Here is a 144,179-nt window from a genome sequence, read left to right on the forward strand (position 1 = left end):
CTATTTTAAGCATAGCAGCTCATGACCCGATAGATTGGCCGAATATAATCAGCATATGGAAAGGTTTAATGGTTCAAAAATATATACAAAACCAGTATAATATAGAAACTAAGGTAGAAGATATGTTAACATATCTTGAAACATTTTTAGGAGAATCTGTAGAAGTTCTATGGGAACAATGGGTAGAGACATATCCTAATCAGTATGAAGAATTAAAAAGGGCCGGAAGTAACCCTAATAACTTTGCAAATGTTATTTCAAATATGATCATCGCTGAAGACCCGGAATTAGGATATACCTCACTACAAAACGAAAGGTTGAGAGAAATAGAAAAACTAACATTAACTACCCGGAAAGGAATAAAAGAATTCTCTCAACATTATTTATCTACCCGGAAAGGAATAAAAGAATTCTCTCAACATTATTTATATAATGCTACCACTACGAAGCAAGGGTTTAATGTAGGTGTAGTAGAAAGATATTTTAATAAGTTGTCGGACCCTCTAGGATCCATAAAATTTGAAGAATATAAAAAAGAAACAGGCAGAAATGTGGTAAATATATCTCGAGCCATAAAATTTGTTTTTAAACAATTAAGAAAGGTATATACAGGCATACAAGTCCAAAGGTCTATGAAGAAGTCAGATTACAATTTCTGCAATAACATTGTCCAAATACCACTTACGTATGGAGAAGAAAGGCATCGGAAAAACAAACATTATAAACCACAAAGGAGGGATAATGGAAATTTTAGAACAAAGAAAAGATATTTCTTAAGAAGGTCCGATAATAGATCCCCATTCTTACATAAAATAAATGTAAGAAGATATAATCCTAAGAAATCATATGATAAAACATGCAGGTGTTTCATATGTAGCTCTCCCGATCACTTAAGTAGAACTTGCCCTAATAAACACCAGAAAAGGTACTCTAGCAAATATGAGGAACAAGAGAGAGTATTAATTATAGATAGTGTTAATGAGAATATATTGGTATGTGATGATGAAATAAAAGGCGACGAGTCAATATATTCAATCATAGAGACAGATGAAGTAGAAAATGAGACTCCATAATATGAATCAAGCGATGATGAAATAGACCTAATTGATGAATTAGCCGGTTTAAAGATCGAAATGATGAATCAAGTAGATTGGGAACATGAGTGGATTAATGGAAAAGGGGATTATAACATAAAATGTGCTTTCTATATATATTATCCTAGCCAAGATAATAGATTCACATGTAGTTTATGCTTAAAGCAAGCATGTACCTCCTGTCTAGAAGTCAATAATAAAAAATGGAGATAGGAAATAGAATGGGAACGAGAAGAAAGAATATTATCCAGTAGGGTTAGAAACTTTTGAAAATAGAATAAATAAGCTAGAAGCACAATTAGAAAACCTAAAGGATGAATTAGAAACTAGTAAAGAGCAAGATAATAAGGTTGCAAAAATCACAGAGATGAAAGAACAAATGATACCGATAAGGGATAAAAAAGGAGATAAATTAATACAATTAAAAGATGCAATAACTAGTTTTGGAAACAAATATATTGTTCGATTACCATTCAAGAAGTGCTAGGGATAAGGATCCCAGATAGAATAGTTCTAAATCCAAACATTTCTTATAAAGTGTTAGCGCTATTATATACGGGTTGCACGAAGAACATCATACATGATAAATATTTCATGAGATGCCCAGAAATAGTTGAAACTATAGATAATAATAAAGCTGAAGTATCTACTGATATGTCAGGAATAAAGAAAATCCACAACCAGTTAGCATATAATATTGAAGCATACATAAATGGAAGAAATATATAATAGATGAAATTACAATAAGAGGTTTATCAGTAATAAACGATGACATGATAATAGGGTTAAGGTTTTTACAACAGTCTTTACAAACTACAATTATACATGAAGAAGGGGTTACATTTATTCCTTATCAAGATAATCTCCCATACATATCTGAATTTAGAAAGCAAAGAAAAGCTTTGGAAAATGTAGAGATATCTAATTTCGATGGCGAATATAGTACAAGTTCCGAGGCAGCCCTTGAATTCTGTAAAAATGAAGAACTTAGTGAGACCATAGAAGAATATCATATAGAAAATACAAGTACAGAATGCATAGCATTACAATCATTTTCACCAAATTGGTATAGAGATATAAAATCCAAAAAGATATAGATAAGATAGTGCAAGGATTAGAAAACATACAAATTATAGGGGAAATACCGATGAAACATTGGTAAATGAACTCTATAGTTTGCAAAATAAGTATTGTAAATCCAGACTATATCATTAAGTCAGGGCCAATAGAAGCTACTCCTAAAGATATTGAAGAGTTCAAAATGCATATTGAGGAATTATTAAAATTAAAAGCAATTAGAGAAAGTAGAAGTCCTCATAGGTCTGCTGCTTTTATAGTGAGAAATCATGCTGAAGAGGTGAGAGGTAAATCCAGAATGGTAATTAACTTTAAAAGGCTTAATGATAATACGATAGATGATGCATACAACATACCTAATAAACACGAATGGATCAATAGAATACAAGGAAGCAATTTTTTCTCTAAATTTGACTTAAAAGCAGGGTTTTGGCAAGTGAAAATGGCCGAAGAATCCATTCCATGGACTGCCTTTACTTGTCCACAAGGCCATTATGAATGGCTAGTAATGCCATTGGGTCTAAAGAATGCACCTGCACTATTTCAAACGAAAATGCAAAATATATTTAATGAGAACTAGGCGTTTATATTACTATATGTATATGATTTCTTAGTATTCTCAAAATCATATAAAGAGCATATAGCCCATCTCGAAGTGTTCTTTCGTAAGGTAGAACAAAATGGGCTCATATTATCAAAAAAGAAGATGGAAATTTGTAAAGAAAGAATAAATTTCCTTGGCCATGAAATAGGAGAAGGAAAAATATATTTTCAAGAACACATTGCAAGGAAAATATTAGAGTTTCCTGAAAATATGAGTGATAAAAAAGTTCTACAACAATTCTTAGGAATTGTAAATTATGCAAGAAATTACATAGATAACCTAGCAAAGCTAGCCGGACCTTTATATGCTAAATTAAGAAAGAATGGCAAGATATATTTTAATTCTGAAGATATAAAATTAGTAAAGGCTATCAAAGAAAAAGTCAAGAATTTAAAGCCCCTAGAATTACCTCTAGAAGATAATTATTTTATTACTGAAACAGATGCATCTAAAGTAGGATGGGGTTCTATATTAAAACAAAAACCTAATAAATATTCCCCAAAAGCAGATGAAAAAAAATGTAGATATGCTTCAGGAAGTTACAAGTTAAAAATGGTAAATAATATTGATAGAGAAATCCTCGCAGTTGTAAATGCAATAAATGTTTTTAGGTTATATCTAGGATTCAAAGAATTTACAGTGTGAACTGATTGTGAAGCCATATGTCGATATTATAATAAAATTAATAGTAAGAAAAGTTCAACCAGAAGATGGGTCTTATTTGAAGACACCATAGCTGGGAATGGTTATAAAGTTATTTTTGAGCATATTAAGGGAAAAGATAATACCTTACGTGATATATTTTCTCGTGCATCAAATTTGCAGAAATGAAGAAAGGATTATTCCCCACCAGGGACGAATGCTTCTTCTTTGGAGAGGAGAACATGTTGAAGATATTTCAGCCAAATACCTTCAATTTCAAGCCAAAGGCCCATATCAAGCTAGATGAAATTCAGAGGTGCATATTGGACAATTTCTGGTTCCAATATACCAATAAGAGAGATGAGAAAGGATATATGCTATTAATTCTAAATAGCTTGGCAGAATATTTTAACGAAATGAATCTGAAGTCGGCAAAACCAGAAAGGGTTGAAATACAAAAAGGAGAAATATTATATGTTTTGTTTGACGGAAATAAACCTGGAATATATTTGACATGGGAAGACATCATGATAGAGAAACTAGATGCAAAATGAATGGGACAAGACTTAACATTCAAAAAATATGAAAATATTGATGATGCCTTGTTTTGGGCAAGAAAAATGATAGGGGATAACTATTATATTGACCCCAAGCCTAAAGATTATATCCAGAAGAGAAAGAATGCAGATAACAATGCATCTAATATGCCAATATTTAAAACTACAAAGGGAGAATCATTGATACGTCTCCGTCGTATCTACTTTTCCGAACTCTTTTGCCCTTGTTTTGGACTCTAATTTGCATGATTTGAATGGAACTAACCGGACTAACGCTGTTTTCAGCAGAATTGCCATGGTGTTGTTTTTGTGCAGAAATAAAAGTTCTCGGAATGACCTGAAAATTTACGGAGAATTTTTCTGGAATTAATGAAAAATACCTGCGCAAAGATCCACCAGAGGAGGTGAGCCAGTGGGCCACAAGCCCAGGGGGCGCGGCCACCCCCCCTGGCCGCGCCGGGTAGGCTTGTGGGGCCCACGAGGCTCCACCGCCTCCAATCTCAGCTCTATATATTCTGTTTCGCCCGGAAAAAACAAGGAGAAGGATTCATTGCGTTTTACGATACGGAGGCGCCGCCACCTCCTGTTCTTCATCTGGAGGCAGATCTGGAGTCCGTTCTGGGCTCCGGAGAGGGGAAATCGTCGTCGTCATCATCAACGTTCCTCCATCGCCGATTCCATGATGCTCTTCACTGTTCGTGAGTAATCTCATCGTAGGCTTGCTGGACGGTGATGAGTTGGATGAGATCTATCATGTAATCAAGTTAGTTTTGACAGGGATTGATCCCTAGTATCCACTATGTTATGAGATTGATGTTGCTACTACTTTGCCATGCTTAATGCTTGTCACTAGGGCCCGAGTGCCATGATTTCAGATCTGAACCTATTATGTTGTCGCCAATATATGTGTGTTTAGATCCTATCTTGCAAGTTGTAGTCACCTACTATGTGTTATGACCCGGCAACCCCGGAGTGGCAATAGCCGGAACCACTCTCGGAGATGACCATAGTATGAGGAGTTCATGTATTCACCAACTGTTAATGTGTTGGTCCGGTTCTTTATTAAAAGGAGAACCTTAATATCCCGTAGTTTCCATTAGGACCCCACTGCCACGGGTGGGATGGACAATAGATGTCATGCAAGTTCTTTTCCCTAAGCACGTATGACTACATACGGAATACATGCCTACAATAGATTGACGAACGGGAGCTAGTTACTTATCTCTCTGTGTTATAGCTGTTACATGATGAATCACATCTGGCATAATCATCCATCACCGATCCAAAGCCTACGAGTCTTTTACTACTGGTCCTTGCTACGTTACTTTGTCGCTACTATTGTCACTTGTTGCTGATGTCACTACTGTTGTTACTTGCTACTGTTGTCACTACTGTTGTTACTTGCTGCTTTGCTGTTACCTGATGCAAGACTTTTCTCGCGCCATTGATACAACAAGTCAGGAATAGTCTGCCGTCAACAGACCCTTTTCTGGAGCCGTTGCTATCATACCACTTTGCTACTGATACTTTGCTTGCAGATAGTAATCTTTCAGGTGTGGTTGAATTGACAACTCAGCCGCTAATACTTGAGAATATTCTTTCGCTTCCCCTTGAGTCGAATCAATAAATTTGGGTTGAATACTCTACCCTCGAAAACTGTTGCGATCACCTACACTTGAGGGTTATCAAGACTATTTTCTGGCGCCGTTGTCGGGGAGGCACAACTATATTCTCTGGGTCACTTGGGATTTACGTTTGCTGGTCACTATGAGGAAGCCGATAGATCCAAGAACTAAAGTCTTGCCTTCCACTACGAGGACAGGTAAGGAACTGCCATCTAGCTCTGCACTTGATTCACCTTCAGTTATGAGTAAGTTTGCGACATCACCTCCTGCTAGAAATCTTGATATGTCGCTTGTGCTTGATGATGCTACTTCTGCTACCCATGATGCTTATGATGATGCTATGCTTGATACTATGCCTGATGATGCTATGCTTGATACTATCCCTGATGATGCTATGCTTGATACTGTGCCTGATGATGCTATGCTTGATACTGCTTTGCCACTAGGTGCATACCTTGATGCACAAATTGCTAGAGTTACTGCTAGATGTGACGATACTTCTGAAACTGCTGATACTATTGAAGTAGAACCTTCTATTTTGCCTGCTAGAACTAGGTCTCATGATATGCCTGAATTGCCTGATATGCGTTAGCGTTATGTTATGGAGGGAGAGATAGCTGAGGATTTTCTTGCGTGTAAGGATGATACGTCTCCAACGTATCTATAATTTTTGATGGTTCCATGCTATTATCTTGTCAAATTTTATATGCATGAATATGCTATTTTATATCTTTTTTGGGACTAACCTATTAACTCAGTGCCAAGTGCTAGTTTCTATTTTTTCCGTGTTTTTGACCCTTTTTCAGACGGAGTCCAAATGGAATGAAATTTACGATGATTTTTTTGGACCAAAAGAGACCCCCGAAGCTTTGGAAGAAGGCCAGAAGAGCCACGAGGGAGTCACAAGCCCATGGGGTGCGACCTACCTTCCTGGTCGCACCGTGCAGGCTTGTGACCCCCTCGTGGGCCCAACTGACGCAATTCCACCGCCATAAATTCCTATAAATTTAGAAACCCCCAGAAATAAATCTAGATCGGGTGTTCCACCGCCGCGAGCCTCTGTAGTCACCAAAAACCAATCTGGAGCCCGTTCCGGCACCCTGCTGGAGGGGGAATCCATCTCCGATGGCCATCTTCATCATCCCGGCGATCTCCATGACGAGGAGGGAGTAGTTATCGCTCGAGGCTGAGGGTATGTACCAGTAGATATGTGTTTGATCTCTGATACGTCTCAAACGTATCTATAATTTTTGATGGTTTCATGCAGTTATCTTGTCTTCTTTGGATGTTTTATGTACCTTTTATATCTTTTTTGGGACTAACTTATTAATTTAGTGCCAAGTGCCAGTTCCTGTTTTTTCTGTGTTTTTGACTCTTTTCACGTCTGATTTTGGAACAGAGTCCAAACGGAATAAAACCCCGAAATGATTTTTTCCCGAACGGAAGAAGATGAGGGGGGCCTCTGGGCCAAGCCAGGTGGGCTCCAGGGAGCCCACAAGCTCCCACTCCGCCACAAGGGGGTGAGGCGGCGGTGTCAGGGCTTGTGGCCTCCCTGGCCGCCCCCTCACCTAGATCCTTGGCCTATATATTTCCAAATATTCAGCAAAAAATCCGGGGAGCCTCGAAAATACTTTTCTGCCGCCACAAGCTTCCGTTTCCGCGAGATCTCATCTGGAGACCCTTCCCGGCGCCGTGCCGGAGGGGCTTTGGAGTTGGAGGGCTTCTTAATCATCATCATCGCCCCTCCAATGACTCGTGAGTAGTTCACTTCAGACCTACGGGTCCGTAGTTAGTAGCTAGATGGCTTCTTCTCTCTCTTGGATCTTCAATACAAAGTTCTCCATGATCTTCATGGAGATCTATCCGATGTAATCTTCTTTGGCGGTGTGTTTGTCAAGATCCGATGAATTGTGGATTTCTGATCAGATTATCTATGATATATATTTGAGTCTTTGCTGATTTCTTATATGCATGATTTGATATCCTTGTAAGTCTCTCCGAGTCTTGGGTTTTGTTTGGCTAACTAGATCTACGATTCTTGCAATGGGAGAAGTGCTTGGTTTTGGGTTCTACCATGTGGTGACCTTTCCTAGTGACAGTAGGGGCAGCAAGGCACACATCAAGTAGTTGCCATCAAGGGTAAAAAGATGGGGTTTTTATCATTGGTTTGAGATTATCCCTCTACATCATGTCATCTTGCTTAAGGCGTTACTCTGTTCTTATGGACTTAATACACTAGATGCATGCTGGATAGCGGTCGACGTGTGGAGTAATAGTAGTAGATGCAGAAAGTATCGGTCTACTTGTTTTGGACGTGATGCCTACAGAAATAATCATTGCATAGATATCGTCAAGACTTTGCGCGGTTCTATCAATTGCTCGACAGTAATTTGTTCACCCACCGTCTACTTTCTTTCATGAGAGAAGCCACTAGTAAACACTACGTCCCCCGGGTCTATTCACATCCATCGTTTACACCTCCGCTTTTACTTTGCTTTGTTACTTTGTTGCTTTCAGTTCTCACTTGGCAAACAGTCTATAAGGGATTGACAACCCCTTAATAGCGTTGGGAGCAAGCTTTTGTGTTTGTGCAGGATCTTGTGATACTCCTCCACTGGATTGATACCTTGGTTCTCAAACTGAGGGAAATACTTATCACCGCTGTGCTATATCACCCTTTCCGCTTCGAGGGAACACCAACGCAAGGCTCCATAGCCGTAGCAGAAGGATTCCTCGTGCCGTCGACACGACTATTCCTGTCACTGTTGCCGGGGAAGCACAGCTGACATCAGAAGTATTTCTGGCACCGTTGCCGGGGAGGAGAAATCAAGATCTATCCAAGTAGGTCCCCACTTCACATTTGCCGTTTTCATTTGCCTTTCGGCTTCGCCGTTTTCTTTTGCCTTGCTATTTCCCTTTGCTAGTTTTCTCGCTTGCTTGTGCGCTTGTTTGTTTGTTGAAGTCAACATGGCTGAAAACACCAAACTTTGCGACTTCTCGAGCACTAATAATAATGATTTTATTAGTACTCTGATTGCTCCCGCCACTAGCGCGGAATCGTATGAAATCAACGCAGCTTTGCTGAATCTTGTTATGAAAGAGAAATTCTCTGGCCTTCCTAGTGAAGATGCCGCATCCCATGTCAATACCTTCATTGAGCTTTGTGATATGCAAAAGAAAAGAGATGTGGATAATGACGTGATTAAGTTGAAACTTTTTCCTTTCTCATTGCGAGATCGCGCAAAAACTTGGTTTTCTTCTTTGCCTAAAAATAGTATCAATTCTTGGGATAAGTGCAAAGATGCTTACATATCCAAGTATTTTCCGCCGGCTAAGATCATCTCCTTACTAACGATATCATGAATTTCAAGCAACTTGATCATGAACACGTTGCACAATCTTGGGAGAGGATGAAGCTTATGATTAGAAATTGTCCCGCTCATGGCTTGAGTTTGTGGATGATTATACAAATCTTTTACGCTGGCTTGAATTTCGCTTCTCGTAATATCTTGGACTACCCCTCAGGTGGAACATTCATGGAAATAACGTTAGGAGATGCTACAAAACTCCTAGACAATATCATGACCAACTACTCTCAGTGGCACACTAAAAGGTCGCCTGCTAGCAAAAAGGTGCACGCTATAGAAGAGATTAACTCGCTTAGTGCTAAGATGGACGAGTTGATGAATTTGGTTGCTAGTAGAAACGCTACCATAGATCCTAATGACATGCCACTATCTTCTTTGATTGAGAGTAGCAACGCTAGTTTTGACGTGAATTTTGTTGGTAGGAACAATTTTGGCAACAACAATGTTTTTAGAGGAAACTATGTTCCTCGGCCTTTTCCTAGTAACTCCTCTAACAATTATGGCAATTCCTACGGCAACACTTATGGAAATCACAGCAAATTACCCTCTGATCTAGAGAGTAATATCAAAGAGTTCATCAACTGTCAAAAGATTTTCAATGCGTCCATAGAGGAAAAACTACTCAAAATAGACGATTTGGCTAAGAGCGTTGATAGGATGTCTTGTGATATTGATGCTTTGAAAGTTAGATGCGCTCCTCCCAAGGTCAACTTGGATGAAACTTTGAAAGCTATGCGTATCTCCATGAATGAGAGCAAAGAAAGAACCGCCCAAATTCGCGCTAGACATGAATGGTTTAAAAGGGTGCGTTCTAGTGATGCAAATCACGAAGATCTTAAAGTGCTTGGTTTGTCTCCTCTTGAATCTTTGTTTTCGCGTGTCAAACCTACTTATGGAGGGGCTGGATATGAATCCACTTTGGTTGAAAAACGCCCCAATGATCCGGAGACCACTTATCTTGATGATAAAGGTGTGGAGAGTGGAGTAGAAGAACTCAAAAATTTGGATAGTAATGAAACTACCACTTTGGATTTCAAGGAATTCAATTATGATAATTGCTCCTTGTTTGGATGCATTTCTTTGATGCAATCCATTGCAAACTCTCCACATGCTTATAGCCAAAGCAAAGCCTTTACCGCGCATATCGTAGATGCTATGATGAAATCTCTTGAAGAGAAGCTCGAACTAGAAGTCTCTATACCTAGAAAACTTCATGATGAGTGGGAACCTGCTATCAAAATCAAGATCAAAAACTATGAGTGCAATGCTTTTTGTGATTTGGGTGCTAGTGTTTCCGATATTCCAAAGTCTTTATGTGATATTCTTGGTTTTCATGAGATTGAAGAGTGTTCTCTTAATTTGCATCTTGCGGATTCTACTGTCAAGAAACCCATGGGAAGGATCGATGATGTTCTTATTGTTGCAAATAAGAACTATGTACCCGTGGATTTCATTGTACTTGACATAGATTGCAATCCTTCATGTCCCATTATTCTTGGTAGACCTTTCCTAAGGACTATTAGTGCTATCATCGATATGAAGGAAGGGAATATTAGATTTCAATTTCCTTTAAAGAAGGGCATGGAGCACTTTCCTAGAAAGAAAATAAGATTGCCTTATGAATCTATGATGGGGGCTACTTATGGTTTGAGCACCAAAGATGACTATACGTGATTCCATCACTTTTTGCCTAGCTAAGGGCGTTAAACAAAAGCGCTTGTTGGGAGGCAACCCAACGAATCTATCCTTTTTCTTTCTGTTTTGTGTTTTCCACACTTTCATAATTCTGTTATGATTGTGTTTTTTGTGTTTCTTTTTGCGTTTGTGCCAAGCAAAACCGTTATGATTAGTCTTGGGGATGATCGTTTGGTCATGCTGGAAAAGACAGAAACTTTCTGCTCACGAAAATAATTTTCATTTTATTCTATGTAAGAGCTTTTGAGTTGATTCTTTTTGCTGATGATTGCTACGCAAATTCTTCAGACTGTCATAATTTTTCAGAATTTTTGGAGTACCAGAGGTATATGAAATATACAGATTGCTACAGACTGGTCTGCTGTTAACAGATTCTGTTTTTGTTGTGTTGGTTGCTTATTTTGATGAAACTATGGATAGTATTGGGGGGTATTAGCCATGGAAGATTGAAAATACAGTAACCCAACATCAGCACAAGTAGAATTTAAGTTTGATACAGTACCTAAGGAAGTGGTGGTTTGCTTTCTCATACTAATGTTATCACGAGTTTCTGTTTAAGTTTCGTGTTGTGAAGTTTTCAAGTTTTGGGTGAAGTTCTTATGGACAAAGAGATAAAGAGTGGCAAGAGCTCAAGCTTGGGGATGACCAAGGCACCCCAAGAGATTCAAGGATGCCGTAAAATCCTAAGCTTGGGGATGCCCCGGGAAGGCATCCCCTCTCTCGTCTTCAATCCATCGGTAACTTTACTTGGGGCTATATTTTTATTCACCACATGTTATGTGTTTTTGCTTGGAGCATCTTGTATCGTAGGAGTATTTTATTTTTGTTGTGTCATAGTCATCCTTGATGCACACCTAGAGAGAGAGACATGCACACACCGTGATTTTGTCGAGATTCACTTACATCTTTTGGTAGACAATTCAGCTCACATGTGCTTCACTTATATATTTTGAGCTAGATACTTTTTCTCTATGTGCTTCACTTATATCTTTTAAAGCACAGCGGTGCATGGCTTGGTAGTTGATCTATGCTTTGAAAGTAGTCTCAAAAGGGGTTGTTATCCAAAGCGATACGAAAACTTCCACCTTCATGTGCATTGAATAGTTAGAGAATTTTGATTCATCTCAATTAGTTTTGAGTTGTGGTTATGGTAATATTGAAGTCATGCTAGTAAGGTGTTGTGGATCTAGAAATACTTGTGTTGAAGTTAGTGATTCCCGTAGCATGCACATATGGTGAACCGCTATGTGATGAAATCTGAGCATGATTAGTATATTGATTGTCATCCTTTGCGTGGCGGTCGGGATCGCGCGATGGTTTATACCTACCAACCCTTACCCTAGGAGTATGCGTTGAATGCTTTGTTTCGATTACTAATAGAACTTTTGCAACAAGTATATGAGTTCTTCATGACTAATGTTGAGTCCATGGTTTAGATGCACTTTCACCTGCCACCATCACTATCTTCTTAGTGCCGTGCAACTTTCGCCGGTGCACAAAACCCACCATTAGCCTCCCTCAAAACAACCACCATACCTACCTACTATGGCTTTTTCAAAGTCATTCCGAGATATATTGCCACGAAACTACCACCATGACATGTTCCACCACGTCTACATTGCCATTGCATGATCGTAAGATAGCTAGCATGATGTTTCCATTGATGTCTATGCCATGCTAGATCATTGCCACGGTACACTACCGAAGGCATTCCATATAGAGTCATAGTTGCTCTAAGTTTTGAGTTGAAAGTGTGATGATCATCATTAATGGAGCATTGTCCCATGTTAGGAAATAAAAGAGGACAAAGAAGCCCACCAAAAAAAAGAGAGGCCAAAGAGCCCACCAAATTTTTTTTGAGAGAAAAAGAGAGAAGGGACAATGCTACCACTTTTTCCACACTTGTGCATATTAAGCACCATGATCTTCACGATTGTGAGTTTCTCGTTTTGTCACCACCATATAGCTAGTGGGAAATTTTCATTATATAACTTGGCTTGTATATTCCAATGATAGGCTTCCTCAAAATTGCCTTAGGTCTTCGTGAGCAAGCAAGTTAGATGCACACCCACTAGTTTTCTTTAAGAGCTTTCACATACTCGTAGCTCTAGTGCATCATTTGTATGGCAATCCCTACTCATTCACATTGATATCTATTTATGAGCATCTCCACAACTCATTGATATGCCTAGTTAATGTGACTATCTTCTCCTTTTTTGTCTTGCAACCTCCACCACATTCCACACCATTTATAGTGTTATAACCATGGCTCACGCTCATGTATTGCGTGAGAGTTGAAAAGGTTTAAGAAACTAAAGGTGTGAAACAATTACTTGGCCAATACCGGGGTTGTGCATGATTTAAATTCGTTGTGCAATGATGATAGAGCATAGCCATACTATATGCTTTTCTAGGGATAACTTTCTCTTGGCCTTGTTATTTTGAAAGTTCATGATTACCTTGCTAGTTTGCTTGAATTATTATTGTTTCCACGTCAATAGCAAACTATTGTTTTGAATCTAATGGATCTGAACATTCACGTCACATAAGAGGAATTACAAAGGACATCTATGCTAGGTAGCATGAAAGCATCAAAAATTCATTCTTTATCACTTCCCTACTCGAGGACGAGTAGGAGTTAAGCTTGGGGATGCTTGATACGTCGCAAACGTATTTATAATTTTGATGGTTTCATGCTGTTATCTTGTCTTCTTTGGATGTTGTATGTACCTTTTATATCTTTTTTGGGACTAACTTATTAATTCAGTGCCAAGTGCCAGTTCCTGTTTTTTCTGTATTTTTGACTCTTTTCGGATCTGATTTTGGAACAGAGTCCAAACGGAATAAAAACCCCGAAATGATTTTTTTCCCGAACAGAAGAAGATCCGGGGGCCTCTGGGCCAAGCCAAGTGGGCTCCAGGGAGCCCACAAGCTCCCACTCCGCCACCAGGGGAGGCGGCGGTGTCAGGGCTTGTGGCCTCCCTGGTCGCCCCTTGACCTAGATCCTTGGCCTATATATTCTCAAATATTCAGCAAAAAATCAGGGGAGCCTCGAAAATACTTTTTCGCCGCCGCAAACTTCCGTTTCCGCGAGATCTCATCTGGAGACCCTTCCCGGCGCCCTGCCGGAGGGGACTTTGGAGTTGGAGGGCTTCATCATCATCATCATCGCCCCTCCAATGACTCGTGAGTAGTTCACTTCAGACCTACGGGTCCGTAGTTAGTAGCTAGATGGCTTCTTATCTCTCTTGGATCTTCAATACAAAGTTCTCCATGATCTTCATGGAGATCTATCGGATGTAATCTTCTTTGGCGCTGTGTTTGTCGAGATCCGATGAATTGTGGATTTGTGATCAGATTATCTATGATATATATTTGAGTCTTTGCTGATTTCTTATATGCATGATTTGATATGCTTGTAAGTCTCTCCGACTCTTGGGTTTTGTTTCGCCAACTAGATCTATGTTTCTTGCAATGGGAGAAGTGCTTGGTTTTGGGTTCTACCATGTGGTGACCTTTCCTAGTGACAGTAGGGGCAGCAAGGCACACATCAAGTAGTTGCCATCAAGGGTAAAAAGATGGGGTTTTATCATTGGTTTGAGATTATCCCTCTACATCATGTCATCTTGCTTAAGGCGTTACTCTGTTCTTATGGACTTAATACACTAGATGCATGCTGGATAGCGGTCGACGTGTGGAGTAATAGTAGTAGATGCAGAAAGTATCGGTCTACTTGTTTTGGACATGATGCCTATAGAAATAATAATTGCATAGATATCGTCATGACTTTGCGCGGTTCTATCAATTGCTCGACAGTAATTTGTTCACCCACCGTCTACTGGCTTTCATGAGAGAAGCCACAAGTAAACACTATGGCCCCCGAGTCTATTCACATCCATCGTTTACACCTCCGCTTTTACTTTGCTTTGTTACTTTGTTGCTTTCAGTTGTCACTTGGCAAACAATCTATAAGGGCGAACCGTCCCACGAACCGTCCCGCGAACCGTCCCACGATTTAGTGCCGAACAGACGGCACCTCCGCGTTCAGCACACGTACAACCCGACGATGATCTCGGCCTTCTTGATCCAGCAAGAGAGACGGAGAGGTAGATGAGTTCTCCGGCAGCATGACGGCGCTCCGGAGGTTGGTGGTGATCAAATCTCAGCAGGGCTCCGCCCGAGCTCCGCAGAAACGCGATCTAGAGGTAAAACCGTGGAGGTATATGGTCGGGCTGCCGTGGCAAAAGTTGTCTCAAATCAGCCCTAATACCTCAGTATATATAGGAGGGAGGGGGAGGGAAGAGGCAGCCTCAAACCCTCAAGGTTTGGCCGAAATTGGAGGTGGAGGAGTCCTACTTCAATCCTACTTGGAGTAGGATTCCACCTTCCCACTTGGAAACTCTTTCCACCTTGTGTTTTTTCCTTCTCAAACCTTATGGGCCTTAGTGGGAACTTATTCCAGCCCACTAGGGGCTGGTTTATATCTTCCCATAGCCCATGCGACCTCTTGGGGCGTGACACCCCTCCCGATGGTCCCCGGCACCCCTCCCGGCACTCCCGGTACACTACCGATGAGCCCGAAACTTTTCCGGTGACCAAAACAGGACTTCCTATATATATCAATCTTTACCTCCGGACCATTCCGGAGCTCCTCGTGGCATCCTGGATCTCATCCGGGACTCTGAACAACATTCGGTAACCAACCATATAACTCAAATACGCATAAAACAACGTCGAACCTTAAGTGTGCAGACCCTGCGGGTTCGAGAACTAGTGACTCCTCGGTCAATATCCAATAGCGGGACCTGGATGCCCATATTGGATCCTACATATTCTACGAAGATCTTATCGTTTGAACCTCAGTGCCAAGGATTCATATAATCCCGTATGTCAATCCCTTTGTCCTTCGGTATGTTACTTGCCCGAGATTCGATCGTCGGTATCCGCATACCTATTTCAATCTCGTTTACCGGCAAGTCTCTTTACTCGTTCCGTAATACAAGATCCCGCAACTTACACTAAGTCACATTGCTTGCAAGGCTTGTGTGTGATGTTGTATTACCGAGTGGGCCCCGAGATACCTCTCCGTCATACGGAGTGACAAATCCCAGTCTTGATCCATACTAACTCAACGAACACCTTCGGAGATACCTGTAGAGCATCTTTATAGTCACCCAGTTACGTTGCGACGTTTTATACACAAAAAGCATTCCTCCGGTGTCAGTGAGTTATATGATCTCATGGTCATAGGAACAAATACTTGACACGCAGAAAACAGTAGCAACAAAATGACACGATCAACATGCTACGTCTATTAGTTTGGGTCTAGTCCATCACATGATTCTCCTAATGATGTGATCCCGTTTATCAAGTGACAACACTTGCCTATGGTCAGGAAATCTTGACCATCTTTGATCAACGAGCTAGTCAACTAGAGGCTTACTAGGGACAGTGTTTTGTCTATGTATCCACACATGCACTGTGTTTCCCATCAATACAATTATAGCATGGATAATAAATGATTATCATGAACTAAGAAATATAATAATAACTAATTTATTATTGCCTCTAGGGCATATTTCCAACAGTCTCCCACTTGCACTAGAGTCAATAATCTAGTTCACATCACCATGTGATTTCAACGAATCCAACACCCATATTGTTGTGGGGTCTGATCACGTCTTGCTCGTGAGAGAGGTTTTAGTCAACGGTTCTGAAACTTTCAGATCCGTGTGTTCTTTACAAATCTTTATGTCATCTTATAGATGCTGCTACTATGTGCTATTCGGAAATGCTCCAAATATCTACTCTACTATACGAATCCGTTTCACTACTCATAGTTATTCGGATTAGTGTCAAAGCTTGCATCGACATAACCCTTTACGACGAACTCTTTAAGCACCTCCATAATCGAGAAAAATTCCTTAGTCTATTTAGTTACCTCTGCTGATTAGTGATTCAATCCTGGATCACTCTGTGTACCTCTTAACAGACTTGCTGCAAGGCACACATCAGGTGCGGTACTCAGCATGGCATACTTTAGAGTCTACGGCTAAGGCATAGAAGACGACCTTCGTCTATTCTCTTTATTCTGCCGTGGTCGGGTTTTGAGTTTTACTCGAATTCACACCTTACAACGCAACTAAGAACTCCGTCTTTGCTGATCTATTTTGAACTCCTTCAAAAACTTGTCAAGGCATGCATCTTGTTGAAACTTCCATTAAGCGCATTCGATCTATCTCCATAAATCTTTTGATGCTCAACGTTCAAGTAGCTCAATCCAGGTATTCCTTTGAAAACTCCTTTGAAACAACCTTGTATGCTTTACAGAAATTCTACATTACTTCTGATCCACAATATGTCAACCACATATACTTATCAGAAATTCTATAGTGCTCCCACTCACTTCTTTGGAAATACAAGTTTCTCATAAACCTTGTACAAACCCAAAATCTTTGATCATCTCATCAAAGTGTATATTCCAACTCCGAGATGCTTGCACCAGTCCATTGAAGGATCACTGGAGCTTGCATACTTGCTACTATCTCTAGGATCGACAAAACCTCCTGGTTGTATCACATACAATGTTTGCTCAAGGAAACCGTCGAGGAAACAATGTTTTGACATACTACGTGCAATATTTCATAAATAATGCAGCAACTACTAACATAATTCTAACAGACTTTTAGCATCGCTACGAGTGAGAAAGTCTCATCATAGTCAACTATTTGATCTTGTCGGAAACATCTTTGCGACAAGTCGAGCTTTTCTTAATAGTGACTTATCACCATCATCGTCTGTCTTCCTTTTAAAGATCCATCTTTACTCAATAGTCCTATGACCATCAAGTAGTTCTTCCAAAGTCTACACTTTGTAATCATACATGGATCCTCTCTCGGATTTCATGGCTTCCAGCCATTTGTCGGAATCCGGGCCCACCATTGCTTTCTCCATAACTCGTAGGTTCACTTTTCCTTAACAACATGACCTCCAAGACAGGGTTACCGTACCACTCTGCAGTAGTACGCGGCCTTGTCAACCTACGAGGCTTGTAGTGACTTGATCCGATGCTCAATGATGACCATCATCAGCTTTCACTTCAATTGGTGTAGGCGCCACAGGAACAACTTCATGTGCCCTGTTACACACTGGTCGAAGTGATGGTTCAATAACCTCATCCAGTTCTACCACCCTCCCACTCATTTCTTTCGAGAGAAACCTTTCCTCGAGAAAGGATCCGTTTCTAGAAACAAACACTTTGCTTTCGGATCTGAGATAGGAGATGTACCCAACTGTTTTGGATATCCTATGAAGATGCATTTATCCGCTTTGGGTTCGAGTTTATCAGACTGAAACTTTTTCACATAAGTGTCAAAGCCCCAAACTTTCAAGAAATGACAGTTTAGATTTCTCTAAACCTCAGTCTATATTGTGTCATCTCAACGGAAATACGCGATGCCCTATTTAAAGTGAATGCGGTTGTCTCTAATGCATAACCCATAAACGATAGTGGTAATTCGATAAGAGACATCACAACATGCACCATACCAAATAGTGTGTGGCTATGACGCTCAGACACATCATCACACTATGATGTTCCAGGTGGCATGAACTGCGAAACAATTTCCACATTGTCTTAACTACGTACCAAAACTCGTAACTCAGATATTCATTTCTATGATCATATCGTAGACAGTTTATCCTCTTGTTACGACGAACTTCACTCTGAAACAGAATTGAACTTTTCAATATTTCAGACTTGTGATTCATTAAATAAATACTCTTGTATCTACTTAAATCGTCATTGAAGTAAGAACATAATGATATCCACCGCGTGCCTCAGCACCCATTGGACAGCATACATCAAAATGTATCACTTCCAACAAGTTACTATCTTGTTTCATCTTAATGAAAACAAGGCCTCGCTCATGTGGTATGATTAGCATGTCACTAGTGATTCAAAATCAAGTGAATATAAAGATCCATCAGCATGGAGCCTCTTCATGCAATTCATACTAACATGACTCAAGCGGCAGTGCCACAAGCAAGTGGTACTATCATCATTACCTCGTATCTTTTGGCACCAATATCATGAACATGTGTAACACTACGATCGAGATTTAATAAACCATTGAAGGTGATTATTCAAGCAAATAGAGTAACCATTATTCTCTTTAAATGAATAATCGTATTGTAATAAACACGATCCAATCATGTTCATGCTTAACGCAAGCACCAAATAACAATTATTTAGGTTTAACACCAATCCCGATGGTAGAGGGAGTGTGCGTCGTTTGATCATATCAACCTTGGAAACACTTCCAACACGTATCGTCACCTCACCTTTAGCTAGTCTCCGTTTATGCCGTAGCTTTCATTTCATGTTACTAATCACTTAGCAACCGAACCGGTATCCAATACCCTCGTGCTACTAGGAGTACTAGTAAAGTACACATCAACATCATGTATATCAAATATACTTCTTTCGACTTTTTCCAGCCTTCTTATCTACCAAGTATCTAGAGTTGCTCCGCCTCAGTGACCGTTCCCCTCATAACAGAAGCACTTAGTCCCGGGCTTTGGGTTTAATCTAGGGTCTCTTCATTAGTGCAGCAACTGTTTTGCCGTTTCACGAAGTATCCCTTCTAGCCCTTGCCTTTCTTGAAACTTAGTGGTTTTACTAACCATCAACTATTGATGCTCCTTCTTGATTTCTACTTTTGCAGTGTCAAACATCGCGAATCGCTCAAGGATCATTGTATCTATCCTTGATATGTTATAGTTCATCACGAATCTCTCACAGCTTGGTCGGAGTGACTTTGGAGGACCATCACTATCTCATCTCGAAGATTAACTCCCACTTGATTCAAGAGATTGTCGTACTCAGACAATCTGAGCACATGCTCAACGATTGAGCTTTTCTCCTTTACTTTGTGGATAAAGAATCTTGTCGGAGGTCTCATACCTCTTAACAAGGGCACAAGCATGAAATCACAATTTCATCTCTTTAGAACATCACTTATGTTCCGTGACGTTTCAAAATGTCTTCGGCGCCTTGCTTCTAAGCCATTAAGTATTTTGCACTGAACTATCGTGTAGTCATCAGAAACGTGTATGTCGGATGTTCACAGCATCCACAGACGACGCTCGAGGTGCAGCACACCGAGTGGTGCATTAAGGACATAAGCCTTCTGCGCAGCAACGAGGACAATCCTCGGCTTTACAGACTCAGTCTGCAAAGTTTGCTACCATCAACTTTCAACTAAATTTTCTCTAGGAACATATAAAAATAGTAGAGCTATAGCGCAAGCTACATCATAATTTGCAAAGACCATTAGACTATGTTCATGACAATTAGTTCAAGTAATCATATTACTTAAGAACTCCCACTCAAAAAGTACACTTCTCTAGTCATTTGAGTGGTACATGATCCAAATCCACTATCTCAAGTCCGATCATCACGTGAGTCGAGAATAGTTTCAGTGGTAAGCATCTCTATGCTAATCATATCAACTATACGATTCATGCTCGACCTTTCGGTCTCATGTGTTCCGAGGCCATGTCTACACATGCTAGGCTCGTCAAGCTTAACCCGAGTGTTCCGCGTGTGCAACTGTTTTGCACCCGTTGTATGTGAACGTTGAGTCTATCACACCCGATCATCACGTGGTGTCTCGAAACGAAGAACTGTCGCAACGGTGCACAATCGGGGAGAACACAATTTCGTCTTGAAATTTTAGTGAGAGATCACCTCATAATGCTACCGTGGTTCTAAGCAAGATAAGGTGCATAAAGGATTAACATCACATGCAATTCATAAGTGACATGATATGGCCATCATCATGTGCTTCTTGATCTCCATCACCAAAGCACCGGCACGATCTTCTTGTCACCGGCGTCACACCATGATCTCCATCATCATGATCTCCATCAACGTGTCGCCATCGGGGTTGTCGTGCTACTCATGCTATTACTACTAAAGCTACGTCCTAGCAATAAGTAAACGCATCTGCAAGCACAAACGTTAGTTTAAAGACAACCCTATGGCTCCTGCCGGTTGCCGTACCATCGACGTGCAAGTCGATATTAACTATTACAACATGATCATCTCATACATCCAATATATCACATCACATCATTGGCCATATCACATCACAAGCATACCCTGCAAAAACAAGTTAGACGTCCTCTAATTGTTGTTGCATGTTTTACATGGTGACCATGGGTATCTAGTAGGATCACATCTTACTTACGCAAACACCACAACGGAGATATATGAATTGCTATTTAACCTCATCCAAGGACCTCCTCGGTCAAATCCAATTCAACTAAAGTTGGAGAAACCGACACTCGCCGGTCATCTTTGAGCAACGGAGTTACTCGTAGCGATGAAACCAGTCTCTCGTAAGCGTACGAGTAATGTCGGTCCGAGCCGCTTCGATCCAACAATACCACGGAATCAAGAAAAGAATAAGGAGGGCAGAAAAACGCACATCACCGCCCACAAAAACTTTTGTGTTCTACTCAAGAAGACATCTACGCATGAACCTAGCTCTGATACCACTGTTGGGGAACGTCGCATGGGAAACAAAAATTTACCTACGCGCACGAAGACCTATCATGGTGATGTCCATCTACGAGAGGGGATATTCGATCTACGTACCCTTGTAGATCGCATAGCAGAAGCGTTAGTGAACGCGATTGATGTAGTGGAATGTCCTCACGTCCCTCGATCCGCCCCGCGAACCGTCCCACGAACCGTCCCGCGATCCGTCCCACGATCTAGTGCCGAACGGACGGCACCTCCGTGTTCAGCACACGTACAGCCCGACGATGATCTCGGCCTTCTTGATCCAGCAAGAGAGACGGAGAAGTAGATGAGTTCTCCGGCAGCGTGACGACGCTCCGGAGGTTGGTGGTGATCAAATCTCAGCAGGGCTCCGCCCGAGCTCCGCAGAAACGCGATCTAGAGGTAAAACCGTGGAGGTATATGGTCGGGCTGCCGTGGCAAAAGTTGTCTCAAATCAGCCCTAATACCTTAGTATATATAGGAGGGAGGGGGAGGGAAGAGGAAGCCTCAAACCCTCAAGGTTTGGCCGAAATTGGAGGTGGAGGAGTCCTACTCCAATCCTACTTGGAGTAGGATTCCACCTTCCCACTTGGAAACTCTTTCCACCTTGTGTTTTTTCCTTCTCAAACCTTATGGACCTTAGTGGGAACTTATTCCAGCCCACTAGGGGCTGGTTTATCTCTTCCCATATCCCATGATACCCGTTGGGGCGTGACACCCCTCCCGATGGTCCCCGGCACCCCTCCCGGCACTCCCGATACACTACCGATGAGCCCGAAACTTTTCCGGTGACCAAAACAGGACTTCCTATATATCAATCTTTACCTCCGGACCATTCTGGAGCTCCTCGTGGCATCCTGGATCTCATCCGGGACTCCGAAAAACATTCGGTAACCAACCATATAACTCAAATACGCATAAAACAACGTCGAACCTTAAGTGTGCAGACCCTGCGGGTTCGAGATCTATGTAGACATGACCCGAGTGACTCCTCGGTCAATATCCAATAGCGGGACCTGGATGCCCATATTGGATCCTACATATTCTACGAAGATCTTATCGTTTGAACCTCAGTGCCAAGGATTCATATAATCCCGTATGTCATTCCCTTTGTCCTTCGATATGTTACTTGCCCGAGATTCGATCGTCAGTATCCGCATACCTATTTCAATCTCATTTACCGGCAAGTCTCTTTACTCGTTCTGTAATACAATATCCCGCAACTTACACTAAGTCACATTGCTTGCAAGGCTTGTGTGTGATGTTGTATTACCGAGTGGGCCCCGAGATTCCTCTCCGTCATACGGAGTGACAAATCCCAGTCTTGATCCATACTAACTCAACGAACACCTTCGGAGATACCTGTAGAGCATATTTATAGTCACCCAGTTACGTTGCGACGTTTGATACACACAAAGCATTCCTCCGGTGTCAGTGAGTTATATGATCTCATGGTCATAGGAACAAATACTTGACACGCAGAAAACAGTAGCAACAAAATGACACGATCAACATGCTACATCTATTAGTTTGGGTCTAGTCCATCACATGATTCTCCTAATGATGTGATCCCGTTTACAAAGTGACAACACTTGCCTATGGTCACGAAACCTTGACCATCTTTGATCAACGAGCTAGTCAACTAGAGGCTTACTAGGGACAGTGTTTTGTCTATGTATCCACACATGCACTGTGTTTCCAATCAATACAATTATAGCATGGATAATAAACGATTATCATGAACTAAGAAATATAATAATAACTAATTTATTATTGCCTCTAGGGAATATTTCCAACAAACACTTGATGTATGTCTTGCACGTGTCTATCTGCTGTGATCAACTTGAGGGTTTGTGACAATTGGGAACCTATGCATATGGGTTGGCACACGTGGATTCATGTGAGTACTCGATGTATGTTTTGGTGATCAACTTGCGGGTTCGTGACATTGGGAACCTATGCATAGGGGTTGGCACACGTTTTGACTCTCCGGTAGAAACTTTGGGGCACTCTTTGAAGTTCTATGTGTTGGTTGAATAGATGATTCTGAGATTGTGTGATGCATATCGTATAATCATGCCCACGGATACTTGAGGTGACAATGGAGTATCTAGGTGACATTAGGGTCTTGGTTTATATGTATCTTAAGGTGTTATTCTAGTATGAACTCTATGATGGATCGATCAGAAAGAATAACTTTGTGGTGGTTTTGTACCCGACAATAATCTCTTCGTTTGTTCCCCGCTATTAGTGACTTTGGAGTGACTCTTTGTTGCATGTTGAAGGCTAGTTATATGATCCAATTATGTTATCTTTGTTGAGAGAACTTCACTAGTGTAAGTATGAACCCTAGGCCTTGTTTCCACGCATTGCAATACCGTTCGTGCTCACTTTTGTTACTAGATACCTTGCTGTTTTTGTAATTTCAGATTAGAAAAACCTATATCTACCATCCTTATTGCACTTGTTTCACCATCTCTTCGCTGAACTAGTGCACCTATACAAGTTACCATTGTATTGGATGTGTTGGGGACACGAGAGACTCTTTGTTGTTTGGTTGCAGGGTTGCTTGAGAGAGACCATCTTCATCCTACGCCTCCCGCGGATTGATAAACCTTAGGTCACCCACTTGAGGGAAAATTGCTACTATCCTACAAACCTCTGCACTTGGAGGCCCAACAACGTCTACAAGGATAAGGTTGCGTAGTAGACATCAAGCATTTTTCTGGTGCAGTTGCCGGACAGGCTAGGTAAGCGGCACTAACATCCCATCAACAAAGCATTTTTCTGGCGCCGTTGCCGGGGAGGTTAGCGATTGAAGGTATATCTTTAGACCGTGCAATTGAATCTTTTTGTTTCTTGTTCTTTCGCTAGAAAACTACAAAAAAATGGAATTGAGGATGCCTCATATGCTCCATCTTTTCAATGTCTTTCGTTAGTATGATGGGAAGGAAAATTGTGCTCAAGTGCTGAAAGAAGAATTACATAGAATGCTTGGCATAGAATATGTGAATGATGAGCATGATTGCAATGTTCTTAGCAATAATTCTTTGAATACCCATGATGCTAATGATATGCAAAGCCAAAAGCTTGGGGATGCTATATTTGATGAAGATGATCTTTTTAGTTCTTCCACTTTGAATGATCAAAATCATTTTGATGAAAGCATGCCCCTTATCTATGATGATTATTGTGAGGATACTTATTCTTTGAAGAAGAGAGATGATAAAACTTGTCATAATTTCTAAAACCCCTTTGCTAAACCTTGCTTTTTCATTGTGGACACAATTTATAGTGCTGAAGTCTTTTACGATACTCCCACTACTATTCTTGAGAATAGATTTCCTTATGTGGAGAGTAGTAAAATTTTATGCTTGTAGATCATGAAAAGAATGCTTTAGGTGCTGGTTATATTGTTGAATTCATTCATGATGCTACTGAAAATTACTATGAGAGAGGATCATATGCTTCTACTTATTGCAATTGTATCAAGCTTCCTCTCCATGTGTTGAAATTTTTGAAGCTATGCTTGTTTTGCCTTCCTATGCTAGTTGATTCTTGCTCCAATAAACTGTTTGATCACAAAATCCCTATGCATAGGAAGTGGGTTAGACTTAAATGTTCTAGCCATATGCTCCATGATGCTCTCGTTGTGCTTCAATCCTTATCTTTTATGTGAGCATCATTGAAATCATCATGCCTAGCTAAGGGTGTTAAACGATAGCGCTTGTTGGGAGGCAACCCAATGAATTTATTTTTTGCTTTTTTCTTTCTATTTTGCTTTTTCCACACCATCATAATTCTGTTATGATTGTGTTTTTTGTGTTTCTTTTAGCGTTTGTGCCAAGTAAAGCCTTTATGATAGCTTGGGTGATAGTTGTTTGATCATGCTGGAAAAAGACACAAACTTTCTGCTCACGAGATGATTTTTCATTTTTATTAAGAAAGAGCTTTTTAGTTGATTATTTTTGCTTCTGATTTATATGCTGTTTTCACAGGACGACGTAATTTTTCAAATTTTTTTAGGTACCAGAAGTATACGAAGTATACAGATCTACAGACTGGTCTGTTTTTGACAGGTTCTGTTTTTGTTGAGTTGGTTGCTTGTTTTCATGAAACTATGGTTAGTATCAGGGGGTACTATCCATGGAAAAGTGAGAATACAGTAGCCTAACATTAATATAGGTAGAATTCAAGTTTGCTATAGTACCAAGAGAAGTGGTAGTTTGTTTTCTTGTGCTAATGTTATCACGAGTTTCTGTTTAAGTTTTGTGTTGTGATGTTATAAGTTTTGGGTGATGTTCTCATGGACTATGGAATAAGGAGTGGAAAGAGCCTAAGCTTGGGGATTCCCAAGGCATCTCAAGCCAAATTCCAGGACACCAAAAAGCCTAAGCTTGGGGATGCCCCGGGAAGGCATCCCCTCTTTCGTCTTCAATCCATCAGTAACATTACTTGGAGCTATATTTTTATTCACCACATGATATGTGTTTTGCTTGGAGCGTCTTGGATCTTAGGAGTCATTTATTTTTTGTTTGGTCACAATAGTCCTTGTTGCACACCTTTTTGAGAGATATAGACATGCATCCATCATGATTTTGCTAGAATGCTCATTGTGCTTCACTTATATCTTTTGAGCTAGATACTTTGCTCTAGTGCTTCACTTATATCTTTTGAGCTAGATACTTTCGCTCTTGTGGTTCACTTATATCTTTAGAGCACTGCAGTGCATGATTTGGTAGTTGGCTTATGCTATGAAAGTAGTCCCAAATGTGATATGTACCCAAAGAGGATACAAAAACCTCCATCTTCATGTGCATTGATTAGAAAGAGAAGTTGTGATTGCTCTCAATTAGTTTTGAGACTTGGATTCGGTAATATTAAGAGTTATGTTAGTAGGGTGTTGTGAATCTAGAAATACTTGTGTTGAAGTTAGTGATTCCCGTAGCATACACGTATGGTGAACCGCTATGTTAGGAAGTCGGAGCATAATTGATCTATTGATTGTCATCCTTTGTGTTCAGGTCGGGATCAGGCAATGGTTAACACCTACCAACCCTTCCCCTCGGAGTATGCGTTTAGCACTTTGTTTCGATTACTAATAAAAACTTTCGCAACAAGTATGTGAGTTATTATGACTAATGTTGAGTCCATGGCTTATACGCACTTTCACCCTTCCACCATTGCTAGCTTCTCTAGTACCACGCAACTCTCGCCGGTGCACAAAACCACCATATGCCTCCCTCAAAACAGCCACCATACCTACCTATTATGGCATTTTCATAGCCATTCCGAGATATATTGCCATGCAACTCCCACCATTCCGTCTCATGACTTGTGCCATCACTCTCATATTGCCAGTGCATGATCGTAAGATAGCTAGCGAGATGTTTCAACGTCATACACCATGCTAGATCGTTGCACATCCCGGTACACTGCCAGAGGCATTTCCTATGGAGTCATGATCATTGTGATCTTTGATCTGTGAGTAAATAAAAGTGTGATGATCATCATTGTTAGAGCATTGTCCCATGTGAGGAAAAAAAAAAGAGGACAAAGAGCCCAAAAATAAAGAAAAGAAAAGAAAAGAAAAGAAAAAGAGAGGCCTAAGAGCCCAAATAAAAAAAAGAAAAGAGAGAAAAAGAGAGAAGGGACAATGCTACTATCTTTTTCCACACTTGTGCTACATGATAGCACCATGTTCTTCATGATTGAGAGCCTCTCATTTCATCACCACCATATGCTAGTGGGAATCTTCATTATATAACTTGGCTTGTATATTCCAATGATGGGCTTCCTCAAATTGCCCTAGGTCTTCGTGAGCAAGCAAGTTGGATGCACACCCACTACTTCTACTTTTGAGCTTTCACATACTTATAGCTCTAGTGCATCTCTTGTATGGCAATCCCTACTCATTCACATTGATATCTATTAATGGGCATCTTCGTAGCCTTTTGATACGCCGAGTCAATGTGACCATCTCCTCCTTTTTGTCTCACAACCACCACCACACTCTATTCCACCTATAGTGCTATATACATGGCTCGCGCTCATGTATTGCGTGATAGTTATAAAAAGTTTGAGAAAGTAGGAGTGCAAAAACAATTACTTGGCCAATTCCGGGGTTGTGCATGATTTAAATTGGTTGTGTGGGGATGATGGAGCATAGCCAGACTATATGATTTTGTAGGGATAACTTTCTTTGGCCTTGTTATTTCAAAAGTTTATGATTACCTTACTAGTTTGCTTGAAGTATTATTGTTTTCATGTCAAAAGCAAACTATTGCTTTGAATCTTACGGATCTGCACATTCATGCCACGTGAAAGAAGTTGCAAAGGACAACTATGCTAGGTAGCATTCCACATCAAAAATTTATTCTTTTTCACTTCCCTACTCGAGGACGAGCAGGAGTTAAGCTTGGGGATGCTTGATACGTCTCCAACGTATCTATAATTTTTGATGGTTCCATGTTATTATCTTGTCAACTTTGGATGTTTTATATTCATGAATATGCTATTTTATATCTTTTTTTGGGACTAACCTATTAACTCAGTGCCAAGTGCCATTTTCTGTTTTTTCTGTGTTTTTGACCCTTTTTCAGACAGAATCCAAATGGAATGAAACTTTACGATGATTTTTTTTGGACCAAAAGAGACCCCCGAAGGTTTGGAAGAAGGCCAGAAGAGAAACGAGGGAGTCACAAGCCCATGGGGCACGGCCTACCCCCCTGGTCGCACCGTGCAAGCTTGTGACCCCCTCGTGGGCCCAACTGACGCAATTCCACCGCCATAAATTCCTATAAATTCAGAAACCCCCAGAAAGAAACCTAGATCGGGAGTTCTGCCGCCGCATGCCTCTGTAGACACCAAAAACCAATCTGTAGCCCGTTCCGGCACCCTGCCGGAGGGGGAATCCATCTCCGGTGGCCATCTTCATCATCCCGGCGATCTCCATGACGAGGAGGGAGTAGTTCTCCCTCGGGGCTGAGGGTATGTACCAGTAGCTATGTGTTTGATCTCTCTCTCTCTCGTGTTCTTGAGATGTCTTGATCTCGATGTATCGTGGGCTTTGCTACTATAGTTGGATCTTATGATGTTCTTCCCCCTCCCCCTTCTTGTAATGAATTGAGTTTCCCCTTTGAAGTTATCTTATCCGATTGAGTCTTTGAGAACACTTGATGTATGTCTTGCACGTGTCTCTCTGCTATGATCAACTTGCGGGTTTGTGACAATTGGGAACCTATGCATATGGGTTGGCACACATGGATTCATGTGAGTACTCGATGTATGTTTTGGTGATCAACTTGCGGGTTCGTGACATTGGGAACCTATGCATAGGGGTTGGCACACGTTTTGACTCTCCGGTAGAAACTTTGGGGCACTCTTTGAAGTTCTATGTGTTGGTTGAATAGATGATTCTGAGATTGTGTGATGCATATCGTATAATCATGCCCACGGATACTTGAGGTGACAATGGAGTATCTAGGTGACATTAGGGTCTTGGTTGATATGTATCTTAAGGTGTTATTCTAGTATGAACTCTATGATGGATCGATCAGAAAGAATAACTTTGTGGTGGTTTCGTACCCGACAATAATCTCTTCGTTTGTTCCCCGCTATTAGTGACTTTGGAGTGACTCTTTGTTGCATGTTGAGGGCTAGTTATATGATCCAATTATGTTATCTTTGTTGAGAGAACTTCACTAGTGAAAGTATGAACCCTAGGCCTTGTTTCCACGCATTGCAATACCGTTCGTGCTCACTTTTGTTACTAGTTACCTTGCTGTTTTTGTAATTTCAGATTACAAAAACCTATATCTACCATCCTTATTGCAGTTGTTTCACCATCTCTTCGCCGAACTAGTGCACCTATACAACTTACCATTGTATTGGGTGTGTTTGGGACACACGAGACTCTTTGTTATTTGGTTGCAGGGTTGATTGAGAGAGACCATCTTCATCCTACGCCTCCCGCAGATTGATAAACCTTAGGTCGCCCACTTGAGGGAAAATTGCTACTGTCCTACAAACCTCTGCACCTGGAGGTCCAACAACGTCTACAAGGAGAAGGTTGCGTAGTAGACATCAAAGGATAGCTATGATGTTGAGAAATTACCGCGCAAGTGGAAAGAAAAATCTCTGAATGCTAGGATGAAATATGACCCGAAGTTTGCAACTTCGCCTATCTTTGTGACAGATAAGGATTATGAATTCTCTGTCGACCCTGAGTTAGTCACTCTGGTCGAATCTGATCCTTTTCACGGTTATGAGTCTGAAACGGTTGTAGCCCATCTTACCAAACTGCACGATATAGCCACCCTATTCACTAGTGAGGAAAAGATCCACCACTACTATATCCTCAAGTTGTTTCCTTTCTCGCTAAAGGATGATGCTAAGACCTGGTTCACTTCTCTTGCTCCTGGTTGTGTGCGTAGCCCCCAGGATATGGTCTACTACTTCTCTGAAAACCTGCCCATAAGAAGCAAGCTGCCTTGCAAGAAATATACAACTTTGCTCAAGCTAAAGAAGAGAGTCTTCGACAAGCTTGGGGGAGGCTCATCCAGCTACTGAATGCTTTGCCTGATCACCCTCTTGAGAAGAATGAAATACTTGATATCTTCTATAATGGACTTACTAATGCTTCCAAAGACCACCTAGATAGTTGTGCCGGTTGTGTTTTTAGGGAACAAACTGTAGAACAAGCTGAGATTCTACTGAATAACATCTTGTGCAATGAGAATGCTTGGACTATTCCCGAACCACCTCCTAAGCCAACTCCGAAGAAAAGAGGTATTCTATTCCTCGGTCCTGAAGATGTGCAAGAAGCCAAGAAATCTATGCGAGAGAAAGGCATTAAATCTGAAGATGTCAAAAATCTACCACCTATCGAAGAGATCCATGGTCTCGATAACCCGATACACGTAGTAGAAGTAAATTCTCTGCGTAGGTTTGATGAGAGTGATATTCCTTTTGATAAACCTGCTAGCTTATGCCTGGATGAATTTGATAACTTTGTTGCCAAACAACAAAGTTTCAATAATTATGTTAGCAGACAATTGGAACAGAATGCTCGTATGCTTAGTCATTTAAGTGCTTGTGTAGACAGAAATGTCAATGATCTTAAGCTTCTGTGTAAACATGCCTCTATGGTTACTACTCAGGTAGAACAAGTACTTAAAGCTCAAAATGATTTGCTCAATGAGTTGAATGACAATTCTGTCAGAGTCCTCACTAGAGGCGGTAGAATGACTCAGGAACCTTTGTATCCTGAGGGTCATCCGAAGAGAATTGAACAAGATTCTCAAGGAGTTAGCACTAATGCACCTAGTCATCCTAGAAAGAAGAAGAAAGATGATAGGAACCTGCACGCTAGCAACCGTGTTGCTGCTACACCTGTGAGTCCAAAAGATGTCTCTATCTCTGATGCCGAAACACAATCTGGTGATGAACATGAGCCTAATGATAATATCAATGGTGATGTTCATGATGATGCTCAACCTAGCAATGAAAAGGATGTGGAGATTGAACATGTTAATCTTGATAACCCACAGCCTAAGAATAGAAGATACGATAAGAATGACTTTGCTGCTAGGAAGCACGGTAAAGAAAGGGAACCATGGGTTCAGAAACCCATGTCCTTTCCTCCCAAACCATCCAAGAAAAAGGATGACCAGGATTTTGAGAGATTCGTTGAAATGATCAGACCCGTCTTTCTGCAAATGCGTTTGACAAATATGCTCAAAATGTCTCCGTATGCTAAGTACATGAAAGATATTGTGACTAATAAGAGGAGGATACCCGAGGTTGAGATTTCCACCATGCTCGCTAATTATACCTTCAAGGGTGGAACTCCCAAGAAACAAGGTGATCCCGGTGTGCCCACTATACCTTGCTCCATTAAAGGAAACTACGTTAGAACTGCTTTATGCGATCTTGGAGCCGGTGTTAGTGTTATGCCTCTTTCTCTTTATCGTGGACTTGAACTGGATATGTTGACACCCACTGAAATCTCTCTGCAAATGGCCGAAAAATCAACTGCTTTCCCTATCGGCATTTGCGAGGATGTGCCTGTTGTGGTTGCTAACGTCACTATCTTAACACACTTTGTTATCTTGGATATTCCCGAGGAAGATGCCATGGCTGTCATCCTCGGAAGACCCTTTTTAAACACTGTAGGGGCTGTTATAGATTGCAACAAAGGCAATGTCACTTTCCATGTCAACGGTAATGAGCATACGGTGCACTTTCCAAAGAAACAATATCGAGTAGATTGCATCAATGCTATCGAAAAAACTTCATCGATTCTTATTGGGAGCTTTGAATGCCCTATTCCTCCTGTTAAGATGAAGTATGATTTGCTTGTTGGGGAGATACACATCCCCATTGAGGTAACCTAGTGACTGTTCGAAAATTCTCCGTCTTCTTTTATGGTTCGAAAAGGTTTGTCGAGGAGACTTGATCAACCTCATTGACGGATTTATTTCGATGACCATGAGATGGATGAATCGAGGAGTCACGAACCTCTGTTTTAAGCTTTGTCCTTTGGTTGCTTAGAAGAAAGATGATAGATTTACTTTAGTTTTCCCTGTTTTCTGTTTTAGCATCCAGTAGAATAGTACCCCGAAAATAAAAGTTCTCCGAACATCCTGAAAATCAAGTATGATTATTTCTGGATTTTTTGAAAAATACTAAGACGAAGAGCTTGTCTGGGGGCTGCACTAGTGGGCCACAAGCCCTGGGGGCGCAGGCACCCCCTGGCCGCGCTACCTAGTCTTGTGGGGCCCATGGGCACCCCCTCCATTCATTCTTGCTCTCATCTGGTTCTCCTACCTCGAGAAAAAATCGTTTCGCAGCTCAAACGCGTGTTCTTGCTCCTCTTGCTGGGATTTTCGATCTCTTTGATCAAAGCACCATTCTCCGAACTGTTTTGGGGAAATTACTCCTTGGTAAGCGACTCCTCCATTGGTCCAATTAGTTTATGCTCTAGTGCCTTATACTTCGCGTATTTTTGCTGCCTTGGTGACCCTGTTCTTGAGCTTTGCATGCTAATTTTAGCTGGTCCCAAGTAGTTTTGATGCGTAATATGGCCTCTAGGCACTTGTGGGAGTAGTTGCTACTAGTTTAGTTGACCCTTGTTCATTTTTCCTTTGGGTCACTAAAAATTTCAGAGAAGGAAGATGTTCAGGAGAAACTATCATGGCGGTTCCTCAAGCAAGAGAGGTCCCCGTCTTGCGATTCGGGAGCCTCATCCTTACCAACCAAGGGACACGCAGGTACAACCATGTGAATGGCCTTCTGATGAATTTATGATTGAGGCAGGTTTCAAAGATGAGTTTGATGCACTTGTTCGCAACGTCGGACTCGAAGAATTCATCTCCGATAAATGTGAACAGTGTGTTGCTCTCACTGCCTCTTTTGTTCGTAGATTCAAATTTTCAGTTGGCCGTGACACTTCGGTACTGTTTGATCTCTATGATAAATCGTATACCATGGATTTAGAGGATTTTAATAGAATTTGCAAAATACCTATTTGGGGTAACCTCAACGATCCTCCTAAATCTTCGGTTAGAGATTTTTTCTCTGGTATTACTGTTGGACAAACTAGAGACATTACGCAAGCTACCATGGGGAGTATTCATTTTCCTGCCTTGCATTACTTTGCCCTCTTCATAGGCATATGCATTAATGGCAAGATTGAGCATTGTCACCTCTGCGCATCCGACCTTAGTATCCTTAAGAGCGCAGTGACGGGTGACAAGAGTTTCAACATGGGAGCTATAATAGCAAGGAGGCTGAATAAGAATGCTAATGAAGGAGATTTCTTTGGTGGGATCTATGCCACTCGCATAGCAAATTTTCTTGGAGTACCCATCCGCGAAGGATATCCCCCGCTCCATACAGCTTTCCTTGACCGCGTCGTTTGACACGCTACCAGTTCCTTGAGAGGGATGACGAATCCCTCCTATACCGTTTGATATTTAACCGGCAGCATGTTTTCCATATTACCCTTCTTGCTCCTGCATTCTTTGACTTTCAGGTAAAATGGAGATATTACATAACCAGAGGAGAGGCAGAGTTGTATGAGAGGGAGGCAAAGGCTGCTCGTCTCCGTGAGGCAGCTATTCAGGAAGTGGCTGCGGCGCTCCCGTATAACCCCCATTATGATTTTGGGTGTCGCCAGGACCATCCTTGGAAGTAGACCAACTTAGGCCAAAATCCTAAGCTTGGGGGAGTACGTGTTTCTCACTGAGTTTACATTCTTGCTTAAGCTTTCACTTTGTTCTTCGGTGTTCACACTTTGCCACTGTATCATCCATGCTAGTTTATTTTCTTTTTTTCTTTTCGTGTGTCTGTCTAGTTTGAGAAAAAACCAAAAAGATTTTCTTTTCTTCTTTTGCTTGTTGGGAGCTTTCCCGTGTAAATAATTTTCTTTTTCTTTGGGTCAAGGTAGAAGACCATGGTTACAATGTTTAGTGGCTCTTGCATGCATACCTGTTTAGCTTTCAAAGAGCCATATTACTTTGTCTTCTCCTTTGTGTTTGCCTGCAGATTCCAGCTTTAGTCCAATGCATGAGCACGCTTATTATTGTTCACATCATTCGGTCTTGCAAGTGAAAGGCAATAATGACGTTATATGATGAAGTGACTAAGCAAGGAAAAGCTAGTATGAACTCGATCTATTTTGTTTTTGTAAATATGACTAACTCATCATGCCTGATTCAGCTTTGTTGTGAGAGAAACATGTTTGCAATGACAACTTAGAGATCATAGTTGCTTATGCCATGCTTACTTAGCTAGGAGCTTATAATGGTTTGCCTTGGTTGCCCACATGAATGTTGAGATGACTGTGTTGTAGTATGATAGGATGGTATCCTCCTTTGAATGATTCAAGTGGCTTGACTTGGCGCATGTTCATGCATGTAGTTGAAACAAAATCAACATAGCCTCTATGATATTCATGTTCATGGTGATTTTTGTCCTACTCATGCTTGCACTCAATGTTAGTTAATCTCAATGCATTTTGATGACTGTTGTCGCTCTCTAGTTGGTCGCTTCCCAGTCTTTTGCTAGCCTTCACTTGTACTAAGCGGGAATACTGCTTGTGCATCCACTTCCATAAACCCAAAGTTGTTCCATATGAGTCCACAATACCTATCTATGTGCAGTATCTACCTTCCGTTCCAAGTAAATTTGCATATGCCACTCTCTAAACCTTCAAGAAATAATCTGTTTTGCATGCCCGAATCGCTCCTGTGGTGACAGGGGGATATTAGTATCTTCCATGCTAGGCGTCTTATCCTCGATATGTGTTTATTCACTATCATTCACGAGAAAGGGGCCGGTAATTGGAATTCCTAGTTCCATGCTCAAATCGAAAAGATAATTGCAAACAAAACTCCCCCATGATTGATGTTGGTATGGATGGTACCCGAGGATTCGGCTAGCCGCGGAGTGTGATTGATTGGTGGTGGGGGAGTCAAACTTTGCTTTTCTGTTTGGGAACCGCCTATAGCATGTGTAGCGTGGAAGATGTTGAGAACTCTTAGTCATTGCGTTGACAATGAAATCATGCCACCCAAAATTATTATCTCTGTTTTCAAAGCTTGAGCTCTGGCACCTCTGCAAATCAATGCTTCCCTCTGCGAAGGGCCTTTCTATTTATGTTCCTCTTGAGTCATCCTCCTCTTACAAAAGCACCAATTAGAGAGTACCTCCGTCATTTTTATGCTTTGCTTTTAACTGTGTTGAGTATGACTGTGACTGGATCTTCTTTGCCATGAATTACAATGTTTAGTCAGCCCTTGGTCTTTGAAGGTGCTCTGCATTTATGTTTTGCGGTCTCAGAAAGAGCTAGCGAGATACCATCTGTTCGCACTGCTTCATGTTGTTTTGATTGAAGTGTTGACATTTGAGGCTTATCATTATTTGCTCGCTAGTTGATTATGCCATTGATATGAGTTTACCGTGAGACCTACATGTCATTTGCTTATGTGGTTTGCTTGCGATCTTGCTGAAATTCTGGTTATGAGTTAGACATAGTTACAACAACAAGATCAAACAGAGTTCTTCAAAGTTTTTCTTTTGTCTCTTTCAGTTTGTCAACTGAATTGCTTGAGGACAAGCAAGGCTTTAAGCTAGGGGGAGTTGATACGTCTCCGTCGTATCTACTTTTCCGAACTCTTTTGGCCTTGTTTTGGACTCTAATTTGCATGATTTGAATGGAACTAACCCAGACTAACGCTGTTTTCAGCAGAATTGCCATGGTGTTGTTTTTGTGCAGAAATAGAAGTTCTCGGAATGACTTGAAAATTTACGGAGAATTTTTCTGGAATTAATGAAAAATACTTGCGCAAAGATCCACCGGAGGAGGTGAGCCAGTGGGCCACAAGCCCAGGGGGTGGCCGCACCGGGCAGACTTGTGGGGCCCACAAGGCTCCACCGCCTCCAATCTCAGCTCTATATATTCCGGTTAGCCCGGAAAAAGTGAAGGAGAAGGATTCATCGCGTTTTACGATATGGAGGCGCCGCCACCTCCTGTTCTTCATCTAGAGGGCAGATCTGGAGTCCGTTCTGGGCTCCGGAGAGGGGAAATCGTCGCCATCGTCATCATCAACCTTCCTCCATCGCCAATTCCATGATGCTCTTCACCATTCGTGAGTAATCTCATCGTAGGCTTGCTGGACGGTGATGAGTTGGATGAGATCTATCATGTAATCGAGTTAGTTTTGACGGGGATTGATCCCTAGTATCCACTATGTTCTGAGATTGATGTTGCTACTACTTTGCCATGCTTAATGCTTGTCACTAGGGCCCGAGTGCCATGATTTCAGATCTGAACCTATTATGTTGTCGCCAATATATGTGTGTTTTAGATCCTATCTTGCAAGTTGTAGTCACCTACTATGTGTTATAACCCAGCAACCCCGGAGTGGCAATAGCCGGAACCACTCCCGGAGATGACCATAGTATGAGGAGTTCATGTATTCACCAAGTATTAATGCGTTGGTCCGGTTCTTTATTAAAAGGAGAACCTTAATATCCCGTAGTTTCCATTAGGACCCCGCTGCCACAGGAGGGATGGACAATAGATGTCATGCAAGTTCTTTTCCCTAAGCACGTATGACTACATACGGAATACATGCCTACATTAGATTGACGAACGGGAGCTAGTTACTTATCTCTCCGTGTTATGCTGTTACATGATGAATCACATCTGGCATAATCATCCATCACCGATCCAATGCCTACGAGTCTTTTACTACCGATCATTGCTACGTTACTTTGTCGCTACTGCTGTTACTTGCTGCTGTTGTCACTACTGCTGTTACTTGTTACTGTTGTCACTACTGCTGTTACTTGCTATTTTGCTGTTACCTACTGCAAGACTTTTCTGACGCCATTGATACAACAAGTCAGGAATAGTCTGTCGTCAACATACCCTTTTGTCGCACCGTTGCTATCATACCACTTTGCTACTGATACTTTGCTTGCAGATACTAATCTATCAGGTGTGGTTGAATTGACAACTCAGCTGCTAATACTTGAGAATATTCTTTCGCTTCCCCTTGAGTCAAATCAATAAATTTGGGTTGAATACTCTACCCTCGAAAACTGTTGCGATCCCCTACACTTGTGGGTTATCAATCATCAGGAAAGAATATAAAGGAAGAAGGTTCTCCAAAAAATTATACATATAAAGAATGCCTTCTGAAGGGCCTAGACCCTTTGGATAGTGAATATATAGATCAAGAAATGGACAAAAGATTTGAAGAATTGTCAAAAATAATGAAGAAAGAATTAAAGGAAGAGATATTAGAAGAAATAAAGATTGAAATGAAAATAAGATTTGAATATATAAAGAAAGAATGTGATACGAAGTATGATTTCCATCTCTTAGATGAGGATCATATGGATATCGCAGGGCATGGGCAGCCACCTGAGTAAAACCCAACTTCAAATATCAGTGAATTTGAATTGATATTACTATCAATTATTCGGGCGCGGAGGACATATACCCCGACCGAATACTGATAGGAGTCTAGAATCTTAGTGTATATTGATATGAAATATCAATTATATGGGCAGGGAACACCCCCCTCCAAAAAAATATAAAAATATATAAAAAAATATAAAATATGCAGCATGTATGCGTACGCATATCAATAGGCAATGCACACATATGTGCATGTTTGCAGCCAAGTATGCCCGCTTACACATATCAGCAGGCAGTGTACGGGCACATGCATATGTTGGAAATATGCCCTAGAGGCAATAATAAATTAGTTATTATTATATTTCTTAGTTCATGATAATCGTTTATTATCCATGCTATAATTGTATTGATTGGAAACACAATACTTGTGTGGATACATAGACAAAACACTGTCCCTAGTAAGCCTCTAGTTGACTAGCTCGTTGATCAAAGATGGTCAAGGTTTCCTGGCCATAGGCAAGTGTTGTCACTTGATAACGGGATCACATCATTAGGAGAATCATGTGATGGACTAGACCCAAACTAATAGACGTAGCATATTGATCGTGTCATTTTGTTGCTACTGTTTTCTGCGTGTCAAGTATTTGTTCCTATGACCATGAGATCATATAACTCACTAACACCGGAGGAATACTTTGTGTGTATCAAACGTCGCAACGTAACTGGGTGACTATAAAGATGCTCTACAGGTATCTCCGAAGGTGTTCGTTGAGTTAGTATGGATCAATACTGGGATTTGTCACTCCGTATGACGGAGAGGTATCTCGGAGCCCACTCGGTAATACAACATCACACACAAGCCTTGCAAGCAATGTGACTTAGTGTAAGTTGCGGGATCTTGTATTACGCAACGAGTAAAGAGACTTGCCGGTAAACGAGATTGAAATAGGTATGCGGATACTGACGATCGAATCTCGGGCAAGTAACATACCGAAGGACAAAGGGAATGACATACGGGATTATATGAATCCTTGGCACTGAGGTTCAAACGATAAGATCTTCGTAGAATATGTAGGATCTAATATGGGCATCCAGGTCCCGCTATTGGATATTGACCGAGGAGTCTCTCGGGTCATGTCTACATAGTTCTGGAACCCGCAGGGTCTGCACACTTAAGGTTCGACGTTGTTTTATGCGTATTTGAGTTATATGGTTGGTTACCGAATGTTGTTCGGAGTCCCGGATGAGATCACGGACGTCACGAGGGTTTTCGGAATGGTCCGGAAACGAAGATTGATATATAGGATGACCTCATTTGATTACCGGAAGGTTTTCGGAGTTACCGGGAATGACGAATGGGTTCCGGGTGTTCACCGGGGGGGGCAACCCACCCCGGGGAAGCCCATAGGCCTTGGGGGTGGCGCACCAGCCCTTAGTGGGCTGGTGGGACAGCCCAAAAGATCCCTATGCGCATTGGAAGAAAAATCAAAGAGAAAAGGAAAAAAAAAGAAGGAGGTGGGAAAGGGAAGAAGGACTCCACCTTCCAAACCAAGTAGAATTCGGTTTGGGAGGGGGAGACCTTCCCCCTGAGGTTCGGCCGACCCCTTGGGAGTCCTTGGACCCCAAGGCAAGGCTTCCCCCTCCTCCTCCTATATATAGTGGGGTTTTAGGGCTGATTTGAGACAACTTTTGCCACGGCAGCCCGACCACATATCTCCACGGTTTTACCTCTAGATCGAGTTTCTGCGGAGCTCGGGCGGAGCTCTGCTGAGACAAGATCATCACCAACCTCCGGAGCGCCGTCACGCTGCCGGAGAACTCTTCTACCTCTCCGACTCTCTTGCTGGATCAAGAAGGCGGAGATCATCGTCGAGCTGTACGTGTGCTGAACGCGGAGGTGCCGTCCGTTCGGCACTAGATCGTGGGACTGTTCGCGGGATAGTTCGCGGGGCGGATCGAGGGACGTGAGAACGTTCCACTACATCAACCACGTTCACTAACGCTTCTGCTGTACGGTCTACAAGGGTACGTAGATCAGACATCCCCTCTCGTAGATGGACATCACCATGATAGGTCTTCGTGCGCGTAGGAAAATTTTTGTTTCCCATGCAACGTTCCCCAACAGTGGCATCATGAGCTAGGTTCATGTGTAGATGTCTTCTCGAGTAGAACACAAAAGTTTTTTGTGGGCGGTGATGTACGTTGTGCTGCCCTCCTTAGTCTTTTCTTGATTCCGCGGTATTGTTGGATCGAAGCGGCTCGGACCGACATTACTCGTACGCTTATGAGAGACTGGTTTCATCGCTACGAGTAACTCCGTTGCTCAAAGATGACTGGCGGGTGTCAGTTTCTCCAACTTTAGTTGAATCGGATTTGACCGAGGAGGTCCTTGGATGAGGTTAAATAGCAACTCATATATCTCCGTTGTGGTGTTTGCGTAAGTAAGATGCGATCCTACTAGATACCCATGGTCACCACGTATAACATGCAACAACAAAATTAGAGGACGTCTAACTTGTTTTTCCAGGGTATGCTTGTGATGTGATATGGCCAACGATGTGATGTGATATATTGGATGTATGAGATGATCATGTTGTAATAGATAATATCGACTTGCACGTCGATGGTACGGCAACCGGCAGGAGCCATAGGGTTGTCTTTAAACTAACGTTTGTGCTTGCAGATGCGTTTACTATATTGCTAGGACGTAGCTTTAATAGTAATAGCATGAGTAGCACGACAACCCCGATGGAGACACGTTGATGGAGATCATGATGATGGAGATCATGGTGTGACGCCGGTGACAAGAAGATCGTGCCCGTGCTTTGGTGATGGAGATCAAGGAGCACGTGATGATGGCCATATCATGTCACTTATGAATTGCATGTGATGTTAATCCTTTTATGCACCTTATTTTGCTTAGAACGACGGTAGCATTATGAGGTGATCTCTCACTAAAATTTCAAGACGAAATTGTGTTCTCCCCGACTGTGCACCGTTGCTACAGTTCTTCGTTTCGAGACACCACGTGATGATCGGGTGTGATAGACTCAACGTTCACATACAACGGGTGCAAAACAATTGCACACGCGGAACACTCGGGTTAAGCTTGACGAGCCTAGCATGTGCAGACATGGCCTCGGAACACATGAGACCGAAAGGTCGAGCATGAATCGTATAGTTGATATGATTAGCATCGAGATGCTTACCACTGAAACTATTCTCGACTCACGTGATGATCGGACTTGAGATAGTGGATTTGGATCATGTACCACTCAAATGAATAGAGAGATGTACTTTTTGAGTGGGAGTTCTTAAGTAATATGATTAATTGAACTAATTTTCATGAACATAGTCTAATGGTCTTTGCGAATTACGATGTAGCTTGCGCTATAGCTCTACTGTTTTTTATATGTTCCTAGAGAAAATTTAGTTGAAAGTTGATAGTAGCAAACTTTGCAGACTAAGTCTGTAAAACCGAGGATTGTCCTCGTTGCTGCACAGAAGGCTTATGTCCTTAATGCACCACTCGGTGTGCTGCACCTCGAGCGTCGTCTGTGGATGTGAACATCCGACATACACATTTCTGATGACTACACGATAGTTCAGTGCAAAATACTTAATGGCTTAGAAGCAAGGCGCCGAAGACGTTTTGAAACGTCGCGGAACATAAGTGATGTTCTAAAGAGATGAAATTGTGATTTCATGCTTGTGCCCTTGTTAAGAGGTACAAGACCTCCGACAAGATTCTTTGTCCACAAAGTAAAGGAGAAAAGCTCAATCGTTGAGCGTGTGCTCAGATTGTCTGAGTACGACAATCGCTTGAATCAAGTGGGAGTTAATCTTCCAGATGAGATAGTGATGGTTCTCCAAAGTCACTGCCACCAAGCTGTGAGAGCTTCGTGATGAACTATAACATATCAAGGATAGATACTATGATCTTTGAGTGATTCGCAATGTTTGACACTGCCAAAGTAGAAATCAAGAAGGAGCATCAATAGTTGATGGTTAGTAAAACCACCGAGTTTCGAGAAAGGCAAGGGCTAGAAGGGATACTTCGTGAAACGGCAAAACAGTTGCTGCACTAATGAAGAGACCCAAGATTAAACCCAAACCTGAGACTAAGTGCTTCTGTAATGAGGGGAACAATCACTGAGGCGGAGCAACTCTAGATACTTGGTAGATAAGAAGGCTGGCAAAAGTCGAGAGAAGTATATTTGATATACATGATGTTGATGTGTACTTTACTAGTACTCCTAGTAGCACAAGGGTATTGGATACCGGTTCGGTTGCTAAGTGATTAGTAACGCGAAATGAAAGCTACGGCATAAACGGAGACTAGCTAAAGGCGAGGTGACGATACATGTTGGAAGTGTTTCCAAGGTTGATATGATCAAACGTCGCACTCTCCCTCTACCATCGGGATTGGTGTTAAACCTAAATAATTGTTATTTGGTGCTTGCGTTAAGCATGAACATGATTGGATCGTGTTTATTGCAATACGATTATTCATTTAAAGAGAATAATGGTTACTCTATTTTCTTGAATAATCACCTTCAATGGTTTATTGAATCTCGATCGTAGTGTTACACATGTTCATGATATTGGTGCCAAAAGATACGAGTTAATGATGATAGTACCACTTACTTGTGGCACTGCCGCTTGAGTCATGTTGGTATAAATTGCATGAAGAGGCTCCATGCTGATGGATCTTTGTACTCACCTGATTTCGAATCACTAGTGACATGCAAATCATACCACATGAGCAAGTCCTTGTTTTCATTGAGATGAAATAAGATAGTAACTTGTTGGGAGTGATACATTTTGATGTATGCAGTCCAATGGGTGCTGAGGCACGCAGTGGATATCATTATGTTCCTACTTCACTGACGATTTGAGTAGATACATGAGTATTTACTTAATGAATCACAAAGTGTGAAATATTGAAAAGTTCAATTCTGTTTCAGAGTGAAGTTCGTCGTAACAAGAGGATAAACTGTCTACGATATGATCATAGAAATGAATATCTGAGTTACGAGTTTTGGTACGCATTTAAGACAATGTGGAAATTGTTTCGTAGTTCATGCCACCTAGAACATCATAGTGTGATGATGTGTCTGAACGTCATAGCCACGCACTATTTGGTATGGTGCATACTATGATGTCTCTTATCGAATTACCACTATCGTTTATGGGTTAAGCATTAGAGACAACCGCATTCACTTTAAATAGGGCACCACGTATTTCCGTTGAGATGACACGGTATAGACTGAGGTTTAGAGAAATCTAAACTGTCGTTTCTAGAAAGTTTGGGGCTGAAAGTTTCAGAACCGTTGACTAAAACCTCTCTCACGAGCAAGACGTGATCAGACCCCACAACAATATGGGTGTTGGATTCGTTGAAATCACATGGTGATGTGAACTAGATTATTGACTCTAGTGCAAGTGGGAGACTGTTGGAAATATGCCCTAGAGGCAATAATAAATTAGTTATTATTATATTTCTTAGTTCATGATAATCGTTTATTATCCATGCTATAATTGTATTGATTGGAAACACAATACTTGTGTGGATACATAGATAAAACACTGTCCCTAGTAAGCCTCTAGTTGACTAGCTCGTTGATCAAAGATGGTCAACGTTTCCTGGCCATAGGCAAGTGTTGTCACTTGATAACGGGATCACATCATTAGGAGAATCATGTGATGGACTAGACCCAAACTAATAGACGTAGCATATTGATCGTGTCATTTTGTTGCTACTGTTTTCTGCGTGTCAAGTATTTGTTCCTATGACCATGAGATCATATAACTCACTAACACCGGAGGAATACTTTGTGTGTATCAAACGTCGCAACGTAACTGGGTGACTATAAAGATGCTCTACAGGTATCTCCGAAGGTGTTCGTTGAGTTAGTATGGATCAATACTGGGATTTGTCACTCTGTATGACGGAGAGGTATCTCGGGGCCCACTCGGTAATACAACATCACACACAAGCCTTGCAAGCAATGTGACTTAGTGTAAGTTGCGGGATCTTGTATTACGGAACGAGTAAAGAGACTTGCCGGTAAACGAGATTGAAATAGGTATGCGGATACTGACGATCGAATCTCGGGCAAGTAACATACCGAAGGACAAAGGGAATGACATACGGGATTATATGAATCCTTGGCACTGAGGTTCAAACGATAAGATCTTCGTAGAATATGTAGGATCTAATATGGGCATCCAGGTCCCGCTATTGGATATTGACCGAGGAGTCTCTCGGGTCATGTCTACATAGTTCTGGAACCCGCAGGGTCTGCACACTTAAGGTTCGACGTTGTTTTATGCGTATTTGAGTTATATGGTTGGTTACCGAATGTTGTTCGGAGTCCCGGATGAGATCACGGACGTGACGAGGGTTTCCGGAATGGTCCGGAAACGAAGATTGATATATAGGATGACCTCATTTGATTACCCGAAGGTTTTCGGAGTTACCGGGAATGTACCGGGAATGACGAATGGGTTCCGGGTGTTCACCGGGGGGGGGGGGGCAACCCACCCCGGGGAAGCCCATAGGCCTTGGGGGTGGCGCACCAGCCCTTAGTGGGCTGGTGGGACAGCCCAAAAGATCCCTATGCGCATTGGAAGAAAATCAAAGAGAAAAGGAAAAAAAAAGAAGGAGGTGGGAAAGGGAAGAAGGACTCCACCTTCCAAACCAAGTAGAATTCGGTTTGGGAGGGGGAGACCTTCCCCCTTAGGTTCGGCCGACCCCTTGGGAGTCCTTGGACCCCAAGGCAAGGCTCCCCCCTCCTCCTCCTATATATAGTGGGGTTTTAGGGCTGATTTGAGACAACTTTTGCCACGGCAGCCCGACCACATATCTCCACAGTTTTACCTCTAGATCGCGTTTCTGCGGAGCTCGGGCGGAGCTCTGCTGAGACAAGATCATCACCAACCTCCGGAGCGCCGTCACGCTGCTGGAGAAATCTTCTACCTCTCCGTCTCTCTTGCTGGATCAAGAAGGCGGAGATCATCGTCGAGCTGTACGTGTGCTGAACGCGGAGGTGCCGTCCGTTCGGCACTAGATCATGGGACTGTTCGCGGGATAGTTCGCGGGGCGGATCGAGGGACGTGAGGACGTTCCACTACATCAACCACGTTCACTAACGCTTCTGCTGTACGGTCTACAAGGGTACGTAGATCACACATCCCCTCTCGTAGATGGACATCACCATGATAGGTCTTCGTGCGCGTAGGAAATTTTTTGTTTCCCATGCAACGTTCTCCAACAGCATATCCAAAGATTGTAATAGTCCTGAAGATTAAAGTCCAAGACAAAATCATGACGAAGAAGAAAATCAAAAAAGAAGACAATGCCACCTCCATTGGCAGCCAAGACACGGTGTGCAAACCTGTCCAACATGCACTCAATACCCTAGAAAGAAGGGCTATAATGGCTACAAAGCCTATAAAGCCTAGAAGGCCTAAACACTAGGTGCATGATGGACAAGGAGAAAGAAGGAGGAAATAATAGAGGAGCCTTCTCCCGGAAGCCATCCAAGAGGTGCTCTCTTGCCTATAAAAGGAGGAGTCTTGCTGCGAAGAGAGACACCAGACGGGGAAGAACCAGCCACAGATAGAGCACAGAGTTGCAACTCAGCTAGCAAGCTCTTTGCTCAGTAGTAGTAGTAGTAGTAGTAGTACTTCCTCATCGTGTAATAAAGAGCTACAATATTTAGAGCATTTGTAAGCTCGCGAAGGTAGTTAGAAGGTAATTTCTTTATCCTTGTGTAAACCCTTCGGGGGTTTCCGAAAGGGAAAACCATATGTAAATTATGTTGTGGAAATGATGTAGTTTCGTGTTTCCACTTGGTATTTTATTTTTGAATTTATGGAACAAGTTCTTATGCTAGGGATCCTATAGGAGAAAACTCTGGCGGTAGTTCTCTGTGTAGCCTATTATGGCATTTGAATGAGAACCTTATGGCCGTAGAGAAGTGTTCCCTTCGGATGGAACTGCCTGGGAAGACAATAGGAATTTACTCCATAAATTTGCAAATAAACATCAAGTGAACGAACTTAGCTACATCTGAAACAACATAATGATAAATATGATGAGTACTGAGTAGGATATTACATCATTGCGTACACTTCAGTCGTCTTGCTGGCCTCGACAGCCCCTCAAAGATCCTGCAATATAAGCGAAATAATTTAAAAACACTCCGTATTAAAAATAATATAAAAATAAATAAATAAATTTGTATTTACTTTAATAACTCGTATACGTAATCACGTATATCAACATTCAAACCTGAATTTATAACTTAATATAGTTTGGATTAATTATATATAATTTAGGTATTCCGTATATATTGAGTTGGGTGTTTTCTTTGTATTTGTAGTAGTAGTAGTAGAATATAGGAAAACATGGTGGGGGAGACATGCAAATCGCCAAAGAGGAGAGGACAGGAGAGGAGAGGGGGGCACAGCAACTGAACTGTGTTGAGCAGCGCCGCTGCTTTCTTCCCCGGAACAGCACGCAAAACAGTTCATCCCCTTCCGCTCACCCATCCGCATGCTCCCACACTCAACTTGGCTGACACCATGGCCCAGCTTATTACCCACACGGGCACGGCGAGATGGGTCCGGGGAAGCTCGCACGTGGGGAGGTGCGCCGCGGTGGGTCCTGCCACGGTCTCTGACCCGACGAAGCGTGAACCAAGTACGTGTAGGGCCCCCGCGTCAGACAGGTCGACAGCGGAAAAGGAGGGGGCAGGGGGGACGCCCGTAATTACAGCCGTCACTTCGTCAGCAGTACATGGGACGTGACGTAGGGGTACGTGTCAGGATGTCACTGGCTGGCTGCTGGCCGTCGCCAGCCTTTTCTGCGCGTGACGCTTTCCCGGTTTTTGGAAAATAATAACTACACTCCCATTACCAAGCCGAAGTTCCAACTCGTGTCTATATAAAGAAAACAAAAAAAAAACTTCACCCTGGACGTGGTGTTTCTGGGCACGAAATCACGGTTTTGACCTTGAAAGAGAAATATAGCACTTAGCACAAAATAAACTTCGTCTGAAACTATTTCACAATTTAACATTTTTAACAATGTTACAGACCGTGGCGTTTCTTCTTCAAAAAATGCCGAGGTAGATTGTGTTGCTGCTTCACATGGAAACGTCAAAGTAGATTGTGTTGCTGCTCCGATGTCGCCCGCGTTGCTGCCCACATGGAAACGCCATGGGGTTTGGCGTTTCTACCCCGGGACTAGTTGGGTCATGGCCGCGTTGAGGTGTGGACCGTCTTCGCCCTCTGCGCCTTGCATTGACAGAATGGAAACGCCAAGCTTCATGGCGTTTGCAGCCTGTGCAGTAACGCCAAGGCCCATGGCGTTTCTGGAAACGCATACTGGTTCGGCGTTTCTGATCTGCCACGTCACCATGCAACTCGTGCTCCGCGTGGCAGTGGGCCAGGTCAGCAACGCATACGGGTTCAACGTTTCTATGCATATTGGCAAAGTCGCGGTCTCTCGCGTTGTCAAAAGGGTCGGATTGTGAAATAGTTTCACGCGGAGTTCATTTTATGATAAAGTTCGCCCTTAAGGTCAAAACAGTGATTTCGTCCGTTTTTCGAAGGTTGAACTAGAATGAGTTTAAGTGAACAGCAAAAATCAAAACAATTTGCACGCTAAGGAGATGTTTAATTCTATGCCTTGAATTGACATACTTTGCAACATATTTTTATCAAGCCCGTTAGTTTAACAAAATGAGAGCCACAAGTTAACAAGGCTAATTTTTTTGTCATATTTGTTTGTGTGTATATAATGTGACGCCCTAGTGTCGCTTGCATAATGTGTGGCTTGAATCAAACATACATCTAAGCTCGCCAAATTTTCATAAACTTATGTCTCACAACCTTTGGTAAAGAAGTCGCAAACCATATATTCCCCAAATAAAAAATTCTAAATCTTTTTGTGACAATTTTTTGAGTGCTCACTAAATTTCATCATGAAATCACATTTATGGAATTCATGGCAAAAAAACGGTGTTTGAAAAGTGTTATTTTGGAAAGCATTTTGGAGTGGTTATTTTTTTGTCATGACTTTCATGAATATCATTTCATAGTGAAATTTTACAAGCAATCAAAAAAATTGTCAAATTCTCTAAAAAAATCAATCCTTTTTGATTTTTTGAATTTGTTTTCAATATTTTTGGATTTTATTGTTCAAATGAGCTTGGGAGGAGAAGATGATTATCCTATTGGTTTCGCTTCACACTCACATCACCATTTTCTTCATTTAACCATACAAGTCAATGCTTTATTAGCGTACTCGCCGGCCTTTGCATGTTTTAAAGAAACGAGAGTGAATCTAGTAGCCTCCCGCCCTTATACATAAAATAGGGGACAATTTTAGGTTGATTTAGTTCCTAGGAACACTTCGAAGTACTTATGAGAGTATGATGTTGCCTAGGTCGAGTACATTCTATCAATTATGAATGAAGGATCTAGCATGGACAAGAAAGATTCAACTAGAGTATGATCAAGCATGGAGAAAGCAGCAGGATTACAGTAGCAAAGATGGAACTTCAAATGATGATTTGAGGACTTTGAAGACACTGTGATGACATGTGAGGGATATGGAGAAACATACGACAAAACAATTTATATTTTTCTCCATAGCCATATATAAGTGTTGTGTGTCCTTAGTTTTGTGGGAGCTCCATGTATTATTTGGAGTTAAGGACTATGTGTCATTTTTGTAGTACATTTTTTCTTGTAGGATACCGATTCAAAGTTGGATTCAACCCTGGAGTGATCACTCCGGCTCTGGGTCGACTATTTCTTCCTATAAGCTAGCTAAAGATCCATCGTTATACATCCACCAATGGAGGCGGAATCAATGCTCATGTCAGGTTTCATATTCAAAGAGAGATGTGAAGCAAGCACCCAATTTGACTACTCAAATTGTTGGAAATATGCCCTAGAGGCAATAATAAATTGATTATTATTATATTTCCTTGTTCATGATAATCGTTTATTATCCATGCTAGAATTGTATTGATTGGAAACTCAAATACATGTGTGGATACATAGAAAACACACTGTCCCCGGTGAGCCTCTGTAGGACTAGCTCGTTGATCAAAGATGGTCAAGGTTTCCTGGCCATAGACATGCGATATCGTTTGATAATGGGATCACATCATTAGGAGAATGATGAGATGGACAAGACATAAACTATGAACATAGCATATGATCGTGTCAGTTTATTGCTACTGTTTTTCTGCAAGTCAATGTATATGTTCCTATGATCATGAGATCATACAACTCCCGGACACCGGAGGAATACGTTGTGTGTATCAAACGCCACAGCGTAATTGGGTGACTATAAAGGTGCTCTACAGGTATCTTCAAAGGTGTTTGTTGGGTTCGCGTGAATCAAGACTAGGATTTGTCACTCTGTGTGATGGAGAGGTATCTCTGGGCCCACTTGGGAATACAACATCACAACAAGCCTTGCAAGCAATGTTGTTGGGGAACGTTGCATGGGAATCAAAAAATTTCCTACGCACACGAAGACCTATCATGGTGATGTTCATCTACGAGAGGGAGATCAGATCCACATACCCTTGTAGGCCGCTAAGCGGGAAACGTTAAGAAACGTGGTTGATGTAGTGGAACAACTTCGTGATTTAAATCACTGTCGTCCCACGATCCGTCCTGATCTAGCACCGAACGGACGACACCTCCGCGTTCAGCACACGTACAGCTCGATGACGATCTCCGCCTTCTTGATCCAGTAAGAGAGATGAGGAAGTAGATGAGTTCTCTGGCAGCGTGACAATGCGTTGGTCATGGTGATGATCTATTCATGCAGGGCTCGCCCGAGCTCCGCAGAAAACCGATCTAGAGGAAGAACTATGAAGTAGAGGTTTAGGGTTGCACGTGGCAAAGTTGTGTCTCAAAAACCCTAAAACCTCTAGTATATATAGGATGAGGGGAGGGGCTAGCCTTGGGGCTCAAGGGAGCCCCTAGGGCGGCGGCCGAAGGGAGGAGGTGGGACTCCCACTCCAATTCGGTTTGGAAGGTGGAGTCCCTTCCTTCCTTCCCACCTCCTTTTTTTCTCCTTAGATTTTTTCCCTTAGCCGAAATAGCCCTATTGGGATAGCCTCACCAGCCCACCAAGGGCTGGTGCGCCACCCATGGGCTATGAGGTTCTCTCCCAGGTGGGTGGCCCCTCCCAGTAAAAACCCGGAACCCATTCATCACTCCCGGTACACTTCCCGCAATGCCCGAAATCTTTCCGGAGGCCAAATGAAACAATCATATATATCAATCTTCGTTTCTGTACCATTCCGAAAACCCTTGTGATGTCCATGATCTCATCCGAGACTCTGAACAAACCTTCGGTCACCAACACTTATAACTAAACTATACCGAAACGTCACCGAACCTTAAGTGTGCAGACCCTGCGGGTTCGAGAACTATGCAAACATGACCTGAGACACTCCCCGGTCAATATCCAATAGCGGGACCTGGATGTCCATATTGGATCCTACATATTCTACGAAGATCTTATCGGTTGAATCTCTGTGCCAAGGATTCATATAATCCCGTATACCATTCCCTTTGTCCTTCGGTATGTTACTTGCCCGAGATTTGATCGTCGGTATCCCTATACCTATTTCAATCTCGTTATCGGCAAGTCTCTTTACTCGTTACGTAATACAAGATCCCGTGACTAACACTTTAGTCACATTGCTTGCAAGGCTTATATGTGATGTTGTATTACCGAGTGGGCCCCGAGATACATCTCAGTTACACGGAGTGCAAATCCCAGTCTTGATCCATGCTAACTCAATGGACACCTTCGGACATACCTATAGAGCACCTTTATAGCCACCCAGTAACGTTGCGACGTTTGATACACACAAGGTATTCCTCCGGTGTCAGTGATTTACATGATCTCATGGTCATAGGAATGAATACTTGACATGCAGAAAACAATAGCAACAAAATGACACGACCACATGCTACGTTTATAGTTTGGGTCTTGTCCATCACATCATTCTCCCAATGATGTGATCTAGTCATCAAGTGACAACACTTGCATATGGTCAGAAAACCTTAACCATTCTTGATCAACTGGCTAGTCAACTAGAGGCTTACTAGGGACATAATTTTGTCTATATATCCACACATGCATTTATGTTTTCATTCAATACAATTATAGCATGGATAATAAACGATTATATTGAAACAAGAAATATAATAATAAATATTTTATCATTGCCTCTAGGGCATATTTCCAACAGTCTCCCACTTGCACTAGAGTCAATAATCTAGTCTCACATCGCTATGCGATTTACATTGAAATGAATCTAACACCCATACAATTCTGATGTTGATCATGCTTTGCTCGTGGAAGAGGTTTAGTCAACGGATCTGCAACATTCAGATCCGTGTGCACTTTGCAAATATTTATGTCCTCTCCTTCGACATAGTCGCGGATGAGGTTGAAGCGTCGTTTGATGTGTCTGGTCTTCTTGTGAAACCTTCGTTCCTTGGCTAGAGCAATGGCACCACTGTTTTCACAGAACAGAGTTATTGGATTTAGTGCGCTCGGCACAACTCCAAGATCCGTCATGAACTGCTTCATCTAGACACCGTCCTTAGTCGCCTCCGAGGCAGCCATGTACTCCGCTTCACATGTAGAATCTGCTATGACGCTTTGCTTGGAACTGCACCATCTTACCGCACCCCCATTGAGAATAAATACGTATCCGGTTTAAGACTTAGAGTCATCCGGATCAGTGTCAAAGCTTGCATCGACGTAACCCTTTACGACGAGCTCTTTGTCACCTCCGTAAACTAGAAACATTTCCTTAGTACTTTTCAGGTACTTTAGAATATTCTTGACCGCCGCCCAGTGTTCCACTCCTGGATCACTTTGAAACCTGCCTGCCATACTTATGGCCAGGCTGATGTCCGGTCTTGTGCACAACATTGCATACATGATAGACCCTATGGCTGAAGTATAGGGGACGATACTCATCTTTTCTCTATCTTCTGCAGTTACTCGACACTGAGTCTTTCTCAACTTTATACCTTGTAACACTGGCAAGAACCCCTTCTTGGATTGCTCCATTTTGAACTTCTTCAAAACTTTATCAAGGTATGTACTTTGTGAAAGTCCTATTAGGCGCCTCGATCTATCTCTATAGATCTTAATGCCCAATATGTATGCAGCTTCTCCTAGGTCTTTCATTGAAAAACATTTGTTCAAGTAATCCTTTACGCTCTCTAAAAACTCCACATTGTTTCCAATCAGCAATATGTCATACAAATAAAATATTAGAAACGCTACAGAGCTCCCACTCACTTTCTTGTATATACAAGATTCACCAACAACTTGTATAAACCCAAACGCCTTGATCACCTCATCAAAGCGCTTATTCCAACTCCGAGATGCTTGCACCAGTACATAAATGGATCGCTGGAGCTTCCATACTTTGTTAGCATTCTTTGGATCGACAAAACCTTCATGTTGCATCATATACAACTCTTCCTTAAAAAAACCATTAAGGAACGCCGTTTTGACATCCATCTGCCATATTTCATAATCGAAAAATGCAGCTATTGCTAACATGATTCGGACGGACTTAAGCATCGCTACCGGTGAGAATGTCTCATCGTAGTCAACTCCTTGAACTTGTGAAAAACCCTTTACCACAAGTCGTGCTTTATAAATGGTCACATTACCGTCCGCGTCCGTCTTCTTCTTAAAGATCTACTTGTTCGGAATACCCTTACGACCTTCAGGTAATACTTCCAAAGTCCACATTTTGTTTTCATACATAGATCCTATCTCGGATTTCATGGCCTCTAATCATTTGTTGGAATCCGGGCCCACCATTGCTTCTAACAACATGATAGATAAGACAGGATTCCCGTACCACTCAAGAGCAGTACGTGATCTTTTTGACCTGCGAGGTCCGATAGTAACTTGATCCGAAGCTTCATGATCATCATCATTAGCTTCCTCCTCAACTGGTGTTGCCTTGACAGAGATTTTCCTCTGCCATGCGCCACCATCTTGAGAGAGCAGAGGTTCTAAAACCTCATCAAGTTATATCTTCCTCCCACTCAATTCTTTCAAGAGAAACTCTTTCAAGAAAAGCTCCGTTCTTAGCAACAAACACTTTGGCCTCAGATCTGAGATAGAAGGTGTACCCAACTGTCTCTTTTGGGTAACCTATGAAGACGCACTTTTCTGCTTTGGGTTCCAGCTTTTTAGGCTGAAGCTTCTTGACATAAGCATTGCATCCCCAATTTTAAGAAACGACAACTTTGGCTTCTTGCCATGCCATAGCTCATATGGTGTCGTCTCAACGGATTTTGATGGTGCCCTATTTAAAGTGAATGCAGCTGTCTCTAATGCATAGCCCCAAGGCGATAATGGCAAATCGGTAAGAGACATCATAGATGGCACCATATCTAACAAAGTACGATTATGACATTCGGACACACCATTACGCTGTGGTGTTCCAAGCGGTGTCAACTGTGAAACGATTCCACATTGTCTTAAGTGAGCACCAAACTCGAAACTCAGATATTCACCCCCACGATCAGATCGTAGGAACTTGATCTTCTTGTTACGATGATTTTCAACTTCACTCTGAAATTGTTTGAACTTTTCAAATGTTTCTGACTTATGCTACATTAAGTAGATATAGCCATACCTACTCAAATCATTAGTGTATGTGAGAAAATAACGATATCCGCCGCGTGCCTCCACACTCATTGGTCCGCACACATCAGTATGTATGATTTCCAACAAGTCACTTGCACGCTCCATTGTTCCAGAGAACGGAGTCTTAGTCATCTTGCCCATGAGGCATGGTTCACACGTGTCAAGTGATTCAAAATCAAGTTACTCCAAAAGCCCATCAGCATGATGTTTCTTCATGAGCTTTATACCGATATGACCTAAGCGGCACTGCCACAAAAAAGTAGCGCTATCATTGTTAACTCTACATCTTTTGGTCTCAATGTTATGGATATGTGTGTCATCACAATCAAGATTCAATATGAACAAACCCCTCACATTGGGTGCATGACCATAAAATATATTACTCATAAAAATAGAACAACCATTTTTCTCTAACTTAAATGAGTAACCATCTCACAATAAACAAGATCTAGTTATAATGTTCATGCTTAATGCAAGCACTAAATAACAATTATTTAAGTTCATAACTAATCCTGATGGTAACTAAAGTGAGACTGTGCCGACGGCAATTGCATCAACCTTGGAACCATTTCCCACGCGCATCGTCACTTCATCCTTCGCCAGCCTTCGTTTATTCCGTAGTTCCTGCTTCGAGTTGCAAATGTGAGCAACAAAACCGGTATCAAATACCCAGGCACTACTACGAGAGTTGGTTGGTACACATCAATAACATGTATATCACATATACCTGGTTTGGTGTTGGTTGCCTTCTTGTCAGCCAAATACTTGGGGCAGTTGCGCTTCCTGTGACCCATCCCTTTGCAATAATAGCACTCTGTTTCCGGCTTAGGTCCAGCCTTGGGTTTCTTCGTCGGAGGGGCAACAATTTTTCCGCTCTTCTTGGAGTTACCCTTCTTGCCTTTGCCATTTCTCTTGAAACCAGTGGTCTTATTGACCATCAACACTTGATCTTCTTTCCGGAGTTCTGACTCTGTGACTTTCAGCATCGCAAATAACTCGTCGGGTGACTTATTCATCCCTTGCATGTTATAGTTCAACACAAAGCTCTTGTAGCTAGGTGGCAGTGATTGAAGAATTCTGTCAGTGATAGCCTCTTGCGGGAGTTCAACCCCCAGATCAGGTAGACGGTTTGAGTACCCAGACATTTTGAGCACATGTTCACTGAAAGACGAATTCTCCTCCATTTTGCAAGCATAGAATTTATCGGAGGTCTCATACCTCTCGTCCGGGCATTCTTCTGAAAGATAAACTTCAACTCCTGGAACATCTCATATGCTCCATGACATTCGAAGCGTCATTGAAGTCCCGGTTCTAAGCCATACAATACTGCACATTGAACTACTGAGTAGTCATCCTTACGTGATTGCCAAGCGTTCAAAACATCTTGTTCAGACGTAGCGGGTGGTTCTTCTCCTAGCGCTGCATCAATGACATAATTTGTTTTCCCAGCTTGTAGGATAAGCCTCACATTACGAGCCCAGTCTACAAAGTTGCTACCATCATCTTTCAGCTTAGCTTTCTCTAGGAACGTATTGAAATTCCGTGTTGCTACTGCGTGAGCCATTGATCTACAACATAAAATATTGCAAAGTTTACTTAGACTATATTCAAGACAATTAGAGTTCAGCTAAGCATATTACTAATAAACTCCCACTCAAATAGACATCCCTCTAGTTATTTGAATGTGGCATGATCCAAATTCACTAACTCAAGTCCGATCATCACGTGAGTTGAGTGTAGTTTCAGTGGTAAACATCTCTATGTTAATCATATCAACCATACGATTCATGCTCGACCTTTCAGTCTCTTGTGTTCCGAGGCCATGTCTGTACATGCCAGGCTCGTCAAGTTTAACCCGAGTGTTCCACGTGTGCAACTGTTTTGCACCCGTTGTATGTGAACGTTGAGTCTATCACAGCCGATCATCACGTGGTGTCTCGAAACGACGAACTGTCACAACGGTGCACAGTCGGGGAGAACACAATTTTATCTTGAAATTTAGTGAGGGATCGCCTTATAATGCCACCGTCATTCTAAGAAAGATAAGGTGCATAAAAGGATTAACATCACATACGATTCATAAGTGACATGATCTTCTCGATCTCCATCACCCAAGCACCGGCATGATCTTCATCGTCACTGGCGCCACACCATGATCTCCATCATCGTGCCTCCATCGAGGTTATCGTGCTATCTATGCTATTACTACTAAAGCTACAACCTAGCAATATAGTAAACACATCTGCAAACACAAACGTTAGCTTAAAGACAACCCTATGTCTCATGACGGTTGCCGTAGCATCGACGTGCAAGTAGATATTGAACTTTTACAACATGATCATGTCATACATCCAATATATCACATCATGTTTTTGGCCATATCACATCACATGCATACCCGACAAAAACAAGTTAGACGTCCTCTAATTTGTTGTTAAAGTTTTACGTGGCTGCTATGGGTATCTAGTATGATCGCATCATACTTACGCAAAACCACAATGGAGATGTGCAAATTGATAATTAACCTCTCTCCAAGGTCCACCTCGGTCAAATCCGATTCAACTAAGGTTGAAGAAACAAACACCCGCCAGGCATCTTTATGCAACAAGTTGCATGTTAGTCGATGAAACCGGTCTCTCGTAAGCGTACGAGTACGGTTGGTAGAAAATCGAGAAAAGACTAAGGAGGGTAGCAAATCGAACATCCACACCCACACAAAAAATTGTGTTCTACTCGAGATTACATCTACGCATGAACCTAGCTCATGATGCCACTAATTGCGAACGTTGCATGGGAAACAAAATTTTTCCTACGCACACGAAGACCTATCATGGTGATGTTCATCTACGAGAGGGAGATCGGATCCACATATCCTTGTAGATCGCTAAGCGGGAAGCATTAAGAAACGCGGTTGATGAAGTGGAACAACTTCATGATTCAAATCAACGTCGTCCCACGATCCATCCCGATCTTACACCAAACGGGCGGCACTTCCGTGTTCAACACACGTGCAACTCGATAACGATCTCCGCCTTCTTAATCCATCAAGAGAGACGGGGAAGTAGATGAGTTCTCCGGTAGAGTGATGGCGCTTCGGTGATGGTGACGATCTATTCCTGCAGGGCTCCGCCCGAGCTCCGCAGAAAACCAATCTAGAGGGAGAACTACGAAGTAGAGGTTTCGGGTTGCACGTGGTAAAGTTGTGTCTCAAAAACCCTAAAAATCTAGTATATATAGAAGGAGGGGAGGGGCTAGCCTTGGGTATCAAAGGAGCCCCTAGGGTGTCGGCCCAAGGGAGGAGGAGGGAATCCCACTCCAATTCGGTTTGGAAGGTTGAGTCCCTTCCTTCCTTCCCACCTCCTTTTTTTCTCCAGAGATTTTTTCCCTTAGCCGAAATAGCCCTATTGGGCTGGCCTCACCAGCCCACCAAGGGCTGGTGCGCCACCCATGGGCTATTAGTTTCTCTCCCCGGCGGGTGGCCCCTCCCGGTAAAAACCCGGAACCCATTCGTCACTCCTGGTACACTGCCGGCAATGCCCGAAATCTTTCCGGAGGCCAAATGAAACAATCCTATATATCAATCTTCATTTCCAGACCATTCCAGAAAACTCGTGATGTATGTAATCTCATCCGGGACTCCGAACAAACCTTCGGTCACCAACACTTATAACTCAACTATACCGAAACGTCACCGAACCTTAAGTGTGCAGACCTTGCGGGTTCGAGAACTATGCAGACATGACTTGAGACACTCCCTGGTCAATATCCAACAGTGGGACCTGGATGTCTATATTGGATTCTACATATTCTATGAAGATCTTATCGGTTGAACCTCTATGCCAAGGATTCATATAACCCCGTATATCATTCCCTTTGTCCTTCGGTATGTTACTTGACCGAGATTTGATCGTCGGTATCCCTATACCTATTTCAATCTCGTTACCGGCAAGTCTCTTTACTCGTTCCGTAATACAAGATCCCAGGATTAAAACTTTAGTCACATTGCTTGCAAGGCTTATATGTGATGTTGTATTACCGAGTGGGCCCCGAGATACCTCTTCGTCACACGGAGTGACAAATCCCAGTATTGATCCATGCTAACTCAACGGACACCTTCAGAGATACCTGTAGAGCAACTTTATAGTCACCTAGTAACGTTGCGACATTTGATACACACAAGGTATTCCTCCGGTGTTAGTGAGTGATAACCCACAAGTGTAGGGATCGCAATAGTTTTCGAGGGTAGAGTATTCATCCCAAATTTATTGATTCGCCACAAGGGGAAGCGAAAGAATATTCTCAAGTATTAGCAGCAGAGATTGTCAGATTCAACCACACCTGAAAGATTAGTGTGTGCAAGCAAAGTATCAGTAGCAACGTAGTATGATAGCAACGGTGTCAGAAACAGATCTGTTGACGACAGACTATTCCTAACTGTTGTATCAATGGCGCCAGTAAGTTGCACGTGGACGGGGAACTATTCTTCCCCGACAATGGTGTCGAAAAAGTCTTGCAACAATGAACAACAAAGTAGCAAGGAACAGTAGTAGCAACAGAGTAATAGCAGTAGCAACAATAGTAGCAAAGTGGCCCAATCCCTTTTGTAGCAAGGGACACGCCTGGACAAAGTAAGGTAGCAAGGACCAGTAGTAAAAGACTCGTAGGCAGTGGATCGGTGATGGATGAGTATGAAGGATGTGATTCATCATGTAACAGCTATAACTCACAGAGATATGTAACTAGCTCCCGTTCGTCAATCTAATGTAGGCATGTATACCGTATGTAGTCATACGTGCTTAGGGAAAAGAACTTGCATGACATCTATTGTCCATCCCTCCCGTGGCAGCGGGGTCCTAATGGAAACGACGGGATATTAAGGTTCTCCTTTTAATAAAGAACTGGACCAATGCATTAACACGCGGCGAATACATGAACTCCTCATACTATGGTCATCTCCGGGAGTGGTTCCGGCTATTGTCACTCCGGGGTTGCCGGGTCATAACACATAGTAGGTGACTACAACTTGCAAGATAGGATCTAAAACACACATATATTGGCGAAAACATAATAGGTTCATATTTGAAATCATGGCACTCGGGCCCTAGTGACAAGCATTAAGCATAGCCAAGTAGTAGCAACCTCAATCTAGAACATAGTGGATACTAGGGATCAATCCCCGTCAAAACTAACTCGATTACATGATAGATCTCATCCAACTCATCACCGTCCAGCAAGCCTAATATGAGGTTACTCACGAACGGTGAAGAGAATCATGGAATTTTCGACGGAGGAAGGTTGATGATGACGATGGCGACGATTTCCCCTCTCCGGAGCCGAGAACGGACTCCAGATCTGCCCTCCAGACGAAGAACAGGAGGTGGCGGCGCCTCCGTATCGTAAAACGCGATGAAACCTTCTCTCTGATTTTTTTCCGGGCGAGACAGAAGATATAGAGCTGAGTTTGGGGGCGGTGGTGCAACGTGGGCCCCACAAGCCCTCTCGACGCGGCCTAGGTGGGTGGCCGCGGCCCAGGGGCTTGTGACCCACTGGCACGCCCCCTCCGGTGGATCTTTGCGCATGTATTTTTCTTTTATCCCAGAAAAATTCTCCGTAAATTTTCAGGACATTCCGAGAACTTTTATTTCTGCACAAAAACAACACCATGGCAATTCTGCTGAAAACAGCATTAGTCCGGGTTAGTTCCATTCAAATCATGCAAGTTAGAGTCCAAAACAAGGGCAAAAGAGTTCGGAAAAGTAGATACATTCGAGACGTATCAACTCCCCCAAGCTTAAAGCCTTGCTTGTCCTCAAGCAATTCAGTTGACAAACTGAAAGAGACAAAAGAAAAACTTTGACGAACTCTGTTTGATCTTGTGGTTGCAACTATGTCTAACTCAAAACCAAAATTTCAGCAAGATCACACGCAAACCACATAAGCAAATGACTTCTAGGTCTCACGGTAAACTCATATCAATGGCATAATCAGCTAGCTAGCAAATAATAATAAGCCTCAAATGTCAACACTTCAATCAAAACAACATGAAGCAGTACGAACAGATGGTATCTCGCTAGCTCTTTCTGAGAACGCAAAACATAAATGCAGAGCACCTTCAAAGACCAAGGGCTGACTAAACATTGTAACTCAAGGCAAAGATGATCCAGTCACAGTCATACTCAACACAGTTAAAAGCAAAGCATAAAAACGACATAGGTGCTCTCTAATTGGTGCTTTTATAAGAGGAGGATGACTCGACAGAAACATAAATAGACAGGACCTTCGTAGAGGGAAGCATTGATTTGCAGAGGTGCCAGGGCTCAAGCTTTGAAAACGGAGATACTAATTTTGGTTGGCATGCTTTCATTGTCAATGCAATGACTAAGAGTTCTCAACATCTTCCACACTACACATGCTATAGGCGGTTACCAAACGGAAAAGTAAAATTTTGACTCCCCCACCACCAATCAATCACACTCCACGGCTAGCCGAATCTTCCGGTACCGTCCACACCAACATCAATCCTGGGGGAGTTTTGTTTGCAATTATCTTTTCGATTTGAGCATGGGACTGGGAATTCCAATTACCGGCCCCTTTCGCGTGAATGGTAGTGAATAAACACATATCGAGGATAACACGCCTAGCATGGAAGATACTGATAGCCCCGTGTCACCACATGAGCGGTTTGGGCATGCAAAACAGATTATTTTTTGAAGGTTTAGAGAGTGGCACATGCAAATTTACTTGGAACGACAGGTAGATACCGCATATAGGTAGGTATGGTGGACTCATATGGAACAACTTTGGGTTTACGGAGGTGGATGCACAAGCAGTATTCCCGCTTAGTACAAGTGAAGGCTAGCAAAAGATTGGGAAGCAACCAACTAGAGAGCGACAACAGTCATCAAAATGCATTGAGATTAACTAACATTGAGTGCAAGCATGAGTAGGACATAAATCACCATGAACATGAACATCATAGAGGCTATGTTGATTTCGTTTCAACTATATGCCTGAACATGCGCCAAGTCAAGCCACTTGAATCATTCAAAGGAGGATACCATCCTATCATACTACAACACAGTCATCTCAACATTCATGTGGGCATCCAAGACAAACCATTATAAGCCCCTAGCTAAGTAAGCATGGCATAAGCAACTATGATCTCTAAGTTGTCATTGCAAACATGTTTCTCTCACAACAAAGCTGAATCAGGCATGATGAGCTAGTCATATCTATAAAAACAAAATAGATCGAGTTCATACCAGCTTTTCGAGGCTCAGTCACTTCATCATATATCGTCATTATTGCCTTTCACTTGTACGACCGAACGATGTGAACAATAATAAGCATGCTCGTGCATTGGACTAAAGCTGGAATCTGCAGGCAAACACAAAGGAGAGGACAAAGTAATATGGCTCTATGACAGCTAAACAGGTATGCATGCAAGAGCCACTAAACATTGTAACCAATATCTTCTACCTTGACCCAAAGAAAAAGAAAACTATTTACACGGGAAAACTCCCAACAAGCAAAAGAAGAAAAAGAAAATCTCTTTGGGTTTTCTCAAACTAGACAGACACACGAAAAGAAAACGAGAAAAAAGAAAATAAACTAGCATGGATGAAATATTGGCAAAGTGTGAACACCGGCTAACAAAGTGAAAGTATAAGCAAGAATGTAAAGTCGGTGAGAACACGTACTCCCCCAAGCTTAGGCTTTTGGCCTAAGTTGGTCTACTCCCAAGGAAGGAAATAACCAGCTCCGGGGTACTCCGGAGTGGTCTGAGGATGCCACTGCTGTGTGAGCTCCTCCGGCTCCCACTTATAAACTGGCATCTGGTACTCGACTAGTGGCGCGGGCACGGGCACCTGTGGTTGGGCTAGGCCCCAATATGCGTAGATGTCCGAGGGCATAATAATGTACCTGCCTGCATGAAGATTGAACAAAGAAGGAGCAGGCAAAGTAATAGTCTCACGAGTACCCTGAGTAAACACCAGGTTATAAATCATCCTTCTACTATATCTCTATCAAGAAAGTCATGGCGAACCATGCTATCCTAATCTAGATATCTCTCGGGAAGAAGAACCTCTTCTTCTTCCTCCAGTCTAATGGGTATCTCAAAGTGTCTGGCAAGACGGGTAGCATAGATACCTCCATAGACAACACCTTTGGAACGGTTCAGGTTCAACCGTTGAGCTACTATAGCGCCCAAGCTATAAGTTTTATCATTATAAAGGGCTTCGCGCAAGACCGCAAGATCTGGGGAACTAAGTGACCTAGCCTTCCCACGGCCAATAAACATTTTCCCACAAATAGTGAGAAGTACCGAAGCACGGGAAAATGAATGCTAGCAGCTCTAGCGCAAGACACTCCTCTCTCCTCTCCTACAGCAATTGTACCGACGAAAGCTTCCAAGTCCCGTGGATGAGGTTCATGAATATCCCCAACATAAGGTAATTTGCAAACACTGCAAAAATCCTGGAGTGACATGTGTTGGGGGATATTATAAAGTTTGAACTCAACCATAGGAGGATTCTTCCTCGGATAGAAGTTAAAGCTTTGTACGAAGATATTAGTGAGGAGGAGGTATTGCGGACACTTATCTTCAACGAAGGCGGTAAGGCCTGCGTTCTCCGCCAAGTGATAAAAGTCCTCATAAATTCCAGCGGCGCGTAAGAACACGTCGCTTGGCCACTCGCAAGCTCGAACTTCTGCGACTCGAGGGACTAGATACTTGGGCTTCTTCTCACTCCCTTCATCCTTGGGGTCACTACTTGAAGAGCCTCTCAAGAACCTCCTCATCTTTTCTTTTTCTATCTCTGAAATTTTCTGAAAGTTTTAGTGATTCTAAGGAAAAGTGAACAAGGCTCAATGAAACGCGTAGCAACTACTCACACCAGTGCCTAGAGACCATATTACGCATCAAAACTACTTGGGACCAGCTAAAATCAGCATGCAAAGGTCAAGAACATGGTCACCAAGGCAGCAAAAATACACGGAGTATAAGGCACTAGAGCAAAAACTAAATGAACCAATGGAGGAGTCACTTAGCAAGGGGTAATTTCCCCAAAACAGTTCGGAGAACGGTGATTTGAGCAAAGAGATCGAAAATCCCAGCAAGAGGAGCAAGAACACGGGTTTGAGCTGCGAAACGATTTTTTCTGGAGATAGGAGAACCATATGAGAGCAAGAATGAGTGGAGAGGGTGCCTGTGGGCCCCACAAGCCTGGGTGGCGTGACCAGGGGGGTGCCCGCGCCTTAGGGCTTGTGGCCCACTGGTGTGGCCCCCAGAAAAACTCTTTGTCTTAGAATTTTTCGAAAATTCAAGAAAAAATCATACTAGATTTTCACGGCGTTCGGAGAACTTTTATTTTCGGGGTACTTTTCTACCGGATGCTAAAACAGAAAACAGGGAAAACTACACTAAATCTATCATTTTTCTTCTAAGCAACCGAATGTGAAAGCTTGGAACAGAGGTTTGTGACTCCTAGATTCATCCATCTCATGGTCATCGAAAGAAATCCGTCAGTGAGGTTGATCATGTCTCTTTGACAAAAAATTTCGAATCGCAAAAGAGAACGGAGAATTTTTGAATAGTCACTAGGTCACCTCAATGGGCATATGTATTTCCTCAACAAGAAAATCATACTTCATCTTGACACGAGGAATAGGGCATTCAAAGCTCCCAATAAGAATTGATGAAGTTTCTTCGATAGCATTGATGCAATATACTCGATATTGTTTCTTTGGAAAGTGCAGCGTATGCTCATTACCGTTGACATGGAAAGTGACATTGCCTTTGTTGCAATCTATAACAGCCCCTGTAGTGTTTAAAAAGGGTCTTCCAAGGATGACCGCGATGACATCGTCCTCGGGAATATCCAAGATAACAAAGTCTGTTAAGATGGTGACGTTAGCAACCACAATGGGCACATCCTCGCAAATGCCGATAGGGAAAGTAGTTGATTTGTTGGCCATTTGCAGAGAGATTTTAGTGGGTGTCAACTTATCCAGTTCAAGTCTATAATAAATAGAGAGAGGCATAACACTAACACCGGCTCCAAAATCGCATAAAGCTGTTCTCACATAGTTACCTTTAATGGAGCAAGGTATAGTGGGCACACCGGGATCACCTAGTTTCTTAAGAGTTCCATCCTTGAAGGTATAATTAGCAAGCATGGTGGAAATCTCAACCTCAGATATCCTCCTCTTATTAGTCACAATATCTTTCATGTACTTAGCATACGGAGACATTTTGAGCATATCTGTCAAACGCATTTGCAGAAAGACAGGTCTGATCATTTCAACGAATCGCTCAAAATCCTCATCATCCTTTTTCTTGGATGGTTTGGGAGGAAAGGGCATGGGTTTCTGAACCCATGGTTCCCTTTCTTTACCATGCTTCCTAGCATGGAAGTCATTCTTATCATATCTTCTATTCTTAGGTTGTGGGTTATCAAGATCAACAGGTTCAATCTCCACATCCTTATCATTGCTAGGTTGAGCATCATCATGAACATCACTATTGATATTATCATTAGGCTCATGTTCATCACCAGATTGTGTCTCAGCATCAGAGGCAGAGACATCGTTTGGACTCTCAGGTGTATCAGCATCGGGGTTACTAGCGTGCAAGTTCCTATCATCTTTCTTCTTCTTTCTAGGATGACTAGGTGCATCAGTGCTAACTCCTTGAGAATCTTGTTCAATCCTCTTCGGATGACCCTCAGGATAGAGAGGTTCCTGGGTCATTCTACCGCCTCTAGTGACGACTCTAACGGAATTATCATTCAACTCATTGAGCAAGTCATTTTGAGCTTTAAGTACTTGTTCTACCTGAGTAGTAACCATAGAGGCATCTTTACTCAGAAGCTTTAGATCATTGACATTTCTGTCCACACAAGCACTTAAATGACTAAGCATACGAGCATTATGTTTCAATTGTCTGCTAACATAATCATTGAAACTCTGTTGTTTGGCAACAAAGTTATCAAATTCATCCAGGCACAAGCTACCAGGTTTATAAAAAGGAATATCAATCTCATCAAACCTACACAGAGAATTTACTTCTACTACGTGTATCGGGTTATCGAGACCATGGATCTCTTCGATAGGTGGTAGATTTTTGACATCTTCAGATTTAATGCCTTTCTCTCACATAGATTTCTTGGCTTCTTGCATATCTTCAGGACTGAGGAATAGAATACCTATTTTCTTCGGAGTTGGCTTAGGAGGTGGTTCGGGAATAGTCCAAGCATTCTCATTGCACAAGATGTTATTCAATAGGATCTCAGCTTGTTCTATGGTTCGTTCCCTAAAAACATAACCAACACAACTATGTAGGTGGTCTTTGGAAGCATCGTAAGTCCATTATAGAAGATATCAAGTATTTCATTCTTCTCAAGAGGGTGATCATGCAAAGCATTCCGTAGCTGGATGAGCCTCCCCCAAGCTTGTGGGAGACTCTCTTCTTCAGCTTGAGCAAAGTTAAATATTTCATGCAAGGCAGCTTGCTTCTTATGTGCAGGAAAATATTTTTCAAAGAAGTAGTAGACCATATCATGGGGGCTACGCACACAACCAGGAGCACGAGAAGTGAACGAGGTCTTAGCATCGTCCTTTAGCGAGAAAGGAAACAACTTGAGGATATAGTAGTGGCGGATATTTTCCTCACTAGTGAATAGGGTGGCTATATCGTGCAGTTTGGTAAGATGGGCTACAACCGTTTCAGACTCATAACCGTGAAAATGATTAGATTCGACGAGAGTGATTAACTCATGGTCGACAGAGAATTCATAATCCTTATCGGTCACAAAGATAGGCGAAGTAGCAAACTTCGGGTCGTATTTCATCCTAGCGTTGAGGGATTTTTCTTTCCACTTCCGCAGTAATTTCTCAACATCATAGCTATCCTTACACGCAAGAAAGTCCTCAACTATCTCTCCCTCCATAACATAGCGTTCACGCATAACATGCAATTCATGCATAGTAGCAGGTTCTACTCCAATAGTATCAACAATTTCAGAAGTATCATCACGTCTAACAGCAACTCTAGCAAGTTGTGCATCAAGGAATGCACCTAGTGGCAAAGCAGTATCAGGCATAGCATCATCAGGCAAAGTGGTATCAGGCATAGCATCATCAGGCATAGTATCAAGCATAGCATCATCACGCATTGTATCAAGCATAGCATCATGGGCAGCAGAAATAGCATCATCAAGCACAGACGACATATCAAGATTTCTAGCAGGAGGCGATGTCGCAAAATTACTCATAACTGAAGGTGAATCAAGTGCAGAGCTAGATGGTAGTTCCTTACCTCTCCTCGTAGTGGAAGGCAAGATTTTAGTTCTTGGATCTTTCGGATTCCTCATTGTGACCGACAGACGTCAATCCCAAGTGACTCAGAGAATATAGTTATGCTTCCCCGGCAACGGCGCCAGAAAAAGGTCTTGATAACCCACAAGTGTAGGGGATCGCAACAGTTTTCGAGGGTAGAGTATTCAACCCAAATTTATTGATTCACCACAAGGGGAAGCGAAAGAATATTCTCAAGTATTAGCAGCTGAGTTTGTCAGATTCAGCCACACATGAAAGATTAGTGTCTGCAAGCAAAGTATCAGAAGCAAAGTAGTATGATAGCAACGGTGTCAGAAACAGATCTGTTGACGGCAGACTATTCCTAACTGTTGTATCAATGGCGCGAGTAAGTTGCACATGGACGGGGAACTATTCTTCCCCGACAACGGTGTCGAAAAAGTCTTGCAACAAGTAACAGCAAAGTAGCAAGGAACAACAGTAGCAGCAGAGTAACAACAGTAGCAACAGTAGTAGCAAAGTGGCCCAATCCCTTTTGTAGCAAGGGACAAGCCTGGACAAAGTAACATAGCAAGGACCAGTAGTAAAAGACTCGTAGGCAGTGGATCGTTGATGGATGAGTACGACGGATGTGATTCATCATGTAACAACTATAACACAGAGAGATATGTAACTGGCTCCTATTCGTCAATCTAATGTAGGCATGTATTCCGTATGTAGTCATACGTGCTTAGGTAAAAGAACTTGCATGACATCTATTGTCCATCCCTCCCGTGGCAGCGGGGTCCTAATGGAAACTATGGGATATTAAGGTTCTCCTTTTAAGAAAGAACCAGACCAACGCATTAACACGCGGTGAATACATGAACTCCTCATACTATGGTCATCTTCGGGAGTGGTTCCGGCTATTGTCACTCCAGGGTTGTCGGGTCATAACACATAGTAGGTGACTACAACTTGCAAGATAGGATCTAAAACACACATATATTGGCGATAACATAATAGGTTCAGATCTGAAATCATGGCACTCGGGCCCTAGTGACAAGCTTTAAGCATAGCCAAGTAGTAGCAACATCAATCTAGAACATAGTGGATACTAGGGATCAATCCCCGTCAAAACTAACTCGATTACATGATAGATCTCATCCAACTCATCACCGTCCAGCAAGCCTACGATGAGATTACTCACGAACGGTGAAGAGCATCATGGTATTGTCGATGGAGGAAGGTTGATGATGACGATGGCGACGATTTCCCCTCTCCGAAGCCCAGAACGGACTCCAGATCTTCCCTCCAGATGAAGAACAGGAGGTGGCGGCGCCTCCATATCGTAAAACGCGATGAAACCTTCTCTCTGATTTTTTCCGGGTGAGACGGAAGATATAGAGCTGAGTTTGGGGGCGGTGGTGCCACGTGGGCCCCACAAGCCCTCACGGCGCGGCCTAGGGGGTGGCCGCGGACCAGGGGCTTGTGGCCCACTAGCACGCCCCCTCCGGTGGATCTTTGCGCAGGTATTTTTCTTTTATTCCAGAAGAATTCTCCGCAAATTTTCAGGACATTCCGAGAACTTTTATTTCTGCACAAAAACAACACCATGGCAATTCTGCTGAAAACAGCGTTAGTCCGAGTTAGTTCCATTGAAATCATGCAAGTTAGAGTCCAAAACAAGGGCAAGAGAGTTCGGAAAAGTAGATACGTTGGAGACGTATTGGTGAGTTACATGATCTCATGGTCATAGGAATGAATACTTGACACGCGGAAAACAATAGCAACAAAATGACATGATCACATGCTACGTCTATAGTTTGGGTCTTGTCCATGACATCATTCTCCCAATGATGTGATCCAGTCATCAAGTGACAACACTTGCATATGGTCAGAAAACCTTAACCATCCTTGATCAACTTGCAAGTCAACTAGAGGCTTACTAGGGACATAGTTTTGTCTATATATCCACACATGCATTTATGTTTTCATTCAATACAATTATAGCATGGATAATAAACGATTATCTTGAAACAGGAAATATAATAATAACTATTTTATCATCGTTTATTATCCATGCTATAATTGTATTCTACATGATCGAGACATACTTTTCCCCATTTTGGGCCTTTTATGTAGTTGCTCGATGCTCGTCGCTTCGCCCCTTCTCGTGATAGTGGTGATGGTGCAGAATAAATTAGTCTTGGGTGGCTTGCGTTGACGGTAGCGATCGACATCATTTGCTAGATGAACATTTTTCTTCGATCCTTCCCATCTTGATGGTATTGCCTATGACAACATCAATAGTTGGCGGGAATAGATTCCTCGAATACATTGTGGACGGTGAGGTTAGGGTTTACAAGGCATGGCGGCACAGTGATGGTAGAGGCTTCCCTTGACATGTGGGTTCTTAATGTACGTCTCCAACATATAGATTATTTATGAAGTATTCATGTCATATTTACCCATGTTTACAATATTTTTATATGTTTTTGATGCACCTTGTATGATTTAATTGGAACTAACCTGGAATGGTGTTGTTTTCAGCAGAATTACTGTGGTGTTGTTTTTTTTGCAGAAAAAAAGTTCTCGGAATCGCCCAAACTTTTTAACAATTATTTCTAGAAAAATAAGAAATATTGGAGCGAAGAACCACCAAAGGGGGATACCTATGGCTGCCAAGCTAACTCGACATGCCCACCACCCTAGGTCCGCCCAGATGGCATGGGACTAGCCCGTGGCTCCATTTAGCATCATTCCGACGCTGAAAAATCATGTCAATCTCAAAAAACCCAGAAGTTAACCTAGAACTTCCGCTTCGCCGCTGCAAGCCTCTGTACCAAAGAAAACTCATCCGGAGCCCTGTTCCGGCACCCTCCCAGAGGGGGCAATCATCACCGGAGGCCATCTTCATCATCCCGGGGGTCTACATGTCGAAGAGGGAGTAATTTACTCTAGGGGCTGAGGGTATGAACTAGTAGCTATGTGTTTGCTCTCTCAATATCTCTCGAGTTCTTGAGATGTCACGATCTTGATGTATCATGGGCTTTGTTAATATAGTTGGATCATATGGTGTTTGTCCCTTGCTATCTTGATGTGAGGAATTGAATCTATCCCTTGAGATTTTGTTATGTTGGATTGAATATTGGATTTGAGATCACTTGATGTATATCTTGCATTTGAATGCCTGGGTGAAAATGGGGTTTTCTATTGATTCGCTTTATATATGTTTTGGTACTCAAATTGCAGACTCCCGTGGAGACAATGGGGTAATCTACGCGTAAGGGTTGATACATGTTCTTGTCCTACTTTCTTCAATAGAAATCTTGGAGGTACTCTTTGAAGTACTTTGTGTTGGATTGAATATGTTGAATTTGAAATTGGTTGATGCATGTCGAATAATTAACACACATATACTTGAGGTGAATTGGAGTATTTAGGTGACATTAGAGTTGATTGATGTGTATCATCGGTGTTATTCTAGTATGAACTCTAGGACTATTTGCGACACTTATAGGAATAGCTCAATAGATTGATCGGAAAGAACAACTTTGAGATGGTTCTAATACCTACCACAATTTCATTTTATGTTATCCACTAGATGTGAATTTTGGAGTGATTCTTTGTCGCACGTGGAGCCATGATCATATGATTCCATTATATTAGCATTCTTGAGAGATTTCACTAGTGAAAGTATCAACCTTAGGCCTTATTTCCAAGCAGTGCAACACCGTTTATGCTCAGTTTCGTTACTTGTTACCTTGCTGTTTTATATTTTTCATATTACAAAAACATATATCTACTATCCATGGTATACTTGTATCACTATCTCTTTGCCGAACTAGTGCACATATACATTATATTGGGTGTGTTGGAGACACAAGAGATTTCTTATATTTGATTGCAGGTTTGTTTGAGAGAGAACATCTTCATCCTACACCTCTCACGGATTGTTAAAACTTAGGTCCTCCACTTGAGGGGAAATTGCTATTGTCCTACAAAACGCTAGGCTTGGAGGCCCAACAGAGTCTACGAGAATAAAGTTGGGTCATAGACATCAAGTTATTTTCACGCGCCCTTGCGGGGAAGAGGAGTGCTTGGAGGTATATCTTTGGATCTTGCAATTGAATCTTTTCGTTACTTGTTTACCACTAGTTTTATTTATAAAACTAAAACTACAAATTTCAAAAAATGGAGTTTAGGTTACCTCATATATATGCTTCGTCTCTATAATGTCTTTCATGAAAATGATGGATAAAAAATTGTGCTCAATTGTTAGAGGAAGAATTTAGCAAAATGATTAATGTGAGTTTCTTTAATGATGAGAATGGTTGCAATATGTCTAGCATGAATTCTTTGAATACCCATGATGCTAATGATATGCAAATCCATAAGCTTGGGGATGCTATGTTAGAAGGATGATCTTTTTAGCCCCCCTACTTGTCATGATAATATTTATACTATGATGTAAACATGCCCGCTATTTATGATTATTATGTTGATGACATGTATGCTATATAGAATAATGATAACTATAAACTTGTCATCATGATTTTAATTTTCAATTGGATTATGCGAATCAACTATATCATGATAGTTATTTTGTTGAGTTTGCTCCCACTATTATGAATGATAAGAAATTTGCCTATGTGGAGAGTAATGAAAATTCTATACTTGTGGATCATGAAAAGAATGCTTTACGTGATAGTTATATTGTTGAATTCGTTCATGATGTTACTAAAATTTATTATGAGGGAGGAACATATGCTTGTAGGTATTGCAATAATATCAAGTTTCCTCTCTATGTGTTCAATTATTTTAAGTTACGCTTGTTTTGCCTTCCTTTGCAAGTTGATTCTTGCTACAGTGAACTGTTTACTTGCAAAATCCCTATGCATAGTAAGTGGGTTAGGCTTAAATTTTCTTGCCATGTGATTCACGATGCTTCCTTAATGATTCAATTATTTACCTCTATGCGAGCATAATTGAAATCATCATGCCTAACTAAAAGGCATTAAAGAAAAAGCGCTTGTTGGGAGACGACCCAATATCTCTACCTACTATTTTTGTGTGATTACATGATTAAACTGTGTATTAATAATGTTTTGTGTCTTTTATTTCAATAATGTGCCCATTAAATCCTTTGGGATAGTGTGGATACTTGTTGGTTTGATTTTGTGCAAAAACAAAAAGTAATGTGTCCGGTATGTGAGTTATCTGATTTTACCGGAGCATCAAAATATTCTAAAATGTTTACAAAGTGTTTTGATGAAAATTGCCTACGTATTTCTAATTGTTCAGAATTTTCAGAGATATGCTAGGATGGTTTTAGTTCAGATCTTTACAAACTGTTCTGTTTTTTACAGATTCTATTTTGCATGCATAGTTTGCTTGTTTTAGTGTTTCCATAGCTTATATTGAGTTATCTAAATTATGGGAATGATAGAATATAGTAGGCATTATGTGATAACAATTATGAATCTTGTCTTGACATTACCCAAGTGAATGATCTATCTTTATTATACTAACCCATCTCGCGAAGTTTCATTAAGTTTTGTGTGATTGAAGTTTTCAAGTTTTGGATGAGAAATTATTATGAGGAAAGTAAGAAGTGACAAGAACCTAAGCTTGGGGATGCCCAAGGAACCACCAAGGTAATACACAAGGAAGACTCAAGCATCTAAGCTTGGGGATGCCCCGGAAGGCATCCCTCTTTCATCTTCAACACTATCGATATATCTTACTTGGAGCCACTATTAAAAAAATCGCCCGATTCAGCTATTTATTGTCCGGTTTATCATGAATCGAGGGTGAGCGATAAAATTATGCCTGATATTCACCGTTTATAGTTTGGGACGATTTGTCGCCCTCAAAAGCGATTTATCTAGAATCTGCGATGGGCCTATTCATATCACTATGTTTATTTGTGTTTTGTGAAACTTGTTACGTAATATGTATTGTTGTCCTATTTTTTGTCATTCTACGAGGATGCAAAGGTTAGGAATCAAGGTAAAACTTATGTCCAATATTTCTTTGGTGTTGAATATAACTTATTTTGTGTTGGGAACCTCGGATTTGCAAAAAAATGGTCGATTAATAGTTCACCGATAAAATCAACTAGTCGACGGATTTCCAATTAATCTTTAATCCCGAGCTCACCAAGACGGCAACGATAAGCGATATCCTCAACATTTCTTGGAGCTATATTTTTATTTGTCAGATAATATGTGGTTTGCTTGGAGCATTATTTTCTTTTGTTTTTAATTTGTTGTTGTCATTTATAATCATGTTTTTCAATAAAATGTACCCATAATTGCCTTGAGGATGCTTGAATTGCATGTTTGATATATTCTGTTCAAAAAGAGAAACTGATAACCCACAAGTATAGGGGATCAATTGTAGCCTTTCTCGATAAGTAAGAGTGTCGAACCCAATGAGGAGCTAAAGGTAGAACAAATATTCCCTCAAGTTCTATCGACCACTGATACAACTCTATGCATGCTTAACGTTCGCTTTACCTAGAGCAAGTATGAAACTAGAAGTACTTTGTAGGCGTGATATGATAGGTTTGCAAGAAAATAAAGAACACATAAATAAAAACTAGGGGCAGCTAGGATAAAGAAATAACTAAGTTAGTCTTAGTAGAGATCTTTTTGTCACAAGAAGGTTACTTTTCCCTAGGCAATCGATAACTAGACTGGTAATCATTATTGCAATTTTATATGAGGGAGAGGCATAAGCTAACATAATTTCTCTACTTGGATCATATGCACTTATGATTGGAACTCTAGCAAGAATCCGCAACTACTAAAGATCATTAAGGTAAAACCCAACCATAGCATTATAAGGTATCAAGTCCTCTTTTACTCCCATATGCAACAACCCACCTACTCGGGTTTATGCTTCTGTCACTCAAGCAACCACCATAGGCAAATCATGAACACATTGCAACACCTTACAACGGCGATCGCTCAATCTTGCGCGACACGGAGAGCACGATATGACAACACTAATAATAAAACATGCAACTCAAACCAATTATGATCATCAATCAACCCATAGAACAAAACGGATCTAGTCAAACATCATAGGATAGCCATACATCATTGGGTAATAATATATAGCGCCGAGCACCATGTTTAAGTAGAGATTACAGCGGGGAGAAGGGGTGTTACACCGCTGCATAGAGGTTGGCTAGTTGGTGATGACGGCAAGGAAGTTGTTGGTGTAGATCGTTGTCACGATGATGGCCCCAGCGGCATTCCGGTGCCACCGGGAGAGAGGGGAGAGAGCCCCCCTCCGTCTTCTTCTTACTTGGCCTCCCCCTAGATGGGAGGAGGGTTTCCCCTCTGGTCCTTGGCCTCCATGGCGGCGGAGGGGCGAGAGCTCCACCGAGATTGGATCTCTCTTTCTCTCTTTCTTTCTGTTTCTGCCTTCCTGATTGTGTCATTTCACCATTCCTTATATTTACAGAGATCCCTAACTCCGATTGGTCTGAAATTTTAACACGATTTTTATCGGACATTAGCTTTCTTGCGGCGAAAGAAGGGCACGAACCGCCTTAGAGGGTGGCCACAAGACAGCTTGCCGTGCCCTACCCCCCATGCCGCGCCCCTCTGGCTTGAGGGCCCCTCGGGCACCGCCTTATGTTGATTCCACTTCCCAAAATTCACATATATTCCAAAAAAATATCTATAAGTTTTTATCCCGTTTGGACTTTGTTTGATATGGATTTTCTGCGAAACAAAAAACATGCAACAAATAGGAACTGACACTAGGCACTGGATCAATATGTTAGTCCCAAAAATAGTATGAAAAGTTGCCAAAAGTATATGAAAGTTGTAGAATATTGGCATGAAACAATAAAAAGTTATATATACGACGGAGATGTATCAGAAACTTTGGCTCAATTGTTTGAATTTATTTATTTTACTGGAATGTGGAAAGTTTCTGAAATTTTTACACAGTACTGTAATACAAATTATTTATCATGTCCAAACATTTTCATAATTTATGGAGTTACATAAGTACACTTTTTCAATTATTCACTACAGACTATTCTGTTTGGATAGATTGCTGTTATAGTTTTATTATCCACTTACCCTAGAGTTTGCATTGCTTATATTGGTAGATATAAATTATGGAAATGATAGTATACAGTACCTAATGTTTGGAAATTATTTGGCAACTTGTCTTGGTAGTACATGAAGTGTTGATTTATTCTTAGGTGTACTAACCTATCTCACGAGTAATTTTCATTTTTTGTGTGGACGAAGTTTTTGAGACTTAGGTGAAACTTGGATAAGAGAGGATTGAACGAGATACGAAAACTCAAGCTTGGGGATGCCCAAGGAACCCAAGTAAATATTACAAGAAGTCTCAATCATCTAAGCTTGGGGATGCTACACACTCCACCTCTCTTCGTCAACGACTACCGGCTAGCCTATGTTGATCCTAAGTTTTCGTTTGTTCATATGATATATTCTATTATTGGAATGTATTTTTGATTTATTTGCTCTTTGAAATAAATATCAGACCTGAAAGTTTTTATTGAGAGAGAGAGAGAGTCCTCACATGGCAACTTAATGTTTTAACCACTCATTGATCTTCACCTATATATTTTTGAGAATAGTTCGATGTTCACTCTTGTGCTTCACTTATATCCTAAGAGAAAATGTTGAGTGTGATAAATGTGAAATTATATATGCTTCATATGCTTGTTCCATGGGGATTAATGACTACACATACTAGGAGTATAAGAGGTAAAATTAATTGGAAGTTACCAAACATAGCATTTGTCACTTCAACAATTCATGAAAGAAAATTGAAGGAAGAGAGATTTCACACAGAAATATATTATCTTTGACATCTTTTATGATTGTGACTACCCATTAATTATTTTCAACCTTTATCAAATTTTTGAAGTTGGACAAGGATGAAACGTATGGCTTATGTTTGGGTATATTTACATAGAAGTTATATTGTTATAGATCCTCCAACATGTGGTGCTTGTTTAGAACATTTTGCTAGCCAAAACTTCATACTAAGTAGAGGTACTACTTGTGCATAAAAAATCCTCGAGTCAAGTTTCTTCCATGAGAGTCCACCATACCTACCTATATATGGTATTTCACTACTATTGCAAGTAAATTTGCATGTGCCACCTCTTGAACCTTTAAATAAACATCAGTTTTTTGTGCTTGTACCGCTCGTGGAGCAATCAGGACGGCGAGTATCTTCCGTGCTAAGCGGGTTATTCTTGTGGTGAGTGTTTATTCACTTGTCATTGCACGAGCGAGTCTCATAAAAAGGATGCCCACACGTGCATAATAAATAAATGACAAAAGAACCCCCCCTAGAAAGTTGATTGTTTAGAGGGAACCCGTGGATACGGTTAGCTATGTAATGTGTTTGAATGGTTGAGGGGGAGTAAAATTTTAGTTATGTATGGGAACCGCCAATAATGTGATTAGCATGGAAGGTATTAAAATTCGTTGTCGTAATATTGATAGGAAAAGCACACCATCCAAAATGTATTCATCTCTATTTTAAGCATTGAGCTCTCGCAACTCTGCAAATCCCTGCTTACCTTTACAAAGGGATAATCTATTTAGTTTTATGTTATTTACTTTCATGTTATTTACTTTTCATGTTAAGTCAACTTCTTATTCCAACCTCAATCTATTAGTTGGCAAGCATCATGTAGTGGGGAATGATCCAAGCATATATATAGAGTCAAATGTATTTTATCATGATTCATTATTTTTGACAATTATCTTTATGATAACTATGTTGGGAGAGGAAACATTAAGCCCCTATCTTTCTCAGTGTTCGATGGATGTTGTTTGTTCTAAAAATAGGCTTTGCATATTAGCAATCATAGAAGATTGCATGATAATTGAGTACGTGGAGCTCTTACTTAGAATTTGTTGAAAATAAGATGCATTGAAATTGTTTGATGATTAAGAACATAGGTTGTTAAGTTTCAAGAGCATGCATTGTCTGAACCATGACATGCGAATTGATTGATACTCTAGCTTAATGTGTTTTATAAGAAATAGTTGTTGGTTATGATGCTAGAAAAATGTATGAAATTAGCATTGATCAAAAGTATACACTATGCTAGCATTCGCACTTCATAAATTACTTCTTTTATCATTTACCTACTCCAGGACGAGTAGGAATTAAGCTTGGGGAATCCCCATACGTCTCTAATGTATCGATAATTCATGAAGTACTCATGCCATATTTACGCATGTTTACAATATTTTTATATGGTTCTGGTGCACTTTACATGATTTAGTTGGAACTAACCCGGGCTCAAGATGTTTTTAGGGGAATTACCATGGTGTTGTTTTTGTGCAAAAAATAAAACTTCTTGGAATTGCCCGAAACTTTTTGACGATTTGTTTTTCGAACATATAAGGAATGCTAGTGTGAAGAACCACTAGAGCGGGCCACCTATGGCTGCCAAGACAACATGGCACGTCCACCCCCTGGGCACGCCCTGATGGCTTGGGTCCACCCCGTGGCTCTGTTTAGCGTGATTCCAACGCTGTTTAGCGTGATTCCAACGCTACAAAAACCTATATATCACAAAACCCCGAGAAGTTAACCTATAACTTCAACTCCGGTGTCACAAACCTCTCTACCGAATAAAACTCATCTAAATCCATGTTCCGTCACCCTGTCAGAGGGGGCAATCATCATCGGAGGCCATCTTCATCATCCCACGGTATCCATATTGAAGAGGGAGTAGTTCACCCTCGGGGCTGAGGGTATGTACTAATAGCTATGTGTTTGATCTCTCTCTAGTGTTCTTGATATGTCACGATCTTTATGTATCACCGGCTTTGTTAATATAGTTGGATCATATGGTGTTTGTCCCTTCCTATCTTGATGTGATGACTTGAATCTTTCCCTTGAGATTTTGTTATGTCGGATTGAATATTGTATTTGAGATCACTTGATGTATATCTTTCATGTGAATACATGTGGTGAAAATGGGGTTTTATATTGATTCGCTTGATATATGTTTTGGTACTCAACTTGTGGATTCCCGTGGTGACAATGTGGTAATCTATGCATATGGGTTGATAGACGTTCTTGTCATACTTTCTTCGGTAGAAATATTGGGGGTACTCTTTTAAGTTCTTTGTGTTGGATTGAATGTGATGAATCTGAAATTGTTTGATGCATGTCGAATAATTAACCCACAAATACTTGAGGTGAATTGGAGTATCTAGGTGACATTAGGGTTGTTTGATGTGTATCATAGGTGTTATTCTAGTAAGAACTCTAGGGTTGTTTGTGACACTTATAGGAATTGCTCAATAGATTGATCGGAAAGAATAGCTTTGAGGTGGTTCTACTATCTACAACAATTTCATCTTATGTTCTCTGCTAGATATAAACTTTGGAGTGCTTCTTTGTCGGACGTTGGGGGATGATCATATGATTCTATTTTCTCAACATTGTTTAGAGATTGCACTAGTGAAAATATGAACCATAGGCCTTATTTCCAAGCATTTCAAAATCATTTATGATCACTTTTGTTACTTGTTACCTTGTTGTTTCTATATTTTAAGATTTCAAAAACCTATATCTACTATCCATACTACACTTGTATCACCATCTCTTCGCCGAAGTATTGCACCTATACAATTTACCATTGTATTGGATGTGTTGGGGACACAAGTGATTTCTTGTATTTGATTGTAGGGTTGTTCGGCAGAGAGCGCATCTTCATCCTATATCTCCCAGGAATTGATAAACCTTAGGTCATCCACTTGAGGGAAAATTTCTACTGTCCTACAAAACTCTGTGCTTGGAACCCCAACAGAGTCTATTAGAATAATGTTGTCTGGTAGACATGAGTTCTCGACTCTCATCTTCATCACGTCGGTGCTAGTGGCGGAGCTACATGCAAATATTGCAAGAGGCCATGACTGGATAACCTAAAGAAAATCACAAAATAGGTCCCCTAATGGCCCGGTTGGCCTTGACACTCCATGCTTTTTATCCTTGGTTGGGCGGGTCTTGCCCCAGTTATTCCCCAAGGTAGCTCTGCCACTTTCAATGTGCCTTTTGGCGCCGCCCATGAGTCTTGTAAGAATTAATGGGGGTTAGTCTCTTGTAGTTGTAGCTCTTTCAGCTGTGAACACTTCATCTCTAGGGCAATGGTTTGGCAGGACGGCATTATCGTCTTCCCGTCTACGATCAACAAGGACATGATGGCTTCAAAGATGAAGCATCAAGCGTCTATTTACACTATTGGTTTGGTTTAGATCTGGGTGTTTTTCATAAGTAAATATCGAGCCTCAACGTGGAAAAACTTTTCAATTGTGTGTCCAACTTGCTATTCCTTTTCTCACTCTTGTGTATAAGTAAATGTGTTATTTATGTTAGAAAATCAATCGAAAGAGGCTACCAAGTTTGATAAGTTGGCACCAGGGGTTGTCTCAATCTGGTGTGCATGAATCTTCTCTTCCAATCCTCTCATCTCCTTGTCCTCTCCACCCACCTTCCAGAGTTCTCTTCATCTTGTCTGTTGCCGGTTCCTTCCGTCAATGTTGGCTACTACCGGTGGCGAGTAGGGTGAGGATGCACTCCAAGGTTCCCTTAGCTATAGCTAGCTTATTAGTCCTACATTGCAAATTTGGAGATAAACTCATTGGAGTGTTGAATCCAATGGGTGTTCTATATGGGATTTCATGGAGAAGACACATCCGCTCTGCTTAGAGATGGTGTTCTCCGGTATTTCTCGTATCAACCCTACCCAAAATTCTTCAGGCCTCTGTTCGTGTAAGATACTCCTTCATCTTATTTGATCTTGGATTTGGTATGGTGGTTGGTCGTATCGTGGAATCCTACCGGGATCCTGAAATAATTAGTGTCTCCAAGACTGATGCAAGGCACTCCCAACAGGCATCGTTGCACTAGTGGAAAACGGGTCATTAGTCCTGATACGTTCCCGTCGTATCTACTTTTCCAAACTCTTTTGCCCTTGTTTTGGACTCTAATTTGCATGATTTGAATGGAACTAACCCGGACTAACGATATTTTCAGCAGAATTGCCATGGTGTTGTTTTTGTGCAGAAATAAAAGTTCTCGGAATGACCTGAAAATTTACGGAGAATTTTTCTGGAATTAATGAAAAATACATGCGCAAAGATCCACCGGAGGAGGTGAGCCAGTGGGCCACAAGCCCAGGAGGCGCGGCCACCCCCCTGGTCGCGCCAGGCAGGCTTGTGTGGCCCCATAGAGCTCCACCGCCTCCAATCTCAGCTCTATATACTCCGTTTCATCCGGAAAAAAAATCAGGGAGAAGGATTCATCGCGTTTTACGATATGGAGGCACCACCACCTCCTGTTCTTCATCTGGAGGGCAGATCTGGAGTCCGCTCTGGGCTCCGAACAGGGGAAATCGTCACCATCATCATCATCAACCTTCCTCCATCGCCAATTCCATGATGCTCTTCACCGTTCGTGAGTAATCTCATCGTAGCCTTGCTGGACGGTGATGAGTTGGATGAGATCTATCATGTAATCGAGTTAGTTTTGATGGGGATTGATCCGTAGTATCCATTATGTTCTGAGATTGATGTTGCTACTGATACGTCTCCGTCGTATCTATAATTTTTTATTGTTTCATGCCAATATTCTACAACTTTCATATACTTTTGGCAACTTTTTATACTATTTTTGGGACTAACATATTGATCCAGTGCCCAGTGCCAGTTTTCGTTTGTTGCATGTTTTATGTTTCGCAGAATATCCATACCAAACAAAGTCCAAATGTAATAAAAACTTACGGGGATTTGTTTTGGAATATTTATGATTTTTGGGAAGAAGAATCAACGCGAGGCGATGCACGGAGGGCCCATAAGCCCTGTAGCTGCCACCAGGAGGTACGCCGACGGCTGGCAGGCTTGTGGCCACTTCTTAAGGCGGTTGGAGCCCTTCTTCCGCCGCAAGAAAGATAATATCCGGAAGAAAATCGTGTTAAAAGTTCAGCCCAATAGGAGTTACGGATCTCCGGGAATTTAAGAAACGGTGAAACGCAGAATCTGGGAGCGCTGAAACAGAAGGACACAGAGAGAGATCCAATCTAGGAGGGGAACTCGCCCCTCCGCCGCCATGGAGACCATGGACCAGAGGGGAAACCCTTCTCCCATCTAGGGAGGAGGTCAAGGAATAAGAAGAAGGAGGGGGGCTCTCTCCCCCTCTCTCCCAGCGGCGCCGGAACGCCGCCCGGGACATCATCGTGTGACGGCGATCTAGACCAACATCTCCGTCATCTTCACCAACATCTCCATCATCGTCCCCCATCTATATTCAGCGGTTCACTCTCCCGCAACCCGCTGTACCCTCTACTTGAACATGGCGCTTTATGCTACATATTATTATCCAATGATGTGTTGCTATCCTATGATGTTTGAGTAGATTATTGTTGTCCTATCGGTGATTGATGAATTGCTATGATTGGTTTAATTTGCTTGTGGTTATGTTGCTGTCCTTTGGTGCCCATCATATGATCGCATGCGTGGGTCACACCATAGGGTTAGTTGTATGTTGATAGGACTATGTATTGGCAGGCTAGAGTGACAGAAGCTTCAAACCTAGCATAGAAATTGATGCATATGGGATTTAAGGGGGACCAATAATCTTATTGCTATGGTTGGGTTTTACCTTAATGAACGTTAGTACTTGCGGATGCTTGCTAATAGTTCCAATCATAAGTGCATAGAATTCCAAGTAAGGGATGACATGCTAGCAGAGGCCTCTCCCACATGATACTTGCTATCGATCTAGTAACGTGGTCAATTGCTTAGGGACAATTCCACAACTCCTACCACCACTTTTCCACACTCGTTAGATACTCGTAATTGTTTCTTTATCTAACCAGCCCTAGTTTTATTTACGTGTTCTTTACTTTCTTGCAAGCCTATCCTATCCCTCCTACAAAGTACTTCTAGTTTCATACTTGTTCTAGGTAAAGAGAACATAAAGTGTGCGTAGAGTTGTATCGATGGTCGATAGAACTTGAGGGAATATTTGTCCTACCTTTAGCTCCTCGTTGGGTTCGACACTCTTAATTATCGAGAAAGGCTACAATTGATCCCCTATACTTGTGGGTTATCAAGACCTTTTTCTGGCGCCGTTGCTGGGGAGCAATAGCGTGGGGTGAATATTCTCGTGTGTGCTTGTTTGCTTTATAACTAAGTAGATTTCTTTGCCGTTGTAAGTTGTTCTCTATCTTTAGTTATGGATATGGAGCATGAAATACCAAAAAAATTTGGTGTACTTGCTACTCATGGAGATGGGGAACCTCCTAAACCCTCGATGCTCGTTACGTGGAAAATATTATATACTTCTTTAATAATCTTGAGAAAGCCCCATTCAATTATATAATGGGATACACATTGGATCAACGTGAATACTTTAGGGATTATCGCTTGACTCAAAAAGGGAAACTTTTATGGGATCAAATCCATTTGTTGAAATGGTATGCTTGGGAACTATGCAAGAGACATGGTGTTACTTGTTGCTCTAGGATGAAGGCTCCACACCTTCCCTTTTCTTGTGAGTTTAATGATCATATAACCTTGGCTTCTTATGCTAATGGTATATATGATTACTATGATGTGGATCAAATAGAAGAGTTTGTTGCTTTTATGGGTGCTTATGAAATTGAGGCTCTGTTTAAAAGGTATGATGATAATGATGATGCTCCTTACCGATCTGAAAATTTGGCTATGCTTCGTTATTGTTATACTAATTATGAATATAATGCCCATATTGAACGATTTAAGGAGAAATCCTATGCTGCCCAAGAAGAGACTATTATTTTGCAGGAAACTATGGAAGAAGAAAATGCTGAAATTGTGAGCTCATTAGATGAAAAAGATGACGAGGAGAGCGAAGAACAAAAGGAGGAAGAACGGACTAGCTACCCGTGTCCACCTTCTAATGAGAGTAACTCTTCTAATCATACATTATTTAATTTCCCTTCGTTCTTACCGAAGGATGAATGCTATGATCCCTTGGATTCGTTTGAAATATCCCTTTTTGATGAACTTGATGCTTGCTACGCTTGTGGCCATGATGCCAATATGAATGATGCTTATGAAGATGAGCTAGCTATAGTTCCTTATGTTACACATGATGATTTTAATGAATATAATATGCATGTGCTTGCTGCTCCTACTTGCAATTATTATGAGAGAGGAACTACATCTCCACCTCTCTATGTTTCCAATACGATAAAATTGCAAGAAACTGCTTATGCTATGTATTGGCCTTTAATATATGTGCATGAATTGTTATTTTATGACATGCCAATGCATAGGAAGAGGGTTAGACTTCGTCATTGCATGATATATGTTACCTTGTGCTCACTACTAAATTTCAAATCATTGCTAATTAAAATTGGCTTTCATATACCTTGGGATCCGGGTGGATCCATTACTTGAGCACTTTATACCTAGCTTAATGGCTTTAAAGAAAGCGCTGCCTGGGAGATAACACGGAAGTTTTAGAGAGTCATTTATTTCTGTTGAGTGCTTTTATTAGTTTAAAAACAAAAAAATATAGAGGGGAACTTAAAACTTTTTCAAAAAGAGAAGTGATTGAAAGGTGATGCATTGTGGAAGTGAGGGTCGACCTTGAACACTTGTGTTCATGCTCATGGAAACAATATAGAATTTTTCATCGAAGTTTCTCACAAAAATAATTATCCCCTTGTACAATTTCTTTGTGTTTTTAAAAATAATGTGCCAAGCAAAGCCTTTACGATTAGTTTGGGTGATAGTTGTTTGATCACGCTGAGAAAAGACAAAAACTTTCTGCTCACGAAATTAATTTTCATTTTTATTATGGAAGAGCTTTTGAGTTTATTCTTTTTTCTGCTCATTTATATGAAAACTTTTCAGACGTTCGTAATTTTTCAGATTTTTTGAGATATCAGAGGTATACGGAATATACAGATTGCTACAGACTGTTCTGTTTTGACAGATTCTGTTTTCTATGCATTGTTCTCTTATTTTGATGAATCTATGGGTAATATCGGGGGTATGAACCATGGTGAAGTTGGATTACAGTAGATATAATGCTAATATGAATTTAGAATGAGTTCACAACAGTACTTGAAGTGGTGATTTATTTTATTATACTAACGGATGTCACGAAGTTTTGTTGAGTTTTGTGTGATTGAAGTTTTCAAGTTATGGGTGAGAGCACGATGGATGAAGGAATAAGGAGAGGCAAGAGCCTAAGCTTGGGGATGCCCGAGGCACCCCAATGTAATATTCAAGGAAGACTCAAGCGTCTAAGCTTGGGGATGCCCCGGAAGGCATCCCCTCTTTCGTCTACAATCTATTGGTAATTTTACTCGGAGCTATATTTTAATTCGTCACATGATATGTGCAAATGCTTGGAGCGTCTTTTGTGTTTATTTTTCCTTTTTATTTTATGCACCATGCTGGTATGAGATAGTCCTTGGTTGGCTTTATAGAATGCTTCATGTGCTTCACTTATATCATTTGAAGTTTGGATTGCCTGTTTCCCTACACATAGAAAACCGCCATTTGTAGAATGCTCTTTCGCTTCACTTATATTTGTTAGAGCGGTGCATATCTTTTGTAGAAAGAATTAAACTCTCATGTTTCACTTATACCTATTTAGAGAGTTAACAGGAGTTGGCCATTCACATGGTAGTCATAAAATCCTACACAAAACATGTAGATCACTGAATATGATATGTTTGATTGCTTGCAACAGTTTTGCACATGAATGTGTGATATTAGAGTCATGCTAGTGAGTAATTGTGTATTCGTAGAAATAATTGTGTTAAGGTTTGTGATTCCCGTAGAATGCACGTATGGTGAACCGTTATATGATGAAGTCGGAGCATGATTTATTTATTGATTGTCATCCTTTGTGTGGAGGTCGGGATCGCGCGATGGTTAACTCCTACCAACCTTTCCCCTAGGAGCATGCGTGTAGTACCTTGTTTCGATGACTAATAGACTTTTGCAATAAGTATGTGAGTTCTTTATGACTAATGTTGAGTCCATGAATTATACACACTCTCATCCTTCCACCATTGCTAGCCTCTCTAGTACCGTGCAACTTTCATCAGTGCATTACACCCACCATATAGCCTTCCTCAAAACAGCCACCATACCTACCTATTATGGCATTTTCATAGCCATTCCGAGATATATTGCCATGCAACTACCACCGTTCCGTATTATGACATGTGCCACCACTTCCATATTGCCATTGCATGATCATAAGATAGCTAGCATGATGTTTCCATGGCTTGTCCATTTTTTGATGTCATTGTTATGCTAGATCATTGTCACGGTACACTACCGAAGGCATTTCATATAGAGTCATCATTGCTCTAAGTATTGAGTTGTAAGTGTGATGATCATCATTAATAGAGCATTGTCCCATGTGAGGAAATAAAAGAGGCCAGCGAAGCCCATTTATAAAAAAGAGGCCAAAGATGCCCACCAAAATAAAATAAAATAAAATAAGGAGGCCAAAGAGCCCACAAAAAAATGAGAGAAAAGAGAGAAGGGACAATTGCTACTATCCTCTTTCCACACTTGTGCTTCAAATAACACTATGATCTTCATGACAGAGAGTCTCCTATGTTGTCACTTCCATATACTAGCGGGAAATTTTCATTATATAACTTGGCTTGTATATTCCAATGATGGGCTTCCTCAAAATTGCCCTAGGTCTTCGTGAGCAAGCAAGTTGGGTGCACACCCACTAGTTTCATTTCTGAGCTTTCATACACTTATAAGCTCTAGCGCATCCGTTGCATGGCAATCCCTACTCACTCACATTGATATCTATTGGTTGGCATCTCCATAGCCCGTTGATACACCTAATTGATGTGAGACTATCTCCTCCTTTTTGTCTTCTCCACAACCACCATATTCTATTCCACCTATAGTGCTATGTCCATGGCTCACGCTCATGTATTGCGTGAAAGTTGAAAAAGTTTGAGAACACTAAAGTATGGAACAATTGCTTGGCTAAAGCCGGGGTTGTGCATGATTTAAATACATTGTGTGGGGAAGATGGAGCATAGCCAGACTATATGATTTTGTAGGGATAACTTTCTTTGGCCATGATATTTTGAGAAGACATGATTGCTTTGTTAGTATGCTTGAAATATTATCGTCTTTATGTCAAATGATAGATTATTGATTCGAATCACTCGTGTTTTAGTATTCATGCCATGATTAGTTTTTATGAACAAGATTATGCTAGGTAGCATTCCACATCAAAAATTATCTTTTTTATCATTTACCTACTCGAGGACGAGCAGGAAAGCTTGGGGATGTTGATACGTCTCCGTCATATGTATAATTTTTGATTGTTTCATGCCAATATTCTACAACTTTCATATACTTTTGGCAACTTTTTATACTATTTTTGGGACTAACATATTGATCCAGTGCCCAGTGCCAGTTCCTGTTTGTTCCATGTTTTTTGTTTCGCAGAATACCCATACCAAACAAAGTCCAAACGTAATAAAAACTTATGGGGATTTTTTTTGTAATATTTATGATTTTTGGGAAGAAGAATCAACGCGAGGCGATGCACGGAGGGCCCACAAGCCCTGTAGCCGCCACCAGGAGGTACGACGGCGGTTGGCAGGCTTGTGGCCACTCCTTAAGGCGGTTGGAGCCCTTCTTTCGCCGCAAGAAAGATAATATCCGAAAGAAAATCGTATTAGAATTTCAGCCCAATCAGAGTTACCAATTTCCCGGAATTTAAGAAACGGTGAAATGCAGAATCTGGGAGCGCAGAAACAGAAGGACACAGAGAGATAGATCCAATCTAGGAGGGGCTCTCGCCCCTCCGCCGCCATGGAGACCAGGGACCAGAGGGGAAACCCTTTTCCCATCTAGGGAGGAAGTCAAGGAAGAAGTAGAAGGAGGGGGGCTCTCTCCCCCTCTCTCCCAAAGGCGCCGGAACGCCGCCCGGGACATCATCGTGTGACGGCGATCTACACCAACACCTCCATCATCTTCAACAACATCTCCATCATCGTCCCCCATCTATATTCAGCGGTTCACTCTCCCGCAACCCGTTGTACCCTCTACTTGAACATGGTGCTTTATGCTACATATTATTATCCAATGATGTGTTGCTATCCTATGATGTTTGAGTAGATTATCGTTGTCCTATCGGTGATTGATGAATTGCTATGATTGGTTTAATTTGCTTGTGGTTATGTTGTTGTCCTTTGGTGCCCATCATATGATCGCGCGCATGGATCACACCATAGGGTTAGTTGTATGTTGATTGGACTATGTATTAGCAGGCTAGAGTGACAGAAGCTTCAAACCTAGCATAGAAATTGATGCATATGGGATTGAAGGGGGACCAATATATCTTATTGCTATGGTTGGGTTTTACCTTAATGAACGTTAGTAGTTGTGGACGCTTGCTAATAGTTCCAATCATAAGTGCATAGAATTCCAAGTAAGGGATGACATGCTAGCACAGGCCTCTCCCACAAGATACTTGCTATCGATCTAGTAACATAGTCAATTGCTTAAGGACAATTCCGCAACTCCTACCACCACTTTTCCACACTCGTTAGATACTCGTAGTTGTTTATTTATCTAACCAGCCCCTAGTTTTATTTACGTGTTCTTTACTTTCTTGCAACCCTATCATATCCCTCCTACAAAGTACTTCTAGTTTCATACTTGTTCTAGGTAAAGAGAACGTAAAGTGTGCGTAGAGTTTTATCGGTGGTCGATAGAACTTGAGGGAATATTTGTCCTACCTTTAGCTCCTCGTTGGGTTCGACACTCTTACTTATCGAGAAAGGCTACAATTGATCCCCTATACTTGTGGGTTATCCGCTACTACTTGGCTATGCTTAATGCTTGTCACTAGGGCCCGAGTGGCATGATTTCAGATCTGAACCTATTATGTTGTCGCCAATATATGTGTGTTTTAGATCCTATCTTGCAAGTTGTAGTCACCTACTATGTGTTATGACCCGACAACCCCGGAGTGACAATAGCCGGAACCACTCCCGGAGATGACCATAGTTTGAGGAGTTCATGTATTCACTAATTATTAATGCGTTGGTCCGGTTCTTTATTAAAAGGAGAACCTTAATATCCCATAGTTTCCATTAGGACCCCGCTGCCATGGGAGGGATGGACAATAGATGTCATGCAAGTTCTTTTCCCTAAGCACGTATGACTACATACGGAATCCATGCCTAAATTAGATTGACGAACGGGAACTAGTTACTTATCTCTCCGTGTTATAGCTGTTACATGATGAATCACATCCGGCATAATCATCCATGACCGATCCAATGCCTACAAGTCTTTTACTACTGTTCCTTGCTACATTACTTTGCCGCTACTGTTGCTGTTACTCTGTTGCTACTCTTGTTACTTTGCTGCTACTGGTTACTGTTGCTACTACTGCTATCATACTACCTTGCTGCTGATACTTTGCTGCAGACACTAAATCTTTCAGGTGTGGTTGAATTGACAACTCAACTGCTAATACTTGAGAATATTCTTTCGCTTCCCCTTGAGTCGAATCAATAACTTTGGGTTGAATACTCTACCCTTGAAAACTTTTGCGATCCCCTATACTTGTGGGTTATCAAGTCCCGGTTCCGCACAACCTTTAGTCTCGGTTTTCCAATCGGGACTAAACAATCGGGACAAAAGTTCGAAACTTTTGGTCCCGGTTGTTTTATGAACCGGGTCTAAAGGTGCACCACGTGGCCGTTGTGGGGCGCCTGGGGGCGGGGAGCTTTTGTCCCGGTTGGTGACACCAACCGGGATTAAAGGCGGCCACGCGTCAGTAGCTGCGAGGCGCTATTTTTTCTAAAGGAGGGGTTTAGGCGTTTTGGAGGGTTTAGGGGTTTCATATTGTGTTTCCCCCTTTTCTTTTGGTGTCCACCATCTTTGGTTCCTTATGCCTATTGGTGTTCTCGGTCGGTGCCAACTAGACGCTAGCTAGTACGCACATAAAGCAATGAAGGAAACATTACACGACATCGTATTACTCCTCATCATTGTAGTTGTTATCATACTAATTAGAAAGCTCTTCATCATTCTAGGTAAAATAGCATAAAAGGGTGAAATCCTCATCATTCTGGTTGTTATCATACTAGCAAGTGACCAAGTTATCACAAGGTTGAAACACTAACAACTGCTCTCTCCTAGGTAAAAAAGCATAATAAAGGTGAACTCCGACATCTCTGTATTGAAGAACATAGATCAACCTATCTCCAACTTGTGGGATGCACAAGTATTTCTATCCAAGTGGTATCTTGCATGCTTGTATTGCATTTCTCCATCCTTTGATTTCACAGTTTCTTCACTTTGAGGTATCATGTATTTACCATGGTAATTAATCGAGATTGGTTGTAAGCTAACCATTTGCAAATCACCGGTGGTAAACATCCATTTAGGCACGGTCTCTGGCGGGAGTACCCGTTGAAGAACATTAGTAATAATAATATAGTTAGCAAACTAGTTTTTCTTAAGAACAATGTATAAAAAAGATGGATTAGTGACGCAGTGGTAAAAAAACTTATAAAGTAGTGTGAAGTGATGTCATAAGGGCTCAACTGGTGCACTAGTGGCACATATCCTTGATAAACGTTGTCATTCATGTAATTTTTAGCATGATAGTCAACATAATGAATAAATGAGATGAGGTGATTTTTCTCCAACCAAGTAAGCTCACAGCCATAATTGTAGTAGGTCTGATCTATTATCTGCTGTGTAGTTCTTGTAGCATAGAAATAAGCTAATAACTGAAAATAAAGAAATTTAATTGGGATGAGTACCAGATACTTTTCAATAATCAATATAAATTACCTCACAAATCTGTTGACAAACACACCTGGAGGTAGAACTGGAATCAAGTCATCCTCCGCATGCACCCAAATTTCTATATTATTATCACGAACATCATCATTGCCAAGATCGAAGGTAATGTTCATATCCTGATTCAACCCATATGCCTTGGAAAATGCTCTCCAATTAGAAGAACCAAAATATGTAGAATCTTCATCATTTTCTACCTTGACAACAAAAGTGAAATGCTCTGTTCTTAGGTGAGCTATCTTAGGCTATGTATTGTCCTTCTCTTCGAAATGAAACTTGTCCAAGATAGCAAATCTGTTGGGGAACATTGCATGGGAAACAAAAAAAATCCTACGCACACGAAGACCTATCATGGTGATGATCATCTATAAGAGGGAGATCGGATCCACATACCCTTGTAGATCGCTAAGCAGGAAGCGATAAGAAACGTGGTTGATGTAGTGGAATGTCTTCACGATCCAAATCGCCGTCGTACCACAATCCGTCCCGATCTAGCGCCGAACGGACGGCACCTCCACGTTCAACATACGTACATCTCGACGATGATCTCTACCTTCTTGATCCAGCGAGAGGGGGCGGAGAGGTAGATGAGTTCTTCGGCAGCGCGACGGCGTGACGGCGATGGTGGTGGATCTAGTCCAGCAGGGCTTCACCTAAGCACCGCTGAAAACTAAACTAGATGAGAAACAGATCTAGAGAGAAACTACAAGTATCAGACACTCTGTCGTCTGCCATAACAGACGGCAAAGAGGTGTTCCACCGACGGCAAAGGTCTTTGCCGTCAGCCTCTTGTCAACAAAGTTCCCACGACTACTTTCAACGGCATATCACCTTCTTTGTCGTCTGTCTGCCATAATCGGACGACAAAGGTCTTTGCCATCAGCCTCTCTCACCGAGCGGACGACAAACATATTTAGACGGCAGCCGACAGGCAACTCCTCCGTTAGGGCTAACGGAGGCTTTGCCGTATTCCTCCCTCTGATCTTTGTCGTCTGCTTATATGGGCCAGCCCTCAGTTGGCCCAGCCGTCTCTTTGTCGTTTCTTTGCCGTCTGCCTCCTGATAACCCACAAGTATAGGGGATCAATTGTAGCCTTTCTCGATAAGTAAGAGTGTCGAACCCAACGAGGAGCTAAAGGCAGTACAAATATTCCCTCAAGTTCTATCGAGCACTGATACAACTCTACGCACACTTTACGTTCGCTTTACCTAGAACAAGTAAGAAACTAGAAGTACTTTGTAGGCGTGATAGGATAGGTTTGCAAGAAAAGAAAGAACACATAAATAAGAACTAGGGGCTGGTTAGATAACTATGTTAGTTTAACGAGTGTGGAAAAGTGGTGGTAGGAGTTGCGGAATTGTCCCTAAGCAATTGACTACGTTACTAGACCGATAGCAAGTTTTATGTGGGAGAGTCCACTGCTAGCATGTCATCCCTTACTTGGAATTCTATGGACTTATGATTGGAACTATTAGCAAGCATCCGCAACTACTAACGTTCATTAAGGTAAAACCCAACCATAGCAATAAGATATATTGGTCCCCCTTCAATCCCGTACGCATCAATTTCTATGCTAGGATGAAGCTTCTGTCACCCTTCCCCTCCAATACATAGTCCTATCAACATACTACTAACCCTATGGTGTGATCCACACGTGCGCTCATATGATGGGCACCGAAGGACAACAACATAACCACAAGAAAATTAAACCAACCATAGCAATTCATCAATCACCAATAGGACAACGAAAATCTACTCAAACATCATAGGATGGCAACACATCATTGGATAATAATATGAAGCATAAAGCACCATGTTCAAGTAGAGGGTACAGAGGGTTGCGGGAGAGTGGACCGCTGAATATAGATGGGGGAAGGTGATGGAGGTGTTGGTGAAGATGACGGAGGTGTTGGTGTAGATCGCCGTCACACGATGATGTCCCGGGCGGCGTTCCGGCGCCGCCGGTAGAGAGGTGGAGAGAGCCTCCCTTCTTCTTCTTCTTCCTTGACCTCCTCCCTAGATGGGAGAACGGTTTCCCCTCTGGTTCATGCTCTCCATGGAGGCGGAGGGGCGAGAGCCCCTCCGAGATTGGATCTCTCTCTGTGTGTCCTTCTATTTTTGTGCTCCCAGATTCTGGCCTTCACCATTTCTTAAATTCCCGGAGATCCTTAACTCCGATTGGGATGAAATTATAACACGATTTTATTCCGGATATTATCTTTCTTGCGGCGAAAGAAGAGCCCCAACCGCCTTAGGGATTGGTCACAAGCCTGCCAGCCGTGCCCTAGGGGGGGCGCGCCTCCTGGGCTTGTGACCTCCCCGGGCATCATTTTGCGTAGATTCTTCTTCCCAAAAATCATTAATATTCCAAAAAAATCCCCGTTGGTTTTTTATTGCGTTTGGACTTTGTTTGGTATGGATAATCTTCGAAACAAAAAACATGCAACAAATAGGAACTAGCACTGGGCACTTGATCAATATGTTAGTCCCAAAAATAGTATAAAAATTTGCCAAAAGTACATGAAAGTTGTAGAATATTGGCATGAAACAATCAAAAATTATAGATACGACGGAGACGTATCACCTCCCTCTTATCTTTGTCGTGTGCCTCCCCAGGTTGTGTACCGTCTGCCTCCCCACGCAGCGGACGACAAAGAGCCTATATGGGCGAGCTGCTGCTGCCCCAGGTTGCATAGTTGGGTGTCACGTGGCACCTTTGCCGTCCAGTACCTGATGGCAAAGGCCTTTGCCATCAGCTGGCAGACGGAAAAAGAGCCCACATTGTCACAGTTTTGTTTTGTTATGTTATTTCACAGCACATATATATATATAATTCATAGCACATATATGATATATAGGTCACAACACATATATGATATACATATAAAGTTCATCAATGCTATTTGTTCATCAATGTACATCCCATATATCGAAATAACCAACATATACAAAGTTTCATCCATATATATACATATACATATAGTTCCACATATACTGTTCATCCATATATACATATACATATATATAGTTCCACATTGTTCATTAACTCAAATGAAAACTAGAACTAAAGAACTCCATCAATACCAGCTTCCATGCATCTAGTACATCCAATCTGCAAAGTGGGAATAAGAAATTCAGAAGAACAACAACAACAACATATGACGTTTTTGAGCTTATTATGTCATTGTGGAGGAAAATAAGCTAAGTATACGACCTTTATGAGCTAACCAAGCTTATTATGCCATTTTTGACCTAACTGAGCTAATTATCTCAATTTGGATGGAAATAAGCTAACTATCTGACATTTATGAGGTAACAAAGGTTCTTATGCCATTTTGGACCTAACTAAGCTAATTATGTCATTTTAGAGGAAAACAAGCTAAGTATATAATATTCATGAGCTAACCAATGTTCTTATGCCATTTTGAGCTTATTATGTCTTTTTGGAGCTAAATGGGCTAATTATGTCATTGTTGGGGAAAATAAGGTAAGGAGAATATGAAAGAGGAGAAGAAAGAGGAGGAGAAGAAGAAGAAGAAAAGAAGAAGGAGCAGAAGAAGAAGGAGAAGAAGTATGACTCCTTCTCCTTCTTCTCCTCCTTCTCCTTCTTCTTCTCCTTCTTCTTCTCTTCTTCTTCTCTTCTTCTTCTTCATCCTTCTTTCCATTTCTCCATTTCTCCTCTTCTTGGAGCTAAATTAGCTAAGTATGTCTTTTTGGAGCTAAATGGGGTAATTATATCATTTTAGAGGAAAACAAGCTAAGTATATCATATTCATGAGCTAACCAAGGTTCTTACACCATTTTGAACTTATTATGTCATTTTGGGGCTAAATTAGCTAAGTTATGAGCTAACGAAGGTTCTTATGATGTTTTTACCTAACTAAGCTAATTATGTCATTTTGGAGGATAACTAGCTAAGTATGTCTTTGTTGGGGAAAATAAGCTATGGAGAAGAAGAAAGAGAAGAAGCAAGAAGAGAAGACGGAGAAGAAAAGAAGAAGAAGAAGAAGAAGGAGGAGGAGAACAAGAAGAAGAAGGAGGAGGAGGAGAACAAGGAGGAGGAGAAAGAGCAGGAGGAGGAGAACAAGAAGAAAAGAAGAAGAGAAGGAGAAGGAGAAGAAGGACGAGAGAAGAAGAAGGAGAAGAAGGAGGGCTCCTTCTCCTTCTTCTCCCCTTCTCCTTCTTCTTCTCTTCTTCTTCTTCTTCTTCTTCCTCCTTCTTTTCATTTTTCCTCTTTCTTCTCCTCTTGTCCTCTTCTTCGAGCTAATTTAGATAAGAATGCCTTTTTGGAGCTAAATGGGCTAATTATGTCATTGTTGGGGAAAACAAGGTAAGGATAATATGAAAGAGGAGAAGAAAGAGGAGGAGAAGAAGAAGGAGAAGAAGAAGATGGAGAAGCATGAGAAGAAGTAGGACTCCTTCTCCTTTTCTCCTTATTCTCCTCCTTCTTCTTCTCTTCTTCTTCTTCTTCATTATTTTCATTTCTCCTCTTCTCCTCTTCTTGGAGCTAAATTAGCTAAGTATGTCTTTTTGGAGCAAAATGGGCTAATTATATCATTGTAGAGGAAAACAAGCTAAGTATATAATATTTATGAGCTAACCAAGGTTCTTATGCCATTTTGAGCTTATCATGTCATTTTGGAGCTAAATTAGCTAAGTTATGAGCTAACCAAGGTTCTTATGGTGTTTTTACCTAACTAAGCTAATATGTCATTTTGGAGTATAATTAGCTAAGTATGTCTTTGTTGGGGAAAATAAGCTACGTAGAAGAATAAAGATAAGAAGCAAGAAGAGAAGAAGGAGAAGAAAAAGAAGAAGGAGGAGGAGGAGGAGGATAAGTAGAAAGAGAAGGAGGAGGAGAAGAAGAAGAAAAGAAGAAGAGAAGAAGAAGGAGAAGAAGGAGAAGAAGGAGGAGAGCAGAAGAAAGAGAAGAAGAAGTAGAAGAAGGAGGGCTCCTTCTCCTTCTTCTCCTCCTTCTCCTTCTTCTTCTCTTCTTCTTCCCTTCTTCTTCTTCTTCTTCCTTCTTTTCATTTTTCCTCTTTCTTATCCTCTTGTCCTCTTCTTCGAGCTAAATTAGCTAAGTATGCCTTTTTGGAGCTAAATGGGCTAATTATGTCATTGTTGGGGAAAATAAGGTAAGGAGAATGTGAAAGAGGAGAAGAAAGAGGAGGAGAAGAAGAAGGAGAAGAAGAAGGAGACCTTCTCCTCCTTCTCCTTCTTCTTCTACTTCTTCTTCTCTTCTTGGTCTCTTCTTCTTATCTTATTCTTCTTCCTTCTTTTCATTTCTCATCTTCTCCTCTTCTTGGAGATAAATTAGCTAAGTATGTCTTTTTGGAGCTAAATGGGCTAAATATGTCATTTTAGAGGAAAACGAGCTAAGTATATAATATTCATGAGCTAACCAAGGTTCATATGCCATTTTGAGCTTATTATGTCATTTTGGAGCTAAATTAGCTAAGTTATGAGCTAACCAAGGTTCTTTTGATGTTTACCGAACTAAGCTAATTATGTCATTTTGGAGGATAATTATCTAAGTATGTCTTCGTTGGGGAAAATAAGCTATGTAGAAGAAGAAAGAAAAGAAGCAAGAAGAGAAGAAGGAGAAGAAAAAGAAGTAGAAGAAGAAGAAGAAGGAGGAGGAGGAGGAGGAGGAGGAGGAGAAGGAGAAGGAGAATGAGGAGGAGAAGAAGAAGAAAAGAAGAACATAAGAACAAGGAGAATAAGAAGGAGAAGAAGGAGGGCTCTTTCTCCTTCTTCTCCTCCTTCTCCTTCGTCTTCTCTTCTTCTTCATCCTTCTTTTCATTTTTCCTCTTCCTTCTCCTCTTGTCTTCTTCTTCGAGCTAAATTAGCTAAGTATGCCTTTTTGGATCTAAATGGGCTAATTATGTCATTGTTGGGGAAAAAGGTAAGGAGAATATAAAAGAGGAGAAGAAAGAGGAGGAGAAGAAGAAGAAGGAGAAGAAGAAGAAGGAGAAGGAGGAGAAGAAGTAGGACTCCTTCTCCTCCTTCTCTTCCTTCTCCTTCTTCTTCTCCTTCTTCTTCTCTTCTTCTTCTCGTCTTCTTCTTCTTCCTTATTTTCATTTCTTGTCTTCTCCTCTTCTTGGAGCTAAATTAGCTAAGTATGTCTTTTTGGAGCTAAATGGGCTAATTATGTCATTTTAGAGGAAAACAAGATAAGTATATAATATTCATGAGCTAACCAAGGTTCTTATGTCATTTTGGAGCGAAATTAGCTAAGTTATGAGCTAACCAATGTTCTTATGATGTTTTTACCTAACTAAACTAATTATGTCATTTTGGAGGATAATTAGCTAAGTATGTCTTTGTTGGGGAAAATAAGCAACGTAGAAGAAGAAAGAGAAGAAGCAAGAAGAGAAGAAGGAGAAGAAAAGAAGAAGAAGAAGGAGGAGGAGGGGGAGGAGGAGAAGGAGAAAGAGAAGGAGGAGGAGGAGGAGAAGAAGAAGAAAAGAAGAAGAGAAGAGGAAGGAGAAGAAGAAGGAGAAGAATGAGGAGTGAAGAAGAAGGAGAAGAAGAAGGAGAATAAGAAGAAGAGAAGAAGAAGGAGAAAAAGTAGGAGAAGGAGGAGAAGAAGTAGGACTCCTTCTCCTTCTTCTCCTCCTTCTCCTTCTTCTTCTCCTTCTTCTTCTCTTCTTCTTCTTCTTCCTTCTTTTCATTAATCTTCTTCTCCTCTTCTTGGAGCTAATTATCTAGGTATGTCGTTTTGGAGCTAAATGGGATAATTATGTCATTCTAGAGGAAAACAAGCTAAGTATATAATATTCATGAGCTAACCAAGGTTCTTATGCCATTTTGAGCTTATTATGTCATTTTGGAGCTAAATTAGCTAGGTTATGAGCTAACCATGGTTCTTATGATGTTTTTACCTAACTAAGTTAATTATGTCATTTTGGAGGATAATTAGCTAAGTATGTCTTTGTTGGGGAAAATAAGCTACGGAGATAAAGAAAGAGAAGAAGCAAGAAGAGAAGAAGGAGAAGAAAAGAAGAAGAAGGAGGAGGAGGAGAAGGAGAAGAAGAATAAGGAGAAGAAGAAGAACAAGGAGGGCTCCTTCTCCTCCTTCTTCTCTTCTTGTTCTCTTCTTATTCTTCTTCCTTCTTTTTATTTTTCCTCTTTCTTCTCCTCTTGTCCTCTTCTTAGAGCTAAATTAGCTAAGTATGCCTTTTTGGAGCTAAATGGGCTAATTATGTCATAAATGAACTAGAGAAAACTTACCGTCGTGGTCATCAAGTAGGAGAAACACCAGGTTGCTCGCAGCGGCTTCATTTGGAGACGGTTGCCCTCGAGAAGGGTCGTGCGATGTCGCTCGGGAGTTATTCTGCAGAAAAGATATTTTGCAATGTTTCAGTTAGCATGATGACACTCAATTGTTATTACTAGTTTATAATGAACATTGAAATGAAACTCATCGTGCCAATCGCAAAGAAGACGGGCATCGGCGGAGGGGCTTGATCGGTCTTCTCGCACATAGACTGTACATTTGGTTTTGAAGAGTCGGTCATTTAGTTAGTACTGAAACAAACATTACACACATGAATTGGCTAATGTAAAAAAGAAACTTACCACAATAAGCTCGTACATGGCTTGGTGAGCTGCCTCATTCCGGGCCCTCTCCTCCTCAATCTACCGAGCCGTGGTCCGGTCCCTCTCCTCAAGAGCAAGCTGAAGAACAGCCTGGCTTGCCAATCTCTCTTTATCAAGAGAAGCCTGGTTTCCCGCTCTCTATTTCTGAAGAGCAACCTGCAACACCATTTCTCGTTACCACAGTAATGATCGATGGCCACACACACAATGAAATGTATGAAAGTTTTCTGAGTCCGTACAACTAACCTCGATGGCAAGATCGATTGGCCGTGGATGAGGCGTTATCTTAGGACAGGAGCTTGACTGCCTCGCCTTGATATCTGGGAGAGTGAGTGGACAACGTATTATCCCATCTCCAATGGCTATCGAGCCATGGGGCCTTGATGACCCACAAGTATAGGGGATCAATCATAGTCCTTTTGATAAGTATGAGTGTCGAACCCAACGAGGAGCAGAAGGATCTGACAAATGGTTTTCAGCAAGGTAAAATCTGCACGCACTGAAATTGTCGGTAACAAGCGATTGTGTGGTGAGATGATTCGTAGCAAACAACAAGTAACAAAAGTAGAAATGGTGCATCAAAGTGGCCCAATCCCTTTTGTAGCAAGGGACAAGCCTGGACAAAGTCTTATAGGAGGAAAAACGCTCCCGAGGACACACGGGAATTTCTGTCATGCTAGTTTTCACCATGTTCATATGATTCGGGTTCGTTACTTTAATAGTTTGATATGTGGGTGGACCGGCGCTTGGGTACTGCCCTTACTTGGAAAAGCATCCCACTTATGATTAACCCCTCTCGCAAGCATCCGCAACTACGAAAGAAGAATTAAGACAAAGTCTAACCATAGCATTAAACTAGTGGATCCAAATCAGCCCCTTACGAAGCAACGCGTAAACTAGGGTTTAAGCTTCTGTCATTCGAGCAACCCATCATCTACTTACTACTTCCCAATGTGTTGGGGATATTATCTGCGGTGTGACACGCCCTAGTTGGGCCGGGTCACCAAGTGGGCGACTCATGCTTTGGCGGTTCAGGCTTTGGCCCAGAAGGCCCAGGAGCTGGACGGCGGTTCAAGATCCGGATGGAGGATAAGTTATTGGGGAGTTCTCCAGTCTTGGAAAGCACGACGACTTAGAGATAGAAAGAATCATGGTTTTTATTAAGGCATGGACTCTTGTAAACCCTAGGATCTCGACCTGTATATAAAGGCGAGTCCCTGGAGAGGAGAGGCAGGTTAGAAATCATCGAGAGCTAGGTTAGGCGAGTTACGACCTCCCTGTAATCGAGACATCATCAATACAAAACAAAGCAGGACGTAGGCTCTTACCTCCTCACGAGGGGCCGAACCTGGGTAAATCTGAGTATCGCTTCCGCTTAACCCCTTTGAGTCGCCACCAAGGTGTGATGGCTCCATCACGAAGTCCTTTCTTGAGGACATCTGCCGTGAGAAAACCACGACAGTTGGCGCCCACCGTGGGGCCTACGCACGGTGGAATTGAGTTCTCGAAGGGAGCCCTACCAGGGTCAGGGAGCTATGCAGCCGGGCTCATGACCCGGAGCCGCCACGGAAAGTACTACATCGACAACTCGCTGTGGGGGCCCGAGGCCGATTTAATCGAATCCGGCTACAGAGTCCCCTTCGGCAAGGTCAACATCTTCATCGGCATAGTCGGTGCACCCATGCCTGAGCCGGACATCTTCACCGACACCGTCGAGCCGGCCAGGTATGTCCGTCCCGTCGTGCTGCCAAGCCTGATGCTCCCGGTTTTCGTTGGCTTCACGCAGGGATCTGATGAGCCAGAGCGATCGGTGACTCAGGAGACTACGCCGGTCAACACTGACGATGAGTCATCCATGGGCGACACAGATTCAATCCAGTCCCAGCACGAGGGCTGTCTCGGAGATATGTCGCTCGCGATGGATCCCGAAGTCCTCGACCGGACCCGCCGTCAGATCACCGTATATATGGCGGGGGTAACACAGTCCCAGCAAAACACTGCAGGCAACAACGAGGCTGGCGAACCATCCAAAGGCCCAGATGCGGTCCTGGTGGACCTACCGGCGAAGATAACAAGGATCATGGCGACCCGTGTGACAGCAGAAAACCAAGGAACAATAAACGCCGAGTTGGCAAAGCTGCGAGATGAGATGGCGAAAGCCCAACGAGATGCAGAGGTAGAAGCCACCAGGATTGAGACTTGGCAACCATAGATCACCGCGGAGGCGGCCCGTTTGAACACCGAGAACTGGCGACTTGGGGTGTTTACCCCCTGATCTGAACCCTACCCCCCTTTTCGACACTCTGCGCACCCCGGGGGCGGGAACCGTTCCAAGGGGAGGGCCGGCTCAGCCACCAAACCCACCGCCTCAGCCAGCGGATGATCGCATTCCTCGTTTCCAAACACCTGAGGGCCACTTTTCCAACCCCATGGACAACGTGCTCGCCGCAACTCGCCATTTAGAATCCCTTCCGATTTATGGGAACACCCCGGCTGAAATAGAAGCAAGAAACGCCATCGAGATGTTGAAAACAGCAGTGGTCCAGAACGCACAATTCTCACACAGCCTCGACCGGCTGCACTCCACCCCCTAGGCGAGCCGCACCAGAAGCCGGCCGGAGGACCAACCCGCCATAACCAGCGGGCCGCGACACCTACCTCAGGGTAACCCGCCCGACCATCGGGACCCTCCTGCCCGTAACGTCGTTGGTATGATGGGCCAGGATCATCAAGACAACATCCAAACCCGCCCAGCATCACTTCGCGGAGGAGGCAGGCACGTCCGGGTGCCGTGTTTGACCATTGCCCTGCGCAACGAGCGGATGCCGAAGGACTTTAAAGGACCGAGGAAGGTGCCCAACTACACCCCAGATCTTGAACCGGCATCATGGTTGAGAGTTACGAACTCGCAATGGACATGCTCGACGTGAGTGAGGCGGTCTGTGCCAGGTACTTCACAATGATGCTCGAAGGAACGGCGCGCACTTGGTTGAAAAACCTGCCACCCAACTCCATCCAGACTTGGGCTGAACTGAAGGAGCGTTTTATCAAAAACTTTCGGGGAACTTGCAAACGCCCAATGACGATCGTCGACTTATAGCATTGCGTGCAGCGCCCCGATGAATCGGCCCATCATTGGACGCGACGGGTTGCGGAAATCATCCACTCGTCAGACGGCATCACATCGGCTCAGGTCGTGCTAATTCTGGAGCAAAACTGCCACTACGAGCCCTTGGTACAGAAGCTGGGGCGTCTCAAGCGCAAGGTCCAGGATATGGGCGAATTGATGGATACTCTCACTCGATACGCTGAAGTAGACGATACTAAAGATCTAGGAGAGGACGGTAGCAAGGCCAGCTCGCCAAGGAAAGGCGAGTCATCCAAGAATCACTCCCGGTTTCAGGGACGCGCCCACCATAATCATGGTGGAAATGGCAAAAGAAGGCAGCAGGAAGGGTCCACGGACTTCGTCGCCAACACCAATGCTAACAATGGCAACCAGCGCCAGAAGAAGAGGGGTTACAGTGGCAAGAAGCCGCGCAATTACAACGAGATACTTAAGGGCCCCAGCCCGCATCACGCCACGACGAAAGGGCTGGCGACCCACTCTTGGGAAGATTGCTACGTAATGCAGGAATTTCGGCCGGAGGCACTCAAGAAAGGCCAAACCGGTGACCACATCCAACGGCAGGAACAGTTCGGTGCGCCTAATCAACACCAGAATCCGTTCGGCGGTTTCCCGAACTAGGGCCCCAGGGCGGCTCGCAACCAAGTAGTGGCCAGTACCCTGTGCATAACCAGCAGCAGTATAACCCGCCCGAAGTGTTTCAGCAGCCACCCCCGCAGGGGGCTTCCCAGGGGCAAGATGATAATGGCGGATTCCGCAGCAACCCCAAATAATTAAACAACGGACAATACCACGTGTTCACCACCAGTGCCTGTAAGAGAGACAAGAAGGTGAAGCACAGGACGTATAGCATGTCCGAGCCGGTGCTCCCCAGGTACCTTCATTGGTCTGAGCAGACTATCTCGTGGAGTAGGGAGGACCACCCGCCCAGAATCGACAACCCCGGCGACTTGGCGTTGGTCGTGGCCCCCCAAGTCGGGGGATATACCCTTTCAAAAGTTCTTATGGATGGTGGCAGCAGCATCAACATATTATATTTCGACACCTTTCGAAGGATGAACCTCTTGGAGAAAGACCTAATGTCGTCAACCACGGTATTCCATGGTATCGTCTCGGGTAAGTCGGCATATCCAATTGGGCGAGTCAAACTTAATGTGGCTTTTGGTACATCATCCAATCACAGGAGTGAGTCGCTTATATTTGAGGTGGTCAAGCTAAAGAGCCCTTATCATGTGTTGTCTGGGCGGCCGGCTTACGCCCGGTTCATGGCTCTCCCCTGCTATGTCTACCTTAAACTCAAGATGCCTGGCCCTAAGGGACCCATCACGGTTGATGGTGACAGGAGGATAGCAAAGGAGTGTGAGGAAGGAGATGCGCCTTACACAGAAATCGCCTGTGCCGCAGAAGAACTCAAGTATCACCAAGCCAATGTTGACCCGGCGGATATGTCGCCCCTCAAGAAGCCAACAACTGATGTTGAGCCGCTCCTCAAGTTTAAGTCGACGGATGACACTAAGATGGTGTTCTTTACTCCTGGCGATTCATCCAAGCAGTTCACTATCGAGGCGGGTCTGGATCCCAAATAGGAAAGCGCGCTCATCGAATTCATCCTGAGAATCGGGACATCTTCGCATGGAAACCTTCTGACATGCCTGGTGTACCGAGAGAATGTGCTGAGCACCATCTTAATGTTGACCCTAAATCAAAGCAGGTTCAGCAGTATCTTCGCAGGTTTAATGAGGAGCGATGCAAGGCGATCGAAGAAGAAGTCGCCCGTCTTTTGGCTGCCGAATTCATCGTTGGGGTCTTCCACCCTAAATGGTTAGCTAACACGGTCCTGGTGCTCAAGAAGAACGACACTTTCTGCATGTGCATCGACTACACCGACCTCAATAGAGCTTGCCCAAAAGATCCTTTCACCCTTCCCTGCATTGATCAAATCATTGATTCGGTCGCGGGATGCAAGCGTTTGTGTTTCTTGGACGCCTACTCCGGATATCACCAAATCAAGATGGGTGTGGAAGATCAGGAGAAGACAGCCTTCATAACCTCGTTTGGGGCTTTTTGCTATGTATCCATGCTGTTTGGGCTCAAGAGCGCTGGGGCGACTTACCAGCGTTGTATTCAAAACTGTCTCCGCGGCCAAATCAGACGCAATGTCCATGCTTATGTTGATGACATCGTGGTTAAATCTCGCAAGAAGGAGACGCTCTTGGAGGATCCCAAGGAAACCTTTGACAATCTGCGTGTGTATCAGATGAAGCTTAATCCCACCAAATGTGTCTTCGGCGTTCCTGCAGGAAAGCTTTTGTGTTTTCTGGTGTCCGAACGCGGCATTGAGGCCAACCCAGACAAAATTGAAGCAATCACCTCGCTCGGGAAACCAGCAAATATTAATCAAGTTCAACGCATGGCGGGTCGTATTGCGGCCTTGAGTCGCTTTATAAGCCGCCTGGGGGAGAAAGCCATTCCCCTCTATCAGTTGCTTAAGAAAGCTGATCATTTTGTTTGGACGGACGAGGCCAATGAAGCTTTTGAAGCCCTAAAGAAGCAACTGGTCAACCCGGCGGTTCTAGCGCTAAAGCATTATTTCCAAGAACATCCTATCACGGTGGTTAGCTCCGTCCCTCTTGGGGACATCATCCAGAACCGAGAAGCAACGAGACGAATCGCCAAATGGGCAATTGAGCTCGGGCCACACCACGTGCGGTATACGCCTCGCACGGCTATCAAGTCCCAGACATTGGTCGAGTTCATCAATGATTGGACCGAGTTACAGATTCCCGAGGACAGGCCTGATCTCACGTACTGGACCATTTACTTTGATGGGTCTAGGCAGTTGGAAGGCTCGGGGGCTGGCGTGGTGTTGATTTCTCCCCAGGGAGACAAGTTCTATTATGTTCTCTGACTCATGTTCTTGTGTACCAACAACGCTGCAGAGTATGAAGCCTTGCATCATGGTTTGCGACTCGCCAAGGAGATGAACCTCACACGCGTCAGGTGCTTGAGCGATTCTGATCTGGTGGCACAACAATTTTCAGGTAGATGGGATTCTCGGGACCCCCTGATGGCGGCTTACAGAAGGGTTGTGTCTGATGTGGCGGGTCATTTCCATGGTTATCAACTCGATCATATCGACCGGCGACTCAACGAAGCGGCTGATGCCTGCGTCTCGGCTCGCAATGTAAGCCGGTTGCTCGTAATGTCTTTCTGGATATTCTACATAATCCTTCTGTGAGGTTGCCTTTAGAAGAGGAGTTGGCGTTACCAGATCCCGAGTCTCAATTTGTGGCGGCTCTACGCGTTACGCCGGATTGGGTTCTTCCTTACTTGGCGTACCTCACATGAGGTGAGTTACCCTCGGATGAAGTGTTGGCCCGTCAAATCGTTCGTCGGAGCAAATCCATGGTTGTCATCAATGGTGAGTTATACAAGCGAAGTACTTCCGAGGTATTTCGAAGATGCGTTTCTTCTGATGAAGGGTGCACAATTCACAAGGAAATCCATGCAGGAGATTGCGGGCATCATGCCGGGTCACGTTCCCTGGTTTCCAAGGCGTTCCGGCATGGGTTCTTTTGGTTAACGGCACATGCGGATGCAGAAGAGATAGTTCGTCGATGTGATGGTTGTCAATGTTTTGGACGAAAGGCTCATGTGCCGGCTCAAGAATTAAGGATGATTCCCATCACTTGGCCCTTTGCGGTCTGGGGGATAGATATGGTTGGTCCCTTTAAAATGTCATCCAATAAGAAGACTCATCTCCTGCTGGCGGTGGATAAATTCACCAAGTGGCTCGAAGTAGAGCCTGTTGGCAGCTGTGACACAGAAACGGCCGTCAAATTCTTGATAAAACTGATATTCCGTTTTGGATATCCACACAGCATTATCACTGATAATGGTACCAACTTATCACAAGGGGCGATGCAGGAGTTTTGCAACCGGGAGCATATTCGGCTTGATATATCTGCGGTTGCTCATCCACAATCTAATGGGCAGGCAGAAAGGGCGAATAAGGAAGTGCTGCGGGGAATCAAGCCCCGACTTATGGTTCCCCTAGAGCGCACCCCAGGGTATTGGGTTTAGGAGTTGCCTTCGGTATTATGGAGCATTCGAACCACCCCGGATCATTCTACGGGCATTACTCCTTTCTTCTTGGTGTACGGAGCAGAAGCCGTTCTCCCTAGTGACATTAGGCATGACTCGCCCCGAGTCGCTGCTTATGTGGAACAGGATAATGAGTTGGCACGTCAGGATTCTTTGGATGCTTTGGAGGAAGCACGCGATTTGGCTGCCTCCCGATCAGCTATCTATCAGTAAGACTTGCGGCGTTATCATAGCCGCCGGGTCAAGAGCCGAGCTTTTTCAGGAGGGCGACTTATTGCTCCGGTTGATCCAAGATCGCATTGCTATGCATAAGTTGTCAGAGCCTAGGGAAGGACCCTTCGTCGTCAGCAAAAATCTTCGCAACGGGTCATACTATTTGATAGATCTTCGACCTTATCGGCCCACCATGGAGGCTGAGTCAACTCGCCCCTGGAACATAGCCCATCTGCGGCCTTACTACACCTGAGCTATTGGCTACCCTTTTCCTTTCCCTCCCATTTTTCAAAATTGTAAGTCCTTCGTTTAAATAAAGCAATAAAGTCGATACCCACGAAACTTGGGTTTTCCGGCCACTTCATTTTCTTGAAAGCATGGATCTTTATTGTTCTTCAACAAGTCGCCCAAGCATGGACGCTATCAATACCAGAGAGCATAAGTCGCCATGCTGCACTTACTACAACACTGGGTATTGATAAGCCAAAGAGGATCAAGTCGCTACAAGCGCACGATCCAAACATGGGCGCCTTATATGATTCTGAGGATTAGGCCGGCTTACTTGGGGGCTATCAGCTCCCAAGTCATTTTGTGGTAAGAGTGTATACGCTTCTACAATCCTATGACCGGTCTTTCCCCTAATCATAGGTCACTTGCGGGCTTCTTCTCACTGAGATCAGCCTAACTACCCATTTGGCTAACGAAAAATTACCGCACTACAAATGGTTATACTGGACTGTGTGTTGGCCAAATCGCCATATGGACCCATGAACTCTTGGTGAGTCAATCCGCTCTATGGACCCTGAAATCACTTTGGTTAAAACATGCATGGTACCGGCTAGCGCCACACATGGAGAATAGAGAAACCATTGGTTCATTGAACCTGCTACACTGAAGCTTGACTCGCGCCTGATCAGCCGGTCTAAATACTTGAGCTTTTTACACAAAAAGTCTCCTTTGGGGTAACACTTGAGTTTTTTAACTCGTCCTATCCTGTCGCGACTTGAACGAGCCGACAAATTTTTTATTATCACCTTCCTGGCATTGCCACAAGGTTCTACAGATTTATGAGACTCGCCGTGTCTCGTTAAGACACCTTGAGTCGGTTATTATTTATCATCATCCACTACTCATTGAGATGGTTTGATATATGCTTTTTGCTAGCCAAACAGGTTGGTGATCAAATCTTTACTGACATGGCGGGTCAAGCATCATGGCACCCCAAGGGCGGCACAAGTTTTTTTTCGAAGGTCACAAAAGAGTTCCACAACAGCCATAAGCAAAGGATTGTTTTCTACATTGACCTATTACATGGCTCAGATGGCCAAATCTGTAAGGTTTATTTTGCTGGCGCCTCCGGTTCAACTTGCCTCGAGCTCTGGCCGACTTCAAGTTGTAAATCGCCCAGTACCCAATTACACTTGGATAGAGCGGTAAATTCATCTTCATCATTCAAAAATGCTGAGAGGTCAGATTCCAAATCAAAAGGGTTCTTGGGCCGACGAGGAGTTAAGCTGGTTGTCACGAACGACGACGGGTTTACTTTCTTGTTCTTATCATCATAAGCGGCTTGGTACTTTGATAAATCCAAGCTTGCTGCTAGCTGAGTCGCCGCCGAGCGTGATTCCTTGACAACATGTTGATAATCATCTTGAGTAAACTTTGACCCGTCATCCTTGAGCTGTGGGAAGCCTTCCGCTACCTCTTCGGGCTTCAGTTCTGGAGCGTATGCCAAACACCGACTCAAGGTAGTCAACGCCCCCTTCCGGGCGGCTGATCGGGTTAGCTCACCTATCTGAGGCGGAAGGGTATATAGGCAGCCAAGCATCTTTTTGATTGATATGATTGGTTCCTTGGTGCCCATCACTGCCTTCATGGTCAGCATGCTCCCAACATACAGCTGCTCAGTCAGTGTGTAAATCGCCTTTAACTTCAGGATGCAATCGTCCTGAAGGTTGGCGGCTCTCGGGCCTAAGTAAGACAGACAATGATGGTTAGTACTTTGTTTTTTATACTACTCTTTTCTCACACGTACAAAACCAGGGATTCCTTCTTACCAAAAATGGCATGTGTCATATTGGAAATATGTTTCTTTAAACCGGCCAGCTCTTGTTGCATGGCTTCCAGTTTTGTTTCAGCCATTTCCGCTCGCTTTAGCGCGGTGGCCAGATCAGCTTGAGACTTCTTGTTGGCGGCTTTAAGCTTTTCCATATGAGCTAAGATCGCCTGGTATTTTTCTTCTGCTTTAGCCCGCACGTCTTGCTGGTCGGCTAATCCTTTCTTTAAGTTGCCCAACATCGACTCAGCTTGGGCCAGAGATTCCTGTCAACATATTATCAAGGGACAAGTCTCAGAATTATTGCAAGCAATACACCTAACACTTGGGGGATAATGTATAATTTTTAGACAAAATTATACCACAATCAAGACCCGGCTCATCTTTCAAAAGATGAGCCGGCCCTTGGGGTTACAGGTCAAAAGTTTTTCTACATCAAGACCCGGCTCATCTTTCAAAGATGATCCGGCCCTTGGGGTTACAGGTCGAAAGTTCTTTCTACATCAACACCCGGCTCATCTTTCAAAGATGACCCAGTCCTTGGGGGTTACAGGTCAAAAAAAATTTCTACATCAAGACCCGGCTCATCTTTCAAAAGATGACCCGGCCCTTGGGGGTTACAAATCGAAAGTTTTTTCTACATCAAGACCCGGCTCATCTTTCAAAAGATGACCCGGCCCTTGGGGGTTACAGGTCGAGAGTTTTTTCTACATAAAGACCTGGCTCATCTTTCAAAAGATGACCTAGCCATTGGGGGTTACAGGTCGAAAGTTTTTTCTACATCAAGACCCGGCTCATCTTTCAAAATATGACCCGGCCCTTGGGGGCTAATGAGGAGGGTATGCATTAAGGTGTACCGCATGTTTATTCTTCATCATATGGAGCAGGTTCTTCTCCATTTCATAACTTGTTTCTAGACGACTTGCCAAGCTGGAGCAGAGCTCATTAAACTCAAGTTTTTCATATTGAGAAAGTTTGGCCTTGGAAATCTCATGTCCGGTGGAAGGATGGGACGATGTTGATACATGCTTCGATAAGATTGTTGAAGCCGGCTTAGAGAAGCCGGTACTAGTAATGACTACAGCGTCAGGATCTTCAGCCACCTTCAACGGATTTGGCGGGTTGGGCGCTTCCATGCCTTCCTTGGGAGAACTTGGAAGGTCAACTCGGTCATCTGATATATCTTTCGCCGGGTCAGCACGAGTCGGTGCTGGGTTTTCTTTATGTTCTGGAGTCGGAGTGGAAGTTGAGCCGCCAGTTTTTCTCTTCTTCGCTTGCGCTCTAAAGGAAAAGAGGGTCATGCTTAAAGCAAGCGTCATTATCATCAGGAAAGACTATAAGGACTTACCCTTGTACGCGAATCATTGGCGGAAGGGTCGACATCACTGAGTCGCCCGACGAAGGGGGAGAAGTCTGCAAAAGTAATATCTCAAAAAGTGAGCGAGTTACAAGTGTGATCCAAAAGAAAACGAAGGTGGGAATTGATAGAGGGTACCTCATTTCGCCGTTTCTTGGTAGAGGTTTTTACTGGTAACCCGGACACCAAATCTCCTGAGTGGCTTCGAGTCTTCCGAAAGGAAGCATGTTGCGTCTTGTTTAAGAGGAAATTAGGGTCCAGACAAGCATTCAGGTGAGATATGGGAACTTTCCCACAAACTCGCCTCGCAGGCTTAGGCGAAGGAGAAGGTGAGTCGGAAGAAATAGAAATTACCTCTACGGCGTCATCCTGGCTTTCGTTATCATCATTCTATACATAGAAATGCAGAGATATAAGCAGAAATTAGAGCAAAGGGCGTCAAGACAAAGAAGATAAATTTTTACCTCTAAAGACGCTTCGCCGACTTGGGATTCGTCCACATCAGACGATTCGGCGATGGCGGTTTTATTTTTACCCTTGGTTTTCTTCTTTGGAGGCGGTTTGGCTTGCTTCAGGGCAATCTTTTTTGGCCTTCGTGACCAGAATTGGTCGCCTTTCTAAGGTGGAATTGTCATTATGCAAGTGAGAATCCGAGTAAGTCGGAAGGAGTGAACCAAGGGCGAGTTAAATTATTTACCTTAGGAGCCGGGTTAATTTTCCAGAATGGCTTAAGCCCTATCTGACTACACTTGGCCAAGGGCTCGCCGGTTAGCTTCTTGATGATGCTCACAATGTCTACCTCTGTGAGTGTTGTGTGGAAGTAGCATTGGGGATGGTCCAAAGTACCATCAAACTCGCACATCAAGCCGTCTTGGTGACTCAAGGGAAGGATGCGCCATTCCACCCAGCAGCGGATCAGATCAACTCGAGTAAGACCGTTGTTTGTTCAGGATCGTGACTCGGATAGCACTGGAATGAAATCTGACTCCTCCTCTTCGGTGAGCTTGTCTGGAAGTTTGAAGTTTGTGGGCAGACGTTCCTTCCTGTAGCCGAGGAGTTTGTTTTCACCCAGAGGAGAAGTGTCCTTGCAATAAAACCAAGACTTGCCCCAGCCTTTGGGGTGGCTAGGCATGGCGAGCGATGGGAATGAGCTGTCCCTGCGTCGTTGAACGTTAACGCCTCCAAGGTCTAAGCTAGGGCTGTTGGAGAACTCGGTCTGGCGATTCATATGGAAGAAGTACCAAAACAAAGGGACCGATGGTTCCATTCGCAGGTAAGCTTTGCAGAATACTTGAAACTGGCACATGTTGCTGATCGAGTTGGGGCCCAGGTCTTGGAGGCGGACGCTCATGAAGGCCATAGCATCTTTGAGGAACTTTGATCCTGGCGGCTTAAACCCCCGTTCGAGGTGTTCGACAAAAACAATTATCTCCCCTTCCTTCGGGTTGGGAATTTCTTCGCCTAGTCCAGATCGCCATCCGATGACTTCCTTCGGATCAAGGTTCCCTGTTTTTACACAATCCTCGAGGAAGGCGTCGTCTACTTTGGTCGGGAGCCAGTCGGCCTTGAAAACAACACCCATAACTACAGAGGAAAAGGTCATGGGTAAGATAACCCGCCTAAAACTTGTTGAAGTGGCTAAGAGAATCCCTCAACTCGCGAACACTTGTCGAGTGGCTAAGAAAATCTATTAACTCGCCAATAAGGGACCAGATTTGGGCACAAGGGCGACTTAGGAATTTCCTATTGCTCAGAGAAGGTATCCCAGGGCATCGAGGACATGCGGTAAAATGATGAAGTATGAATCTACAAATAGTTTTCTACACAGTAAGCAGTACAATGCGGATCTACAAGCAAGATGAAATAATGGAAAAAGGTTTGGATGAAGCAGAACGAGCTGTGACTAAAACTGAATATGGCAGAGATGATTTGGCCAAAGCTTTTTGGGTTTCTGAATAGGAAACTATTTCATCAAGGATATGGTTAACGCTATTACATCGCCTATTACCATTAACCTATCAACATGCAAAGGGAAGCTCGAAGCATTCTCAGAACATGGCAGGCGGTAAATGTCGGAGGATCAGGATCTGATTGCAACTAATCAAGAACTAACCTGCTAATGGCGTCCGGAAGCGGCTGTGCGGGTCTGCAACAAGGACGGCGTTCTCGCTAGGTTGAAGATGCGTCACACGCAGTGGGCGGCGATGGGTTCCCTCGAGCAACGACAGAACTTCGCAGGCGGTGGCGGAGTCCCTCGGGCGGCGCCGGAGTCCCTTGAGTGGCTGCAGAAGTCCTTCGGGCAGCGATGGAGTTCTTCAGGTGGTGTTGGATTTCTTTGTGTGGTCGCGAGGAAGAAGAAGCGGATGGGGCGAGTAGGTGAATATTCCCTTCGCTCTTGTTCCGAGGCCTATTAAATAGGACGGGTGCGGAGATCGAGGCGTCTCGCGCGGGAACCGAAAGGCGAGGCTAAAAGATTCACACTTATGACGCCAAGATTTTCGGGATATTTGTGCCACGAGATCCGCTGGAGATTGTGTCATCATTTCCCGAGGATAAATGGATAAGATGATGTCATCAAGAAATGATTCGGCGACTTGGATATTTCCATGGAGGATGGCGACTTAAGCGTGTGATGCATGAAAGGAGTGGACTGAGTCGCTCCTAAACTAGGTAAAGGTTTATTGGCATGAACAGGTTCAAGTCAATCTGGGGCCTAATGTTGGGGATATTATGTGCGGTGTGACCCGCCCTAGTTGGGCCGGGTCACCAAGTGGGCGACTCATCCTTTGGCGGTTCAGGCTTTGGCCCAGAAGGCCCAGGAGCTGGACGGCGGTTCAAGATCTGGATGGAGGATAAGTTATTGGGGAGTTCTCCAGTCTTGGAAAGCACGGCGACTTAGAGATAGAAAGAATCATGGTTTGTATTAAGGCATGGACACTTGTAAACCCTATGGTCTCGACCTGTATATAAAGGCGAGTCCTTGGAGAGGAGAGGCAGGTTAGAAATCATCGAGAGCTAGGTCAGGCGAGTTACGCCCTCCTTGTAATTGAGACATCATCAATACAACACAAAGCAGAACATAGTCTCTTACCTCCTCACGAGGGGCCGAACTTGGGTAAATCTGAGTCCCGCTTCTGCTTAACCCCTTTGAGTCGCCACCAAGGTGTGATGGCTCCATCACTAAGTCCTTTCATTAGGACATCTGCCGTGAGAAAACCACGACACAATGCCTTCCTCTAGGCCCAAATAATGGTGAAGTGTTATGTAGTCGACGTTCACATAACACCACTAGAGGAAAAATAACATACAACATATCAAATTACCGAACGAATACCAAATTCACATGACTACTATTAGCATGACTTATCCCATGTCCTCAGGAACAAAAGTAACTACTCACAAAGAAAAATCATATTCATGACCAGAGAGGTAACGAGTAGCATCAAGGATATGAACATAAACTCTTCCACCAAATAATCCAACTAGCATCAACTACAAAGAGTAATCAACACTACTAGCAACCTTACAAGTACCAATTCGAGTTGCGAGACGAAGATTGGTTACAAGTGATGAACTAGGGTTTGGAGATGAGATGGTGGTGATGAAGATGTTGATGGTGACGAGTCCCCTCCGATGAGAGGAGTGTTGGTGATGACGATGGCGGTGATTTCCCCCTGCAAGAGGGAAGTTTCCCCTGCAGGATCGTCCTACCGGAGCTCTAGATTGGTTCTGCTCAAGTTCTTCCTCGTGGCGGCGGCGAAACCATGAAAAAGCTCCTCCTTGATTTTTTTTCCTGGATGAAACCCTTCATATAGCAGAAGAGGGGGCAAGTGGGCCAGCAGGTTGCCCACAAGCCCTCATGGCGCGGCCTGGGGGTGGCCGCACTGTGCAGGCTTGTGGCCAACCCCTGGCGCCCCTCTGGCGCTTTTTTGGCCCAGTATTTTTTATAAATCCGAAAAAAAAATCCTCGTTGATTTTTACGGCGTTTGGAGTTGCACAGAATAGGTATCTCAATCTTGCTCCACTTTCAGGCCAGAATTCCAGTTGCGGCATTCTCCCTCTTCATGTAAACCTTGCAAAATAAGAGAGAAAAGGCATAAGAATTGTACTCTGAAGTGAAATAACAGCCCAAGAAGCGATAAATATCAACATGAAAATATGATGCAAAATGGACGTATCAACTCCCCCAAGCGTAGATCTCGCTTGTCCTCAAGGAATATGTCCACATGTTTAGTGAGAGAGGTGTCGACAAAACAAGATACGAACATGCATGCATCATGATCATGATCAGAACAGCAATACCAACATATAATCTCTCATGCTAAAGTGATAATTCCTTCACAAAGTAAAGCATGGATCAAGAACCTTACCGAGAAGTAACAACCAGTAGCCTTTAGTCATTGAAGCAATTGCAATTTATCACAACATCAGAAAGAGTCAAATAAGAGCTTGTAAAGCAAATCCACATACTCAATCATTCTTTCGTTCCCTACAATTGCTACAACTCACGTGGTACTCATGAGATCAAAGTTTCAGCTGGACACAGAGAAAGATAGGGGCTTATAGTTTTCCTCCCAACTGCTTACCTCAAGGGTAATGTCAACAATAATAATTCATGAATACTTACTTCCAAGTTGACATATGAATATAGATCTTTCCCAAGCATATGACGTTAGCCAAGATAAAGGCGAGAAAAGGAATTGGTGAAGATCACCATGACTCTTTCAAGGGCAAAAAGTAAAGGTACAAGAGAGGCCCTTCGCAGAGGGAAATAGAGGTTGTCATGCGCTTTTGAGGTTTGGATGCGTGTCCTCTTAGTGCGGAGGAACGTTACTTTATATTGCCCCTTGTGATAAAGAACTTTATTATGCAATCTGTCGCTTTTATGTCTTCCTCATCACAGGTTCGTACAAAGCTTATTTTCCACACACTAATAGATCATACATTTTAGAGAACAATTTTTATTGCTTGCACAGATGACAACTTACTTGAAGCATCTTATTCAATCCATAGGTAGGTATGGTGGACTCTCATGGCAAAACTGGGTTGAAGGTTTATGGATACACAAGTAGTATCTCTACTTAGTGCGGGAGGTTTGGCTAATATGAGGTGGAAGCAATCGTCACATGCTAAGGGATCTCTAATCATATAACATTGTTCGGAGCCAAGCAAACACAATTCATTGTGTTGTCTTCCTTGTCCAACATCTACTTCTAGGCATGCAATAGTTTAGTGAGTGTTCACAATCATAGATGGTGTGAGAGATGATATATTTATATGTGAACCTCTCCTTCTTTATCACTTCATATTAATTGCAACCATGACCAAGGTCTACGTTTACCTACCCTCAACAAGTTTCAATCCTCATTATTTTTATATGTGAAGCCATCACTTCCCATAAGATCATTACATGATCTTTCATGCTTTTGTTCTATTCTCACTCTTTTGATCATGGCAAGAGGCAAAGCCCTTCAACTAAGACACTCTTTATTATATGGCTCACGAGCTCGAATACATTGGGGGTAACACAAAGCAAAACTCAAGACGAAAACACTAAGACTTTTAATCTACTACAGAAAGAGAAAACTAAAAAGGAAAGCTAAAACAAAGGTAAAGGCAAAGTTGTGATGGTGATACGATACCGGGGCAACTCCCCCAAGCTTGGCACAAGCCAAGGGGATTGCCCATACCAATGCTCAGTTGTCTCCCTTTGGTGGTGATGGTGGTGGAGTTGTTGCAACATGGGCTTGATCCTCCGTCTTCCAAGGCATAGGTGCTCCATCAGGGAAAGATGAACGAGTCTCCGGAATCCTCAAATCTACAGCCAACCGTATCGATTTAAATCTATACTCATACTCACAATTTTGGTTCTGCACGTCACAGATATGGGCCTGGAATTGATAATCCTCTCATAGAGCCTCGAGAGGTGCTTCCCATTTTCATTGGCATCAATCCTGTGCTTGTTGGTGAACCCTGTGATCATCATGTGGTTGGCGTTGAGTCCATGCTCCACCATCCCTTGGCACTTGAAGACTTGTTGCTCCATTGCTTCGAGTCTCGTCTCCATGCTTCGGGTCTTCTTGGGCCCCTCAACATCACGGATGTGCAACATCCCCTCACGCATCTCCATAGATTGAGGGTGTTGCATCACTCCCGTGAGGTGGGGATTGATGACCTTCTCAAAGATCTTGTCCTTCAGAGCTTTTGGGGAAGTCATAGCGATCTAGATCTGCAACAGAAACAGGCTCGAAACGAAAAACAGAGGAAATCTGCGTGATGCAGTGGTCAGACCAAACGGGAGTATATATAATGATTTTTCCAGACCAGAAGGAGTACCCTGCATGAAAACGGAGTCCGGGAGGTGCACGAGGTGGCCACAAGCCCTCATGGCGTGGCGAGGGGGTGGGCCCGCGCCATGCAGGCTTGTCGCCTCCTCGCGCACTTTCTGGACTACTTCCAATTTTTGTATTTTTTCAAATATTCAAAAACGGAGAAAATTACCAAATCACACACCTCTTCATTTTCGGAGTCTGAAATAGGCTGATAAATATCCCTTAGGTATTCTTCCGGAGTTATGGTATTGATAATATTGCTTTCAACATTTATGGGAGTACCTGAGATAGAATGCTTGATTCTCTGCCCATTTACAACTCTCGAACAATTACCTTCCGTGTTGTTGATCTTGATAGCACCAATACGATATACTTCCTCAACAACACAGGGACCTTCCCATTTAGAGAGAAGCTTTCCTGCAAAGAATCTTAAACGAGAGTTATATAGCACGACATAATCACCTACATTGAACTCACGCTTTTGTATCCTCTTGTCATGCCACCTCTTAACCTTCTCTTTGAACAACTTGTCATTCTCATATGCCTGAGTTCTCCATTCATCAAGCGAGCTAATGTCAAATAACCTCTTCTCACCGGCAAGTTTAAAATCAAAGTTGAGCTCTTTGATTGCCCAATAAGTTTTATGCTCTAGATCAAGTGGTAAATGACATGCTTTACCGAACACCATTTTGTATGGAGACATGCCCATGGGATTCTTATCGGCAGTTCTATAAGCCCACAGTGCATCATCGAGCTTCTTAGACCAATTCTTTCTAGACCTGTTGACAGTCTTTTGCAGAATTAGTTTAATCTCTCTGTTGCTTAGCTCTACTTGACCACTGGACTGTGGGTGATAGGGAGACGCAATTCTATGGTTGACATCATACTTAGCAAGCGTTTTACAGAAGGCACCATGAATGAAGTGTGAACCACCGTCGGTCATTAGGTATCTAGGGACTCCAAATCTAGGGAAGATAACTTCTTTCAGCATCCTGATAGAGGTGTTGTGATCAACACTACTAGTGGGGATAGCTTCTACCCACTTAGTGACGTAATCAACATCAACTAGGATATGAGTATACCCGTTGGATTTTGGAAAAGGTCCCATATAATCAAAGCCCCATACATCAAATGGTTCAATGACAAGTGAATAGTTCATAGGCATTTCCTGACGTTTGCTAATATTACCTATTCTTTGACATTCGTCACAAGACAAGACAAACTTACGGGCATCCTTGAAGAGAGTGGGAAAACCTGATTGCAATACCTTGTGTGTAGTTCTATCTCCCGCATGGTGTGTTCCGTAGGCCTCGGAGTGACACTTCTGTAGGATTTGTCCCTGTTCATGTTCAGGTAAACAACGTCTAATAACACCATCTACTCCTTCCTTATAAAGGTGAGGATGATCCCAAAAGTAGTGTCTCAAGTCAAAGAAGAATTTCTTCTTTTGCTGGTACGTGAAACTAGGTGGTATATATTTGGCAACGATATAGTTTGCATAATCAGCATACCACGGTGCACTACGTGAAGCATTGATGACATTCAATTGCTCATCGGGAAAGCTATCATCAATAGGTTGTGGGTCACCAAGAACGTTCTCCAACCTAGAGAAGTTATCTGCTACTGGGTTATCAGCACCCTTCCTGTCAACAACGTGCAAATCAAATTCGTGTAGCAAGAGAACCCATCTGATAAGTCTAGGTTTAGCGTCCTTCTTCTCCATGAGGTACTTAATAGCAGCATGATTGGTGTGAATAGTGACTTTGGAATCAACTATGTAAGACCTGAACTTTTCACATGCAAACACGACTCCTAAAAATTCCTTCTCCGTAGTGGCATAGTTTCTCTGGGTAGTGTCTAGAGTTTTACTAGCGTAGTGAATAACATTCAACTTCTTATCAACTCTTTGACCTAGGATAGCACCAACAACATAATCACTAACGTCACACATGATTTCAAAAGGTAAGTTCCAATCAGGTGGTTGAACAATAGGTGCAGTTATCAAAGCCCTCTTAAGTATTTCGAAGGCTTCCTCACAATCATCGTAAAAAACAAAAGGAATATCCTTTTGCAAGAGATTGGTAAGAGGCCTAGAAATCTTAGAGAAGTCTTTAATGAACCTCCTATAGAAACCAACATGACCAAGGAAACTTCTTATACCTTTGATATCTGTGGGGTATGGCATTTTATCGATTGCATCAACCTTAGCCTTATCGACTTCAATACCTCTTTCAGAAATTTATGTCCTAAGACGATGCCTTCATTAACCATAAAGTGGCACTTCTCCCAATTCAAGACAAGATTGGTGTCTTTACATATCTGGAAGACTCGATCAAGGTTGCTGAGGCAATCATCAAAAGAAGACCCGTAAACAGAGAAGTCATCCATGAAAACCTCGCAATCTTTTCACAAAAGTCAGAGAATATAGCAATCATACATCTTTGAAAAGTGGCAGGTGCATTACATAAGCCAAAAGGCATACGTCCATAAGCAAAGGTACCGAAAGGGCAGGTGAAAGTGGTTTTCTCCTGATCAGATTGTGCAACTGGTATTTGGGAGAAACCAGAATAACCGTCTAGAAAGCAGAAGTGTGTGTTTTTAGACAACCTTTCTAGCATTTGGTCGATAAAAGGCAGAGGGTAATGATCTTTCCTAGTGGCCTTATTTAATTTCCTAAAATCGATCACCATCCTATAGCCGGTAATAATCCTCTGTGGGATCAATTCATCCTTATGATTAGGGACAACAGTAATGCCTCCCTTCTTAGGGACGCAATGCACCGGACTCACCCAATCGCTATGAGCAACAGGATAGATAATACCCGCTTCCAGGAGCTTTAGTATGTCTTTTCTTACTACTTCTTTCATCTTAGGATTTAATCTCCTTTGATGATCAGCAACTGGTTTGAAGTCAGGATCAATTTTAATCTTGTGCTGGCATAGAGTGGGACTAATGCCCTTAAGATCATCAAGAGTATATCCAATAGCAGCACGGTGCTTCCTTAGAGTTTTTAGTAACTTCTTTTCTTCATACGCTGAGAGGCTAGCACTAATTATGACAGGATATATCTCTTTTTCATCAATATAAGCATACTTAAGAGTATCTGGCAACTGTTTAACCTCGAACATAGGATCACCCTTTGGTGGAGGTGGATCCCCAAGCACTTCAACATGCAATATATTCTTAAGGATAGGATATTGTTCTAAGAAAACTCTATCTATTTCATCCCTTTCATCCATATGCATATCATTTTCATGCTCAAGAAAGTATTGCTCTAAGGGATCAGTAGGAGGCACGGCAATAGAAGCTAAGGAAATAGTTTCATCCCTACTAGGAAACTCTTTTTCATGAGGTTGTCTACCAAATTTTGAGAAATTGAACTCATGTGACACACCTTCAAAGCCAACAATGACAGTTTGCTTCTCACAATCAATATGAGCATTGACGGTATTGAGGAAGGGTCTACCAAATATGATGGGGCAAAAGCTATCTTGAGCGGTAGCAAGAACAAGGAAATCAGCAGCATACTTCGTTTTACCACACAAGACTTCAACATCCCTAACAATTCCCACAGGGCAGATAGTATCTCTGTTGGCAAGCTGAATAGTGACATCAATGGGCTCTATCTCAACAGGTGCAATCTCGTCTTTGATTTCATCATATAAGGATTGAGGTATTGCACTAAGACTAGCACCCACGTCACATAAACCATGATAACAATGATCTCCTATCTTAACAGAAACCACATGCATGCCAACAACAAGCCTATGTTTGTCTCTAACGTGAGGTTTAGCAATTCTAGCATCATCTTCACAGAAGTGAATATTATGTCCCTGAACATCGTCGGACAGAAGATCTTTGATGATAGCAATGCTAGGTTCAACTCTAATTTGCTCGGGGGGTGTAGTGTTCTAATATAGCCTCTACGAATCGCAGTTGAAGCTTTAGAATGATCCTTTATCCTAACAGGGAAAGGTGGTTTCTCAATGTAAGCATTGGGAACCACGAGATCATTATAGGCAATGACTTTATCTTCAACTGGAGTGGGTTTAACTACATTGACTTCTAAAGGAGGATGATATTTAAACCACTTCTCTTTGGGGAGATCAATATGAGAAGCAAAGTATTCACACAATGAAGCTACTATCTCAGAGTCAAGTCCATACTTAGCGCTAAAGTCACAAAAAGTATTTCTCTCAACAAAGGATTAACGCAATCAAACATGAAATTCATACCTGACTCCTTACCTTCTTCAAGCTCCCAATCTTTAGAGTTGTGTTTAATTCTCTCCAATAAATTCCATTTGAAGTCAATATCTCTCTTCCTAAAAGAACCGGTACAAGAAGTGTCAAGCATGGTGCAATCATCATGAGAAAGCCGAGCATAGAAGTTCTGAATGATAATTTCTCTCGAAAGCTCATGATTGGGGCATGAATATAACATTGATTTAAGCCTCCCCCAAGCTTGAGCGATGCTTTCTCTGTCACGAGGCCAAAATTATAAATATAATTCCGATCACGATGTACTAAATGCATAGGATACAACTTTTCACGAAATTCCAATTTCAACCCATTGTAGTCCCATGATCTAGTATCATCACATAGCCTATACCATGTCAACGCCTTATCCTTCAAAGATAAAGGAAAGACCTTCTTCTTGACATCATCCTAGGGCAAACCTGCAAGCTTAAATAAACCACAAACTTCATCTACATAGATTAGATGCAAGACAGGGTGTGATGTTCCATCTCCTGTAAAAGGATTAGCCAGCAGTTTCTCAAGCATACCCGAAGGAAATTCAAAGCAAATATTTTCAGTAGGTGCAGCAGTTTGAGGAGCAACTCTTTGAGCTTCCGTTCGAGGTGAAGATACCCCGAACAAGCCCCTCAAAGGATTAGTATCCATAGTGACAAGTGACAATAAATTTCAGCACACTATATGAATGTTTCCTTACCAAGTTCCACTTACCAAAGGCGCTTCACTCCCGGGCAACGGTGCCATAAAAGAGTCTTGATGACCCACAAGTATAGGGGATCAATCGTAGTCCTTTCGATAAGCAAGAGTGTCAATCCCAACGAGGAGCAGAAGGATCTGACAAGTGGTTTTCAGCAAGGTAAAATCTGCAGGCACTGAAGTTCTTGGTAACAAGCGATTGTGTGGTGAGATGATTCGTAGCAAGCAACAAGTAACAAAAGTAGCAACGGTGCAGAAAAGTGGCCCAATCCCTTTTGTAGCAAGGGACAAGCCTGGACAAGGTCTTATAGGAGGAAAAACGATCCCAAGGACACACGGGAATTTCTGTCATGCTAGTTTTCACCATGTTCATATGATTCGCGTTCGTTAATTTAATAGTCTGATATGTGGGTGGACCGGCGCTTGGGTACTACCCTTACTTGTACAAGCATCCCACTTATGATTAACCCCTCTCGCAAGCATCCGCAACTACGAAAGAAGAATTAAGACAAAGTCTAACCATAGCATTGAACTAGTGGATCCAAATCAGCCCCTTACGAAGCAACGCATAAACTAGGGTTTAAGCTTCTGTCACTCTTGCAACCCATCATCTACTTACTACTTCCCAATGCCTTCCTCTAGGCCCAAATAATGGTGAAGTGTTATGTAGTCGACATTCACATAACACCACTAGAGGAAAAACAACATACAACATATCAAATTACCGAACGAATACCAAATTCACATGACTACTATTAGCATGACTTATCTCATGTCCTCGGGAACAAAAGTAACTACTCAAAAAGCATAATCATATTCATGACTAGAGAGGTAATGAGTAGCATCAAGGATCTGAACATAAACTCTTCCACCAAATAATCCAACTAGCATCAACTACAAAGAGTAATCAACACTACTAGCAACCTTACAAGTACCAATCGGAGTCGCGAGACGGAGATTGGTTACAAGTGATGAACTAGGGTTTGGAGATGAGATGGTGTTCATGAAGATGTTGATGGTGACGAGTCCCCTCCGATGAGAGGAGTGTTGGTGGTGACGATGGCGACGATTTCCCCCTCCGGGAGGGAAGTTTCCCCGGCAGGGTCGTCCTGCCGGAGCTCTAAATTGGTTCTGCTCAAGTTCTGCCTTGTGGTGGCGGCGAAACCACGAAAAAGCTCCTCCTTGATTTTTTCCTGGACGAAAACCTTCATATAGCAGAACAGGGGGCAAGTGGGCCAGCAGGTTTCCCACAAGCCCTCATGGCGCGGCCTGGGGGTGGCCACGCCGTGCAGGCTTGTGGCCAACCCGTGGTGCCCCTCTGGCGCTTCTTTGGCCCAGTATTTTTTATAAATCCAGAAAAAAAATCCTCGTTGATTTTTACGGCGTTTGGAGTTGCGCAGTAGAGGTATCTCAAACTTGCTCCACTTTCAGGCCAGAATTCTAGTTGCCGACATTCTCCCTCTTCATGTAAACCTTGCAAAATAAGAGAGAAAAGGCATACGAATTGTACCGTGAAGTGAAATAACATCCCAAGAAGCGATAAATATCAACATGAAAACATGATGCAAAATGGACGTATCAGGCCTCCCGCCACCAGATATCATCATCAGCTCTGGATCCAAAGGTTCTTGACTCGGGTTAAAGTCCTCCCCTTTCCAAGCCTTCTACACGTCCCTGTATTTCACGAGCTTGTGGTTGGATGAGATGTTGGTGAAGTTATTTGGATCATCCAGGTCAGACTCAGAGAATGCCTTCACCTTCTTGTAGGAGGCAGTATAGGCCATGCCATAAAGGTCGTACAACTCTGGCATCTTCGTCTTATTGTGATGCGCCTAAAAGAGAGGAACAAAGTATTAGTAAGGGGCTCAAGCTAGCATGAAGAATGAATTGAATGAATCATGAAGCAAACCAGATACCCAGTTTCGTCCAAACTGAAGTAAGTTGGCGCTGCCTTGATGGTGTGGCATGATGTCAACTGTTCTTCCCCTTTGCAACGGCACCAGAAGAATGCTGTTAGCACTCTCCGGCAATCGAAACTAGAAGAATGTTGTTGACGCCCACCAGCGCGTGGGATCGTAGCAGTTTTCGAGGGTAGAGTATTCGACCAAAATTTGTTGATTCGCACGACGGGAGGTGATAGAATACTCTCATGTATTAGGAGCTGAATTTATCAGATTCAACCACACCTAAAAGATTAGTATCTGCAAGCAAAGTAGCGAGTAACGGCAGTGGCAAGGAACAACGGTAGTGACAGCAGTAGCAAGTAGCAACAGTAGCAAGCGACAGTAGTAGCAACAGTAGCAACAGAGCAAGACAAGTAACAGCAGTAGCAACAGTAGTAGCAGCGGCAGAGCAAGACAAGTAACAGCAGTAGAAACAGTAGTAGCAGCAGCAGGGCAAGACAAGTAACAGCAGTAGCAATAGTAGTAGCAGCAACAGTAGGACAAACTCGTAGGCAATGGGTCGGTGATTTGTTTGGATGATATTCATCATGCAACAGCTATAACACGGAGAGATATGTGGCTAGCTCCCGTTCGTCAATGTGATTTAGGCATGCATTCCGTGTGTCGTCATACGTGCTTAGGGAAAAGAACTTGCATGACATCTATTGTCCATCCCTCCCGTGGCAGCGGGGTCCAAAAGGAAACTACGGGATACTAAGGTTCTCCTTTTAATAAAGAATCGGACCAACGCATTAGCACTTGGTGAACACATGAACTCCTCAAACTATGGTCATCACCGGGAGTGGTTCCGGTTATTGTCACTCCGGGGTTGCCGGATTATAACACATAGTAGGTAACTACAACTTGCAAGATCGGATCTAAAACACACATATATTGGTGACAACATAATAATTTCAGATCTGAAATCATGGCACTCAGGCCCTAGTGACAAGCATTAAGCATGGCAAAGTAGTAGCAACATCTATCTCAGAACATAGTGGATACTAGTGATCAATCCCCATCAAAACTAACTCGATTACATGATAGATCTCATCCTACTCATCACCGCCCAGCGAGCCTACGAATAGATTATTCACGAACGACGAAGAGCTTCATGGAATTGGAGAGGGAAGAAGGTTGATGATGACGATGGCGATGATTTCCCCTCTGCGGAGCCCAAGACGGACTCTAGATCGGCCCTCCAGATGAAGAACAGGTGGTGGCGGCGCCTCCGTATCGCAAATGCGATGAAAACTTATCTTTTTTATTTTTCTGGGACGAAAGTGAACTTATAGACTTGAGGTTTGGGGCGGCAGAGCCGTGTGGGCCTCACAAGCCTGCCCACCGCCACCACGGGGTTGGTGGCGGAGCCAAGGCTTGTGGCCCACTGGCCCACCACCTCAGGTGGAACTTGGCGCAGATATTTTTTATATTTCCAAAACTGCTCCCCGTAGATTTTCAGGACGTTTGGAGAACTTTGATTTCTGCACTAAAATAACACCAAGGCAATTCTGCTAAAAACATCGTCAGTCCAGGTTAGTTCCATTCAAATCATGCAAATTAGAGTCCAAAACAAGGGCAAAAGTGTTTGGAAAAGTAGATACGATGGAGACGTATTAACTCCCCCAAGCTTAAAACCTTGCTTGTCCTCGAGCAACTCAGTTGACAAACTGAGAGAGAAAGAAAAACTTTGACAAACTCTGTTTGATCTTGTTGTTGCAACTATGTCTAACTCATAACCAGAATTTCAGCAAGATCACAAGTTAACCATATAAGCAAGTGACACATAGGTCTCACGGTAAACTAATATCAATGGCATAATCAACTAACGAGCAAATAATAATGAGTTTCAAACACCAACACTTCAATCAAAACAAGCATGAAGTAATATGAATAGATGGTATCTCGCAAGCTCTTTCTGAGACCGCAAAACATAAATGCACAACACTTTCAAAGATCAAGGGCTGACTAAACATTATAATTCATAGCAACGAAGATCCACTCATAGTCATACTCAATATCAATCAAAAGCAAAGCATAACAATGACAGAGGTTCTCTCTAATTGGTGCTTATATAAGAGGAGGATGACTCAACAGGAACATAAATAGACAGGCCCTTCGTAGAGGGAAGCATTGATTTGCAGAGGTGCCAGAGCTCAAGCTTTGAAAACAGAGATAATAATTTTGGGTGGCATGCTTTCATTGTCAACGCAATGACCAAGAGTTCTCAATATCTTCCATGCTACTCACGCTATAGGCAATTCCCAAACAGAAAAGTAAAGTTTTAACTCCCCCACCACCAATCAATCACACTCCACGGCTAGCCGAATCCTCGGGTACCGTCCATACTAACATCAATCCGGGGGGAGTCTTGTTTTACAGTTATGTTTTCGATTTAACCATGGAACTGGGCATTCCAATTACCGGCCCCTTTCTCGTGAATGACAGTGAATAAACACATGTCGAGGATAACACTCCTAGCATGGAAGATACCAATAGCCCCCTGTCACCACATGAGCGGTTCGGGCATGCAAAACAAATTATTTCTTCAAGGTTTAGAGAGTGGCACATGCAAATTTACTTGGAACGACAAGTAGATACCGCAAATAGGTAGGTATGGTGGACTCTCATGGAAAAACTTTTGGGTTTATGGAAGTAGATGCACAAGCAGTATTCTGCTTAGTACAAGTGAAGGCTAGCAAAAGACTGGGAAGCGACCAACTAGAGAGCGACAGAAGTCATCAAGATGCAATGAGTTTGACTAACATTGAATGCAAGTATGAACAGGATATAAATCACCATGAACACGAACATCATAGAGGCTATGTTGATTTTGTTTCAACTACATGCATGAACATGTGCCAAATCAAGCCACTTGAAACATTCAAAGGAGAATATCATCCTATCATACTACATCATAGTCATCTCAAAATCTATGTTGGCATTCAAGACAAACCATTATAAGCTCTCAGCTAAATAAGCATGGCATCACAAACTATGATCTCTAAGTTGTCATTGCAAACATGGTTCTCTCACAACAAAGCTAAATCTGGGTCGACAAGCTACTCATATTTACTAAAACAAAACAGATAGAGTTCATACCAGCTTTTCAGTCTCAGTCACTTCATCATATATCATCATTGTTGCCTTTCATTTGCACGATCGAACGATGTGAACAATAATAAGCGCATTGAACTAAGCTGAATCTGCAGGCAACACAAAGGAGAAGACAAAGTAATATGGCTCTTTGAAAGCTAAACAGGTAAGCATGCAAGAACCAATAAACGTTGTAACCAATATCTTCTAGCTTGACCAGAAGAAAAACAAAACTATTTACACGGGAAAACTCCCAACAAGCAAAAGAAGAAAGAAAAATCTTTTTGGATTTTCTCAAAAGGACAAAAAACAAGAAAATAAGAAAACAAAAATAAACTAGCATGGATAATACAGTGGCAAAGTGTAAACACCGGCTAACAAAGCGAAAGCATAAGCATGAATGTAAAGTCGGTGAGAACACGTACTCCCCCAAGCTTAGGCTTTTGGCCTAGCTTGGTCTACTCCCAAGGATGGTCCTGGTGAAACCCAAAGTCATAATGGGTGTTATACGGGAGTGCTGCAGCCACTGCCTGAATAGCTGCCTCATGAAGTCGAGCAGCAGTCGCCTCCCTCTCAAACTCCTCTGCTTCTCCTATGGTATGTAGTATCTTCGTTTCAGCTGAAAGTCAAAGAATGCAGAAGCAGGAAGGGTAATATGGAAAACATGCTGCCGGTTAAATATCAAGCGTTATAGGAGGGATCCATGATCTCTCTCAAGGAACTGGTAGCGTGTTAGAGCGACACGATCAAGGTAGGCTGTACAGAGAGGAGGGTTTTCTGGACAGATGGATACTCCAAGAAAATTTGCTAAGCGTGTAGCATAAACTCCACCAAAGAAATCCCCCTCACTGGCATTTTTATTCAGCCTCCTTGCTATTATAGCTCCCATATTGAAGCTCATGTCACCTGTTACTGGGCTCTTAAGGATACTAAGGTCGGAAGCGCATAGGCGACAATGTGCACCCTTGCCGTTAATGCACCTACCTATGAAGAGGGCAAGGTAGTGCAAGGCAGGGAAATGGATGCTTCCTATGGTGGCTTGCGTGATATCTCTGGTTTCTCCAACAGTTATACTGGAGACAAAGTTTCTGACCGAAGACTTAGAAAGATCATTAATACTACCCCTATCGGGTATCTTGCAAATCCTATTGAAATCCTCCAAATCCACGGTATAGGATTTATCGTATAGATCAAACAGTATGGATGAGTCACGGCCAACTGAAAATTGAAACCTACGCACGAAAGAGGCAGTGAGCATAGCATATTGTTCACATTTATGTGAGAGGAATTCTTCTAACCCGGCATTGCGGACAAGTGTATCAAACTCATTCTTGAAACCTGCTTCGATCATGAACTCATCGGAAGGCCATTCACATGGTTGTACCGGTGCGTCCCTTAGTTGAAAAGGTTCGGGCTCCCGAAAAGAGAGACGAGGACCCTTCTTACTTGAGGAACCACCATGAAACTTTCTCCTGAACATAATTTCCTTTTGCTGAAATTTTTGAAGTTCAAGAGAAAAGTGAATGAAGATCCACCACACCTTGTAGCAACTACTCCTACTAGTGCCTAGAGACAGTATCACGCGCTAAACTACTTGGGACCAGCTAAAATCAACATTTCTAGCTCAAGAACAGGGTCACCAAGGTAGCAAGAATACGCGAAGGATAAAGCACTAGAGCAAAAACTAATTCGACCAATGGAGGAGTCACTTACCAAGGAGTAATTTCCCCAAAACGGTTCGGAGAATGGTGCTTTGAGCAAGGAGATCGAAAATCACAGCCAAATGAGCAACAACACGGGTTTGAGCTGCGAAACAATTTTTTTTGGAGCTGGAAGAAGAGGCTGAGAGCTGGAATGAGTGGAGGGGGTGCCTGTGGGCCCCACAAGCTTGCACTCTGCCATCAGGGGGTAGGTGGCGGTGGCAGGGCTTGTGGCCCACTGGCCAGGCCCCCAGGCCAGCTCTCAGGCCCAGAAATTTTCAAAAGTTCCAGAAAAAATCATACTAAATTTTCAGGACCATCGGAGAACTTTTATTTTCGAGGTATTTTTCTCCGGGACGCTAAAACAGAAAACAGGAAAAGCTAAACTAATTCTATCATTTTTCTTCTAAGCAACAGAAAAGTAAAGCTCAAAATAGAGGTTTGTGACTCCTTGATTCATCCGTTTCATGGTCATCGAAAGAAATCCGTCAATGGGATTGATCAAGTCCTTATGACATAACTTTCTTGAATCGCAAGAGAGAACGGAGAATTTTCAAATAGCCACTAAGTCACCTCAATGGGGATATGTATCTCCCCAACAAGAAAATCATACTTCATCTTGACACGAGGAATAGGGCATTCAAAGCTCCCAGTGAGAATCGATGAAGCCTTTTCGATAGCATTGATGCAATGTACTAGATATCGTTTCTTTGGAAAGTGCACCGTGTGCTCATTACCGTTGACATGGAAAGTGACATTGCCTTTGTTGCAATCTATAACAGACCATACAGTGTTTAAAAAGGGTCATCCGAGGATGACAGCCATGGCATCGTCCTCGGGAATATCCAAGATAACAAAGTCTGTTAAGATAGTTGTGTTAGCAACCACAATAGGCACATCCTCGCAAATGTCGATAGGGAAAGCAGTTGATTTGTCGGCCATTTGCAAAGAAATTTTAGTGGGTGTCAACTTATCCAACTCAAGTCTACGATAAAGAGAGAGCGGCATAACACTAACACCGGCTCCAAGGTCACATAAGGCAGTTCTTACGTAGTTCCCTTTAATGGAGCAAGGTATAGTGGGCACTCCGGGATCACCAAGTTTCTTAGGAGTTCCACCCTTGAAAGTGTAGTTGGCAAGCAAGGTGGAGATCTCAAGATCTGGTATCTTCCGTTTATTAGTCACGATATCTTTCATGTACTTGGCATACGGAGACATCTTGAGCATATCAGTTAACCGCATCTACAGAAAGATGGGTCTTATCATCTCAACAAAGCGCTCAAAATCCTCATCATCCTTTTTCTTGGATGGCTTAGGAGGAAAGGACATAGGTCTCTGAACCCATGGCTCCCTTTCTTTACCATGCTTCCTAGAAGTGAAGTCATTCTTATCGCGTCTCTTAGGTTGTGGGTTATCAGGATTAACCGTAGGTTCAATCTCCACATCCTTATCATTGCTAGGTTGAGCATTATTATGAACATCACTGTCCATATTGTCACCAGGTTCATGTTCATCACCAGATTGTGTTTCTGCATCAGACGGAGAAATATCATTAGGTTCTTCCGGTGTGACAGCATTTGGCGAACTAGCCTGCAGGCTTCTATCATCCTTCTTCTTCTCCTTAGGATGACTAGGTGTATCAGCATTTATTCCTTGAGAATCTTGATCCATTCTCTTAGGATGACCTTCAGGATACAAAGGTTCCTGACTCATTTTGCCTCCTCTAGTAATGAGTCAGACAGAGTTGTCATTTAATTCATTGAGCAGGTCATTTTGAGCTTTTAGTACTTGTTCTACCTGAGTAGTAATCATAGAGGCATGTTTACTCAGAAGCTTCAGATCGTTGACATTTCTGTCTACACAAGCACTTAAAGGGCTAAGCATACGAGTACTTTGTTCCAAATGTCTGCTAACATAATCATTGAAACTCTGTTGTTTGGCAACAAAGTTGTCAAATTCATCAAAGCATAGGCTAGCAGGTTTATCAAAAGGAATATCACTCTCATCAAACCTACGCAGAGAATTTACTTCTACTACCTGTATCGGGTTATCGAGACCATGGATCTCTTCGATAGGTGGTAGATTTTTGACATCTTCAGATCTAATGCCTTTCTCTTGCATAGATTTCTTGGCTTCTTGCATATCTTCGGGATTGAGGAATAGAATACCTCTTTTATTAGGAGTTCGCTTAGGAGGTGGTTCGGGAATAGTCCAAGCATTATCGTTGATCAAGATGTTATTCAGTAGAGTCTCAGCTTGTTCTACAGTTCGTTCCCTAAAAACACAACCGGCACAACTATCTAGGTGGTCTCTAGAGGCATCGATAAGTCCGTTATAGAGGATATCAAGTATCTCGTTCTTCTTAAGAGGGTGATCAGGCAAAGCATTCTGTAGGTGGATGAGCCTCCCCCAAGCTTGTGGAAGTCTCTCTTCTTGGAGTTGAGCAAAGTTGTATATTTCCTGCAAGGTAGCTTGCTTCTTATGGGCAGGAAAATATTTCTCACAGAAGTAATAGACCATCTCCTGGGGACTACGCACACATCCTGGAGCAAGAGAGGTGAACCAGGCTTTAGCGTCATCCTTTAGAGAGAAAGGAAACAGCTTAAGGATATAGTAGTGATGAATCTTCTCCTCATTAGTGAAAAGGGTGGCTATATCATGTAGTTTGGCAAGATGGGCTACGACAGTCTTAGACTCATAACCGTGAAAAGGATCTGATTCGACAAGAGAGATTATCTCAGGATCAACAAAGAATTCATAATCCTTATCGGTGATAAAGATAGGTGAATTAGCAAACTTCGGGTCATATTTCATCTTAGCTTCCCGAGATTTTTCCTTCCACTTGAGAAGTAATTTCTCAGCGTCATAGGCATCCTTACACGCAAGAAAATCTTCAGCTATCTCTCCCTCCATAACGTAACCCTCGGGTATATCAGGAAATTCATATCTAGGAGAGCTAGTTCTAATAGGAGTAAAAGCTGGTTCTATCTCAATAGTATCGGTAGTATCAGAAGCATCACGAGCATTGGCAGTAACTCTAGCAATATGAGCATCAAGGAATACCCCTAGTGGAAAATCAGGCAAAGTGGTATCTCTAGCAGTATCAAGCATAGCATCATCAGGCAAAATAGCATCTCTAGCATCATCAGGCAAAGCAGTATCAAGCATAGCATCTCTAGCAGCATCAGGCATAGCATCAGGCATAGTATCAAGCATAGTATCAAGCATAGCATATCTAGCAGTAGTATCACAAGCATCATCAAGCACAGGCGACATATCAAGATTTCTAGCAGGAGGTGATGTCGCAAACTTACTCATAACTGAAGGTGAATCAAGTGCAAAGCTAGATGGCAATTCCTTACCTCCCCTCGTAGTTGAGGGCAAGACTTTGGTCTTCGGATCCTTCAGATTCTTCATAGTGATCAGGAGATATAAATCCCAAGTGACTCAGAGAATATAGCAATACCTCCCCGGCAACTGCGCCAGAAAAATGCTTGATGTCAACTATTCTTCCCCTTTGCAACGGCACCAGAAGAATGCTCCTAGCACTCTCCAGCAATCGGAACTAGAAGAATGTTGTTGACGCCCACCAACGCGTGGGATCGTAGCAGTTTTCGAGGGTAGAGTATTCGACCCAAATTTGTTGATTCGCATGATGGGAGGTGAGAGAATACTCTCAAGTATTAGCAGTTGAATTTATCAGATTCAACCACACCTGAAAGATTAGTATCTGCAAGCAAAGTAGTAACAGCAAAGTAGCGAGTAACGGCAGTGGCAAGGAACAGCGATAGTGACAACAGTAGAAGTAGCAACGGTAGCAAGCGACAGTAGTAGCAATAGTAGCAGCAGAGCAAGACAAGTAAAAACAGTAGCAACAGTAGTAGAAGCAGCAGAGCAAGACAAGTAACAGTAGTAGGAACAGTAGTAGCAGGAGCAGAGCAAGACAAGTAACCGCAGTAGCAACAGTAGTAGCAGCAGCAGTAGGACAAACTCGTAGGCAATGGGTCGGTGATTTGTTTGGATGATATTCATCATGCAACAGCTATAACACGGAGAGATATGCGGCTAGCTCCCGTTCATCAATGTGATGTAGGCATGCATTTCGTGTGTCGTCATACGTGCTTAGGGAAAAGAACTTGCATGACATCTATTGTCCATCCCTCCCGTGGCACCGGGGTCCAAAAAGAAACTACAGGATATTAAGGTTCTCCTTTTAATAAAGAACCAGACCAACGCATTAGCACTTGGTGAACACATGAATTCCTCAAACTATGGTCATCACCGGGAATGGTTCCGGTTATTCTCACTCCGGGGTTGCCGGATCATAACACATAGTAGGTAACTACAACTTGCAAGATCGGATCTAAAACACACATATATTGGTGACAATATAATAATTTCAGATCTGAAATCATGGCACTCGGGCCCTAGTGACAAGCATTAAGCATGGCAAAGTAGTAGCAACATCAATCTCAGAACATAGTGGATACTAGGGATCAATCCCCATCAAAACTAACACGATTACATGATAGATCTCATCCTACTCATCACCGCCCAGCGAGCCTACGAATAGAATACTGACGAACGACGAAGAGCTTCATGGAATTGGAGAGGGAAGAAGGTTGATGATGACGATGGCGACGATTTCCCCTCTCCAGAGCCCAAGACGGACTCCAGATCTGCCCTCCAGATGAAGAACAGGTGGTGTCAGCGCCTCCGTATCGCGAACACGACGAAAACTTCTCTTTTTTATTTCTTCTGGGACGAAAGTGAACTTATAGACCTGAGGTTGGGGGCGGCAGAGCGGTGTGGGCCCCACAAGCTTGCCCACCGCCACCAGGGGGGTGGTGGCAAAGCCAGGGCTTGTGGCCCACTGGCCTACCCCCTCAGGTGGAACTTGGCGCAGATATTTTTTATATTTTCCAAAACTGCTCCCCGTAGATTTTCAGGACGTTTGGAGAACTTTGATTTCTGCACAAAAATAACACCAAGGCAATTCTGCTGAAAACAGCGTCAGTCCAGGTTAGTTACATTCAAATCATGCAAATTAGAGTCCAAAACAAGGGCAAAAGAGTTTGGAAAAGTAGATACGATGGAGACGTATCATGGCACACCAACCATTTGGCTACGCCAATCCTTCGAATTGTCGTGGACGGCTCGCTAGTTGCGTGTGCACCACTCATCCACCAACGCCTCCCAACAATCCATATTATCTGCACACCATCTCGGGGGCACCTATAAGTTATTAGAAAGAATTTTGAGCGCTACACCTATGAATCAAATCAAGAAAACTACGTACAAGGCCTTAAGAATAGGTAATTATCTTCATGTACTGCTCCTTCTTTAGATACTTTCCACGGCACTCCTTCTGCTTCTTAATACCACGTGTGGTATAGTAGTCTCGAATAGCCTGCGGCAGAGCCTTGTGGCGTAAGTTATGTAATAACCGCCTACACTGGGCCTCGAGAACCTTGGCCGCCTCCTCCTCATATCCCTCCTCACACCTAGAGAAGGTTTGCAGTCAAACGAGACAACACCGATTAGTACAATAATTAGCTATATTGTTAATTTTAGATTGTGTACAAGGATAATTTACCCAAAAGTTGTTGATCACCATCTCGTCCCTCGTGTGGCACAAGACACCATTTTAATATCCTCCGGCGGGGCCTGCGCAGCCTGGTAGTGCTCCCAGGTAAATTCTAGTGTAGGAACCTGACCCTCACCAGGCAACGTGACAAACCCCAGGAAATTTGTCCGGCAAAGCACACCAAGGACGTTGTTCGGCTTGCGGACTCCACCAGGGTGTTCCCATCCCATGCGGTATGATAAGGTCAGCGCATTAGATATTTGAAGAAACTTGAAGGCAAAGGCTAAAAAAAGAGTAAATGTACTTACCTATCCCCTTCAGGCTTAATCACCGGCCTCTGCTCGCGGGTAGTCGGCACGACCGGGAGACGTGTACTGCCATGCTTGTACACGGTGGCCCCGTCCACCTGCATGTCGCCCTCTCTATCCGTAGACTCATCCCCGCCATCAACACAACATCCACCCGGACCCTCGGTCCAATCCGGCACCTCGGCCTGATCCGGCCAGGCACCCCATCCGGACATCTCCACGTTGGCCGAAGCCTGTGTGGAAGGAGTCTCCTGGGACGTAGCCTCAGGAAACGGAGTCTCGTGGGCCGGACACACCTCGACCCGAGGCTGATCCTGGACCGGAGTCTCATGGGCCGAATGCCCGTCCACCCGAGGCTCCTGGACCGGAGTCCCCATAGCCTCCTCCGCAAACGGGTCCACCATAGTAGTCATGTGCTCAGGTGAATGAGCTGCTGGTGGTGGAGAGGATGGCGCAACAATCCGCCTACATCTTCTGCGGCCACCACCTCTCCCTGTACCCTTCCCCTTCTTCCCTACCCGACCAGCACCTCTCCCAGTGGGTAATGCCATCGATGAAGAAGCACCCGCGAGTGGTGTCGTTAGACTGTCTGCCAAGGCTCTACGGAGAGATAGGGGTGGAATGGAAGTACCACCCCTCGTGCGGGCCGCCGAAGAAGAACCCGTCGAGCGATCTAGACCCGCGCCCACCATCTTTCAACTTCTGCTAACTTGCCATGATAATGATTAAAATAAATTAGTACAACATAAAAAAATTGAATAACTGACATGAATGATAATATGTACATATATAATTTAAGTTGGGAATCTTACAAACTAATAAGCATCATCAATAAATGCATCATCATCATCACTATCGCGCATGTCTTCATAAATGACGTGCTCATCGGGTTCAACGGCATGAAGTTGTGGAAGGCCTTTCTGTAATCGTTCAAGCATTGACAGGTCATCCGCATCAGTAACCTCTTCTAGTTCCAGCTCTGCTGGTTCCGGCTCAGGGGTGAAGTCAGATTCATTGTGGCTGTCTACTTCCATGTTCTGGGGTGAACCACGGAGGTTCTTGAAACGTTTCTTGGAAAGACGTGTTTCTTGGAAGAATTCTCCATCAAATGTGTCTGGGTTAATGTGAGGTTCATAATCATGTTCATTTGGGGGAGGTGGTCTAACACGTGGTGGCACTTCATAAACAACATACCAACCTTCCAGATTCTTATCAGTTTGGCATGCCCACGGTAGATAGAAAACTTGGGTCGCGTGTTGAGCCGTAATATAGACATCGGGAACATCTAAATGGGTGTTTGGATTGATTTCGACTAGTCCTATATGTTCATGAGTCCTTCTAGTCTCCTTCGGCTGGAACCAATAATATTTGAAAACTACGACGTTCGGTGGGTTTTCACCATAGAATTGAAGTTCATAAATTGCTTCAACTCTTCCATAATACTCGATACCACCTTCGCCGATAGCAGAGACACAAAAAAATTTAGATTTCCGGTTGGGCATAGATAGCTCTTTGCCAAAGGTACGAAACAGATACTCGTTGATGTTGTATTTCTCAAATTAACGGACCTTATAGTCAAAAACATTAGCGGCTTGTCTCAATTCGGCATCCATAGACTCTGAATTAGCCTACAAGTTTAATATGAAATGATTGTTGCATTAGCCGCAAGTTAGACCAAGAAATGAAATGGTCCATTATTGATAATTACCGTTTGTTTGAACCAAGAGATGAAACCGGGATAGCCGCATCCATGCTTTGCCAGAAGCTCATATTATTCGACAGAATCATTTTGGATCACCGCTCCATCTGAGAATTTGGCGATGTATCGGTTGTATGAAATATCCGGGAATAAGAGCAGTTCAAAGGAATTAGAAGTTATGGAAAAATGTGCCAAGAACTTACTCGATGTACGGCCGCACTTCTGTTAGGTTGTTGAAGATATACAACCAAATGTTCCGCCATTCTTCGACATCCAACATTATTGGTTTTGAAGCACCTGATGGTGCGAGCTTCCGTTTGAATACGTTGAGGTTGGATCCACCTTTTTTAAGGTCTGCATCATTGTACCGAGGCTTCGGATAATGCAAATGATGATTTTTGGCTTGGTAGTGTGGTGTCACAAAGTTTGCCACCTCCTCAGTAATGAATGCCTCAGCCATCGATGCTTCAATTCTACGCTTATTTTTATATTTAGCTCGAAGCGTCTTCTGCATCCTCTCAGTTGCATAGCACCAACGATATTTCACGGTCCACCCACTCTTGCCTCGGTCGGTAGATGTAAAATCAAATGTTGTATTGGATTAAAGAAGCTCGGCGGAAAGATCTTCTATAACTTGCACATCAACTCCGGTGCAAACTCCTCCATGTCATCTACCACGTCAGGCGGCAATTCTTTCGCACAAAGAACACGGAAGAAATAGCTCAGCTCCGCCAGTATTGACCATACATCCTCAGGAATAAAGCCACGTAACATCACCGGCATTACCCGCTCAATCCATATGTGCCAATCATACCTCTTGAGACCAAATATTTTTATTTTTCAAGACTCGCTCCCCTCTTTAGATTCGCTGCATACCCATCGGGGAACATTAAGTGCATTTTGACCCACAAGATAATTTCCCTCATAGCTGGCCTTCCAAGATTGAACTAGGCCTTTGGCTTCGACCACTTCTGCTTTCCTTTGCCTTCTCGCATGTTTTGTAACGGTCAATGACATAGTGTCTCTTGATCGACTCTAGCCTTAGTATTATCCTTTGTCTTCCCATCTATGTCGAACAATGTACCAAATATAGCCTCTCTGATATTCTTTTCAGTGTGCATCATGTCGATATTGTAAGGAAGAAGGAGTTCTTTGAAGTAAGTCAAATCCCACAAGCATGGCTTGTGAGTCCACGCGTGTTTTGAATTATACCCCTTGAAATACCCTGGACGCTCTGGTTCAGGCTCGAGGGCATTTAACTGATCCAGGATCTGTTAGCCTGTCAACACAGGTGGTGCCAAGTTTTTGACAACTTTACCTTTGGTAAAGTTCTTCTTGTCTTTTCTGAACTGATGGTCAGGATCCAGGAACTGTCGATGCAAGTCAAAGCAAGAATACTTTCGACCCTCCTGCAACCAAGGAAACTGAAGAGCTTCCTTGCATGTGGGGCACGGGAATCTTCCATGCACACACCATCCAGAGGATAGCGCATACGCCGACAAGTCATGCATAGAGTACATGCACCACACATGCATTTTGAAGTTTTCTTTTCTAGGGGCATCGTATGTATTGACCCCATTATCCCAAGCTTCTTGCAATTCATACTTAAGCAGCTACATGTACACATTCATATTCTTCCCCGGATAATTGGGCCCTGGAATTATCGACGTCAGAAATATGTTCTTTCTTTGCATAATTTGCCCGGGGGGGAGATTGAGTGGAATGACAAATACAGGCCAACAACTGTATTGGGTTGCCGTCATGCTGAAAGGATTAAAGCCATCCGTGGCGACGCAGACTCGAGGATTCCTTGGATCAGCCGCTTTATCCTAATCCAATCCATCGAAATGTTTCCACGCTTACCCATCCGATGTGTGTACCGCCATCTTATTCCCATCCGCATCTAGTTCGGTTCTTTTGCCAAATTTGTGCCATGTCATCTGTCTGGCTGTCTTTCCGACCATGAAAAGACGTTGAAGCCTTGGTATGATTGGCATATACCAAAGAACACTAACTACGACTTTGGTGTGCCTCTTCTCATCCATATCGTTGTCTACCACCAGATACATCCAAGTGTGCATACTCCTTCCTAAATAAGACACATCCTTTCTCACATGCACCTATCTTCTCATAGGGCATCTTAAGTACACAAAGTATTTTGTCCGACTGGTACAGGTTTGCAGGCATGACATGGCCTTTGGGTAGAAAGCATCCAAATAGTGTCATCATCGCGTCGTAGCATTCTCTTCCCAAGTTGAACTAAGCCTTCAGAGTCATTACTTGTGCAATGGCATCCAGTTGACAAAGCTCAGTGTGCTCGTGGAGAGAACGTTTTGAAGACTCCAACATTTCATAGAAGGCCTTTGCAGATTCCTCCATCTCATCTTCCGAATCCCGAGCATCATCAAAGTCTTGCACCATGTCTTCGATCCCGGTACCATGCTCGTTGGTGCAACGACGAACCACCTCAGCTCTGGTGCGTTGTATAGACTCACCATGAAATGTCCAAACGGTATAATTAGGCTTAAAACCCTTCCTCTGCAGGTGTTTAATCATTACAGCCTCTGTCCTCTTTTTATAGTTGTCACATCCATGACAAGGGCACCAGTTTGTTTCCTGGCCATTTGCAAATCCGGCTTTCACAAACTCCTTGGTTTTTAGAAACCATTCTTTCGTCATCTCTTTCTGACTAGGGTGACCGGTGTACATCCACGCACGATCACTCATCTTGCCTAGCTACTAAACACACAAGAAATATATTTATGTATAATTCAGCATATATATTCATGAGTTAATCAAGTTCGCCAGTTTTATTACGTCCATGCAACCTACACGCTAATAGGTAAAGATAGGTCCTAATCCCACCCGAGTATGTGTAGATTGGGTTCGTTTTCCCATGCTCTGCTCCGGATCCAACGCAAAATTTTGGCAGCATCTCCTCATTGTTCTCCTGATACACGTCTCCACAATAAACAGAGAGGATGTGTATGCGGAGAACAACAAGGAGGCACTGACAAAATTATGCATCGGATCCGGAACAAAGCATATGGAAAACGAACCCAATCTACCCATACTCGGGCTGTCCATGGATAACGTTGGACAATTCGGAGGAATCATGGTTATAAATATATGCAAATGCATGCATACTTATAATTGTAACCCTTTCGAACGCGAGACGCATACTGGTCACGCATACTGATAAATTAATTTAATTACCTATATCTAGCAAGTTTCATCTGAAGACCGACCCACGGAAAATAAAGGGCGAGGAGGAGATGACATTTGTACTCACCCATGAATACAGGGGCAGAGCTCGTAGAACAAACGGGGAGGTCTTCGCACAACAGACCTCACCGCTACGAGACAACTGTCACATGTAAATCCACCTCATCAACACAAAATGTTGTGTTCATTAATTAAACCGAAAAATATATGACCTAACATAAGTATATGACCTATATAGATGTCACCTAGGTTCCATAAAAAAATATTTCGTGCCGAGGTGTCGTCGAGATGTGGTGTCGGGGCGTCCTGTCGGGGTTTCGGGGCATCGTGTCAGGTGTCGTGGTGTCAGGATTTCGTTTTCTTCTTCATCATCTTCTTTTTTCCTCTTCTTCCTTTTCTTCTTCTTCTTCTTCCTTCCATTTCTTCTTCTTCTACTTATTCTTCTTTTTCTTCTTCTTCTTCTTCTTCTTCTTCTTCTTCTTCTTCTTCTTCTTCTCTTCTTCTCTTCTTCTTCTTCTTCCTTCTTTTCCTTTTTCCTCTTCTTTATTCTTCTACTCTCTCCTCGGGGGTCAGGGCTCGAGGGTCGGGGGTTGGTGGTGTCGGGCGTCGGGAGTCGGCGGTCGGTTGATGTCTACTACGCAACCTTATTCTTGTAGACGTTGTTGGGCCTCCAAGTGCATAGGTTTGTAGGACAGTAGCAATTTTCCCTCAAGTGGGTGACCTAAGGTTTATCAATCTACATGAGGCGTAGGATGAAGATGGTCTCTCTCAACCAACCCTGCAACCAAATAACAAAGAGTCTCTTGTGTCCCCAACATACCCAATACAATGGTAAGTTGTATAGGTGCACTAGTTCAGCGAAGAGATGGTGATACAAGTGCAATAAGGATGGTAGATATAGGTTTTGGTAATCTGAAATTACAAAAACAGCAAGGTAACTAGTAACAAAAGTGAGCACGGACGGTATTGCAATGCATGGAAACAAGGCCTAGGGTTCATACTTTCACTAGTGAAGTTCTCTCAACAATGATAACATAATTGGATCATATAACTAGCCCTCAACATGCAACAAAGAATCACTCCAAAGTCACAAATAGCGGAGAACAAATGAAGAGATTATTGTCGGGTACGAAACCACCACAAAGTTATTCTTTCTGATCGATCTATTCAAGAGTCCGTAGTAAAATAGCACGAAGCTATTCTTTCCGTTCAATCTTTCATAGATTTCGTACTAGAATAACACCTTAAGATACATATCAACCAAGACCCTAATGTCACCTAGATACTCCATTGTCACCTCAAGTATCCGTGGGCATGATTATACGATATGCATCACATAATCTTAGAATCATCTATTCAACCAACACATAGAACTTCAAAGAGTGCCCCAAAGGTTCTACCGGAGAGTCAAAACTTGTGCCAACCCTTATGCATAGGTTCCCAATGTCACGAACCCGCAAGTTGATCACCAAAACATACATCGAGTACTCACATGAATCAAACGTGTGCCAACCCATATGCATAGGTTCCCAATGTCACAAACCCACAAGTTGATCACCGCAGATAGACCCGTGCAAGACATACATCAAGTGTTCTCAAAGACTCAATTCGATAAGATAACTTCAAAGGGGAAACTCAATTCATTACAAGAAGGGAGAGGGGAAGAACATCATAAGATCCAACTATAGTAGCAAAGCCCACGGTACATCGAGATCAAGACATCTCGAGAACATGAGAGAGATAGATCAAACACATAGCTACTGGTACATACCCTCAGCCCCGAGGGAGAACTACTCCCTCCTCATCATGGAGATCGCCGGGATGATGAAGATGGCCACCGGAGATGGATTCCCCCTCCGACAGGGTGCCAGAACGGGCTCCAGATTGGGTTTTGGTGGCTACACAGGCTTGCGGCGGCAGAACTCCCGATCTAGGTTTCTTTTTGGGGGTTTCTGAATTTATAGGAATTTATGGTGGTGGAATTACGTCGGTTGGGCCCACGAGGAGGTCACAAGCCTGGTAGGTGTGGCCTAGGGGGGTCGCGCCTCCCGGGCTTGTGACTACCTCGTGGCTCTTCTGGCCTTCTTCCAAACCTTCGGGGTTCTCTTTTGGTCCAAAAAATCATCGTAAATTTTTATTCCATTTGGACTCCGTGTGAAAAAGGGTCAAAAACACGGAAAAAACAGAAACTGACACTTGGCACTGAGTTAATAGGTTAGTCCCAAAAAAGATATAAAAGGCATACAAAACATCCAAAGTTTGACAAGATAACAGCATGAAACCATCAAAAATTATAGATACGTTGGAGACATATCAAGCATCCCCAAGCTTAACTCCTGCTCGTCCTCGATTAGGGAAGTGATAAAGACTCAATTTTTTATGTGGAATGCTACCTAGCATAGTTTGTCCTTTGTAACTTCTTTCGTGTGACATGAATGTTCAGATCCGTAAGATTCAAAACAATAGTTTTCTATTGACACGAATACAATAATACTTCAAGAAAACTAGCAAGGTAATCATGAACTTTCGAAATAACAAGGCCAAAGGAGGTTATCCCTACAAAATCATATAGTCTGGCTATGCTCCATCATCCTCACACAACTAATTTAAATCATGAACAACCCCGGTATTGGCCAAGTAATTGTTTTCGCACTCTTACTTTCTCAAACTTTTTATAACTATCACGCAATACATGAGCGTGAGCCATGGATATAGCACTATAGGTGGAATAGAGTGTGGTGGTGGTTGTGAGACAAAAAGGGAGGAGATGGTCACATTGACTCGGCGTATCAAAGGGCTATGGAGATGCCCATTAATATATATCAATGTGAATGAGTAGGGATTGCCATACAAAGGATGCACTAGAGCTATAAGTATGTGAAAGCTCAAAAGGAGAACAAGTGGGTGTGCGTCCAACTTGCTTGCTCACGAAGACCTAGGGCAATTTTGAGGAAGCCCATCATTGGAATATATAAGCCAAGTTATATAATAAAGATTCCCACTAATATATGGTGGTGACAAAACGAGAGGCTCTCAATCCTGAAGAACATGGTGCTATTATGAAGCACAAGTTTGGAAAAAGATAGTAGCATTGTCCCTTGGGCTCTTGGCCTCTTTTTTTTATTTGGGCTCTTTGGCCTCCCCTTTTTTTATTTTTTTTATTTCCTCACATGGGATAATGCTCTAATAATGATGATCATCACACTTTTATTTACTCACAGCTCAAAGCTCAGAACGATGATGACTCTATTGGTGAGAGTGAAGGCACAAGTCATGAGACGGAACGGTGGGAGTTGCATGGCAATATATCTCGGAATGGCTATGAAAATGCCATAGTAGGTAGGTATGGTGGTTGTTTTGAGGAAGGCATATGGTGAGTTTCTGCACCTGCGAAAATTGTGCGGCACTAGAGAGGCTAGCAATGGTGGAAGGTGAAAGTGCATCTATACCACGGACTCACATTAGTCATGAAGAACTCACATACTTGTTGCGAAAGTTTTTATTAGTAATCTAAACAAAGTGCTAAATGCATACTCCTAGGGGAAGGGTTGGTAGGTGTTAACCATCGCGCGATCCCGACTGCAACACAAAGGATGACAATCAATAGATCAATTATGCTCCGACTTCCTAACATAGTGGTTCACCATACGTGCATGCTACGGGAATCACTAACTTCAACACAAGTATTCCTAGATTCACAACACCCTACTAACATAACTCTTAATATTACCAAATCCACGTCTCAAAACTAATTGAGAGGAATCAAAACTTCTCTTTCTACTCAATGCACATGAAGATGGAGGTTTTTGTATCCTCTTTGGGTACCTATCACCTTTGGGGACTACTTTCATAGCACAAGCCAACTACCAAGTCACGCACCGTTGTGCTCTAAAAGATGTAAGTGAAGCACATAGAGCAAAATTATCTAGCTCAAAAGATATAAGTGAAGCACGATGAGCATTGTAGAAAAATCACGATGAGTGCATGTCTCTCTCAAAAGGTGTTCAACAAGGATTATTGTGACAAAACAAAAAGAAAAGACTCCTACGATACAAAACGCTCCAAGCAAAACACATATCATGTGGTGAATAAAAATATAGCTCCAAGTAATGTTACCGATGGATTGAAGACGAAACAGGGGATGCCTTCCCGGGGCATCCCCAATCTTAGGCTTTTTGGTGTCATTGAATTTGGCTTGGGATGCCTTGGGCATCCCCTAGCTTGATCTCTTTCCACTCCTTATCTCTTTGTCCATGAGAACATCACCCAAAACTTGAAAACTTCACAACACAAAACTTAAACAGAAACTCGTGATATCATTAGCACAAGAAAACAAACTACCACCTCTTGAGGTACTGTAGCAAACTTGAATTCTATTTATATTGGTGTTAGGTTACCGTATTCTCACTTTTCCATGGCTAGTACCCCCTGATAGTATCCATAGTTTGATCAAAACAAGCAACCAACACAACAAAAACAGAATCTGTCAAAAACAGACCAGTGTGTAGCAATCTGTATATTTCGTATACTTCTGGTGTCTCAAAAATTCTGAAAATTACGACAACCTGGGAAAATGGCATATGAACCAGAAGCAAAAAGAATCAACTCAAAAGCTCTTTCTGGATAAAAATGAAAAATAATTTCGTGAGCAAAAAATTTCTGTCTTTTTCCAGCAGGATCAAACAACCATCACCAAACTAGTCATAAAGGTTTTACTTGGCTCCAACACAAAAAGAAACACAAAAGACACAATCATAGCGTAATTATGATGGTGTGGAAGCAACAATACAGAAAGCAAAAAAGCAAAGATAAATTCATTGGGTTGCCTCCCAACAAGCGCTATTGTTTAACGCCCTTAGCTAGGCATGATGATTTCAATGATGCTCACATAAAAGATAAGGATTCAAGAACAACGAGAGCATCATGGAGCATATGGCTAGCACATTTAAGTCTAACCCACTTCCTGTGCATAGGAATTTTGTGAACAAACAACTTGTTGGAGCAAGAATCAACTAGCATAGGAAGGCAAAACAAGCATAGCTTCAAAAATTTCAACACATGGAGAGGAAGCTTGATACTATTGCAATAAGTAGAAGCATATGATCCTCTCTCATAGTAATTTTCAGTAGCATCATGAATGAATTTAACAATATAACCAGAACCTAAGGCTTTATTTTCATGATCTACAAGCATAGAAATTTTACTACTCTCCACATAAGGAAATATATTCTCAAGAATAGTAGTGGGAGTATCGTAAAAGACTTGAGCACTACAAATTGTGTCCACAATGAAAAAGTAAGGTTTAGCAAAGGGGTTCTCGAGAATATGACAAGTTTTATCATCCCTCTTATTTATAGCATAAGTATCCTCACAATAATCATCATAGATAGGGGGCATGCTTTCATCAAAATGATTTTGATCATTCGAAGTGGAAGAACTAAAAAGATCATCTTCATCAAATATAGCATCCCCAAGCTTGGGGCTTTGCATATCATTAGCATCATGGGTATCAAAGAATTCATGCTAAGAACATTGCAATCATGCTCATCATTCACATATTCTATGCCAAGAATTCTATGTAATTTTTCTTTCAGCACTTGAGCACAATTTTCCTTCCCATCATGCTCACGAAAGACATTGAAAAGATGAAGCATATGAGGCATCCTCAATTCCATTATTTTGTAGTTTTCTAGTGAAAGAACAAGAAAAAAAAGATTCGATTGCAAGATCTAAAGATATACCTTCAAGCGCTAACCTCTCCGGCAACGGCGCCAGAAAAGAGCTTCGTTGACGGGAGGTGAGTGTCGCTTACCTACCCTCCCCGGCAACGATGCCAGAAAAGAGCTTGATGTCTACTACGCAACCTTATCCTTGTAGACGTTATTGGGCCTCCAAGTGCAGAGGTTTGTAGGACAGTAGCAATTTTCCCTCAAGTGGGTGACCTAAGGTTTATCAATCCGCGGGAGGCGTAGGATGAAGATGGTCTCTCTCAAGCAACCCTGCAACCAAATAACAAAGAGTCTCTTGTGTCCCCAACACACCCAATACAATGGTATGTTGTATAGGTGCACTAGTTCGGCGAAGAGATGGTGATACAAGTGCAATAAGGATGGTAGATATAGGTTTTTGTAATCTGAAATTACAATAACAGCAAGGTAACTAGTAACAAAAGTGAGCACGAACGGTATTGCAATGCGTGGAAACAAGGCCTAGGGTTCATACTTTCACTAGTGAAGTTCTCTCAACAATGAAAACATAATTGGATCATATAACTATCCCTCAACGTGCAACAAAGAATCACTCCAAAGTCACTAATAGCGGAAAACAAACGAAGAGATTGTTGTCGGGTACGAAACAACCACAAAGTTATTCTTTCTGATCGATCTATTCACGAGTCCGTAGTAAAATAGCACGAAGTTATTCGTTCCGTTCAATCTTTCATAGAGTTCGTACTAGAATAACACCTTAAGATACATATCAACCAAGACCCTAATGTCACCTAGATACTCCATTGTCACCTCAAGTATCCGTGGGCATGATTATACAATATGCATCACATAATCTTAGAATCATCTATTCAACCAACACATAGAACTTCAAAGAGTGCCCCAAAGTTTCTATCGGAGAGTCAATACGTGTGCCAACCCTTATGCATAGGTTCCCAATGTTACGAACCCGCAAGTTGATCACCAAAACATACATCGAGTACTCACATGAATCAAACGTGTGCCAACCCATATGCATAGGTTCCCAATGTCACAAACCCGCAAGTTGATCACGGCATATAGACACGTGCAAGACATACATCAAGTGTTCTCAAAGACTCAATCCGATAAGATAACTTCATAGGGGAAACTCAATTCATTACAAGAAGGGAGAGGGGGAAGAACATCATAAGATCCAACTTAGTAGAAAAGCCCACGGTACATCGAGATCAAGACATCTCAAGAACACAAGAGAGAGAGAGATCAAACACATAGCTACTGGTACATACCCTCAGCCCCGAGGGAGAACTACTCCCTCCTCGTCATGGAGATCGTCGGGATGATGAAGATGGCCACCGGAGATGAATTCCCCCTCCGGCACGGTGCCGGAACGGGCTCCAGATTGGTTTTTGGTGGCTAGAGAGGCTTGCGGCGGCGGAACTCCCGATCTAGGTTTATTTTTGGGGGTTTCTGAATTTATAGGAATTTATGGCGGTGGAATTACGTCGGTTGGGCTCATGAGGAGGTCAGAAGCCTGGTAGGTGCGGCCTGGGGGGTCAGGCCTCCCGGGCTTGTGACTCCCTCGTGGCTCTTCTGGCCTTCTTCCAAACCTTCGGGAGTCTCTTTTGGTCCAAAAAAATCATCATAAAGTTTTATTCTTCTGGCCTTCTTCCAAACCTTCGGGGGTCTCTTTTGGTCCAAAAAAATCATCGTAAAGTTTTATTCCATTTGGACTCCGTGTGAAAAAGGGTCAAAAACACGGAAAAAATAGAAACTGGTACTTGGCACTGAGTTAATAGGTTAGTCCCAAAAAAGATATAAAAGGCATACAAAACATCCAAAGTTTGACAAGATAATAGCATGAAACCATCAAAAATTATGGATACGTTGGATACGTATCATCGGGGGCCAGGGGTCGGGGGTCAGTGGAGTCGGGGGTCGAGGGTCGGGGTTGGTGGCGTCGGGCGTCGGGGGTCAAGGGTCGGGGTCGGGGTCAGTGGCGTCGGGGGTCGAGGGTCAGTGGCGTCGGGCGTCGGGGGTCGGGGTCGGAGTTAGTGGCGTCGGGGGTCGGGGGTCGGGGGTCGATGGTCAATGGCGTCGGGGGTCGAGGGTCGAGGGTCAGTGGCGTCGGGCGTCGGGGGTCGGGGGTCGTGGGTCAGTGTCGGGGTGTCGGGGTTATTTTTCCTTCTCTTTCTTCTTCTCCTCTCTCCACTTCTTCTTCTTCTTCTTCTTGATCATCTTCTTATTCTTATTCTTCTTCTTCTTTTTTCTCCTCCTCCTCCTCTTCTTCTTCTTCTTCTTCTTCTTCTTTCTTTTCTCTTTCTCCTCCTCTCCTCTTTCTTCTTCTTCTTCTTCTTCTTCTTCTTCTTCTAGTTTTTTTTCTTCTCTTATTTTCTTCTAAGTTTTTTCTTTTCTATCTATTTTTTTATTTTCTATCTACTTTTTTCTACCTAATAAACTAACTATCTAATTTAACAGAAAAAAGGAAAAAAATCTAACTATCTAATTTAATAGAAAAAATAGAATATAAACTAACTATCTAATTTAATGGAAAAACACAAAATAAACTAACTATCTAATTTAAAAGAAAAAATGAAAAAATAGGGGTACCGGAGGCACTCGCCGGAGTTGGGGACAGCCGGTGAGGGAAGGGGCGTCGCCGGAAGCCGGTGAGGGGAGGAGGCATCGACGGGAGCCGGTGAGGAGAGGGGTCTGTGCAAGGAGCCGATGAGGGGAGGGGCTGGCGACGGGATCCGGTAAGGGGAGGGGGCGGCGCCCGCAGCCAGTGAGAGGAGGGGCGGCGCCGGGAGCCGGTGAGGGAAGGGGCGGGTGCGGGGAGGGGCGCTGGGGCAATGGGGGCTGGGGCCGGCAGGGGCGGTGGCTAGGTGGTAGGGCAGAGCGCGGTGAGGCACCGACGATGTGGTGGTGGCGGGGCAGAGCGCGGGGGCGGTGGGGCACATGGGCGCTCGGCACCGACGATGGGGCGAAGGGGCCCGGGGGCAGTGGGGCACAGGGGCGTGGGGCGGTGGGGTACAGGGGCGCTGGTGATGTGGGGGTG

This window comes from Hordeum vulgare, chromosome 1H (genome assembly GCF_904849725.1).
Source record: "Hordeum vulgare subsp. vulgare chromosome 1H, MorexV3_pseudomolecules_assembly, whole genome shotgun sequence".
Lineage (NCBI taxonomy): Eukaryota > Viridiplantae > Streptophyta > Magnoliopsida > Poales > Poaceae > Hordeum > Hordeum vulgare.